General features: G+C 40.2%; 2 protein-coding genes and 1 pseudogene across 5 annotated transcripts; 2 read left to right on the forward strand and 1 right to left on the reverse strand.

The window, feature by feature from the left end:
- The first annotated feature begins 15,088 nt into the window (after positions 1-15,088).
- On the forward strand, positions 15,089-92,730 carry ACSL4 (acyl-CoA synthetase long chain family member 4). Of its 3 annotated transcripts, none has more exons than XM_027535001.1 (16): positions 15,089-15,364; positions 45,423-45,475; positions 58,709-58,948; positions 59,185-59,362; positions 59,732-59,841; positions 59,959-60,097; positions 62,815-62,965; positions 63,106-63,229; positions 63,981-64,052; positions 73,189-73,328; positions 74,321-74,493; positions 76,328-76,402; positions 78,844-79,035; positions 80,627-80,741; positions 83,055-83,212; positions 89,719-92,632. In XM_027535001.1, the coding sequence occupies exons 3-16, from the start codon at positions 58,721-58,723 to the stop codon at positions 89,874-89,876; spliced, it is 2,013 nt and encodes a 670-aa protein (XP_027390802.1). In that variant the 5' UTR covers positions 15,089-15,364; positions 45,423-45,475; positions 58,709-58,720; the 3' UTR covers positions 89,877-92,632. The 3 variants fall into 3 exon arrangements, with proteins under 3 accessions (XP_027390802.1, XP_027390801.1, XP_027390803.1); XM_027535000.1 differs by having other exon boundaries at positions 15,279-15,364; positions 58,419-58,948; positions 89,719-92,730; XM_027535002.1 differs by having other exon boundaries at positions 15,280-15,364; positions 58,712-58,948; positions 89,719-92,411.
- On the reverse strand, positions 22,973-23,694 carry LOC113887786 (annotated as a pseudogene). Its single transcript, XR_003509830.1, has one exon. The product of XR_003509830.1 is annotated as a ferritin heavy chain pseudogene (transcript).
- Positions 92,731-109,547: 16,817 nt separating the features above from the next.
- KCNE5 (potassium voltage-gated channel subfamily E regulatory subunit 5) lies at positions 109,548-110,962 on the forward strand. Its single transcript, XM_027534795.1, has one exon. The coding sequence runs from the start codon at positions 109,667-109,669 to the stop codon at positions 110,102-110,104; it is 438 nt and encodes a 145-aa protein (XP_027390596.1). The 5' UTR covers positions 109,548-109,666; the 3' UTR covers positions 110,105-110,962.
- Positions 110,963-144,179: the final 33,217 nt, after the last annotated feature.

Below are 144,179 nucleotides of genomic sequence, written 5' to 3' on the forward strand. Positions count from 1 at the left end.
GAAATGGTATAGACCTAACAGAAGCAGAAGATATTAAGAAGAGGTGGCAAGAACACACAGAAGAACTATACAAAAAAATCTTCATGATCCAGATAACCACAATGGTGTGATCACTCAGCTAGAGCCAGACATCCTGGAATGTGAAGTCAAGAGGGCCTTAGGGCATCACCAGGAACAAAGCTAGTGGAGGTGATGGAATTCCAGTTGAGCTACTTCAGATCCTAAAAGATGATGCTGTGAAAGTGCTGCATTCAATATACCAGCAAATTTGGAAAACTCAGCAGTGGCCACAGGACTGGAAAAGGTCAGTTTTCATTCCAATCCCAAAGAAAGGCAATGCTAAAGAATGCTCAAACTACCAAACAGTTGCATTCATCTCACATGCTAGTAAAGTAATGTTCAAAATTCTCCAAGCCAGGCTTCAGCAATATGTGAACCATGAACTTCCAGATGTTCAAGCTGGATTTAGAAAAGGCAGAGGAATCAGAGATCAAATTGCCAACATCTGCTGGATCATTGAAAAAGCAAGAGAGTTCCAGAAAAACATTTACTTCTGCTTTATTGACTATGCCAAAGACTTTGACTGTGTGGATCATAACAAACTGTTATGATCTGAAATTCTGAAAGAGATGGGAACACCAGACCACCTGACCTGCTTCCTGAGAAATCTGTATGCAGGTCAAGAAGCAACAGTTAGAAGTGGACATGGAACAACAGACTGGTTCCAAATCGGGAAAGGAGTATGTCAAGGCTGTGTACCATCACCCTGCTTATTTAACTTAAATATGCAGAGTACATCATGAGAAATGCTGGACTGGATGAAGCACAAGCTGAAATCAAGATTGCTTGGAGAAATATCAATGACCTCAGATATGCAGATGACATCACCCTTATGGCAGAAAGTGAAGAAGAACTTATGAGTCTCTTGATGAAAGTGAAAGAGGAGAGTGAAAAAGTTGGCTTAAAACTCAACTTTCAGAAAACTTGGATCATGGCATCTGGTCCCATCACTTCATGCCAAATAGATGGGGAAACAATGGAAACAGTGACAGACTTTATTTTTTTGGGTTCCAAAATCACTGCAGATGGTGACTGCAGCCATGAAATTAAAAGATGCTTGCTCCTTGGAAGAAAAGCTATGACCAACCTAGACACCATTTTAAAAAGCAGAGACATTACTTTGCCAACAAAGGTCTGTCTAGTCAAGGCTATGGTTTTCCCAGTAGTCATGTATGCATGTGAGAGTTGGACTATAAAGCAAGCTGAGCACCAAAGAATTGATGCTTTTGAACTGTGGTGTTGGAGAAGACTCTTGAGAGTCCCTTGGACTACAAGGAGATCCAACCAGTCCATCCTAAAGGAAATCAGTCCTGAATATTCTTTGGCAGGACTGATGCTGGAGCTGAAACTCCAATACTTTGGCCATGTGATATGAAGAACTGACTCATTGCAAAAGACCCTGATGCTGGGAAAGATTGAAGGCGGGAGGAGAAGGGGATGACAGAGGATGAGATGGTTGGATGATATTACTGACTCTATGGACATGAGTTTGAGCAAGCTCTGGGAGTTGGTGATGGACAGGGAGACCTGGTGTGCTGCAGTCCATGGGGTCGCAAAGAGTCAGACATGACTGAGCGACTGAACTGAACTGAACTGATCAACATGACTTATCACTAGCGGTGTTAATCTTGACCACCTGTTCAAGATAATATTTGTGAGGTTTCTCCACTGTAACATTATCCCCCCTCATCCCACCCATCTCATACTCTGTCCTTTGGAAGCAAGTCACTCCCTTTTGTAGCCCTCACTTGCAAGGTGAGTAGTTATGCTGCATTGCATTAAAGGGGGAGTATCTATGTAAATGAGTTAGAATTTTGCACAGGAGATTTGTCTCTTCTCCCATATTGATTTATTCATTGTTCATTTACATTAGTATGGACTCCTGTATATTTATTACAAACATGTAGATTTTTATAATAATCTGGGTAGAGTGCTTATGGCATCTAGTGGGCAGAGACCAAGGATGCTGGTCCTGTATCACACAAGACAGACCTCCACAACAAAGAGTTGTGTGGTTCCAAATATCAATAGCACCATGGTTAAGAAACCCCACTTTCGAGTCCTGGATGTTCTATCCTGCTAGAGATTGCATATGGAAATACAGGTCTAAAATCATAATTGAAGTCAGTGAATAAAAGTTGTATTTTCAGAGAACTTCATTGGAATACATAAAATGAATGATTCTTTTGGTGTTATAAAGACGTAAATAAAAGGCTTAGTCTCTCTAGGCTGTGCTCAAAATGAGCTGGAAAGTTAAGGCAGTTACCCAGACTATTTAAATCCAGAGGTATAGTGACTCAGTAGTCCACATAGGTAGTGTACATTGAATGAATTTACTAAATATTTACTTAGCACCAATGTATGAGTTCTGGGAATCAAGAGATGCTTTGGAATGGGCCTGGAGATGGGAAGGTTAAGCATGGTATAATGCACAGGACAGGCTCTTCTGTCCATGGAATTCTCTAGACCAGAATACTGGAGTGGGTAGCCTTTCCCTTCTCCGGGGATCTTCCCAACCCAGGGATTAAACCCAGGTCTTCCACATTGCAGGTGGATTCTTTACCATCTGAGCCACCAGAGAAGCCCAAATAAAGAATTATCCAGCCTCAAATGCCAATAGTGCCAAGGTTGAGAAACTCTGGACTAGAAGGGAAAACAACAATCTTTCAACTTGATCAAATTGATTTTTCACAGAGAGTGGTGTAATTATCTTGGATATCTCTTTTAAAATTGTGTGTGTGTGTGTTTCACCAGCCTCTTTGTCCAGATGACTGCTGGTGCTGAAAGCCATTTCAGAGCATAGGTGCATCTGAATAAAGTCAAACTTCTTATGCTAGCCTATGAAACTGAAAAAATCAGGCCCTCCCCACCTTTCTGTCTTCTTTCCATACTCTTATGCCCTTGGTTCTCTTGATCCATCCAACTGTAGAAGATGCAAGCCCCATCTGACTTTAAAACCTTTGTACTTCATAATCCTTCTGCCTGGACCACTATTGTCTGAGACTTAAGCATGGCTTGCTTTCTTTCATCACTCCCATCTCAACTCAAACATCACCTTCTCAGTAAAGTTTTCTTTTTCTTTCTTTCTTTTTTTAATATGGACCATTTTTAAAGTTTGTATTGAATTTGTTACAATATTGCTTCTGTGTTATGTTTTGGTATTTTGGCCATGAGGCATGTAGGATCTTAGTTAGCTCCCTGACCATAGATTGAACCCACACCCTCTGCACTGGAAGGCAAAGTCTTAAACCACCAGACAACCAGGGAAGTACTTAGGACTCAACATTTTCACTGCCATGGGCCAGGATTTGATTCCAGTCAGGGAACTAAGATCCCACAACCCAAACCATGTGGCTGAAAAAAAATGGAATTATACATTATGTGACCTTTTGTGTCTGGCCTCTTTCACTTGGCATGCTGTTTTTAAGGTTCATCCATTATGTATCACATATCAGTGTTTCACTCATTTTTATGACCAAATAATATTCCATTGTATGGTTATACCATATTTGTTTATCCATTCATAAGATGATGGATCTCTGGGGTGTTTCCACTTTTTGGACTATAATGAATAGTGTTACTTGAACATAAGTTGTTCCTGTATCGTTTGATTACCTGTTTCCAATTTTTGGGGGTAAATGCCTAGTGGTGGGATTGCTGGATTACATGGTAATTCTATACTTATCTTTTTGAGGAACTGCTGAATTGTTTTCTACAGCTATAGCATTTTGCATTCCCACTAACAGTATGGGAGGGTTTCAATTTCTCCTTTTTTGCTTTCCTTTTTTAAAAATTAGCCTTCCTCGTGAATGTGAAGTGGTACCTCAGTGTAGTTTTAATTTACATTCCCTAATGACTAATGAGGCTGAGTATCTTGTCCTGTGTTTATTGTACATTTTCCATGCAGATTATTTCTGACTGTAGAGCATTTCTGAACTTTTACAGTTTCTTTTATATAGCGTAGAAAATAGAAAGATCAGAAGCAAACAGGAACAAGAGAACTAGTGTTATAAAATTATATTTGGCAAATACCCCAAATGTCTTTCCGGCCTCAACTCCTGAGAATTTCACATTTTCCGTAACACTGGAAAGTTCCCTTCTGATATCAGGTATTATCAGCCTTGAATATTTGCTGATACAGTTAAATGACATTGCAGGAATGTCATAAAAATGACAGGAAATATGGAAGGCATCTACAGATGGGGCAAGCCATCAACTCCATGCCTCCATTGGGTAAGGAAGAGGTTGCAATCTGAAGTGGACCTTTGTAAAGTATATTGACCACATGCAGATAATCAACAAACACATTGGAAGAGTTTGTTTCTTTCCCTTAACAAATTAGATTAGGGAGCAGAAATGATCTTTTCCTTCAAAATTTCCACTTGCTTTCTCAGACACATTCCACGTAAATTGAACAGACCACATTTTCTTGCTATTTTTAAAAATGTATTCCTGATTTAAAAAAGAAAACTGAGCAATCAGGGCACTTTCATAAATGTGGTTATGGAAACATAACCTTTCCAATTTGCTTCAAATATCAAATGACCATAGAATGGTCAAATATACATATATATATATATATATATATATATATATATATACACATACATAGAGAGAGAGAGAGAGAGAGAGAGAGAGAGAGAGAGATGGAGAAGGCAATGGTACCCCACTCCAGTACTCTTGCCTGGAGAATCCCATGGACGAAGGAGCCTGGCGGGCTGCAGTCCATGGGGTCACGAAGAGTTGGAAATGACTGAGTGACTTCACTTTCACTTTTCACTCTCATGCATTGGAGAAGGAAATGACAACCCACTCCAGTGTTCTTGCCTGGAGAATCCCAGGGACAGAGGAAGCTGGTAAGCTGGTAAGCTGCTGTCTCTGGGGTCGCACAGAGTCGGACACGACTGAAGCGACTTAGCAGCAGCAGTAGCAGCAGCAGAGAGAGAGAGAGTGAGAGAGAGAGAGTGAGCTTATTGTTAGACCATCAAACCTCTGGCAAACTGATATGAGGTAGGCAATGTAGCAAAATAGGAAGAGCTTTGAGCCTGGTCAGGAGATCCATGTTCTGGTCTCTAGTTCTGAAACAACTAGTTTTATAACCTTGGATAAATTAAACTCGTGAAGCCCTAGTTTCCTCATTTGTAAATAAATGAGTGATTGTACTCTAGATTAGCCTTCAAGTCCATTACAGCTCTAAAATTCTATTTGAAAAGTTCATATGTTATGCTAAATTTCAGAAGCAACACATACTCTTTTTATGTTTGCATATGTAAAAATTAAAACCGTTGCCTCAGTTCAAACCTGTGTCAACAGAAAAAGTTAAAAAGAAAAATAAATAAGGCCTAGGGACACAGGTTTTCAGGTTCCAGAGCCACACTCTTCTTTGTGTACTGGCTAAATGCCTGGGTGCTTTCTACGTGTGATGATCTGTCCTCTACCCTGAGGTTTCTTAATCTACGTTTTGCAATGTGTGTCATAGATGTTTGTTTATCAAACATAACTGACTCACACAGGACATAGAACTCTTTCCTAATCAGCGGCTCAAATATTTCTTATCTCCTGAACTTTTCCAGTCTTAAATTCTGGTCTGAAATGAGGATACTTTGACTTTCACTTAATCTGATGATGCATTTTATTGTTGCAGGAAGATACTGGCTTTCAAAATGTTTTCCCCCATCCCCTTCATTTGTAAGAAAACATTACATGAAATGGTAAGGTGATTCTGTTCTGTCACCCATAGAGTCTCTTTCCAGGCACAAGACCTAGGGAGCTCTGGGTCATTTCATTGCCATTGCCAGGAGAGTGCAACTAGCAACTTTAGTCCCTGATGAAGAATCCAGAGTTTATGATCTCTCCGGGAAGGGTTGTGTTACATTTAGGTACAGTATAGCATGAGGTTTTTGTAATCGGGATTAACATAAAGCCAGTGGAAGGGAAAGGGTGAAGCTAGTCATCTCAGATGAGAGAAGCTGACGTGATCTTTGTATTAGCATTTATTTCCAATTTGGAAGATGTTCTCACATGAAAAACTGTCCTAGATAAGATAAAGGCTCTATGAAATTTTATGATCAGAGAACTTTATCAGAAAACTGATCTGTTCTGCACTATCTTAAGACTCATTTTTCATGTGTTTATTACCTCTTGACTATTTCTTTTATGTTCATTTCTTTTATGTTCATTTACAGGTGTACATTGCATTAGTGCTTTTCTTGGTTTTCTGTATTTGGTCTTTTAGCCCTAGGTCAGCTTGTGTATTTCCCCAAAAGCAGCAGCTTCTGCAAAATGCTGGCAAACAGGGTGGAGTATGGGGTGTGAAGGAGGGAAATGTGATTGAAGCTGAAAGGAACTTTTATAGTTAGTGTGTTCTGTTCATCTAAGCTATCTCTCCCTCGACTTTTTTCCCCAGTAGAATGTTAAAATATTGTACTCCTGCCAAAAAATTTCCTAAACTCAAATCCTACACAAAAGAAACTACCTCTCTATCCTGAACTAAGCTGTATTTATTTTGTTTGTGTCTTATGTCAAGAATCATTATATTTAATTTAATTTAAAATTACCTTTGTGATTTTACAGCAGAAAAGTACACATATTTTTTTTCCTATTGGGGTCTATTGATAAATGGGACTATCATTACAAATCATTGTTTTCAATTTCTTTTTAAAATCAGAGGAAAATTGTTTTGGTTATGTGAGTCAATTACCTTGAAATGCATCATTTGATTCAATAAGTCTATATCTAGTCTATTTCTAACAAAATAATTAGGAAGACAAATTTATGTCCAAGAATGTTCACAACAACATCATTTATAATACTGGGAAAATTTAAAAACCAACATAAATGTCTGGCAAAGACTAGGCAACTAGTTAAATAAATTATGACTCTCATATGCTAGAACAGTATGCAATCCTAAACATTATTTTTAAATAATTTTAGCAAATGGGGGAGAGCTCGTGTTATATGTCAAGTGAAAAAAGCACACAGTATCCAATTTTGGAAGACATATGCATAAGACAAAACTGATAAAAGTATATCAAAATATTAACAGTGAGTAGAATTGTGGAATTAAACAGCATTCTTCATACATTTTTGGTGTTTCCTATATTTTCTATGATGAATAGTCATTACTTTCATAGAAAAATACAGTTACCAAACATTTTAATGAAAGCCAATTAAACAACAATGAGATGGCGTTACCTATCAGATTGGCAAGATTTTTAAAGATTGATAATATTCAATGTTTTCAAAAATATAAGGAAAACGTTACTCTTATGCACTCTAAGTAGGAGTATTAATTCATCTGGCCCTTTTGAAAGACAACTTGACAGTATCTTTTAAAATTTAGAATGCACATACTCTTTGACCCAGCATCATTTCCACTTATAGGGCTCCACTGTAGAGATGCTTAGACAAATACACAATGCTATATGCATTGGGATATTAGTTGGCATATTGTGAAAATTAGAGAAAACTCCTGACTGTATATCAGTAGGCCTTTGGCTAACACATCATGGTATATCCATACTATGGAATACGGTGTAACAGTGAAAAAAGGATGAGGTATAATTCTTTAGATATCTATCTACACACAAATATAAAGACATGGGATAATGTTTGTGATGTATGATAAAATGCATAAAGGCAATCTGTAGAGCAATATGAATAATCTCATTTTGAAAAAATAAGTATATGAATGTACCTGTGCACAACAAACATTTGGAATGATATATACCAGATTATTCATAGTTATCTCAGAGATTCTGTTACTTCATACACTTGAACCAAAGAAGTGAACATGCACTTCGTTTGTAAAAATAATAATAATAATAAAGAGGCAATCAATGGAAAATGAGGTTTGCTGTGTGAAAATCTGATTTATTAATAGCCTTTCAGGAATGTATTACAGTGGTATACAGCTACGAAGAGTTTGGCCACCTTAACCTAGGGCCTAATCTGTACGATGGCTCAATAAAGAGACAGAATAGTCTCAGGGAAAGAATTGATTCATAAACTGATCTAGACTGCCATGCCTGAATTTTTCCCAGTGGCTACAAAATCAGATTTGTTGAACTCTTTCATAAATACCATTGAAGTGAGCTTACAGAGAGTTGAGGTTAGCCAGTGATATTGAAATCTGCCTGCATAAGTGGATTAGATACATATCATAGCTAAAAATGACTCTTCTAACCTATGAGTTAAATATTTAAAAAAAAATTCTATGTGTTCACCTTCAAGGTATTTGCTTTAAATTTCCTTTCATAGGAGGGATTTTCCCTGGGTCTGATATAGAAGTAGGATGTTCCCAAATGAGACTTTGTTTCTCTTCTAGATAGGTTTATGTGATAATGAGATGGACATTGGACATTTTACTTATTCAATTATATGTATATTTCCTCTGGAATAATAATAGTATCCACCTCATAGGCTCATTGGGAAGGTAAAATGAAATAACACATGCAGTGTTTGTGGCAGCGCCTTGTACATACTAGGTACTCAATAGCTGGTGGCCATCATTATCCAACCACTTACTAAAGCTTTTCCATTTAAATAGTCATAACTTGGCCTGAACCAGGTACTATATATGGTCCGAGTGAAGGAGACAGTTTTCTTATAGTATTTTAGTTTGAAGAAGAATTGCTTTGAATGGAAGTTTGCCAGTTTAAGCAGAGTGAATATCTAGGTATAAAGATGGGGCTTGTCCATTTCATAGAAAGCATTAGCAAAGGCACATTTAGAGGATTAAAAAGAATGGAAGCTGGCTTGTAGGTCAGAGAGTGATTTAGTGAACGAAAGTGAAGGTGGTGGTTGTAGACAAAGGGATTTAGCCCTTGGCTTTAAAGAAAGTCACTCAATAAGTAGGAGAATCTGGAGAAAGACTGGTGGAGTGTAACGGAAGGATATGAGTTTTGGTTCTAGCTTTTTTTTTCAAATCTGTAAAATGAGGTCTAAGTTGGTAATGAATAGCCCCATTTTCTATATGCTTGCCATCAGTTCAGTTCAGTTGCTCAGTCCTGTCCAACTCTGTGACCCCATGGACTGCAGCACACCAGGTCTCCCTGTCCATCACCAACTCCTGGAGTTTACTCAAACTCATCTCCGTTGAGTTGGTGATGCCATCCAACCATCTCATCCTCTGTCATTCCCTTCTCCTCCTGCCTTCAATCTTTCCCAGCATCAGGGTCTTTTACAATGAGTCAGTTCTTCACATCACGTGGCCAAAGTATTGGAGTTTCAGCTCCAGCATCAGTCCTGCCAAAGAATATTCAGGACTGATTTCCTTTAGGATGGACTGGTTGGATCTCCTTGTAGTCCAAGGGACTCTCAATAGTCTTCTCCAACACCACAGTTCAAAAGCATCAATTCTTTGGTGCTCAGCTTTTTTTTATAGTCCAACTCTCACATGCATACATGACTACTGGGAAAACCATAGCCTTGACTAGACAGACCTTTGTTGGCAAAGTAATGTCTCTGCTTTTTAAAATGGTGTCTAGGTTGGTCATAGCTTTTCTTCCAAGGAGCAAGCATCTTTTAATTTCATGGCTGCAGTCACCATCTGCAGTGATTTTGGAACCCAAAAAAATAAAGTCTGTCACTGTTTCCATTGTTTCCCCATCTATTTGACATGAAGTGATGGGACCAGATGCCATGATCCAAGTTTTCTGAAAGTTGAGTTTTAAGCCAACTTTTTCACTCTCCTCTTTCACTTTCATCAAGAGACTCATAAGTTCTTCTTCACTTTCTGCCATAAAGGTGGTGTCATCTGCGTATCTGAAGTTATTGATATTTCTCCTGGTAATCTTGATTTCAGCTTGTGCTTCATCCAGTCCAGCATTTCTCATGATGTACTCTGCATATAAATTAAATAAACAGGGTGACAATGTACAGCCTTGACATACTCCTTTCCCGATGTGGAATCAGTCTGTTGTTCCATGTCCAGTTCTAACTGTTGCTTCTTGACCTGCATACAGATTTCTCAGCAGGCAGGTCAGGTGGTCTGGTATTCCTATCTCCTTCAGAATGTTCCACAGTTTGTTGTGATTCACACTGTCAAAGGCTTTGGCATAGTCAATGAAGCAAAAGTAGATGTTTTTCTGGAACTCTCTTGCTTTTTCAATGATCCAGCAGATATTTGCAATTTGATCTCTGGTTCCTCTGCCTTTTCTAAATCCAGCTTGAAAATCTAGAAGTTCATGGTTCACATACTGTTGAAGCCTGGCTTGGAGAATTTTGAGCACTGCTTTACTAGCGTGTGAGATGAGTACAGTTGTGCAGTAGTTGGAACATTCTTTGGCATTGCCTTTCTTTGGGATTGGAATGAAAACTGACCTTTTCCAGTCCTATGGCCACTGCTGAATTTTCCAAATTTGCTGACATATTGAGTGCAGTACTTTCATAGCATCATCTTTTAGGATCTGAAATAGGTCAACTGGAATTCCATCACCTCCAATAGCTTTGTTCGTAGTGATGCTTCCTAAGGCCCACTTGACTTCGCACTCCAGGATGTCTGGCTCTAGGTGAGTGATCACACCATCATGATTATCTAGATCACGAAGATCTTTTTTGTATAGGTTTGTGTATGCTTGCCACCTCTTCTTAATATCTTCTTCTTCTGTTAGGTCCATACCATTTCTGTCCTTTACTGTGCCCATCTTTGCATGGAATTTTCTCTTGGTATCTCTAATTTTCTTGCTTGCCATGGTTTCTCGCTTCTTGGTTTATGCTTGCCATAAACCAGACATTTGATGATCATGATTTCATTTAGCCCTCCCTCAGAAAAGCCTGTGTTACCATAATGAATGTGGTATCATTATTATCCTTGACTTACAGATGAGCAGGCTGATGCTCAGAAGAGGTTATGTAACTTGTCTAGGGGGGTCCAAGTCCAAGGCCCATAGTTTCTCTCCTGCTCCTCTGACTATGTGACCTCCTGACTCCAGTAGTCAATGATTCCCAGTAAAGAACATTAAAAAAAAAAAAACCAAACATTTGTTTAGTTATTTTTGCCTGTGCTGGTCTTCACTGCTGTGTGGGTTTTTCTCTAGTTGCAGCCAGTTGGGGCGGGGGGTGGCTATTCTTCTCTGTGGTGCACAGGCTTCTCGTTGCAGTGGCTTCTCTTGTTGCAGAGCATGGGCTCTAGGGCACATAGGCTTCAGTAGTTGTGGCTCCTGGGCTCTAGAGCACAGACAATAGTTGTGGTGCATGGGGGTTTAGTCGTTGTGTGGCATGTGAGATCCTGCAGGACCAGAGATCAAAACTGTGCCTCCTGCATTGGCAGGCAGATTATTTACCACAGAGCCACCAGGGAAACCCCGAGTAAAGGAAAACCTGGACTCATCTTTTAAGAATGGGTAAAGAAACCAAATCTTCTTGCATGTGAAAAGGAAAGGAAAATAAAGATTTAAAGCGAGTTAAGATATTGATGACCTTTTGTACACACTGATATATTCAAAATGGATAACCAACAAGGATCTACTGTATAGCACACAGAACTCTACTCAATGTTATGTGGCAGCCTAAATGGGAGGAGGGTTTAGGGGAGAATGGATACATGTATATGTATGGCTGAGTCCCTACACTGTTTACCTGAAATGACCACAATATTACTAATTGGCTATACCCCAATACAAAATGAAAAGTTTAAACTTTGAAGAAGTAAATAAAATAAAAAGGAAAATTCTAAAAGAAGAAAAAGATATTGATGACCTTTCCCTCTAACATTACTAGGCTAGAATCACTACAGAAAATGGGCAAAGTATACAAAAGGTAACTTTTTGCAGATTTGAGGACTACCACTGCACATTCAGTTTGCCTCTGGCCTTATGGATAAACATAAATATTTTGTTCCTTTTTTCTTTCTTTTTGGGAAGGTTGCAAAAGTAATTTGTGAGGATATTGCAGAGGATCTTATCTAGAGGGGATAGAATTCGTTTTTAAGAAGACAGAGTTAATGAGAGACACAGAAGTCAAATTTCATTAAAATCCTGCTGGTATTTGGTTTGGACTGCATGATCTTTACAGATGAATTTGGGAAGAATTGGGTCTTAACTGAGTTTTCCCATCCAGATGAGTTCAATATCTTTCCATTTGTTTTGTCTTTTCGATTAGTTTAAAAGCCAGTGGAATGTACTAAAGTGACAAGAAATTGTGGTCTGAAAAGATAAAAGAGTTGTTTCTCAAAAAATGACATTAAATCTAGCTACAATGGCAATGGTCATTTTTGAAAGGATTAGCTTAGGTTATTATTTATGTTCACAGTTAGATCAGCTTCTGTTTAGGTTTCTGATTTCACCAGTTGTTTCAGACACACCACTGAAGACAATATTTGGCTTGGTTATTGAGTCTAAAAAAAATAAGGTCTCATGAATGACAAAGCATAACATCACTTGGCTATGCAAATATTATTATAAAGTCCTGCTGCTTGTAGTGAGACCAAAAAGGAAATTATTATTTTACAAACATGTGAAGTATGTTTAACATGCAAAGGCTTGTTACACAGTCAATGAAGAACAGTTGTTTTCTGCCCTTCCATAAATAACTAATGCCAAGAGCAGCCTGGCTATCTGTTTCAGCTTCTTGTTACAGAAGAGTAAAATGGGCAAGGTCTAAATATCAGTACCTGCTAACAGAGCTGTCCTGTAAGTTCTGTTTGCCTTCAGTTTAATTTCCATGCTTTCAGTGCTTTTTATGTTGCATGTTGAATCTGTCAATTGCACTGTACATTTTACTAACTTTTCTCCATGTTTATATGTTTCTCTCTTCTGTTTCTAATTGGACTGGTTGTCCTGGGTAAAACTTATTACCTAGGAAGCCTGATGTAGTGCAAGCACCCTGGTCTAGGAATCATAATTGTGATGGGAAATCCAGGCTCTGCTACTGGTTAGTTGTATGTCTAGACAAGTCGTTTAACCTGCATCTGTTTCTCTATCTGTAAAATAGGGATAATAATCCCACGTCTTCCAAACTAGTAAACAATGATGCAAATGTTCTCTCTAAAATGTCAGACAGGTGGCTTGGGGGATGTTTTGCTTCTGGGTAGTACACTTCTAGAGGGTTTCTGATGACAAGAAATTAAGCAGTTTATTTTGACCTTGAAAAAGTGAAAAAAAGCAGCTAGAAACAGCATGGATACACTTGGTTTCCTTTTTGGAGATCCTTCTATCCTCTTCGTCCTGAGTGTGGTTAACTAGAAAGGAAAAGGTGAGAAAAGGCAGATGATAAAGGTAGCCAGAACTGTTAGCATGAATGACTAGCATGTGATAAAGATCTTGAAAAATACAACTAGTTTCTTGGTCTGATAAATATCTCTGTATCTGTATTTACAGACATGCTTATACATAGGTAGGTATATGCACAGATTCATACATACAAACAAAAACTGATAGCTTCAGGTTCTTTCCTTTACACCTTCTAAAGCTGGAGGAACTTTAGCAACCTGCGCTCAGTATTAAGAAAAAATTACCCAACTGAAAAATTCTGGGCTAAATGCCTGCTAGTAAAGGAAACTGACAAAAGTATATACTTTCATTACGAGGTTGTTGTGTTTTTTTTTTTTTTTTCATTTTGGTCTGATTTATGTGGTCTACTGGGTCTGTTCTCTGTGTTTTCATTCCATCACTAGACACTAAGTTTGTTGAAGGCAGGAGTGATCATTTGTTTGATTTCGTTTGTGTTTACTATACTTGACAGTCCTCTGTATGCTGTTGGTGCCCAGTGAATTTTATAGATGACAAATGATTACTTATTTCTGGTATTACAACAAGATCTCATAAATAAACATGACAATTAAACTTGTTGTTTGAAGTCCCGAACTTTCTAGGTCAGTCTTGAAAAAAGAAGTTATATGACTGCCATAGCAATATTCATAGGCATATTATATATAAGTGGGTGGGCCTGTTGAAAATTGGATGAGTAATCCCACTTCAAAGAAGTAACGTATAAAGGCTGCAGCTCTCAGCTCTCCAATTGCGGGCTTCCAACCACCTATAGTGTCACCTGAGATGCTTATTAAAGATTCAAGTTTCTCAGTCCCACTCAGATCCAGGTATCCATATTTTAACAAGCACCCCGGATGATTCAGATGCATACTAAAGTCTAAGAACAACTCTAGCCTGTAATCTGAGTTGCCCCCCCGCCCCCCACCACACACACGCAAACACACATGCGTTGTTACGTCCCATAATTATATGGGAAAGTGAAAAACAGTGAAATGACACGTCCATGCCTAGCAAGAAAAGGAAGCTAGTTCTCCATTAAACATCAGGGAACTGGAAGAATACTGGCATTTTCTTTCTTTTGGTGATATATTCTTGGCAGTTTGTCGTGGCTTATTTACAATTACGGTCTCTTTTGAAGCCCCAAGGCAGTTCGCCAGCATTTTATTTTTAACAGCAGTTTCTTGAATCTCTTGGGAAGATTATTTGTAGGACTGTCTTAGGAGCAACGATTAAGGGCCAGTAAGATGTCACAGTGCTGCGGTGACATTTCCTTATCGGTTGTGAGCTCTTTTTGCCACAACACCATCGTAGAAACACAAGGCATAAAGTGAAAACCCTGCATTCTTGTGATATTTCATAAGTGGGGATGGCTGTATGGGGTCTTAACGCAGTGAGAGGCGCGATAGAGATGCGTTAGGTGGGGCTTGGAGGGGCAGGATGTCTTAGGCAAAGAACGTTAAGATTCCTCTCTAAAGAGTAGTGAAGTCCGAAGATGAGTATCTTGAAAGGGCAGCTGGAATATGACCCGAGGGGAACTTTCATTCTAGGGTGGAGTTCTGGGAAAGCGAGCGCAGGTACGGGCGTGGGCCCATGGGGTAGCTCGCGGAAATCAGATAAGCGCCGGAACCTCCCCAAAACAAGCTCCATCACCAGGCGGCGGGTGCGGGAGCTGGACCCTAAGGCAAGCCCGCGAGGAGCCGTTAACCAACTTGGTTCCCCCGCACTTCCCCCCGCCCCCCGCGTTCTAACGGCCCTGGCCGCCCCTCCTTTTCGGCTGACGTCGGGTGAGCGGAGGCGGGAGCGTGGGTGGGCTGAGCGGGCCGTCGCCCGCGATTCGGCCGGCTGTGCCACACCACCGCGCGCCCCCGCTCCGCCCGCCCCTCCGGGCGCGTCTTTTCCGGGCCCGCGCGGCGCTGCGCCTCGCCCCGCCTCCGTTGGCCCTCCGGGTGCGCGCGCGCTGCTGCGGCTTTTTCTCCGGCGTCCGCGGCGCGCCCCTCCTCATCCCAGCGCTAGCGGGCACGCGGCTCCTTTCCGCCGGCTTCTGGAGTGCCGAGTCCCCGCCGGCTGCGAACACGCCACAGGCAGCGCCTCGGGTAAGTAGCCGTAATCGGAGAGGCTCCGGCCCCGGCACCTCTACCCCGTTGCTATGTCCCAGGCCCCCCGCTCTGGCCGCGCCACCGTCCCACACCTGAGCCCAGAGGACGTGGGGCGGGGTGGGCGGGGGACGTTCCTGTTCCCGAAATCCGTTCGCTTTCTTCTAGAGCCTGGGCGATTTACCCGCCCGCCTCCTCCGGGGCTGGGAAGATTTCCCGAGATGCCGGCATCATCTCCATTGCTGAGGTGTGGGGTCTTCGAGACCCTGGTCTGCCTCTTCATGCCACTCACCGCCTCCTCGAGGGCCAAAAGCTCTTCCTGATCGGGGTGCTAGGCTTTGCCATGACCTTTCCCCAGTGAGCACACCAGGGACTCGCCAGACCTCCAAACGACCTTTAGGACGCCCCCGGACCTCAACTCCATTTTGTCCGTTTCGAGTCGCTCTATATCTGAGAGCTTGGGACTCTTTCTGGCTCTAGAAGCATCCGCCCTTCGAATTTGAAGGATGCCCTTGCTTCCGATATCCTCTTAGCTTCCTATCTTTAGGTAGGTTAGAAAATGACTAGTTTCTAGCAGAAGCATGCTCTTATTTTTTCCTGTCCTACCTATCTACATCCCTGCCCTCCGTGGGTGCTGTATATTTAGCATCAGCTTTATTCACTTCCTCTTCCTCTCATTCAAGTGCCCTACAGAAAGAACTGTGGTCGATGTCTATAGCACAGAGAAAAATCGAGGAGAATATGATTCACTGCCTAACCACCATTAAGGGGTTACATATTTTAAATAAGACGTCATTTCTCCTCTTCACTCCAGCATCTCCTCTTTCAAAGGCATTTTTTTTTCCACCCTCTTGAAATGACTTTGCTCTAATCGCTCTTTTCACGTTAAAAGAATCAATCATCGCTCTAAGAAACAACGGCGAAATGGCATTTAAATAAGTCCCTCTGAAAAAGTAAGCAGTCTGCTCTATTGGTTAATGGTTTAATCAACGCCTCAGTTAGCTCATTTACAAAATTGAGGGTGTTGAACGAAGGTTCCTTCTAGTATTTTGATTTTAAGACCTGTGAATTCATGCTTAGTATTGTAACGTGTTGCAGCGTAAGGGAGATTTAACCTGATGAAATCCACGTTTCCCAGTAGTTGCTTGTCACATTAGGTTTTATATTACTTATAAGTACTTATATTACTTTATATTACTTATATCTTTTATATTATAACAAATCCTTTTAATTGCTCTTGATGCATAAGTTTGTAGGGAGATATCCAATGTCTGTACTGTCAATGAGTGTATCAATTAAGATTTGCATAGTGTGAGGCCTCTTCCTTGAATTATAAAATAGCTCATCTTTTAGATTGAAAAGAAGTGTGAAACACCTAAAACTCCTGGAAGAATTAACACCCTTTCTGCCATTTTGGCAGAGGATGAAACACTGAGCTGTTCTTCTTCTCCCAACATAGAATAAAATACCTTATTGTTCTGATAGAAGTAATTTGACACCTAAAAATCCACAGAAGGTGTAATGCAACAATAAACATCTTGAATAAATTCAATTTTTCCCCCTAAAGCACCGATTTTAAAAATAAGTGATTCAGAAGAACATTTTTGAGTGTTTTGGGTAGGGGCAGGATGGGTGGAGAAAGAAGAGGCTTGCCCAATTCCGTGGGAAGAGAAATGAATTGGGACTCTGGAGAGGCTGACGTGCAGTTCCAGTGGTAGCTAAATGTATAACCTTGAACAAGTCACTTTACCTCACTTCATTTTTGCATCTGTAAAAGGGTCTTGATGTTGTCAGAATAATCTGCATGCTGCTGCTGCTACGTCGCTTCAGTCATGTCCGACTCTGTGAGACCCCATAGATGGCAGCCCACCAGGCTCCACCGTCCCTGGGATTCTCCAGGCAAGAACACTGGAGTGGGTTGCCATTTCCTTCTCCAGTGCATGAAAGTGAAAAGTGAAAGTGAAGATGCTCAGGCGTGTCCGACTCTTAGCGACCCCATGGACTGCAGCCCACCAGGCTCCTCCGTCCATGGGATTCTCCAGGCAAGAGTACTGGAGTGGGTTGCCATTGCCTTCTCCAATAATCTGCATAAGTCCCCTAATTTGACAATACATATCTATCACAGTTTGCATTAAGGCTGTGCCGTAAATCATTAGTTAAGTCCTTAGTTATTTAGAACATTTTTCTCAAAGATCTGCTTATACTAGTTCCAATCTATATATCCATAATTCTTAATTCATCCATATCAAATGAATTACTCTATGTGAAAGTCTATATATTGGGAAGCATTCTACAAAAGTCAGGTATTGTTCACTTCTGCTTGCAAGTGAAGGGTGTGCATACCACACTTTATTTTTCTTTAAAGGTTCAAGGCTTTTAAGAAATGTGTATGGGAATGTATACAGACTGCCTTGTAACTGTAATTGGCTAGGCAACTTGAAAAGAATATGCAAGCATCTCATTCATTCATTCATTTGTTCCTTCTTTCAACTTATCTCATTCCTCCATCTGTCATTTATTTTGTGCCATAGGCCTCTAGGGTATGATGGTCGAGAAGACAATCCTTTGCCTCCAAGGTTTAATTTTATAGTCCAGGATGGAGGCGATGGTGGTGAGGGTTGTGGAGAGATGGTTTTGTGTGCCAGTTTATTTTTATTAACAACAGTCAAATCAGGGACATAAAATCCCGGGGAAGTTAAGGCTCCACAGGGGAGGAGGAGATAATTGTGTTAATTGTAGCCTGTAGACTCTCTTCTTGGTGTTCCTTTTTTTTTTTCTTTCCGTTTGTTGACTTTCAATTACTGAGACTTTAGCAAAAATGAAAGATTTGTTTTTTTCACTCCTGCCGTTGACTGGTTTTATATATTCCTTTCATTTGTTTCTCTTTTAGCTGTTTAAGATAATTATACATTCTCATACAATTGTAAAAAACAATACCCTTTAATTTTCTTAGTGGTAACATCTGGCATAACTGTAGCATAATATCACAAGGAGATCGAAGCAGGTACAATCCATCCACCTGATGCAAAGATCTCCAGTTTTACATGCACTCACTTGCGTGTGTGTACTTAGTTCTGTGGGCTTCTCTATAGGCAATATATAGTGGTAAAGAATCCACCTGCCAATGCAGGAGACATGGGTTTGATCCCCGGGTCAGGAAGATCCTCTAGAGAAGGAGATAGCAACCCCCTCCAGTATTCTTCCCTGGAAAATCCCATGGACAGAGGAGCCTGGCCAGCTACAGTCCATGGGGTTGCAAAAGAGTTGGGTATAACTTAGCGACTAAACAACAACAGTTTGTCTCTGTGCAGTGTTAGCACATGTAACCACCACCACAGTCAAGAAACAGAACAGTTCCATCACCCCAAAGGTCTCTGATGTCCTTTTATAGCCATCTCACTCCCTCCCTGAGCCCCTGGCAACCCCTAATGTGTTTTCTTTGCCTGATTGGTGTTTTTTCACTCAGTGTAATTGTGTGGAGATTCTTGCAGGGAATATATCTTGTATCAATAGTTCTTTTCATTCTAGAGTCGTATTCCACGCTGTGGATGTATTATAGTTTGTTTAATCATTCACCCATTGAAGGATATCTGGTTCTTTCTTGTACTTTGTAACCCGTTATGAATAAAGCTCCTATGAACAGTTATGTACTGGTTTTTGTATGAATGTAAATTTTCATTTCTCTAGGATAATTGCCCAAGAGTGCAATTGATGCTTGTATTGGTGTTTAGTCTCATAAGGAACTGCCGAACTGCTTTCCAGAGTGACTGTGCTATTTTATATTCCCTCAGCAATGCATGAATGGTTCTCATCTTTGCCAGCACTTGGAGTTGTTACTATTTTTTATTTTTAGCCATTCCAATATATATATATATATATACAGTGATATCTTGTCATAGTTTTAATTTGCATTTCCCTAATGGCTATGATGTTGGACATCTTTTCATGTGCTTATCTGCTCTCTCTGTATTTTCATCAGTGAAATGTATGTTCATGTCTTTTCTCCATTCTCTAGTTGGACTTTTTTTTTTTTTTTTTTTTTACTGTTCTGAGAGTTCTTTATATAATTCTCAATACTAGTGCTTTGTTGGCCACGTGGTTTGCAAATATCTTCTCCCAGCCTGCAGCTTGCGTTTTTGTCCTCTTCATAGGCAAGTTTCACAGAATAAAAGTCTTTAATTTTGATGAGGTCCAGTTTGTCAGTTTTCCCTCTTATGGATAGTGTGAAGGAATCTTATGTACCTTTGTTATTTAATTTTATTCCTTGCTGTTCTATATAACATCCAGTATTTCTGTGAGCAGTGTGAACATTTTTTTTTCTTTGAGCATTCCTGGAGCTCAGATGTATTCTTCAAACAAGTGACCTTGATGGCTTAGAGTGTGAATCCATACTTATACATATTCTCACTGGATGAAAATGGCTGCCATCCTTTTGTGCCTTAAAACTATAATTTCTATATTACCAGGCAGTCACCGTAACATTAAAATTAATATTTTAAAATTAAGTATATGCGTCATATGCCAAGGAGATTTTTGGTTTCACTTTCTAATTTTAAAATATTTTGGCAAAACTGTGTAGTTTCTAATCAACATTTCTGGTAAGTAATCCAAAGAAAAAAATTTGAGTTCTCATTTAAATGTACTTTGAAAGTCTGCTTCTGCATTTTGAGTAGTGAAGTTGTGAATATGATGATAGATTTAGTAGGCTTGTTCTGCTCAGAATAATGAATCGAATGTTGAATTTGTCTGTCTAGACTGTATGTTTTTCTTTTATAGTAGCTATTTAATGTTCATTTTAATTATCTTTGAAAATAAGCATTAGTTTTAAGGTAGCTTACAAGTGTTATTTTGAAAAATATATGTGCTCATGTTTGAGAAGAACTTAAGGAAAAGCTTCGTGATTGATTTTTAAGAGTATTCATTTCTGTAAGGGGGCACTTAAATTATTAATTGTCCCTTCAGTGTCACAATATTTGCTCAATAAATTTATAGCCAAGATAGTGGATTCCTAGTTGGAAGAGATCAATCATTGGTGTGAGACAGTGGTGGGTAAAGTACTGCTTGTGACGAAATCCTGCCCACCACCTGTTTTTGTAAATACGTTTCTGTTGGAATACAGGCACATCCATTCATTTATGTGTTGTTTGGCTGCATTCAAAATACAGTGTCAGAGTTGAAACAGAGAACTTAACGGCCCTGAAAGTCAATTTACTCTCTGGTCCTTTACACAAAAAGTTTGCCCAGAGATAAAGCAACCTTATAATAAATTATTGAGTCTCTATGCTTTAAAAGAAATTTAACAAATGTTACCTTGACTTTTAGTACCTTTTAGGTATATTTCCATGTGGAAATTGTGGTTTGGAAGAGTGTATTCATTTTCTTTATTGTGTCCAAAGGCACTGATCCTAGGGGCAGCATTAAGGAATGGATGGAGAGTTGGAAAAATTGATTTTGTTGTTTTTGTCAAGTGTGGGCTCTTTCAGTGTGAATGTCAGTTTGCAAGTTTGGTAACTGGTGAGATTCAGAAGGAGGCCTATCTAGTCGCCATATCCTTTGGAGATTCTGTTGTGTGCCAGAGTGGTAATGACAGCCAGGTATGGCAGTTCTGTTGCTCCTCCTCCCAAAGTTACTGCGATCTTTAAATACATAGTAGTTTGAGCCTGTCAAGCTGAACTTAAGACTGTTGGTTTATTATTTTGTGTGCACAGCTTCCTTTTGTAAGTTAGAAGTTCATACTTTAGTTCTTTTGAATGCCCCACCTACAAGTAAGGTTGAAAATGGAAACTGAGTTTGGACTGTTTCACTGTATATTTGGAAAGAGATGGGTCCCTGCCTCACATCATACTCCAAAATAAGTTAAAGATGTATTTTTTAAAAATATATGTATATATTTTAAAAACTTCTGGAAAGCACAACACACCATAACAAAGTTGAAAAGTCATATGACAGGCTGCAGGAAAATAATTTCTATATATGCCATGGGAGCTTTTACTGACTTCCACTTAACTGACCCACCATATTAAATGCTATTCGTTTGTTTTGTAAAACACACTATGAACTGAACACTTGGTATCTGGTACGCCAGGCTTGTGAACCCACCAATACAACAGATGCTTTTATTACTGAATTATTATGAATTAAAATAATTAAATTAAAAATATGAATTATTTTATTATGAATTACTGTGCTTGTTCTTCTTTTTGTAAATATAAAATTTATTTTCATATAACTTGATACAATCTGAGTAGTGAGGAATTGAAGTTCTTACTGAAAATTTACATATTAAATGATATGATGTCTGGGATTTGCTTCAAATTATATAGGAGTTGAGGTGCAGAGTGCATAGAGATGTGAAAGAAATAAAATTCAGCAAATACAGATGATAGTTGAAGTTGGGGGATAGGTTTATTGTAACAAAACAAATGGTATATTATGAAATGAGTTGATGAAAGCAAGTTGTAAGTGTATAATTAGGTGTGTGTAAGACAATGATAAAAGATTTGTATAATCTGAAGTGTTCTCCACTAATAGTTCTTTACAGGTATCTTTTAAGTTCTTTGAAGTTCTGCATTATCTAAGAATTCAGTTTAAATTTATTTGCAGTCACTGGGCCTGGAGTTAAAGAAAGGTTTTGGCCTTCTGGCCGTTTATCAAAAACTTGATGAATGAGTGTACATTTACCACTGATAAAATGAAGATAAAATGAAATGTTTGTCATGAGCATATTTTTTTTATGATTGTCCACCTTAGTTGACTTTTTAAATTAGCTAATTGTGTTCCAAATAAAATTAGGTTAAAAGGTTTCTACTATATAATATCTATGCTATGTAAAGAGCTCCTCCAGATCAATAAATAAAAGGTACCTGTTAGAAAAAGTGGCAGAGGGTTGTGAATTGGCCTTTACAAAAAAAGAAAAGAAATTGAAATAATGATTCAAAAAGAAAAGATGCTCAAATTCACTCTAGTAATTAGGGAAATGAAAATCATTTTTTTACCAAATACATTGGCAAAAACTGTAATATCCACTTTTAGAAAGGAATGGGCACTGTCATACACTTTAATGAGAGTGTGAATTGTGTAGCTTTTTGATAGAGTGCCAAAATCCTCTCATTTTTAAATGTGCATATATTTTTGACCCAGTAATTCTGTATAAAGCTATTCTTGGTAAATATCTGCACATTTGTATAAAAATAAACACAAGATTTCAAAGCAATGAACCTTGGTAACAGTGAAAACTTGGCAGCAAGCTAAATGTCCATCAGAAGGGGAATGACTTAAATAATAACATGTTGTTCTGTGGAATAATATGAAGCTATTAAAGGAAAGAAATCCCTTAGACCTATATAAATGGACATGGGAGTTCCAAAATATGTTGTTAAAGGATGGAGGGAATTATATAACACTCCATATACCATGAATCCACCTATCTAAAAAAGACAAAACCTTGCCATGCATATGGATAATACAAAGAGGTGTGACTGATAGGCACCATGCATGGTTATCTCTAGGGCAAAAGGGAGTGGTGTTAGAGGAAGGCATTACAGAGATACTTATACTTTTTACCCTATACAATTCTATAATGCATTTTATTTTTATTTATTTTTGGGGGGGTACCAAATTACTTTATTTGAAGGAATGGTACTAAAGAAAGAACTTAAGTAGATGTTTTGTTACAACTTATAGAAAAGATGAAGGTAACCCAAATATGCATGCACTGCCTTGCTGACCAGGGAAGTCACCCCTGTGGCTGTGGGAAACCAGCCTGAGGCTTAGCTCTCACTGTGTCCCAGGGTGTGCTTGTCAAAGAGGTACTCTGCCATGCCAGATCCAGGGCCCCCCATCTTGCGCAGGTTGGTTATGTGGTCACCCAATTCTTTGATGGCTTCCACCTGCTCATTCAGGTAATGAGTCTCAATGAAATCACACAGATGGGGATCATTTTTTTCAGTGGCCAGTTTGTGCAGTTCCAGTAGTGACTGATTCACACTTCTCTCCAAGCACAGCGCACATTCCATTGCAGTCAGCCCATTCTCCCAGTCATCACGGTCTGATTTCTTGATATCCTGAAGGAAGATTCGGCCACCTCGCTGGTTCTGCAGCCTCATCAGTCTCTCAGCGTGTTCCCTCTCCTAATTAGATTGGTGAAGAAAGTATTTGGCAAAGTTCTTCAAAGCCACATCATCACGGTCAAAATAGTACGACATGGACAGGTAGACATAGGAGGCGTAGAGCTCCAGGTTGATCTGGCGGTTGATGGTGGCCTCCGAGTCCTGGTGGTAGTTCTGGCGCATCTGCGAGGGGGATGCAGTCGTCATTGTGGGCGGCTGAAAACGGGCAGTGGTGGTGGTGGTGGCGGCGACGGCCGAGCGGCGCTGGAGCAATTGGCGGGGACCTTGGGCCGGTCGGAGGGCGCTGTCAAGTGGTGACGAGGGCTGGCTCTGAGTGGCCGGCCGGCCGGGGTGCTTGAACGGAACCCCACCGCCGGGTTCCGTTCAAGCACTGTTGAAGCAGGAAACCGCGGCGACTCTCTGCTAAGACTGTCTATAATGCATTTTAATATATGATTACCCTTTTGATAGTAATTTTACAGATTCTTCATATGCAACATTACACATTGAAGGATATTTACAATGCAGTTTCTTCACTGTGCTTTATACAGTAACATTGTGCTAGAAATGGGGTGAATGCCTTGTATTTAGAGAGTACTTAGTACTTTAACAAAGGAAGAACATTATTTTTAAAACTATTTGTATTTTCTGAATGTTCTGCATTGAAAATATAAGTATAAAAAAAGAATAAAAGCGCCATAATGCCATACCCAGGGAGATCTATTGTCAACTTCTGGGCACGTGTTTGTGTACATACATGTATGGACACTTGCATGCACACACACATGCACGTGTGCAAACATATGTATCTTCTTTCTACAAAAGAAGGGTTCTTAGTGTACATGCTGATTTGTAACTTGCTTCCTTTAACTGGACTCTATACAGTGAGCATCTTTCATGATCGATAGCTGTGAATAAGTGAAAAAGACATACTAGTGGGAAAAAGAACGACCACGTGCCAGGTAAACATAGTGTTCCACTTAAAATAACTGATTTCTGGGACAAACTATAATCTTCAAGCAAAGTCATGGCCACCAAAAGTAAATAACCAAGGAATGAAAAAATTCTCAATGTTAAACCAGTTCAGTTCTGTTTTGAATTTATGCATGTTGTTTAAGTTGTAGTTACTAGTAATGATATATAAGTACAGTATATTAAAAGGTCATTAGGGATCTTTTGGGGTGGGGTTTGGTTTTAATGAAGGTTTTAAAACTGAGCTTGAACAGTTATTTTGGTTCAAAGAAAAACCAACCGCTCTGACTAATTTTTGGTGAATGTGTGGGCGTAGTTGTGTTCTTTTGCAGCTTATAAAAGTAAAGAAAATCTGGGTGTCTGTGGCAACATGAATCTTTGTCTATGGTATCTCAGTCTACAGTAAAATTGAACATTACGAGAAATGTGTTGCAGGACCAAGTTTGATTTGTATAGTATGTATTCTGCTCATATGTCATCGAGAAGCATTTATTAAGCACATCTGCCATAGGCTCATTATAACCACTTCTGAGTTTATACTGTGGGATTTAGAGGTGAAAATACTTTATGATGAATTCAATAGAGTATTTAACAAAAGAATATTCTACCTTGTAGACAGTGGTGTTAATGTGATGGCCCAGTGTAGCTGCTCATATTTTTGTTATGGTGATTGAAATAGCATCCCATTCTCCAAGGCCTTTCTAGAATTGATTTTGCAGCAAGAGGATTTTTTTTTTCATAGGCACTGTGAAGTTTGAAGATTTTATAGGGGACTAAAAATCCCATGGACAGAGGAGCCTGGCAGCGACAGTCCATGGGGTCGCAGAGTCAGACACAACTGAGCCACTAAGCATGCACGCAGAATAGAGTTTTCCCACTTCTCACTTGAGTAATGACAGGTGTGTGTGAGATGAGACTTTTAACAGAGGTATTTGAAACATTTATGGGGGCTTCTAGTGATTGTTAGGAAGTTAAGGCAGTGGAAGGCATGGTGAAATACCTGTTTTCTCTTAGGTATTCTGTTTATTACCTTCAACATGTGCCTGAAGCATTCTAATACTGTTAAAAAAAGAAATGACAGAGTTTTGGAGGACCACTCCCCTGGGGGTACCCAGGTGATGTCATAAAAAAAAAAGGTCTGCAAAAATGGGCAGAGCTGCTCCCTATGAAATGGTGATCATTCGTTTTTCTCAGAATATATTAGTCATTTCTGCTTTTCAAATAAACTGAAAGCTGAAAACTTCCCACAGACAGGAAACAGGAACTTGGTTGAATGAGCTTAAAGTTCAGTTATGGCTTTGGAAACAGAAGAGAAGACACAACTAGCACTAGTATCTCATGGGATGCATCCAAGTAAAAGGTGCTCTGTTCTCCATGACTGCTGAAGATGGTAAGTTGAGAAGTAGCTTAAAAGAATAGTTGAAAAACCGTAACTTGACTCAGGGGTGGAACTGAGCAGAACTAGCCATAAATAACTGTCAGATGAATGTGTTTCAGACAAATAGAGTAGAAAAGAGAAAAGCAGGCCGGGATAATGGTATTCTTATACTTGGAACCACAGAAACCTTCGGGATTTGGTCAGTTGCAGGTTAGTCTAGAATGGTTTAAAGCCTTTGGTAAAATATTTGGGATTTCTCTGTGCATTTCCTTACAGAAGTAGGTTAGAATATCTGTGAAGAAAGTGGTTTACATACTCTGGAAACTAGAAAAGGCAGGGTTCAGGCTCACTGTTTGGTGAATTATAGCGACCTGCAGATGGGAAAATGTGTAGTGTTTATTTCCCTCAGTAGAAAGAAATGTCAGTATTAGCATATTCATTCAAATATATTTACATGTTATACATTTTTAAGCAAAATGACTGAACTTGGAAGGATATTATACAACTCAGATTTTCCACCAGAAATTTTGGGATCCCTTTCCTTCGATTTTGTTTTTAGTGTCAAGTGTAAAGGCCAGGATTTTTATGTAGAAGCAAGTTTTTAATTTATGCCCTTATGTACATTAATTTTAATATTCTCTTGATCACCAGGAGATCATTGAGAATTAAACTGTTAATAAGGGAGTAGCTTTCTTTAGGAAGTATCCCCCCCCAAATAATTTACTTCTTTACAAGTAACTTTAGAAAAGACAAGTGCAAAATGGAAACCTCCCTGGTGAATCTCCATTCTCTGTTTTTTATTCTTGTTTTGAAATGGAGTTCCCCAACCTCACTATTCCAGTCTTTCTTTTAGGACTGAGTAGAATTGAATCAGGGATGATGATTCTCAACCCCAGAAGTACAAATTGTTCACTGCAGTTGTAAAGACATGTGCACTAGTCCTGCTGGCTGACTTGAATCCTAGCTCAGTAGGGTCTGTTTGCAGTCACTGTAAGTATAAGGAGTCTGCAAAAGAAGACTGTTCTACCTGGCTCTTGGGAGAAGAATATTCCAGTGCTCAGATAGTTACCTAATCTCTGTCCTATGTCAGCAGTACCCTGCATTTGAGCCATTGTTCTTTGGTTATATGAAATGTTTGTGAGGAGTGATTGGCGTATGATTGCAATGATATACATGTGGTGAAATGGTGGAGTTGTTCTTAACTCAACTTTCAGACCACTGATCTTTTTCTCATAAAGCCCCTAACCCTTAAAGATTGTAGGGTGGTTTTTTTTTTTTTAACTTCTTAGGGAGGAAGCGTGTTTCCCTGGTGGCCCAGTGGTAAAGAATCTGCCTGCCAATGCAAGAGACTCCAGTTCGACTGCTGGGTTGGGAATATCCCCTGGAGGAGGGCATGGCAACTCACTCCAGTATTCTTGCCTGGGAAATCCCATGGATAGAGGAGCCTGGCAGGCTACAGTCCATGGGGTCACAAAAGTCGGACATGACTAAAAAACACAAGGAGGAAGTGCTTCCTATTAATCTTGCTTCTAATTGTCCTCAACTGATGAAGACTGTTGTCCACCGCCCTCTCTGCCTTTGACTGAAGGGTCGTGTTGCTTAGGGCATTGCCCACAGGAAAGAGGAGGTGGATGCTATACTAGGGCATGACCAAAGGAGTGGGAGGTGGCTGTGAGCATACAGTCTCTAGCCAGAACGTACCTTGAGTTTTGAAAACTAGGAATCTCAACTCCAGTTTGTAATTAAAGACATATTTTAGAAACCAGTTGTAGCCTATTGAATCCCTAAACTAAGAAAATATTGAGAAGCCTTGCAGTGTTTAATCTGATGATATCATAGTCCTCAGTGGAAATCTGCAAAATTGAGTCAAAATTCTATTTGTCTTCTTCAAATATGGGATTGTTGTTATGAAACACATATATGTTATTTTAATGACTTTGATGAAATGCACGAAACTCATTTTGATGCAGCTAATTCTGGTTGAAAGAATTACTTTTCACCCTAGACTAGATTTCTTCACTCTTGCATCGTTTCTAGCTATTTTGACACTAAGGTCATTTTATTTGTCTGGTCTCTTCTAGATGTCATAACATTTTGTCATGAGATCATGAGAAATGTTTCTTCTGCTTTGAGAGGAGTGATTAGGAATCTGTTTAGGATGGAAAATCTATTCTTAGATTTGTTGCCTCTACTGCTTACCTCTATCTGCTGCATGAAAGAAAATCAATAATGTCTCAAAGCCTCACAGTTACATATTTGAGTTACATAAAATTGTTCTGTGGAATGATCTAAACTTTTAGAATTTGTTTTGAGTTTGGTACTTGGTTGGGTCTGGGGCCATGTCTTGCTATTGCTTGACCTTAAAAAAATTTTTTTTTCTTTTTTTTTTACCAGCACTGCCCCATTGCTGATGAAAGATCAGGATGTTGTCTAGGTGGGCTTGGCACCAGGTGCCAAACCTCAGTACCTTTCTCTTCTATTTTCAGGCATAGCAGCCCTGGAAACCATCAAATTGAGGTGCTGGAAGCATTTTGATAATATCTTTTCTTATTCTTTAAAAATCTGGCCTGTCGCCGTCATGCAACCATCAGACCTCAACATGTGTGCTTAACGGAGAACGTTTGTTTTCAGAACCGCCTCTGTGTTGACCTTAGTTTTGCTTTTGAAGAAGAGTAAGCAGTGTATTGCCCCATGCAGTACATGAGAAAGCAAACTGCTTTTACTGCTCCTCGTATTGTTTGCAGGTGTTTGTAGGAGGATTGAATTATAACTTAATTAAAGATGATACATTTTTGCTTAACAATTCACAGAAATAACTGCAAAGGGATGTCTTAAAGGCGGATTACATTATAGATACAGCAGAAATTAATTGCTTTAGAGATAAATGGGTGATTTCTACTAGTAGTAAATATCAACACTGTTGAAATTGCAGCAAGTTTCTTGGCTGACCTTTTTATGGGGACACATAATAGCCCTTCCTTAAGTAGTGTTCCATTGAGATGGGAAAGACTTCTCCTCTGCTTGGGAGTTCTTAGTACACTGGTGCTTCTTTTTAAATCTGTTTTTTGAAATTTTTGTTTTGGGTCTCATCTGCAGACATACCTTACTGATGCATTTTCAATACTCAACTAATGAAACTTCCAGGTAACAAAACCTCAGTTGGGTGTGTTTTGCAATGGAACTAACCTATTCCAAATTTTACACTTGCCAGAGTAGTAGTATAACCAGAAAGCTGTAACCTGTTTGTAACAGCTGGGTAGCAGTCTGCAGATGAAATTGATCAAAACCTTTTAGTTTTCTGTTTGTGTACTTCAGCTCTGCATTTTCCTTCCCTTTATTTCTTTTCAGAACCTCACTTTCATCCTTTGTCTTTGCATAATTCTTCTTGCTCCAATATTTAAAGATTAAAAAAAAATACATTTTGAGCAAGCCAGCTGGTCCCTAAGCAGTAACAGGTATAACTGGATAATTCTAGAGGGTAGCTATTATTATTAGCTTTTTATTAATAAAAGGTAAGATGATCATCTGATTGGGCATATAGGGTTGAGGGTTGACTCATGGGTGACCCTCCTTTCCTGTTACAGGTGTATGTCTGCTCTCTGTGTTAGTCTCATGGCCTCTTTTTAAAAAAAGTTTTTAAAGATTTCTCTGATGTGGATCATTTTAAAAGTCTTTATTGGATTTATTACAATATTGCTTCTGTTTTATGTTGTGGTTTTTTGGCCACAAAGCATGCAGCTCTTAGCTCCTGGACCAGAGATTGAACCTGCACCCCCTGCATTGGAAGGCAGATTCTTAACCACTGGACCACCAGGCAAGTGCCTAGTCTTAGGTCCTCTTAAAATGTTATCTATTGAACACTAAGCTCCAGAAGGAGAGGGCATAGTAAATGTTCACTGGATTTTTCATGAACGAATGCATGTTCATGTACCTGTAGCTGCCTGCAATTTGACAACTAGAAGTACTACAACTAAAAATATTACAAAAGAAGAGGGTTGGGACTTCCCTGGTGGTCCAGTGATTGAGAATCTGCCTGCCAATGCAGGAGACATGGGTTCGGTTTCTGGTCTGAGAAGATCCCACATGCCACAGGGTAACTAAGCTGGTGCGCAACAACTACTGAGCCTGCGATCTAGAGCCTTTGAGCCACAACTACAGAAGCCTATGGGCCCAGAGGCTGTAGTCCGTGCTCCGCAACAAGAGAGGCCACAGCAATAAGTGTGCACCGCAACTCGAGAGTAGTCCCCACTCACTGTAACTAGAGAAAGCCCAAGTGCAGCAATGAAGATCCAGTGCAGACAAAAAGTAAATACATTTTTTGAATTAAAGGTTGTTACTGGCTGTACTTACTTTTAATTCCTTCCCTCAAATGTTCTTATGATGGTTGGTCTTCAGCAATGATGATTACAAAATCAAAGAAAATAGAGACTCAGCCATTTATTTCCAGCTTCAGTGAGTCTTTGCCTAATAGGGTAACTTCACTTTCATATTATGAAAGGCAATGCATATGTCGTTAAGTCTTTATAGCTTTTGGTTGTCATGCTAGAAGGCATACCTTCTTCAAAGCTTCTATCTATGAAAGAAGTTTGATTCCACAATATTATTCTTTAAATGTAGGAATCTTTTTAACCAAATGGATTTTTTCTTCTAGGTTTAAAAGGCGTGATCTTAATACATGGCTTATTTTTTAAAATAAGTATTTCATGTTGGAATAATGTTAGATTTACAATGAATTTGTGAAGATAGTTCTGATGTTCTGGATATCTTTCCCCCAACTTCCCCTAAGGTTAACATTTTACATAACAGACAGTGGCACAGTACTCTACAGTATAGAATTTGTTTGGATTTCCCTAGTTTTTCTGCCAAAGTCTTTACTTTTCTTCCTGTTCCAGGATCTAAAATTGTTATACATGTTTGTTTTAGAAACATGTATGGATAAAAAGACAAAACAAAGTAAGGCTAACCCCCTACCCAGAGACATCTATTGAGGCTTTTAGTATATATCCTTCCATATGTCCCCAAACATTTTGAATGCCCCTAAAACACTGGGTCTTAGAAAAGACCCTGATGCTGGAAAAGATTGAGGGCAGGAGGAGAAGGGGATGACAGAGGACAAGATGGCTGGATGGCTTCCCCGACTCCATGGCCATGAGTTTGAGCAAACTCCAGGAGATAGTGAAGAACATGGAAACCTGGCATGCTGCAGTTCATGGGATCGAAAAGTCAGACACGACTGAGTGACTGAACAACAGCAACAAAACACAAAATGTGTTTTATATACTGTTTTGTAATTGCTTTTTACACTTAATATAGCATTTACTTTTTTGGTGAACATGTTCCCATGTTTGCTGTTTTTTAATATAGTTTAATCTATTCCTTATCCTGAGGGTGTTTGTTTGTTTGTTTGTTTGTTTGTTTTGGTCATGCTATGTGGCTTGCAGAATCTTAGTTCCCCAGCCAGGGATTGAACACATCCTCAGCAGTGAAAGCACCGAGTCCTAACCACTGGACAGCCAGCAAATTCCCTATCTTTAGTTATTTTGTTTCCATTTGTTTGTTCAATTAACTCTTCATGATTACAGAGAAACTATGCATGTATTCTCAACCTTTTTTCCCCAACAAACCTGAGAGATAGGACACTCTTATCAGTAACAGTGGCTCACTAAACCACTGATTCTAAATAGGTGTGTATTTGGTTGAACTGTTTGAAATTGCTATTTTGGGGGATATGTAACAGTTTTTTGACTATCAGCAATTTTATTTGGCTCAACTTAATAGTTTTTTTTTTTAGTTTTTAAAAAAATCTGTATTTGTATTTTGAAAAATTTCCAATAAAGATCATGTTTATTTACTAAGACAAAGTATATTCTTTATTTCTACTAAAAGTGGTTTAAGAGGGACTAAAGAAAAACTGCCAAAATCAATTCATGAAAGTTTATTTTAAAATGTGGGATAATACCACCTAATAGTTTTTAAAATAGCTTTCTAAGTCATTCTGATCCCTTTCCTTCCTTATCACTCCACTCAGAATCCCTGGCATCTCACTCTGAGATTCTCTGCATTTAGAATGATAAGCTATGAAAAATTTCACCAGGTAAAAATGTTGACAAACCACCTTCTAGGTGTCTCTGATAAACAAACATCCTTAAAACCTATGCCTGTGTTAATGATACATGCAGAGAACTTGAAATCTGGTGAATTGCATCTGTCCATCAGTATGCTGAAAATAAACTTGTGAGCATTTAACCTAAGCTCTGGGAGATGCAGGCTAATTGATGGCTCTGCCTCCTGGTTCCATACCTGTATTGGAAAGCCAGGGGCACTGGCGCCACCCAGTGGTTCCTTGTAGACTAGCAGCTGATGTTGCTCTTAATACGGCTGCTGCTGCTGCCAAGTTGCTTCAGTCGTGTCCGACTCTGTGCGACCCCATAGACGGCAGCCCATAGACGGCAGCCCACCAGGCTCCCCCCGTCCCTGGGATTCTCCAGGCAAGAGTACTGGAGTGGCTTGCTATTGCCTTCTCCGCTCTTAATACTACTTTCGCTCTTTTTTCTTTCCTGTTTTTCTGTGTTCATGGTCTCACCTTCCTTTGCTTCTCTCCATCTGTGCCAATTGCACTAACGGATTTCATTTAGCCCAGCTGATGAAAATCGGAGTGGTACCCTAACCATATAATTTTGCTGCGATATACTTATAGCAGTAAAGGCTTTGGAATATGAGACATGAAATCATAGATGTAAACATACTGAACAGACTGTTACTTTCTCTGCTTGTGAAATCATTATTCCTACCCAGAATGGCTATAAAATTTGTATTCTACCGGAATGTGGCATGTCTCATGTTTAATTTCAAACTTCTCAATAGATGAGAGGAAGTATTATACATCTCAGATATGAAGAGGCATACATTTCTGCCTAGAGTGAAAGATTTAAGTGGGAATTCGTTCTTTGGTCTCCTTCCTCTTTAGCATGACTTGTTATTTCAGTCCAGAACTGTTTTGTAAGCATCTACTGTGTACCTGTACTGTGCTGGGTTCTCAGAATTATGGCAATGATGGGGACAGACATGACTTCTGTCTTTAAAGAGCTTATAGCCCAGCTGGGGAACAGAAACTTGAACACGTTTAGGTGTTGTGCTATATGAGCACTGGGAGGACAAACAGCAGAGGCACCTGACATAAAGTGGGGAGGTCAAGGAAGGCTTTTTAGAAGTGTCATTTAAACTAAGACCTAAAGGAAGCCAAGAAAAGGGAGAAGAGAATGTTCTTGGCAAAGAGAAAAGCATGTGCTAGATGCAGAGGTGAGAGATTAAGCTTGGTGCTTTTGAGAACCTAAAAGAAGTTCATGATGGCTGGAGCTGTGAGATCAGCTCATTTCAGCTTCACAGCAGTCCCAGAAAGTAGGAGTATTATTCCCTCCATTTCAGGGTTGTGGCAAATGAGGCACAGAGGGTACATAACTTGCCCGAGGTCACTCAACTCTAGTAAGTGGCACCACCAGGAACTGGATCTAGGCCGGCTGGCTCCAGCACGTTGGTTCACAGTTACCCTCATCAGGGTGGTGTGTTGTGTGTGCTGGAGCTTCACTGTCCCCCTCCCTTTAGCCTTTGATGGAGCATAGCACCTTATCCTTTTCATCTGTGGTCTTTTTTTTTTTTTTTCCTGATGGGCCTAATTAAATAAAATCGTTCTTAGTAAGCTGAATATTAGGCTGTACTGGATACAGCCTCTTCCAAGAACTGAAGCTTATAAATAGGTGAAAAATTCCTTAAGCTTACAACATCTGGGTTAGCCTGGAATGTCTCCTGTTTGCTTTAGTCTTTTATCACTGGGAATCAAATACCTCATTCAATATGCAGCTCTATGGTTGCTAACCTGTATTTTCCAGAAAATCTTAGATGGCAAGTTATAATCGGTTGTATTTTTCAGAAATGAGTATCAGATTTGTATTCCCTGCAAAGTTAGAATTTTTGTTTGCTCAGTCCGTGGGGTTGCAAAGAGTTGGACATGACTGCCTAAGCACAAAGTTGGTTTGGCAATAGGTTAATTGCCAAATTAACCTATTTGATTTAGGTTAATTTAGTGAAAGCGTAAACACAACTTCTTAAATAGGATTATAGTCTTTAAAAGTCATAAGTTAAAAACCTATTTGTGGAGGTATTTTCTTAAAATGGATCTAATTTATCCTTTATGTACTTAATATACAAGTGTATGCTTTGTAAGATGAGGAATTGACTTCAGTTAGAAATTACCAATTAAAATCTAAAACAGTAGATTTTAGAAGTGGGATTATAAATATTTGGTTGTAGATAAAATATTTAAAGTTATCATAATTTGATATTGTTGAAACACTTGGAATAAAAAGTCATGTGTGTGTTTACTGGCACAAAGCTGATTATTTCATTTACTTGCCCATTTGTATATGACTGTGGATTCAGTCAGTACTTAGTACTTTCCAGTTGTGGAGGTTGGCTTCTGCTGGTGTAGCCATATATTCTTATCTTGTTCTCTGTGGGACCAGAGTTAGGGTTATTACTGGGTCATCACTAGGGTTGCCTCTCCCAAAAAAGGAAAAAGGTTGGGCGTGGGGGATGACTCTGATAAGAATTCTGGTAAGAATCTGGGACAACACATGACAACCAGGGAATATACATTAGCAAGCTGAGAAATGTGATTGCCTTTTTTTTTCACCAATTCATGTGCATGTGAGCTTGGTCACTCAGTTGTGTCCAACTCTTTGTGATCCCATGGAGCCCACCAGGTTCCAGTGTCCATGGAATTTTCCAGGCTAGAATCCTGGAGTGGGTTGCCATTTCTTTTCTCCAGGGGATCTCCTGACCCAGGGTTCGAACCCTCATCTCTTGCATTGAAGGCAGATTCTTCACCAGTTCACACAGGGCTCAAATTTGTGAGCTTAGCTTCAGAAGCACTGGCTCAACTCAATTGAGTTAACCAGCAGCCACAGACTACTTTCCCTTAACTTTGGAGTAAAAACATTAATTTTCAAGTAAATTAAAAACATTAATTTTCAAGTAAATTGTATATTGCAGTGGGATGTTATGCGTAGCTGCTGTGTGCCTTTTATCATTTTGAGCATTGTGAACTCAGTGCCACTAGGCCCTGTCGAGGTTATTGCAGGACACAGTTGGAGCTGTGTGGGCCTTTACAGGAAATGAGATTACTTAATGATACTTTACTGTTGCCCGAAACATTTTGAAATGAAAACTTTGAGGGAAAGAAATGATTCAACCCTTTCTGCCTCCTACAGCTTTTTGAAGTCAGCTAGTACATATTAATAACCTGATATCACAGTTGATTGGAATGTCTGAAGTAAGACAGTCTTAGGTAAGATGAGATCTTCTAATATTCTGAGCCACTGGTCCCAGAGTTCAGGTTGTAAACAAGTGGGTACTGATGGAGAGTTTAGTTCTGAAATCCCCTGCCTGTATCATCCCTCCCATCACCATGTGGAAAGCAAAGAAAGGATACTCATTTGCTGCCTTTTGCCTGTGATGCTCACCTGGGGGCAGGCAGGCCTCAATTCCCATTAGGGGGCTGATTGATATTAATATTATATTAATATTAATAATATATTAGTATTAATATACTTGGGCTAGCTGAAAAGTATTTTCTTTGTGGGGCAGAAGAATGCCAGTATGACTCTTCTCATACCTCTTAAATCTTTTGGCAGTGTCACCTGGCATTTGAGTTCCTGTTTGTTTTAATAGGATAAGTGGGTGGAACTGGGGGCATTAAGGAAATTATTGATATTTCCATCTGTACAGAACCCCTTGTGATTATCTGGCTTTTTGATATTGTCTATTCACTTGCCAGTGGGCTTCTCTTGTGGCTCAGATGGTAAAGAATCTGTCTGTAGTGGGGGAGACCTGGGTTCAATCCCTGGGTCAGGAAGATCCCCTGGAGAAGGGAATGGCTACTCCAACTCCAGTATTCTTGCCTGGGAAATCCTGTGGACAGAGGAGCCTGGTAGGCTACAGTGTAGTTACAGCAAGAAAAAAACCCACTGATTTTATTTTGCTTTATAGATCATATTACACGAGCAAAAGAAGTTTCTTTTACTTTGAGTCTAGTTTAAAAACTGAAGTATCTAATCTTCTCTCTACAATGCAGTTATGTCAGCAAAATAGCATCACTTTACCATGTCAGTAGGGCCAAATACCTTATGGGCCATGTTCGTTGTCACTTATCAATACCCACATATAAACATAGACACACACTAGGATTAATTGACACTGGTGCTATTTTTTTTACTTATGTATTGAATGAGAAAAGTAATATGTTCACTGCAGCAGTTTTAGAAAATGTAGGAAAAAATAGGACAAAACTAAAAATCACCTGTAATTCTACAATCCAGAGATGAATATTTCAGCTGGTAGCCTGCATATATTTGGTTAAGTTTTGTCTTAAACCAATTTCACTTATTAATATCTTGACTGTTTTTTCATATCCTTAAAAATCTTTGACAATACTGCGTTTGATGACTGTAGTGTTAAATCATGAAGATACATCATTGTTTTACCAGTCTCCTTTTGGATATTTGCTGTTGTTTCTAGTTTTCTGTTATTTATATCACAGCAGTGACTATTGTCTATGTTTTTTTGTGCATGTGCATTTCTCTTTCCTTAGGCTAGTCCTAGAAGTAGAGAGTGAAATTACTCAGTCATGAGATATGTATGACTTAAAGCTTCTGAATGCCTATTGCCAAATTACTTTCTATAAAACTTATACCAATTTATACTTCCGTCAATGGGATATAAAGTGCCTTTCTGTATACATTTGGCAACACTGAACAATTTCTTTATTCTTAATTGGCACTACTTTTGACGGAACTCCAGTGCATTTTTTTTTTCAGCAAATAAAAATTATTCCTGGCAGAAATGAAAGTGGTGCTTGCAATATTATGAACAGTAGTACCGCCAGGAACTGGTGGCCCCAGTCATCAAAACAGGCCATATTTTAGCTCTAAGAGTCTGTATTTCTAAAAATATATTTTCTTTTCTCAGTGGTTTATCAACCTCATCTTTAATGTAGAAGAAAATGCTAATGTTTTTCTCCTAAAATGATTGCTTCATGAGTACTTATTGTTCATTACCTTGGTGCTCTCTGTGTGTTTATTTATTGAGTCATGTCTTTAAAAACAAAATGTAACTTCTGGCAAAAATTACCCAAACTTTTGGAAAGTTTTGATTGTTACACAGCAGTACTTTCTGGTCAAGATCTCTTGAAGTAACAAATACTTCTTTCAGGCATTGTTCAGTTCTTCAGTATTTTAATAAAGGCCTTGTAAATTCAGAATTACCCATGTATCAACACACGGCTTGAGTAAACTTGGAAGGAAGAGATGTGGTAAGTCCAATGTTTGATATTATGCAATCAATTTGTTCAAAACACTCTTTTAAATCACTATTGGGAGATTGTTGCTCCTGAGCCGAGTAGGCAATGGCACCCCACTCCAGTACTCTTGCCTGGAAAAATCCCATGGATGGAGGAGCCTGGTGGGCTGCAGTCCCTGGGGTTGCTGCAAGTCCAACACCACTGAGCAACTTCACTTTCACTTTTCACTTTCATGCATTGGAGAAGGAAATGGCAACCCACTCCAATGTTCTTGCCTGGAGAATCCCAGGGACAGCGAAGCCTGGTGGGCTGCCATCTATGGGGTCGCACAGAGTTGGACACGACTGAAGCGACTTAGCAGCAGCAGCAGCAATTTTCAGCTATTAAAACAGTTCTACCCCAGTGATTGCCTCCTAATAATCAAGCTATATCTTAGGTGGATCTTACAAATAGGATTCTTGATATATGTGACTTTAAAAATTTCTTATTTAAATGCAGTTGTTCTACTGAGAGCATTTAAAGAGAATGTGCCTTTCTGTCTTGATACTGTTAATTTCATCCTAGGTAACCAAAAGGTTAGAAATAGTGTAATTTTTTGCTTTCTAATATTCTCACATTTCATCTTAAGAGTAAAACTAATCAACACTGATTAGAAAGAAATTCTTACATTATCTGTATAGGAAAGCATATAAGAGGCTTTCCTTATGTTCTGGAAAATAGATCCTCTCTTAGCTCCTGTGATCATTTGGAAGGGGAGGGAAGAGAGTTTCTTTTTAGAGACTAATTACTCTCATTTTAGGGAGAAGGAAATGGCAACCCACTCCAGTATTCTTGCCTGGAGAATCCTGTGGACAGAGGAGCCTGGAGGGCTGCTGTCCATAGGGTCACAGAGTCGGACATGACTGAAGTGACTTAGCATGCATGCATGCATTGGAGAAGGAAATGGCAACCCACTCCAGTATTCTTGCCTGGAGAATCCCAGGGAGAGAGGGGCCTGGTGGGCTGCCGGGTATGGGTCACACAGAGTCAGACATGACTGAATCGACTTAGCAACAGCAGCAAACTTTCATTTTAAAGCCTATTTTAGCTCTGGAAGTCTATAACTTTGTAGGTAAGGAATGGTATTTATATGTGTATAGTTTATCTTCCTGTCCCAGGTGAGGTCTGGTACTTACATTGTAGGTAGATACTTGTCATTTTTATACATACACATAATTTACATATGTGTGTGATATGCAGATTGTATGTGTGCATGTATATATATAAAGCCATGCTAATGATGAAACTGTGTGTGTATATAATTCATATAATTTACCATACTAATTATAAGGGCAAAAGTTATGTAAGAAAATGGGTGGTAACAGAATTCTTAACTATAGTTGAAGTATTTCTCTTAATGTTCAAACTGGACTCTGTCTTTGAGCTTGGGTAAAGACAATGGGTAGAGTATAAATAAACATTGCTTCAAAACTGAGAAAATGAAACGAAGAATTTACCGCAGAATACTGCAGATCTAACTACGTAAAGAAATATTCATTGTTGTCATGGATATGCAATTTATATATTGTTCTAGCACTGAAAAGAATAATTTCTAACGAGTAAAACAAAGGATTTTCTCTTTGGTTAAAATTGATTATCATTGTATCATTGTTCTAAAATATAATGGTAGTTTTTTGTTATAAGTACTTTTCCAAAATATCTGCTGAAGTTGATAATGTAAAAAAATACTGTCTTAAAAATAGTTACTAATGAAGTGAAAGCTGATATTAAATGTGAAGAAAAAAAATGACTTAAACCAGCTGTATTCTCTGACAGCTGTTAGTTTCCTTTATCCATTCCAACAGATTTTTAATGCTCTTTCAAGCCAAAATAGATGCAGAGATAATAAGACACAATCCTTGCCCTATATGACCTTCTATTTATGTTTACTAAATATCAATAACCTCAGACATGCAGATGACACCACCTTTATGGCATAAGGTGAAGAGGAACTAAAGAGCCTCTTGCTGAAAGTGAAAGTGGAGAGTGAAAAAGTTGGCTTAAAGCTCAACATTCAGAAAACTAAGATCATGGCATCTGGTCCCATCACGACATGGGAAATAGATGGGCAAACAGTGGAAACAGTGTCAGACTTTATTTTTTGGGGCTCCAAAATCACTGCAGATGGTGACTGCAGCCATGAAATTAAAAGACGCTTACTCCTTGGAAAAAAAGTTATGACCAACCTAGATAGCATATTGAAAAGCAGAGGCATTACTTTGCCAACAGAGGTCCATCTAGTCAAGGCTATGGTTTTTCCAGTGGTCGTGTATGGATGCGAGAGTTGGACTGTGAAGAAAGCTGAGCGCCAAAGAATTGATGCTTTTACACTGTGGTGTTGGAGAAGACTCTTGAGAGTCCCTTGGACTGCAAGGAGATCCAACCAGTCCATTCTAAAGGAGATCAGCCCTGGGTGTTCTTTGGAAGGAATGATGCTAAAGCTGAAACTCCAGTACTTAGGCCACCTCATGTGAAGAGTTGATTCATTGGAAAAGACTCTGATGCTGGGAGGGATTGGGGGCAGGAGGAAAGGGGGACGACAGAGGATGAGATGGCTGGATGGCATCACCGACTCGATGGACATGAGTTTGAGTGAACTCTGGGAGATGGTGATGGACAGGGAGGCCTGGCATGCTGTGATTCATGGGGTCACAAAGAGTTGGACACGGCTGAGCAACTGAACTGAAGTGATTAAGATAAATTCATAAATGGTATAAGGTGCAGTTAACCTAGCAGTTTGACTTAACAATTCTTCTAGAAATGTATCCTATAGAAGGGCTGGCATAAATATATTGTTAAGGGTGTTTATTGCTGTTTCTAATGATGAGAAATTAGAAAATCCCAAATACCTATCAATAGGGAAGATTGGTGAAGAAGGCAATGGTGCCCCACTCCAGTCAGATCTCTTGCCTGGAGAATCCCATGGATGGAGGAGCCTGGTAGGCTACAGTCCATGAGGTCGCTAAGAGTGGGACACGACTGATCGACTTCACTTTCGCTTTTCACTTTCATGCATTGGAGAAGGAAATGGCAACCCACTCCAGTATTCTTGCCTGGAGAATCCCAGGGATGGGAGAGCCTGTTGGGCTGCCATCTATGGGGTCGCACAGAGTCGGACACAACTGACGCGACTTAGCAGCAGCAGCAGCAGCAGGGTAGATTGGTAAGACTTAATTTTGACATGGCCATACAATTGGAATACCATATAACTGTTAAAAATTTAAAAAGCAATAACAAAGTAGTAGTATGTTAGATCTATGTATTCTGACATGGAAAGGCATGTAAGAGCCGTTTTTTAAAAAGAAAGTTGCAAGCTTGTATAGATAGTATAATTCAGTTTTTAAAAATTGTGTGTGTGTATTAGAATATGCTTAGAAAAAAGTCCCCAACGGTATTCACCAAACTGTTAAAGCTCTTATTTCTAGAAGATCGAATGAAAAAGATAGTTTCACTTGTATTTGATAATTTGTAATGTTTGTTTTTCAAGTAGCTTTTTGAGATCATGAGTATTTTATAAACACTTTTTGGTTTTAACTTTTCCATGAAGCAACATTATAGTCTATGACTAGCCTGTGACTAGTCTAGAGTCTGGAATTACATCCGTACTCTTTTCATGATAGATTTTGGGTAGTTTTACTTAGGTTATAACATTTCTTAAATAGTTTTAATGTTTACAAGTCAAGTGACCCACAATCTTAGGAGCATTTAAAGCTCCTGGACCACTCATACTCAAGTATATTTTTAAAGGGAAAAGAAAAGATTCTATTGTAGCTTAGACTCTGAGCAGTACCTCCGGTGATTTGACTACCTTATTACTGTCATGTAGGCATTTTAAATGAGTCATTTTCTTGTTCCATTAGGATTTTGAGAAACTAATTTTTAAGTAAAAGCAACTTTTATTTCTGGAAACTTTGAAAGACACTAAATCAAAGAATACACAACTTAAAATTAGTAAAGCATGTAAAATTCCCCTTTAATTGTACCATGCAATAATAGCAGTAATATTTGGTGCATGTCTTGCTAATTTTTCTATGAATATGTGCCTTCTCAAATATGTATGTATATATATATAATGATAGACTCATACATACTGTTTTGCACCTGTGTTATTTTTTATTTCAACATCTCTGACCTTTAAAATATATGCTAGCATGGCAGTTTTCATCCATTAGTATTTGCCGGTATATAAATTTTGTATACATAGATTTATAAAACACTGTTGCTTAGGGAATTGTTTCATAAGGGACTTTCCAGGATTTACTTTTAGATTTGGACACAATGTGCGTAGGACTTTGTTAATGTTTCCCACTGTTTCCCGAAACATTCTCTTTTAAACTTACTAAGATTGGTCCTTGAGTCATTAAGGAAAGAATGATTGATCATGCCTGAAACATTTCCATCTGATGCTGTCACATTTTTAGTATATGGACTTTACTTTAGAAAAATGTTTCCAAAATATTCATTAGCACACAAACTTATTTACAGAAAGGGCAAAAACTAAACACATTAATGGTTTGTTATGAAGTCTGTCTCAAAACATGAGGTTGAACAACACTGCCTTCTATTTGTATTACTTTTTCCCTTAGTCACTCTCTTGTTAGCTGCAAGGACACTGTTATGCTCCCTGATATTTAGTGGGAAGGCTTTCTCAGAGCTACCTCATTCCCTAATTGAAAGATGATCAACTCTAGATGCTGTATTACTCCTTTTGTTCATGCCACCAAGTGACTATAAAGTGGAAACAAACCATGGTATATGCTTCAGTCTGTTTAAAAATTTGCTATGCTAAGGATTTCCAACTTCCTTATGTTGCAAAAGCTTGCATATCCGTGAAAGTGAAAAGTATGACTCAAATTTACATTGTAATTTTAGCCAGATCATCCATATTTCTGATCATCTGTAAAGAGAACCTGCATGTTGATAATCTGTTTAGTTCTTTTATATCAGATTATTTCTTCAATTTAATAGGATGACTTTAAGAGGAGGATGCTATTTTGTAGGGAGGAGGCTAGAGAGAGAGGCGAGTGCCAGTTTTTCTGTTGTGCAGAGAAACTTAATTAGGCTCAGTTAGGAAATGTGATTCGGAGAAGGCAATCGCACCCCACTCCAGGACTCTTGCCTGGAAAATCCCATGGACGGAGGAGCCTGGTAGGCTGCAGTCCATGGGGTGGCTAAGAGTCGGACACGACTGAGCGACTTCATTTTCACTTTTCACTTTCATGCTTTGGAGAAGGAAATGGCAACCCACTCCAGTGTTCTTGCCTGGAGAATCCCAGGGTCAGGGGAGTCTGGTGGGCTGCCGTCCATGGGGTCACACAGAATCGGACACAACTAAAGCGACTTAGCAGCAGCAGCAGCAGGAAATGTGATTTGATTCCCTTTTATCATCTGTAAAGTAAGTAAGCTGTTGCTTACTTACTTTTAAGCAAGTAAGCAACTTACTTACTTACTTACTTTTAAGTAAGCAACTTACTTACTTTCTTACTTATCATCTGTAAAGTAAGTAAGCTGTTGCTTACTTACTTTTAAGCAAGTAAGCAACTTACTTACTTTTAAGTAAGCAACTTAAGTAAGTAAGCTGAGAAAAATTATGTCTGTCTTTTGTATTAAAGAACATCTGAGAGTTACATTGTCCTGCCCAATTGATTGAGGGCTCTCAGACTGGAAATTAGCCAAAGGTTGGTATGGGCCTCTCATCCAACTGAAAGAGTTCTCTTATACTTTTGAGTATCCTCTCCAGCCTCTCTTTCTGTAGGACCAATGACCAAGTGTCAGGTCTCCTTTGGAAACTTTCTCTATGGAAATTATTTTTCAAATTACACAAACTACTGGATAGTTTTGTATCCCGTCCCGACTCTGCACCACCTATAGATGAGTTCATGTGATTTTATGAAAGGTTGGTTTTTTGTTGTTTGTTAGTTATCTGAATTAAGCTCTGTGTGGAAGAGGAAATACATGCATTTGTATAAGAAATATGAAGTTTTTCTTCCTCAATGTTCTCTTTTTGAGCTCTTGGGACTTTGTTTTAATACGAACATGCAGAGATTTCCCCTCTTGGTGTTAATATCAAGTGTTAGCCCTCAGGGAGTAAAGGAAGAAAATATTAAATAGTGTGTCTTTTGTTTATAAGTAATCTTAACCACTTGTATTTGCACAGGTACTGATACTACTGCCAGAGCCCCCTTTCCTAGAGTAGATTGTGGGTATTAACTTGAAGTTGAAAAGTAGTTCTATTAAGCCAAACGATTGGCATACTTAGTTAGTGATTGATCTGGGTATAAACCTTTGTTTCCTTCACCCTCCTGATAGCAAAAGAGAAAACCAACTGTTTGAGTTAATACCAGCTAGTTAGTATGTTGATTAGTTATATGGATGTTTGATTTGCAACTTCCATTGGGATGTCTAGAGTAAAAATTTTGTTTGAATGTTATTCTTATAATCATATGGAAGTAGTACCGAGTACTACTGGATGGAAAGAAAACTGAAGCATAATATGATGCCCAGTCGTGTTGAAATGTAAGTAAACAGTATCTGTTACTGGAGAGCTTTATTTTACTGTTCTGAGTATTCAGATGGTAAGAAGTTTTCTCCTGCATTTTCCAAAATAGACTAACTCTCAACTATAAATGGATCCTAAACCTTCACAGTGTATATATATTGAAGGATGTCACAAGACTCTTTATTCACTGAAGGAAGATGAAAATTATCTCTCATTTCTACTTAGACCAGTGCTGTATTTGAATTTGGAAAGAGCCATGTATTGTTTAAAGGAAATAGTTCATTTTTAATGAGAAAATAGCTGGGTGCCTGTGGGCATTGAGGTTGGGGTTAACCAGTCAGATTGACCTACTAGTTTCCCATAGTCAGACTTTGTCTCTGAACTTGGCTCCTATCCTGACTCTGGGAGAAGAGGTAGAAATAAAACCATTTACATCATGACTCCTGCTCTCTGTCATTTAAAAACATTTAATTGTGTATATATATATATATATATTATTGAGATATAATTAACATATAACATTGTATAAGTTTAAGATGTACAATGGGTTGATTTGATATATTTATATATTATACTGATTAATACCTTTGTATTGGCTAACAACTATCACATCATGTTAACTATCATTTCTTTTTTGTGACAAGAACATTTGAAATCTAATCTCTTAGAAATTTTTAAGTATGTAATACAGTATTGTTGATCATAATTACTGTGCTGTGCATTATAGATCTCCAGAACTTACTCAGCATTCTAGTTGCAAGTTTGTATCTTTTAACAGCATCTCCCCAATTCCTCCACCACCCCACTCAGCCCCTGATAACCAGCCTTCTAGTCTGTTTCTTTGAGTTTGACCTTTTCAGATTCCATATAAGTGATATAATACAATATTTGTCTTTCTTTGACTTAATCTAACTATAATGTCTCAGGGTCCATCCATGTTGTTGAAAATGGCAGGATTTCCTTCTTTTTCATGACTGAATAATACCTCCATTGTGTGTGTGTGTGTGTGTGTGTGTGCGCACGCATATCACATCTTCTTTATCCATTCATTCCTTAGCAGACACTTAGTTTTTTTCCATATCTTGGCTAGTGTGAATAATGCTTCACTAAACATGGGAAGGCATTGAAGAGATCTTCAGTATCCTGTGTTCATTTCCTTTGCATATATAAGCAGAGGTGGGAATGCTGGATCATGTGATAGTTGTTTAAATTTTTGAGAAACCTCCATACTGTTTTCCATAGTGCCTGCGTCAGTTTGCATTCCCACCAACAGTGCTCAAGAGGTCCCTTTTTGTCCACATCCTCACCAACACTCATTATCTCTTGTCTTTTTAGTGACAGCCATTCTAACATGTGAGGTGAGAACTCAGTGTAGTTTTGATTTCCATTTCCCTGATGATTAGTGATATTGAGTACCTTTTTATGTACCTTATTGACCATTTTCTTTGGGGAAATGTCTGTTCAGTCGTCTGCTTGTTTCTTAATCTGCCCTTTTCCCGTAGGGTTTTGACTACTGTTTCTTAGAGCCAGGCTCAGTTACTTTTGTAAGACCCCAATAGTACTAGTTCTAGTCATTTTTTGTTTTTCCTTTGGTACCTGGCTTATCATGAACTAAGGTGCACAGGTAATGCGAAAAAGCAGATGGGTTTCTTTTTAAAAAGGATCTTTTCTTATGTCACCATACACATAAATATTGTCTCTTATTGCAGATTCAAATCCAGAAAGATATACGGGTTCTTCTTAAGAGAAAAAGAGAAAATCTGTAAGTATTTGTCCTTTAAAAATTCTAAATTTGCAATCTTGTCAGCTTTTGGAGAAAGTTAAGTGACCAAACTAATAGACATTTTTTCTCTCTTTATATTGGAAAAGCCCTGCCAATATTTATATATTAAAAAGGCATTATTTGGAAAAGTAAAATAGGAGAACTTTTTACTCTGGACAGCTTCTAAGATTTAAAACATCTGTCACTCATTTATGAATGGGGAAGTGATAATTAAAATCTAAATATAATCTCTTTTTTTTTTTTTGTTTTTGAGTTTTACCAAAAAGTGGAGTCATAATTGGAGTTCCAGTTCTGACTCCTGAGGCAGTGTGTCTCTGAAAAGTTATTTAGTTTACCTTTGCCTCAATTTCTTCATCTGTAAAATGAGCTTAATAGTAAGTGTCCAGTGAATGGTTCATTAATATTGATGAAGTTGAATCTGTAGTAGTGTATACTTCCTCCAATAAATTGAAGCTTAATTTTAGTTATTATTTCTCAAAATGATTTAAATGTATTTCTAATCTTCAAAAATCTAGGCATCAGTGCTGTCCTTCATGAAACACCTACTCTAGACTATAATATAGAATGAAAGAAATATAACAGAGCACCTATAATTATAATTTAGTGTTTGAGCCTTGGACCTTGAAAATTACCTAGTTCCGGAGTTCCCAAACATTTACTTTTAGACAGTACCCTGACCAGTGAAGACTTTTTACTGGCCCATGGTGAAGTGAGGGAAATAAGCCCCACAGGCCATGAGATTTTTAAAGCTGAACTTTTTCGATTTGAAAAATTGCTGCTTATTATAAGTTATATCCTTCTAATTTTGAGGAGTTAGACCCGTTCTGTATTTTATGAAATGTTGGTGATAGTAAATGATAGGTTTTTGTTTTTTATGTCCATGCTTGGCCAAAAAAAAAAAAAAAAATTGGCAGTTGTGTCATTGCCCTCACCATCATTCTTTGTTTATAAAACTTTTACTTGTCTATGATATCTTAAAATCTGAATCCAACTTTCTCATGTAGATGAGGAAATAGACAAAAGGTCATTTAATTTGTTCCAGGTAGTGCAGCTTGTCAAGCTGCTGAGCCAGGACCAAAGCCCTGTATACAATGCTGTCTCTCTTGTATTTCTGGTCTTCTGAGAATCGCTCTCATTATAATAGATTATGAAACTGAAACAGAAGAAATAGTAGTTTTTATGTGCTCATAACTATTTTTGAATTCCAAGTATAAAGAAATTCAAAAGACTTAATGTGCTTGTATAGCAAAGATTGCTACAGTTGACTGATTAGGCTGCATTAGAAAAATCTTGAACATGAACAAAGATTTTCATCAACAGACCAAAATTAGTTGTCTCCGAATTCAGCTACACAGGCAGCATGCTGTCCCATGATTGACAAAGGAGATAAGGTAACAGGTTTAGTGTTTCTTTTGGGAAATAGACCATAGTGCAATTGTATGGGCTGTAGGATTCAGGCTCCTATAGTTATTTATACACAGAGAATCTATTTCCTGTTTCTTTTTCCCTCTCCACCCCCACCCCACACGTCCCACACACATAAAAATTTATTGTAATTGGCCTGCAGCCCACTTAGATGTGTAAGAGAAAGAACTACCAAGGTGAAGAGCAGGAGTTCCCAGAAGCTTTAGCAAGAGTATCTGGCCAGTTCAGGAGTCAATAAACACTTTGGAGAGAGTTCTTCAATTGGCATAGTGCCTTGCCTCTCCCAAAGTACACTTCAAAATAGAAATACCTAATTCCCTTATCTCACTCACGTTCGTGAAGCTTGCATGGGTCAGGTGAACAAATGAACATGAAGAGAGAACAGAATGGAAAATATTCCTCATCCTTAACATGGAGACATTACCTTTCAGAGTATTTTTCCATGGCTTCTTGTATTTGACTTCGTGTGGCATCCTTCTTTAGTTAAGAATTCTTTAATTTCTCAAATGTCAGGAACACCCATAATTCAGTGTGAATAATTTAACTATGTATTGCATTAATAATAATGTTAATAATAAAAATACATATTGAATTTTTTCATTGTCTTTGGAATATCCATGCCCTTTTCTTTACTAGCGCTAATATTTGAGCGCTATAAGATTTGAATGGCTTTTGATTTGAATGGCTATAAGACTTCAGTCTTCAACAGATTTATCAGTCACTGAACTCTTTTATTAATCTCAGTTATAAGATATATTTGCTACTGAAGAGCAGAGCGAGGTTTTGTTGTTTTATTTTGTTTGTTATTTACCACAGTACAGTTTCACATTATGGTGGCCTGGTAGCTGAATCATAGTGACTTATTTAGCCATTTTGTAAGAAATGGTTTAAGACTACCTTGCTGCATGGCTTTTTAACAGTGTGAGTACTGGGAAACAACATTCATAGCGAACCAATCTATTAAACTGGTCCCTCCTCTAGGAAAGGCCAGAGGATAGGGCATGTAGCCAAGATGTAAGTTGCAAAATTCTCCCTGTAAAACAAAGGCTGTGGGAAATAGCACTGCAGATTAACAGATTTGTTTTTTAAACCTGTGCTCAGGGTTGGCAGCTCACAGCTGTATTGATTTATTATAATTAGTAGATAAGATGATAGGAGACAGATGTGTAACAAATAGCAATGATAATAGTCTATATATTTCTCATTCAGATAACACATTTATAACTGTGAGTTAATTTGTCAGATATGTAATCCAATTGTTTTTATTAACTTATGTTAAGATCATAAAGAAAAAAATACCCAGTACACGGAAGACTTTACAGACAAAAAGTCTACACCATGCATGATGGGCTGTTGAATGTAGCAGCAGGGTTTTGTCTAGAGGGACCTGTAGCAGATCCTCTTTAGCAGGGATTAGGGATTGGGGTTGTCATTGTCGTTGTCTGCTTCCCTTCTACAGCACTGAACCCTTTATATTTCTCTGAACACGTAACTCCTAGAACTTAGTTTCTCTCCCATTTTTCATGATGTCTGAAAAAGTTGGATTATAACATCATGTCTTGTTGGCAGGTGCCACTTCTAGCATGATATATCCTCAAAATTCCTTATATGTAAGCTTTGGATTAAATTATATCCAATCCACTCTCAACTTTGGAAAGCTTTAAAAAATCAAGTGTGTTTTTAAAAATAAAAATCAAGTGTGTTTCAATCACTTAAAATGAGGAAGATAAATGTACTTGTACACAGTGTGTGTGAGGTGTGTAGGCACAACATTGTATGAGGCTCCCACATTTCAACACATGACATCTCCTTATTTCAACATATGTAGATAGGATCCAAATTATACTATCCTATGACCTATAAAAAGCATTATCTGATACGTGCTGGGCATGTTCTTAACGCATTATGGGAGGGAATGCGTGCTCGAGCAAGAAAGGGCATCTTCAACATGGCAGCTGAGGTGCTTTCTTTGCTGGGGAAAGCTGGGAAGAGACTAGCAGGATGGCGACTTCAGGAGTTAATATCCATCCAGGTGATGAAGCAAACAAGTTTGGTTCATCTTGTTTGAGATGTTACCAAAGATCAGTCATAGCTGTGAGACTCTTCTAGTCAAACTAGCTAGGCAGGCGTACAGTGTGTGGTATAGAGCATCTGTCTAGTCATCCTAGGTGTTTGCTTTTCTTTTGCTTTTTTTTCAGCTTTCAAATGTATTTATTATAATTACTGTAAACTTCAAAAGTTTGACTGTATAAGCTATTTCATATTGATTAAATTGACTTACCAACTTTGAGTCACATGAGACTTACATAGAGCAGACAGATATATATTTCACATGATTATTCAGTCCTGCAAACTGTCTGAAAGCAAAAGATCATGCTAGCTACTCTTACTGCCTTTTATTTTCTTAAAATATTAACATTTAAAAAGTTTTAATGTTGAAATATAAGGTTAATTATATTGTAATGTAGTGCCTATGAAGTTTGATTTCATTAACCAAAGCAACTGTTTTCTTTAATGGGTATATAACCTTTCTCCTATATGTTTTAAAATCACTTGAAACTTTTTAATAGTGTGTGAAAGAAAATAGGAATTTTTAAAAAAGCACTCCACCCCTTTACAAAAGTCTTGTTGATGCAATATCTATGTCGAAGTATGATCTTTTAAAGTGCAACAGGTATGCATATCTGTTTTAATCTCTTGGAATTTTTATAATTGTTTTCTGATTTAATGTTTAGTGGATACAGGCTTATCCTTTTCAGAAGGCAAATTATCTCTTTATTTGGTATTTAAATTACTCTTAACTGATGTGTGATTTGAAAATGTGATTTCTTAAAGTACCACTGACAGTTAATCACAGATTATCACGTTGATATCTGTTACATTTTCATAAGGAAATATATCAAGGACAGATGAAGAATATTTGTCTCTACCATGTGTCTCAACTTGGTAGATGCATGGATCCTTGCTTGGTTTAGACCATTTTCTAAAACTTGTTAAAAAAAAATTATCTTGGTATGGACTTTAGTTTATTATTTTTTCTCTTTCCTGAATGGGTGTTGTGTCACATGCTATTGGAAAAGATGATGATTTCTTTTAAATTCAGCCTTTAATCAGTATGTCACGTTTGTTTACTTTGTGTGCTGGAGCTTCATGTATTACTAATGCTTTTTGTGTTTAACCTAACTATCTCAGAGCATTTGAAGTAACTGGAATGAAATACTTAACATTAAACTTGGCCTCAAAACAAGAAGCAAAGTAAAATTACACCTGATTTTCACTTAAACTTCTAGGACTTACTGGGCAGCTAAAGGGCTCCCCGCCCCCTGCACTGCTATAAAAATGCTTTAGACTGTAGGACAGATCAGTGCTCAAAGTTGTCATCAGGATTTTTTCATACACAAAGTTTGTCACTCTCACCTATTTAAATTATACCAGTATGACCCAGGTCACAGACAGTACAGCTAAAAGCATGGACTTTAAAATCCAGTAGACCTGGATCAGAATCCCTACTTAGCTGTGTTATCTTGATCAAATGATATGTCTGAGACTATTATATCATCAGTTATAAGTTACATCCCTAGTTCATTAGTATATTAGTTCAAAGTGTGTTTCTGAAGGATTAAAGGAAATAGTGTATCTAAAGGACTGAGCATAGCCCATAGTACAGGCTCAATAAGTGGTTATTAATCTGATGCTCGGGCTTCCCAGGTGGCTCATTGGTAAAGAATCTCCCTGCCAATGCAGGAGATGCAAGAGACGCAAGTTCGATCCCTGCGTCAGGAAGATCCCCTGGAGGAGGGCGTGGCAACCCACTCCAGTATTCTTGCCTGGAGAATCCCATGGACAGAGAAGCCTAGCAGGCTACAGTCCATGGGGTCACTGAAGAGTTGGACACAACTGAGTGAGCATGCAATCCGATTCCCAAATGGAATGCTGAACATCAACAGGAATGATTCGCTATCCCCTGACTGAAGCTGACGCCCTGCCCTTTCCAGCTGAAATACAAGTGCATTATTTGATTTTAAGGAAGTGCAACTCAGAGTTCATGTCCTCCTGGTGGGACAGCAGTATCCCTCTTCATACATGGCAGGACAGCATTTGTGAAAGGCATCCGTGAAAAGGCACATGATACAAATTCTATAATCCTCTTGCTTTTGTAACAACTTGTCTTTTTCCTCTGTGGAAAAGGCAGTTTGTCCAGTTTCATGTTTTCTATCAAGCAACTAAACACATGTTCAAAGTAATTACCAGGAATTTTAAGAGTGTACCATTTCCTGGAGTGTTGGCATGGACAAGTGATTTTTTAAAAAGATGACTAAGATTGATTGTCTTCTGGCTATTGCCCTTAACATACATTTTTACTTTATAGTTTCAGAGCAATCCCATCTCCATTCTTATTTCAGTCAACAAGTTTATTGAACACTTCATACACAGAGGTACAAGTGTAGGAGGATTCAGCAGCAAACAATAAACTCTGCCTCACGGAACCTTTATGTTCTAATGGAGGCCTTGAAAATAAACATGAAAGATAAAGCATATGATGTAGTAGTGTTAAGTACTAAGGAGAGAAATCAAAACGGGCTGTGATTTTGGAGTGACTGGAGAAGGCCTTGGGCTTCCCAGGTGGCTCTGTGGTAAAGAATCCACCTGCAATGTAGGAGACTCAAGAGACCTGAGTTTGATCCCTGGGTCAGGAAGATCCCCTGGAAGAGGGTATGGCAACCCATTCCAGTATTCTTGCCTGGGAAATCCCATGACTGCAGCCTGGCAGGCTATAGTCCATAGGGTCACAGAGTCGGACACGACTTAGCAACTGAGCACGGGGAAGACCTTACTGAGGGAGTGATATTTGAATAAAGGCAAAAAGGAGATGAGAAAATAAGCTGGGAAGGTATCTTGGAAGAACATTCCAGGTAGAGAGAATAGCGTGTACAAGAGCCCTGAGGCAGGATCATGCTTGTTGTGTCCCAGAAACATCAAGGAACAAGTTGGCATGGTAGCAGAAGGAAGTGGACAGTGTCGCAGATGAAGGCAGAAACTTGAGGTGGGGGACAGGTCCCTTCTTATAGATTGGAGTAAGGACTATGTTTTTTTCTGAATGAGTCACATGGGGATTCTTTGAAAGGTTTTGAGCAGAGGAATGGCATGATCTAGCTTACAATTGAACTGGAGCACTCTGGCTGCTGAGTTTATAATTTGTTATAAAAGTGGAAGCAGGGAGCTCACATTGGGTATTGCAGTTCTCCAGGTGAGAGGAGACAGTGGCTTGAGCCAGGTTGGTATGTGTGGAGGTGGTGAGAAGTAGTTAACTTTGGTATCTGTTTTGTGAGTAGAGCTGGTAGGATTTGCTGATGAATTGGCTGTGGAATTGTGAGAAAGAGAGGGGGATGAAAGTGAACCTGATTGAAGGCCTTTGGTTAAAGCAACTGGAGCTACAGAGACGGGCAAGACTGAGTGGGCTATTTGTGGAAGGATGATCAGCAGCTCAATTTCCTATTAATACATATGTATTAAATGAGTATGTAACTGATATCTAAATGGATCTGTTGAGGAAGCAGTTGGATATACAAACCTAGTGCTTAAGGGAGACCTCCAGGCTTAGCAGAGAAACTTTGGGATCATCACCATATTTATGTTGTTTAAAGCTATGAGCCTAAATGAGATCACCTTGGGAGTGAGCTTAGATAAAGAAGAGGTTCAAGGACTGAACACTATATCATTGAGAGGTATGGGAGATAAGAAGCAGCAATGAAGATGGAGAAAGAATTGTCAGGGAAGTCGGAAGAAAATCTGAAGAATGGGTTCTCCTGGAAGCCAAGTGAAGAAGTTTCCAGCAGGAAAAGAGGGGTCAACTGGGCTAAAGGCTGGTGGTGGGTCAAGGGCAGGGTGAGGCCTGAGCTTTAATTGACCTTGGGATCTGACAACATGGAAGTCATTGGTGACCTTGAGCAAAGCAATTTTGTGGAATGGTAGGAGGAAACCTGCAGAGAAGGCAATGGCACCCCACTCCAGTACTCTTGCCTGGAAAATCCCATGGACGGAGGAGCCTGGTGGGCTGCAGTCCATGGGGTCGTGAAAAGTCGGACACGACTGAGCGACTTCCCTTTGACTTTTCACTTTCATGCATTGGAGAAGGAAATGGCAACCCACTCCAGTGTTCTTGCCTGGAGAGTCCCAGGGACGGCGGAGCCTGGTGGGCTGCTGTCTTTGGGGTCGCACAGAGTCGGACACGACTGAAGCAACTTAGCAGCAGCAGCAGCAGCAGGAGGAAACCTGAGCTTAGTGGGGTCAAAAGAAAATGGGAGATAACTGGGTGACAGGGCATGGGGACAACTCTTTAAAGGAGTCTTACAGAGAAGGAGAGGGTTTCTTAGGTGGCGCTAGTGGTAAAGAACCCACCTGCCAATGCAGGAGACTTAAGAGACATAGGTTTGATCCCTGGGTTGGGAAGATCCCCTGGAAAAGGGCCCAGCAACCCACTCCAGTATTCTTGCCTGGAGAATCCCATGGACAGAGGAGCCTGGTGGACTATAGTCCAAACAGTCAGACATGACTGAAGTGACTTAGCACACACACAGAGAAGGAGAAGAAATGGAGCCACAGGCAGAGAATAAGGTACAAGAGAGGGAATGGTTTTTAAGATGAAAGAAATCATAGCCTGTTAGAATGTGGGTGGGACCAGTTCAGCAGAGCAGGAGAAATTAATGAGGCAGGAGAAGGAAGAGTTAATAGAGCAGCAGAACAGAGGAGTCTGGTGGGCTGCTGTCTATGGAGTCGCACAGATTCGGACATGACTGAAGCGACTTAGCAGCAGCAGCATCAAGGTCTTTCTAGTCTAGACAGGGGCTTCATGCATGAGAGAAGGGGTCGGCCTTGGCTGGGAGCATTACCAGCCCATCTCTAGTCATAGGAGAGAGGAGAGATGTGGCCACAGATGCGAGTAGTTGCAGAGACACTGGTGGGAGTCTGTGGACGTTCTCTTCAGACGGTTTCAGTTTTCTCAGCCAAATGGTAAGCCAGGTCAGCAGCTGAGGTTGAGGACAGTGAAGGAGACTTGGTGGTCTGAAGAGAGAAAACAAAGCATGAACCCCAGGAGAGCAAGCCTGTGGATGGCCTAGGGCAGGGCAGCATGGCTTCTCTGCAGCTTCAAGGGTCCATTTGAGGGAGCAGCCATGGATCTAAAGGGGGATGTTTGGCTCTGTTGGGTGTTTCTCCAGCCAAATTCAGCTGCATGGGGAAGGGTGCAGATAAGGTGGTAAACTGGATTTAACCAGGTCGTGGTTTAGCTGAGTGAGTACACCAAAGTGGGAGAGGGGCAAGAGAGTTGAGAGTGTATTCCAGGGACCAATACCACACACCCATGGAAGTGAAGCTGGATCAGACAGAGGACTTTCCCAACAGTGCCATGAAGTAGATGGCAAGCAAGTAGAACACAAGCAGTATTCCCGATTGCACATGATGCCGCTGGTACAGAGCTTTACATGAGAGGTCGTATATCTTGTCCAGAGTCACATTTAAGAGCAGATACTGAGTTGAGAAGCCAGATCTCCTTTGATTAGGGTGTTTACCACCCAACCTATCATAGGCTTTCTTCTAATATAATAGCAGGGTGTTTAATCTTAAGTTACCAAATCACTATACACATGTGTCTCTTATAGTGACATTCTAGTAGCATTGACTCTGAAATAATATGACTTAGATCACAAAAGGGGACCAGCACTTTAAAAGCAGAAAGCTCGAAAGCATCTGCCATGCTGCTTGCTGTTTTCTGATACATCCTGCAGTTCTGCTGCCAGCCATTCCCCAGAGTCCATGAGGACCATCCTCATTTCCCAGTCTTTGTCCTCTCCTTTTGAAAATGTTCCCATCCTTTACACCAACCCAAAATACTGTGCTTTTTTTGTGAAACCTTCCTAGGTGGTTCTCCTTCGTCCTCCATCTCTCCCCGATCCCCAAACTGGGTGTAATCTCATCCCTTTTTTGAATACCTTTTGTTCTTGCTTCTCTGATGGGATCTATCATAGTCTACTGTATATGTTTGTGAACTCATCTCCCTGCCCCCTACCATACATATGGACATGCAGATGTGCATGCAAAGGATTGAGAGCATGTTTTATTCATCTTTGTATTATGTGCTCAAAACATACATAGTAGGTGTTCAAATTTTTTTTAAAAAATTAATTTATCAGCAGACTGTGTGTAATGCTGGAAAATTTTTGATACAGAAGGATTTTTAAATGATAGGCCAAAGTGAGCGGAAGGTGCCTGGGAGCGGGGGGTGCTTGAAAGAGCACCAAACTTGGGGACAGACCTCGGATGCAATTTGCACTGTCACTCATTCACTTCCCTTGGAGATGAAAGATCAGACAGCATCAGTGGCTCAAATACTCAGCTGAAATGGAGGTTCCATAGAGTCCCTTCAGGTGCTCACACAGCTTCCCCAACTGAAGCAACTCTGCTTTTTTCTTTTATCTATACTTGTGTTTCCATGTGCATATAAGATTTTATTCAAATGAGTGACCCATACCCACCCCATGCCCCCAGCCTCAGCACCACCAGAAAAAATAGAAAACTTCTAAACTAAATGATCTCTCTTTACCTCAGTGTTCTTTGAGCCTTGTGGGGTGTGTGTGTGTGTGTGTGTGTGTGTGTGTGTGTGTGTACTATGAGGATTAAGTAGATGTTTCCCTACCTCTAAGACTTAAGGGAAGTCTGTGTAAAAAATTAAGTGTATATAACAAAACAGTTGACTGAAAAGCATGCAGCACAGTTTAAATCCAGCTAGTTTGTAATATTGTCAAAAGCTGTCTTCTGCTTCTTCAGCCCCATTTTTCAAATGAGACTGAGGTGATACTCCCCACTTAGGGGGATTCTATCAGTCTAAAGACTTTTGTTTGTCTTCTGGTATTGTCCCTGAGAATTTATGTATTGAAATAAGTATTTATTTTGAATTAATTTCCTTTCAGTACTTCTTTATATTATCAGTAAGGAATTATTTTTAAAACTGTGTGTAAGTAGACTATCATCTCTGAGTACCCTTTAGGGTTTATAAAGGAGTATTATAAAATATTTGTTATAATAAAGAGGTGCTGGATTTGATAGGGTTGCGAACTACTGGTCTGTGCTGCATACTTAGATGCTTAGATGTTTAAAAATGATGACATAATCAAGGATCAGAATGAGTGGTAGACATTTCTAGTGATGTGGGAAATTAGGAAAAGGAGAGACTATCATGGATTTGGGTAGTCATGGAATGTTTGATGGAGGAGAGGATTATTAGAGGGGATCTTGCATACTGAGGATCAGGCACTATGATAGACCCTTGGTGTATTCTATCTTGAAAAAAAAAAAAAAAAGGGTGACGAGACTTGTCAGAGAGATGGAGAAAGCAATTTCTAGGTATATTGTTTAGTAACTCAGTTGTGTCTGGCTCTTTGTGGCCCCCTGGACTGTAGCCCTCTAGGCTCCTCTGGCCATGGGGTTTCCCAGGCAAGAAGACTGGAGCGGGTAGTTGTTCCCTTCTCCAGGGGATCTTCCCAACCCAGGGATCAAACCCACATCTGCTGCATTGGCAGGCAGATTCTTTCCACTGAGCCACCAGGGAAGCCCTTTTCTAGGTATAGTAAAGCATAAAGTTAAAGTTGCAAGGGCCCCAGGAAATTGTAAGGGTGGTGTCAACCTTTGGTGTTCATGGATGGATTCCAGGGAACTCAGGAATTCCCTGAATTTGAGTATACCATTTTGCATATCTTTCTGAGGAGAACTGGGTCTATAGTACTCATTGAATTCTGAAAGTGGTCCATCACCCCTAGGAAGTTAAGGCCTACTGATCTAGCCAGATCTTATGCTCAGAGGCTTTGCCCAAGGTTACACAGCTAGTCAGTGACAGAGATGGGGCCTGAATCACAGGTCGTTTCATCTGTAATTTCTTGCTCATTTCACCACGCTCAGTTGAACATGAATAACAGCAGAGCAGGCTTAAGGATTATGTTACCATTTTATAGTAATTGGTGTAAAAAGGCACAACTGTCTTGGGGTCAGTAGTTGATTTTCACAGGAGTTGCAGAAGGATGCACTTTGCTTTGGCCCCTCAAAGTGAGCTAATACTGTACTTTTTTCTAGTTGAAATATACTGCCACTCACCAAAATAGCTTTCTCAACTGAAGGCAAGCTCCTGGAGAAAGATTATTCTCCATGAGGCTGTTTCTGCAGTTCCTTTCCAGTTGGCACTGTTTTTCTGACCTGCAGTGGCCTCCAGTTTCCTGCCAAATCAAATGAAAACTACTTCGCCTGATTTGTCAGATCATGTACTACTGTGGCCTGTACTGCTGTGGCGAGTACTTTGTGCCCCAGTCAGGCGAGTGTCCTTATTATTTGCACTCATTCCTCTCCTAGAGTCTTTTCATTCCTCTCTTCATGTGGTTCCCCAGCCCAGAATGACCTCTATCCTTTTCCTTTGTTTCCAGATCCCCAACATAAGGTCCAGCTTAAGTCTAATCTCCACAAAGCTTCCCTTTGTAACTGTGGACCATTTTGCACTTGCTCTGAACTGCTATCACATTAATTGCTTGCACTGTGCACCACAGGACTTAGGTATTTCTACAGACTCTTCATTGGAAAGAAGGTCGAGTGGTCACTTTGAGAATGGGGTTCCAGGAAGTCCAGGGTGGGACTCAGGGCACCCCCAATCCCTGCTTCCGCCAGAGCAATTCTACTTTAGTGTTTACAGATGGGAAATCTTCACTAGTGTTTATTTGATGAAATGGGTTAGCTGCCCCTTTCTCCTGCAAACAAAGTTTGAAAAACATTGGATCTATCTTGTGTGCTGATGACTTCATAACTGTTAACTCATAATGAGCAGGGGCCAGGAGACTTACACTGCCTTGGACTTAATACTGCCACTCCCAGGCAACTGGTGCAATTTGAGCACAAAACAGACATGTAGGAAATTATTTTATGATTATATTAGTCCAATTTGGGGGATAGGCGATAATGAATAGCATTACTAAAAAATTATCATAATGAAGAACTCAGAATATTTCTGGGTTGATCATTGAGAAATAAGCCAAAACTGGTGGATTTATTTCCCCTCTTTTGAAAAAGTCAAATACTATTTAAAGCTGTTCAGTTTACATGTGCATATTGAAGAGAAACCTCAGTATTGGCATTCTCTACTCTCCTAAAATTTAGCCAAACTTAAATATCACAGGCATGTGCTCATATAGTTGCTATAGTGTTATACAACTGACTTGTAGAGTCACGTGCAGTATGCCAGATAACCTACAAAAATTGCATCTAAAATTTATGGCCATAATGATTAAAACTGGAAAATACCAGTCTTTCAGACCAGTTATTTCTGCTTTCTCGTATCAAATCAATGCTAGAAACTAATAAAAACCTGAGTATTTAAATCAATGGTGCTATCAACTTGTTAATACTCTTTTGTTTTTGTTTTGTTTTCCCTGCTCTCTGCCTGGTTCATTGTCTTCACCTGCAGGTGTACTTTATTGTCGGCTTCCAAAGATTACTAACTCTTTCTGTATCATTAAAATTGAACTGCCTTGACTATTCTGCTACTCTTACTGCTGCTCCCATTATTGCCTTCTTCAGCAAAATCAGGCTTTCCGAAGCCAAAGAATAACAAGAAATAAACATCATTTTAGAAGCCTTGCCACCATGAAACTTAAGCAAAGTGTGCTCACCATTATTTTGCTGCCTATCCACCTGTTAATAACAATATACAGTGCCCTTATATTTATTCCATGGTATTTTCTTACCAATGCTAAGAAGAAAAACGCTATGGCAAAGAGAATAAAAGCTAAGCCCACCTCAGACAAACCTGGAAGTCCATATCGTTCTGTTACGCACTTCGACTCGCTAGCTGTCATAGACATCCCTGGAGCAGACACCCTGGATAAATTATTCGATCATGCTGTCTCCAAGTTTGGGAAGAAGGAGAGCCTGGGAACCAGGGAAGTCCTAAGTGAAGAAAATGAAATGCAGCCAAATGGAAAGGTTTTTAAGAAGGTAAAGCATTTTGGGGCTTTCTATTTTTTTTTAAGGGGAAGGTACACTTGACTATAAATCAAGTGCATTTAAAACATGCCAACATTTCATTATAGTGCCTGTAACTAATTCTCCAAAGCTGTTCCTAGCGTCTGTATATTCACTTAAGGGCAATTTTGAGTTCTCCCCATTGAATAGTATTTTAATTGCTTGTTTGAGCACATATGCTAATATTACAGCATCTCTCACTCTAACAGTTAATTCTCGGGAATTATAAATGGTTGAACTATCTCGAAGTGAACCGCCGAGTGAATAACTTCGGTAGTGGACTCACTGCACTGGGACTGAAGCCAAAGAGCACCATTGCCATTTTCTGTGAGACCAGGGCTGAATGGATGATTGCGGCACAGACCTGCTTTAAGTACAATTTTCCTCGTAAGTGCCTGGTGGTTTTGGAGGGAGAGAGTGGGCTGTTCTTATACATGAAACTGTCCTGAGCAAGTGTTAAGCCAGAACCTGTTGACCTTGAGAATCCTAACTGATGAATTTGTGCCCAGTTTGTGGCACTTTTAGTATTTTCTGGTTTCTTTAGGTTTAGAGAGTTAGAATCCTGAGAATTTGTAAGACACATTTGCGACTGCCAGGAAGTTTGAGGCAAAGTGGAAGGGTAAGAGCAGAGACTATGAAAGCAAAGTAGATTATAAAATATATTCATGTCTGTGAGTCTACCATTAAAAGTTGGCTGAAATAATATATCTAAGAAATGTTTATCATTTAATGTTTTGTTTATTTTTTATTATGTAGTTGTGACTTTATATGCCACCCTTGGCAGAGAAGCTGTAGTTCATGGGTTAAATGAATCTGAGGCTACATATCTGATTACTAGTGTTGAACTTCTGGAGAGTAAACTTAAGGTAAATATGACATTTTCTTTTAATTTATGGTAGCATTTGACAGCATAGGAAAATATTCAGTAATGAAGTTGATTGCAAGCCCATATTTAATAGCTGGATTTTCCTTCTGTTCAACAGACTGCATTGATAGATATCAACTGTGTTAAACATATCATTTATGTGGACAATAAGACTATCAATAAAGCAGAATACCCTGAAGGATTTGAGATTCACAGCATGCAATCAGTAGAAGAGTTGGGATCCAAGCCAGAAAACTGTAAGTAAAGCAAACAAATTTATTAATTGATTCAAGGCTTATTATTCCAGTAAATTAAAGAAATAATACAAGTGAAAACTGTTAAGTTCTCTGATTTAAAAAAAGGTTTGTATAACTCAATAAAAAATAACATGAAAAATGTTTAAAAACTATCAAGACCATATAATATTAAGATTTTCTCTCCCTCCTCAAAAAGGTAACCACTGTTTGAAAATTTACTAAATTGCTGAGAAGTATTCAATGGTTCAGGGCTTCCCTGGTGGCTCAGATAGTAAAGAATCCGTCTGCAATGCAGGAGACCGGGGTTCGATCCTTGGGTTCGGAAGGTCCCTGGAGAAGGGAGTGGCTACCCATTCTAGTATTCTTGCCTGGAGAATTCCATGGACAGAGGAGCCTGGCAAACTACAGTCCATGGGGTTGAAGAGAGTTGGACACAACTTAGCAACTAAGCATGCATGCATTCGATGATTCAGATTTATGGCAGCTGCTGCCAAACTTTCTTCCCTTTTTTTTTTTTTTTTTGTTAAAAACCTACTATAACCTTCCAGTCTGAACCTCATGTAAGGGACAGATCTCAGGCCTTCCATTCAGTAAAATTTTCCTTTATTTTTTTTAGTGCTAATGCTACTGATTTTAATCATATCTCTGAGGATACAAACCATAAATAAAACCATACTTGGATTTATTCTACTACTGGTATGGTAGTTGGTATTCCATTTGAAATAAGTTAAGTGTGTCATATCAAAATGTCAGTTGGTCATCAGGTCAGAGAGGGTTGAACAGTTGAAATATTCCATTTAAATTATTTTCTTTCACATGTTTAATGAGAAGATCACAATACTCTGCTAGATGAGGAAGCCAAGTCTTTTATAACAGGCAGTCAGCATGCCTGCCCTTTGCTCTGAGGAAAAGTATTATCTTTATTGCACTGGACAGTGAGCATGCCTGTTCTTTGCTCCAGAGGGAGACACTTTTTCTGTCTTCCAAGGCTGTTCACTGTGGAATCATCCTTGAAAAGATAGTCCAGAATAAAGTCAGTGCCTCTGCTCACAAGATGTGCAGAAACTCAACAGACCCATGGAGAGTTGTGTCTCAACACCAGGTTGACACTGCAAGATTGGGATAAAGTTGACTGACAAGTCCTGATTGGTTGGGATTTGTTGGCATAAAACTATGGGAGGTAGGGGTCCTCATAATTTTGTGTGAGCCGTAACATGATAGACCCACATATCCTACCTAGTCCACTCATCTCTACCTTCTTTTATTGTATTTTACAAATGCATCCATCCATAAATTATTAGGGGGAAAAAAGGTCCTCATAGTTTGAGAAGCACAACTCTAGCAGACAGGTTAGCAAGCTTCAACCTGCATCTGTTTCTCTAAATGAAGTTGGATTGGAACACAGTCACATCCATTTGTTTAACAATTGCCTATGGTTTCCTTCACTCTCCAGTAACAAACCTGGGTAGCTTTGGCAGAGAGACCATACGACCCTCCAAGTTTAAAATATTTACTCTATGGTCCTTTGCAATAAAAGTTGGCTGATCCCTGCTCAAGACAGCTAACTGTAATCTGTTGGGAAGACCTCTCTATTTCTTTCCCCTAATCATTCAACAAGCAGAGGCGGCACTGGAGCTCAGGACACAAGATGATTAAACGTTCCTACCTGAAGGCAGACGGCAAGAAGAAACAAAGTTTAGAAACTGTTTAGATATTACCTTTGGTGGGAACTGAAGGCCATCTAAGCCCCTCTACATTGTCTCTTTTTCTTGGTTTCCTAAAATTCCTGTTTGATTTTGATTAAAAAGAATCGAAGTATGGTCTGACCCTGATAGGGAAAGAAGCATTAATTCTGAAAGACCCAAAAGAATCCCCAATCCAGACACATACCAAATATTCTAACTACAGGCATGAGTGAGTGTATGTGTGTGTGTAGCAGAGAGAGAAACAACTTCCTGTTACAGTTTTTATGTCACTGCACTTTCAGCAGTTTCAAGAAATGATTTCCTTTATAGATTTCAAGAAGCAACCGTCAAAACACAGACATCATTTTGGTTTGATTTCCTTTGGATTTTACTTGCTACTTGGAATCTAATTTAAAAAATATGTTAAATGTATAATGGTTATCTTATTGTTATCTTACTCAACATCCATGGTTCAATTATTTTTTAAAATAAAATTATTTTTCTAAAAACTTGAAGAGAGTCAGGTCCAGTTGGTTTTCAATCAGGAGTGTGTATGAGTGTCACCTGTGGAGCCTGTGATCCATTCCAGACATACAAAACCAGAATTTTCAGAGCTAGGGTCCAGAGATAGTATTTAATTTAAGTTGCACAGGCGATTCTTATGCCCACCAGTGGTTAAGAACCAAAATCTAGTCCAACCATTTCATTTTAGACATGAGAAAACTGAGGCTTGAGGAGCTCACACACAGTACTCTATCGTCCTAATTCTCCAGATCTTAGATATCTTTCCACAACAAAACCCTGTAAACAGCACTGTGGAGAGGGATTAGGCTAAACATTCAGAAAATGGGCCAAATTAAGTTTGAAGTTCTCATTGCAGGTAACCAGAATTGGATAACCATTTTCTTGTTGATGATCAATAGAGAGTATTTGTTTTAAATAGTTTATCATTACACCAGAATCTAAAAATCTTATCTCTGTTTAACAATTTAACTTTTAAACTAAAGGAAATGTGCTTTTTCATTCATTTAGTGAGCGTTTCTCCAAATAGACCAACTCCTTCAGACTTGGCTATTGTCATGTATACCAGTGGATCTACTGGCCGACCTAAGGGAGTGATGATGCATCATAGCAATTTGATAGCTGGAATGACTGGCCAGTGTGAGAGAATTCCTGGGCTGGGGTAAGAGAAAATTATTGAGTGTTCTTAGAACTAATGTTTGACATTCTCTAAACTCAGACTATAGTAAAACAATAATTGATGTTTCTAATTTACAATGTCTTTTTAAGAATGGCTAGAATCTTTCTCTTACTTTGTTTTAGACCAAAGGATACGTATATTGGCTACCTGCCTTTGGCTCATGTGCTTGAGTTGACAGCAGAGATCTCTTGCTTTACCTATGGCTGTAGGATTGGATATTCTTCTCCACTTACACTCTCTGACCAGGTGACAAGCTTTTCAGTCTATTGACATGATCATATTAAGTTACAGTGTTCGGCTGAAAACAGTTTACTAAAACATGAAATATTTTAATTCAGCTAAAACTTTCTCCTTGGCTTCAAAAATAGCTCCCACGAGCAGTATGTTGCTATAGAAAATAACCTTGAGGATTTGTTAGCATTGCTTTATCTATATATTTTAAAATTATTTTGAGACTGATAATTACTTTCATTGTCTTCAGTATTCTATCAACCAAAATGTTACCAAAATAGTATTTCTATATGATGCTAGTTGATGTTCATAGAGATGACTTTGAGATGTGGCTTTGCCTTCTGGCTGATCAAAGAAAATTAAAATTTTTTTCAGTTTTGTTTTAGTGTTTGATCTACCTTAGTTTAGGTTTTTTCACCTTTTTTTTGTTTTTATTTGAAAATGGATAGTCTGTGCTATGTGTGATATGTTATTAGTAAAAACGCTCAGTTTACCAAAATACCCCATTTTCTTTTATCCTGGATCAGAGTTTCTCCTATAAGAAAGACTGAAATGTGCTAGAAGAAATCATCTACAGGACAAAAACACTAATATCCTCATACCTCAGACTTGTAGGTTATGATAGTTGGAACAGATAACTCACAGAGCAGTACAGAGCAAATTCCATGTGTAAATGTCTGTCTTTGCTCCTGCTAATACTTAAATTATAACCTTTTTCCTGCTAAGGTTTCTTTCCTTGATCCTATTTACTTTTTGTTTACTCTAGTCCAGCAAAATTAAAAAGGGAAGCAAAGGAGACTGTACTGTACTGAAGCCTACACTCATGGCTGCTGTCCCGGTGAGTATAGCATGTCAGTGTCGTCCATGGCCTGCACTTGGACTTTAAAAAAAGTAACCCTCTTAAATATTTGTCAACGTTTTTAAACAATTGTACTTTGTGGAAATTACAGTAAAATGTGTCCCTTAAAATCTTAGATAAGTATCTGGAAAAGATGAAATGGCAAACTTCTAAAGTGGATGCCTGTAAGGGTTTGCTGATTCTTGAAAATTAAGTGATGAAACTGACCTAGCTCAAATTACCTAGTCTGAGAATTGGTCATAATACTATAAAGATAGATGACACTCCAAAGATCATTTAGTTTAGTCACTTCATTTAAAAATGAGGCAACTGAGGCCATCCTAGAAAACTGGGGCAGTGTATCCAAGGTTACAGAGCTGGTTCATGGCAGAGCTGAATCTAGAATCCAAGCTGCTGACCCTTATGGTGGCTAAGAAAGATTAAGGAAACTGTCATATGAGAGAACTCCCAGAGAAAAAAAGTTGAATTCTCAGTTCAGTTCAGTTACTCAGTCGTGTCTGAGACTTTGCGACCGCATGGACTGCAGCACGCCAGGCTTCCCTGTCCCATCACCAACTCCCAGAGCTTGCTCAAACTCATGTCCATAGAGTAGGTGATGCCATCCAATCATCTTGTCCTCTGTCGTCCCCTTCTCTTCCTGCCTTCAGTCTTTCCCAGCATCAGGGTCTTTTCCAATGAGTGAGCTCGTCACATCAGATTGAATTCTAGATATTAAAAATCTTTATGTGAAATATTGCCTTTCATAAAAATAAGATGTTACATTTTATAGCCTTGTAATGATAAATTATTAAATATTTAACAATGTTTCTAACTTGTATAGTCAAATATATTCTAGCACTTTAGGCTTTAGAAACTCCAGTGGGAGTATCACTACTGCTTGTATTATGATCAGACTTTACATCTTATCCGATTATCTTTCTAAGAATTATTTTTGCATATGGAAAGCCTGTGATTAGATAATGAAGTGTTCAGTCCAAGTTTTTCTAAGAATTACAGATGGAAGATAATTTTTTTTTACCTTCAAATTACCAAAATAACCAAAGTATTCGATCAGAGTAGCATTTGCATTTTTATTTAGAAAGTGAAGTGAAGTCGCTCAGTCGTGTCCAACTCTTTGCGACCCGTGGAGCCCACCAAGCTCCTCCGTCCATGGGATTCTCCAGGCAAGAATACTGGAGTCGGTTGCCATTTCCTTCTCCAGGGGATCTTCCCGACCCAGGGACGGAACCCAGGTCTCCCACATTGCAGGCAGATGCTTTAATCTCTGCACCACCAGGGAAGCCCTTAAATGCAAGCAAAGATTTCAAGGGAGGAAAGGAAGCCAGGTTGAAAGATGGGGGAGGAGGCGGTGCTGTAGAATTCAGCAAGTTTACAAACTGAAAAGAGAGTCTTCTGATTAAAAGCATCATAAAATGCTGATAATAGGTTTCACAGTACTTAACTATGTTCCAGACACTGTGCTAAGTGCTTTAGATGGATCATCTTGCTTAATCCTCTCTAAGACTCTGCTGCTGTTGCTGCTGCTAAGTCACTTCAGTCATGTCCGACTCTGCTAGGTGGGTCCTTGTATAAAGAAAAAAAAAATACTTGCCAAAGGTCACAGAGCCCATAGATGGTAATTAAAACTTGAACTGTGATGGCAGAGACTTCTTAACCACTGTGGCTGTCTATTTACGATTGTCTTTGGGAAACAGTATGTTGGGTTTATTACCCAGAAGTTCTTAGGAAACCGTATCAGAGGACATAATTAGGGAGGGGGAAGGACCGAGGAGTCTAGGAAATAATGTTTGAATTTAGGCCTGAAAGATAAACAACAGTTAGCTGATATGCTGTGTATCTTTTAATTACCTGTTTTTCATTCTTTACTTTGTGTCTTGGGAGGATAACTCCAGGAGGATTTGCACGTGTTTTGATTTCTGGTGGGGCTTAGCCACTTGTTGGTGCTCATGAGAGATCAGAGGACGGAGAGAGAGGTCTACCTATTTACTGACTTTGCCTCTTCCCTGCTAAGCTGCCATTTTTGGTAGTTGTTGCCAGTGCTCATTGGATAGTCTCTTTCCTATTGGCTCTAACCAGGTCTTTCCCATGGCAATGGTCCTCCATCAGATTCTAGTAATACTTCTCTCCTCTCACTTCTTCAGACCTAGAGATAGTAAACCATCTCCTATGTTGCTAGTTCACTGATGCTTCACCATACCTTATTGGTTCCCTTAGCTCTTTCCACTCCTCTTTAAATAAGCCTTAAAAAATCTTTTTATTGAGAATTGTTTCTGGTAGACTATTTTCTCAGTTTCTTTCCTGAGTCAGAATAAAAGATACATTTAGTATTGTAATATTCACGTACATGATGAGAATTCACAGTAAATCACTACTTATAAGTAATGACTGTTGAATGTCATGTAATATTATTAGGTCGATTTAAAGGGTGACTGAATGTGCTAACAATAAACCCTGCCAGTGTGTTGCAACTGTGTTGAGTTCTTTATTCATTAAGGCCTTTCTGTATCTGTGACTGGTATCTAGTGTTGGAAGGAGTGGTGAAAGTAGTTCTCACACATCTGCCTCACTCCCATGTGCTCTTTTCCACCCAACCTTTTTTTTTTTTAAATGACTTATACATGATTTCGGTGTTGACCATCTGGTCATGTCCATGTGTAGAGTCTTCTCTTGTGTTGTTGGAAGAGGGTGTTTGCTATGACCAGTGCATTCTCTTGGCAAAACTCGGTTAGCCTTTGCCCTGCTACATTCCGTATTCCAAGGCCAAATTTGCCTCTTACCCCAGGTGTTTCTTGACTTCTACTTTTGCATTCCAGTCCCCTATAATGAAAAGGACCTCTTTTTTGGGTGTTAGTTCTAAAGGTCTTGTAGGTCTTCATAGAACCATTCAACTTCAGCTTCTTCAGCATTACTGGTTGGGGCATAGGCTTTGATTACTGTGATATTGAATGGTTTGACTTGGAAACGAACAGAGATCATTCTGTCATTTTTGAGATTGCATCCAAGTACTGCATTTGAGACTCTTCTGTTGACCATGTTGGCTACTCCATTTCTTCTAAGGGATTCCTGCCCACAGTAGTAGATATAATGGTCATCTGAGTTAAATTCACCCATTCCAGTCCATTTTAGTTCTCTGATTCCTAGAATGTCGATGTTCACTCCTGCCATCTCCTGTTTGACCACTTCCAATTTGCCTTGATTCATGGACCTGACATTCCAGGTTCCTATGCACTATTGCTCTTTACAGCATCGGACCTTGTTTCTATCACCAGTCACATCCACAACTGGGTATGGTTTTTGCTTTGGCTCCATCCCTTCATTCTTTCTGGAGTTATTTCTCCACTGATCTCCAGTAGCATATTGAGCACCTACCAACCTGGGGAGTTCCTCTTCCAGTATCCTATCATTTTGCCTTTTCATACTGTTCATGGGGTTCTCAAGGCAAGAATACTGAAGTGGTTTGCCATTGGCTTCTCCAGTGGACCACATTCTGTCAGACCTCTCCACCATCACCCATCTGTCTTAGGTGGCCCCACACAGCATGGCTTAGTTTCATTAAGTTAGACAAAGCTGTGGTCCCTGTTGGAGAAGGCAATGGCACCCCACTCCAGTACTCTTGCCTGGAAAATCCCATGGATGGAGAGGCCTGGTGGGCTGCAGTCCATGGGGTTGCTAGGAGTCGGACATGACTGAGTGACTTCACTTTATTTTTTCACTTTCATGCACTGGAGAAGGAAATGGAAACCCACTCCAGTGTTCTTGCCTGGAGAATCCCAGGGACGGGGGAGCCTGGTGTGCTCCCGTCTATGGGGCTGCACAGAGTCGGACACGACTGAAGCGACTTAGCAGCAGCAGCAGTCCCTGTGATCAGATTGACTAGTTTTCTGTGATTATGGTTTCAGTGTGTCTGCCCTCTGATGCCTTCTCGCAGCACCTACCATCTTACTTGGGTTTCTCTTACCTTGGACGTGGGATATCTCTTCACGGCTGCTCCAACAAAGTGCAGCCACTGCTCCTTACCTTGGACGAGGGGTGTCTCCTCACGGCTGACCCTCCTGACCTTGAACGTGGAGTAGCTCCTCTCGGCCCTCCTGCGCCTGCTCAGTCGCCGCTCCTTGGACGTGGGGTAGCTCCTCTTGGCCGCTGCCCTTGACCATGGGCGTGGGGTTGCTCCTCTCAGCCCTGCCCCTGACCTCAGGCGTGGGGTAGTTCCTCCCTGCTGCCACAGCACCTGACCTCAGGTGTGGGATAGCTCCTCCCAGCCACCGCCCCTGACCTCAGGCGTGGGGTAGCTCCTCTTGGCCGATGCCCAGATTATGACTCCTTATTGGCAAATTCAGACTTAAATTGAAGAAAGTAGGGAAAACCATCTCGACCATTCAGGTATGACCCAAATCAAATCCCTTATGATTATACAGTGGAAGTGAGAAATATATTTAAGGGCCTAGATCTGATAGATAGCGTGCCTGATGAACTATGGACGGAGGTTCGTGACATTGTACAGGAGACAGGGATCAAGACCATCCCCATGGAAAAGAAATGCAAAAAAGCAAAATGGCTATCTGAGGAAGCCATACAAATAGCTGTGAAAAGAATAGAAGTGAAAAGCAAAGGAGAAAAGGAAAGATATAAGCATCTGAATGCAGAGTTCCAAAGAATAGCAAGGAGAGATAAGAAAGCCTTCCTCAGCGATCAATCCAAAGAAATAGAGGAAAACAAGAGAATGGGAAAGACTAGAGATCTCTTCAAGAAAATTAGAGATGCCAAGGGAACATTTCATGCAAAGATGGGCTCAATAAAGGACAGAAATGGTATGGACATAACAGAAGCAGAAGATATTAAGAGGTGGCAAGGATACACAGAACTGTACAGAAAAGATCTTCATGACCAAGATAATCACGATAGTGTGATCACTCACCTAGAGCCAGACATCCTGGAATGTGAAGTCAAGTGGGCCTTAGAAAGCATCACTACGAACAAAGCTAGTGGAGGTGATGGAATTCCAGTTGAGCTAGTTCAAATCCTAAAAGATGATGCTGTGAAAGTGCTACACTCAATATGCCAGCAAATTTGGAAAACTCAGCAGTGGCCACAGGACTGGAAGTGGTCAGTTTTCATTCCAATCCCAAAAAAAGGCAATGCCAAAGAATGCTCAAACTACCGCACAATTGCACTAATCTCACATGCTAGTAAAGTAATGCTCAAAATTCTCCAAGCCAGGCTTCAGCAATACGTGACCCGTGAACTTCCAGATGTTCAAGCTGGTTTTAGAAAAGGCTGAGGAACCAGAGATCAAATTGCCAACATTCACTGGATCGTCGAAAAAGCAAGAGAGTTCCAGAAAAACATCTATTTCTGCTTTATTGACTATGCCAAAGCCTTTGACTGTGTGGATCACAATAAACTTTGGAAAGTTCTGAAAGAGATGGGAATACCAGACCACCTGACCTGCCTCTTGAGAAACCTATATGTAGGTCAGGAAGCAACAGTTAGAACTGGACATGGAACAACAGACTGGTTCCAAATAGGAAAAGGAGTTCGTCAAGGCTGTATATTGTCACCCTGCTTATTTAACTTCTATGCAGAGTACATCATGAGAAATGCTGGACTGGAAGAAGCACAAGCTGGAATCAAGATTGCCAGGAGAAATATCAATAACCTCAGATATGCAGATGACACCACCCTTATGGCAGAAAGTGAAAAGGAACTAAAAAGCCTCTTGATTAAAGTCAAAGAGGAGAGTGAAAATGTTGGCTTAACTCTCAACGTTCAGAAAACGAAGATCATGGCATCTGGTCCCATCACTTCATGGGAAATAGATGGGGAAACAGTGGAAACAGTGTCAGACTTTGTTTTTGGGGGCTCCAAAATCACTGCAAATGGTGCTTGCAGCCATGAAATTAGAAGATGCTTACTCCTTGGAAGGAGAGTTGTGACCAACCTAGATAGCATATTAAAAAGCAGAGGCATTACTTTGCCAACAAAGGTCCGTCTAGTCAAGACTATGGTTTTTCCAGTGGTCACGTATGGATGTGAGAGTTGGACTGTGAAGAAAGCTGAGTGCCGAAGAATTGATGCTTTTGAACTGTGGTGTTGGAGAAGACTCTTGAGAGTCCCTTAGACTGTGTGGAGATCCAACAAGTCCATTCTAAGTGAAATCAGTCCTGGGTGTTCACTGGAAGGACTGATGTTGAAGCTGAGATTCCAATACTTTGGCCTTCTCATGTGAAGAGTTGGCTCATTGGAAAAGACCGTAATGCTGGGAGGGATTGGGGGCAGGAGGAGAAGGGGATGACAGAGGATCAGACGGCTGGATGGCATCACTGACTGGATGGACATGAGTTTGAGTAAACTCCAGGAGTTGGTGATGGACAGGGAGGCCTGGCGTACTGCAATTCATGGGGTCACAAAGAGTCAGACATGACTGAGTGACTGAACTGAACTGAACTGATACATGATTTATTGGTAGGATACACATGGTACAATTTATTTACCTTGGTGGGGGCTTAGATTGAAATATAGTTAAGGTATGCTGCTGCTGCTGCTGCTAAGTCGCTTCAGTCATGTCCGACTCTGTGCGACCCCATAGACAGCAGCCCACCAGGCTCCCCCGTCCCTGGGATTCTCCAGGCAAGAACACTGGGGTGGGTTGCCATTTCCTTCTCCAATGGATGAAAGTGAAAAGTGAAAGTGAAGTCACTCAGTCGTGCCCGACTCTTAGCGACCCCATGGACTGAAGCCTACCAGGCTCCTCCGTCCATGGGATTTTCCAGGCAAGAGTACTGGAGTGGGGTGCCATCGCCTTCTCCGAGTTAAGGTATAGTATTATATTAGTTTTAGGTGTACTTGTACTACATGGTTTGTCATTTGCATACCATACACTTTCTTAAGAGGAATAGTTATAGGATGTTAAAATCCTTTTAGAGAGTCTTTGGGATTTCTCAATCACAGATATAAAGAAGGATTTCAGTGTATCCAATAGTGATTCTTTTTGAGGAAATGGAGAGAAACAACATTGTACCATACTTGAGTTGCCATGCAACCGTCCCTCCCCAGCTTTATTGAGATATAATTGACATATAGCATTATGTCAATTTTGGAGAAGGCAATGACACCCCACTCCAATACCCTTGCCTGGAAAATCCCATGGATGGAGGAGTCTGGTGGGCTGCAGTCCATGGGGTCGCTAAGAGTCAGGCACAACTGAGCGACTTCACTTTCACTTTTCACTTTCATGCATTGGAGAAGGAAATGGCAACCCACTCCAGTATTCTTGCCTGGAGAATCCCAGGGACAGGGGAGCCTGTTGGGCTGCCATCTATGGGGTTGCACAGAGTTGGACACGACTGAAGCGACTTAGCAGCATTGTGTCAGTTTAAGGTCTACAATGTGATGATTGGATATACGTATGTATTGCAAAATGATTACCACAATGTTAATTAAAACATTTATCACCTCACATAGTTACTATTTGTGTGTTTATGAAAAGAACATTTAAGATTTTATTTTACCAACTTTCAAGTATACAATACAATCTTATTGATCATAGTCACCATGGTGTACGTTAGATCTCTAGACTTATTCAACTGGAAGTTTATACCCTTTGACCAACATTTTCCCATTTCCCTCACCCCCTAGACACAGGCAACCACCAATTTATTCTCTGTTGCTATGAGTTCAGCTTTCTTATGTTTCACATATAAACGAGATCACGCAGTAGTTGGCTTTTTCTGTCTGACTCCTTTCTCTGAGTATAGTGTAAGGGCTGATTCTGCTGTCTTCATTTGAGAATGACTCTGTTCTAGCATTAAAAGAGCCATCCATAGAGTTATTCATTGTAGCACAACTGAATTTACATTACTTGCTATTTTAAATATTTAAATTAGGTATACATGTGTATGCTTTATGTAATAATTCTTATTGATTTGTGCTAAGTAATGCCAAAAAAACATCATCTAGTGATATAGTGATAGTTGGGGCTTTTACTGCTTGGTTGGTTTGTTTTGTTTGTTTTCTGTTTTCTACGTATTAGCTTGGGAGTTAGTATATCCCAAACCTTGAACTACTTCTAATTTTCCAAAGAGCTGTGAGGAAGAATCCTTTTGTTGTTGTTGTTGTTAACTTAGCTTCTATTAAGATGGAATAGGAATGCCTCATGTATAAGGAAATAATTTTAAGAAACTGTAAAACTCTCTGCCAGGCTGTGAGAGTTATAAGGTAGCAGTAAGAACAACATTATGATTATATTCAACATTGTTGGATGTTTTAGTGCTGTTTGAGAACAAGTCAATATATTTAAAAGAAAAGAAATATTTTAAAGTTATTTTTATGTTACATGTGGACGAATTATTTATACTTTCAGTTCAAGTCAGTTCAGTCACTCAGTCATGTCTGACTGCGACTCCAGACTGCAGCACGCCAGGCCTCCCTGTCCATCACCAACTCCTGGAGTTTGCTCAAATTCATGTCCATTGAGTTGGTGATGCCGTCCAACCATCTCATCCTCTGTTGTCCCCATCTCCTCCTGCTTTCAGTCTTTCCCAGCATCAGGGTTTTTTTTTCCAGTGAGTCAAATCTTTTCATCAGGTGACCAAAGTATTGGAGCTTCAGCTTCAGCATCAGTCCCTCCAATGAATATTCAGGACTGATTTCCTTTAGGATGGACTGGTTTGATCTCCTTGCAGTCCAGGGGACTCTCAAGAGTCTTTTCCAACACCACAGTTCAAAAACATCAATTTAGTCAATGTTTAAAACACTTCCATTCAATAGATTTATTAATTAGCCACACCACGTGGCTTCCAGGATCTTAGTTCCCCGACCAGGATTGAACTCACGGCCATGGCAGTGAAAGCATTGAGTCCTAACCCCTGGACCTCCAGGGAATTCTTGTAAGAAATTTTAGATAAAGTTAGTGTAAAGAAGTGAAGAAACCCCTCTACTTGCTCTTAGTGTTTTTGAAATAGTAAACAAGTTAGTGAAATTAATTCTTTAATAAAGTAAATATTTCCATTATGTTAAAGACTATTAAGATTTTGTAAATAGAGTATTTTCGACTAAAGGCTATCTCAGTGTTCATGTAGTTCTTTTCATATTATTTAATATATTGCTTACCTTTCAGGAAATCATGGATAGAATTTATAAGAATGTTATGAGCAAAGTCCAAGAGATGAATTATATTCAGAAAACTCTGTTCAAGATAGGGTATGATTACAAATTGGAACAGATTAAAAAGGGATATGATGCACCACTTTGCAATCTGTAAGTATATTTCACAGACTCTGTAGTTTGAGCTTTTAAATATTTTTGTGTTTTAATATCTGGAAGATGAATAAGTAAATGACAAGTTAATTTAGTTTGAGCATCACCACCATGATCATAACATTGAATTTCTCTCTTACTCACTTCTAAGCTTTGTTGCTTATATAGCAAGCAGAGGACCTTGAACTCTAATCTTGGCAGTTTAACAAATTTTAATAATTGGTGTACATATTTAAGATTTAATTATAAAATTTGGTCTCATGAAGAAAAACTAGAGTAGACTTTTTCTCAAGATAGTTGAGAAAAAAGTCATCTAACTAAAAAAGTGATTTTCAATATTTATTTTGTGTGAAGGTTTCTGATTTATTGTATTCATAAAATATTAAGCATATGAATATAATGGTTACTTTAAATGTAGTGCTGGGGAGTCAAGATGAGGAAGCATTTTTCATTGGAAGGGAAATAAGATAGATGACAAAATGTTCCAAAGATTACGTTTTTTCCATTGACGTCATCCTTTTCTTTCATTTACTATGTGTCAAAGCAGTTTCCCAACACTGTACAGTTTTCTTCTTGCATTTTTCAGAGTTTTTCTAGCATTTTTTAAGGTGTTACTAGTTGTTGCTTTGATCGCCTCTCATTATCACAATGGTCCCAAAATTTAGATGTTCAACCAAAGTTGAGACATCTTTTCCAGAGGCTATGAATTATGACGCTTGGTGAGTCACCAAGAATAATCTATTCATACATTAAAATACAGATAGCCAGTGGGAATTTGCTGTGTGACATGGAGAGCTCAACCCAGTGCTCTGTGACAACCTAGAGGGGTGGGATGGGATGGGAGATGGGAGTGAGGCTTAAAAGGGGAGGGGACATATGTATACCTGTGGCTGATTCATGTTGATGTATGGCAGAAACCAGCACAATATTGTAAAGCAATTATCTTCCAATAAAAGATTTTTAAAAATCATTTATTGCCCCTTTTTATCAAGGATACTGTTTAAAAAAGTGAAGGCTCTGCTGGGAGGGAATGTCCGTATGATGCTGTCTGGTGGAGCACCCCTGTCTCCGCAGACACAGCGATTCATGAATGTCTGCTTCTGCTGCCCAGTTGGTCAGGGTTATGGATTAACAGAAACGTGTGGTGCTGGGACAGTTACTGAAGGTAAGTTTGTTTTTTTTTTAATTAAAATTTATTGAAGTATAGTTGCTTTACAGTGTTTTGTTTGAACGTAAGCATTTTTAACATGGCAAATAATTATATAATTATAATTGCTATTGGGAACCGTGGTGACTTTATGCCTCTTAAGTAATATTGGATTCAGTGCAAATCTACATATTTTAGTTTTAGAAACTTTTAGTTGAGTCATGTGTACCCTTTATTTGTCAGCCTCATAAATATTTATGACACATTGTCAGTCCTCAAAGTTCTTTTACCCTGGTCTCATAATCTCTCTCTAAAATGATCACTTCCTCAGAGCACTGCACTCTTGGATTAGGTATCACTTTTTTTTTCTCCTAGCTTTCTTTTTTTATTATCATTGGAGTAGAGCTGCATTGGAGAAGGAAATGGCAACCCACTCCAGTGTTCTTGCCTGGAGAATCCCAGGGACAGAGGAGCCTGGTGGGCTGCCGTCTATGGGGTCACACAGAGTCGGACACGACTGAAGTGACTTAGCAGCAGCAGCAGCAGAGTTGCTTTATGATGTTGTATTAGTTTCTGCTTTTACACTTTTGTGCTCCCTCTTGAACCTGTGTTCCTATCCTGACTTCTTGTTTGCTTTCTTTTCTGTTATTTTCAACAGCCTACAGCAGGGTTTCTCAACTTCAGCACTGTTGAGATTTTGAACCAGATAATTCTTTATTGTTGGGACTGCTCCTGCATATTGTAGGATGTTTAGCTGCTACATAGCTGCCAGATGATGTGACAATGAATTATATCTTTAGTTGTTGCCAAGTATCCCTGGGTTGTGAAACAATGGAGTAGAGCAATCTTTTTTGTTATCTCACTTTCACTTTAAACTCCTGTCCAAAGTCAGTGCCATTGTCCAAAACCATCTGTCCATTGCAAGATTGTGTATGACAGTGTTATTCAGTTCAGTTCAGTTGCTCAGTCGTGTCCGATTCTTTGCGACCCCATGGACTGCAGCACACCAGGCTTCCCTGTCCATCACCAACTCCTGGAGCTTGCCCAAACTCATGTCCATCGAGTCAGTGATAAAACCATTCAGGGCATTAGCTTTGAAGTCATTGGATTGTTTATTTTTAATATCTTTAAATTTCACTCGATCTCCCCATGTTTTTCATTGGATTGCTCCCTCCCCTGGCTGCCACCTTTGGCATCTCACCTTTTATTACTTCACCATGTCCTAAAGTAACAGTCTTTCAACTGCTGTGTCTGCCTCTATTATATCACTTCTGTTTCATCCTGTATTCTTCTGTTAGACATGTCCACATCAAACACTGCTTCATACCTGGTGAACCTAGATTTCAAGCATCTCTAACCTGGCACCATTGTACCTATTCATCATTATTTCCCACCTGTGTATACACCTGGGTTCTTTTCTCCAGACAAGCCAATCTTCTCTGTCTTGTATTTTCTGTTCCCTTCTCTTGGAATGCCCCTTTTGCTGTCTGGTCCCAGCCATCTTCTCACGTGCAACTCTTCTTTCCCAGCCATTTCATTTTATGTTGATCTTTCTAGCCTCCAAGGTGCTAGTGTGCTCACCTTCAGAACCATGCAGTTTACTATTTAAATATGCTCCAAATTATTTAATGTGCTTTTCTCTCCAGGTAGTTTGTTTGTAAGCTTGGTGAGGGCAGGGTCTCCTTACCTTTAATGTGTTTTTCTCACAATGTTTAATGTAAAGCTAAGGTACATAATAAGTTGTCCATAAATACTTGATTAATGCACACAATAATCACATACTACAAAAGGACAATATCATCAGGGAAATGTCATGCACTAATTAATATCCTTGTTACTCTTTCCCTTATAGTTACTGACTATACCACTGGCAGAGTTGGGGCCCCTCTTATTTGCTGTGAAATTAAGCTAAAAGACTGGCAGGAAGGTAAGCATTTTATGACAAACTCTAGTGTTTCTAGATATGCTGAAAATCACCACGAGCCTCTAGACTTCCATTTTTTTAAAAGTGTTAGGTTGTCAATGGTAGCAAGTGAGCCTTTGCTGTTGCTTGTTTTTTGTGCTTTCTTTTTCTTCAGTAACATCATTAGGTTCCCAATAGAAAAAGAAAATCTCTAGAATCTAGGCATGAAGATTCTGAACTTGGGAGTACTTGATGGATGGTAAAAAGGAAAACGTTCTTAATGGGGCATTCCCTGGGTTCAGAGAAGGATATATTATCCTATCCTTTGAATCTCGAGATTGCTAGTGAGTAGATTTGGGCTGAGAAATGAAACCCCAGGTTTTCAGGGGATACAGTGACTAATCACACACACACTCCCCCAACTTCTTAGCTCTTGACCCCAGCAAACATTTTTATAGTTGAGAATCCACTATCTTTGTATAGTTTAATTTTTATAAGTAACTGTAGAAGGTGAAACACTTAGAGACCTGTGCTTTACAGACATTAGTGATAATCCTTTTCTATAAATCAGCTGAAGGCAAAAGTAAGGCAATCTTCCTGTGATGAAATTGTGAAAAAACATTAAGCATATTCATTAACTGCAAAATAATTAACAACCTAGCCATGCTAAATGAAGAGTAATTAAAAAGTTTAAGATTTCCTTCTATTTTTAATTTACTGTATTTGGTATATAATATGTAAATTGAAGACATACAACATGTTATTTTGGTACCTTTATATATTGTAATATGATTGTTGCTGTAGCAACATTCAGCATCTCTATTACATTACATAATTGCCTTTTCTTTATAGTGGATGGGATAGTTAAGTTTTAGTCTCTAAGCAAGTTTGATGGATATAGTACAATATTATTGTCTGTTAAGAAAAAATCAAAGCTTAACATTTAAAAAGGGAGTATTCACCTTAGGATGGAGTCATAGACTGAAATTTTAAAGGACCAGTTATCTTGTTGTACATATCCCTTAGGTTGTTCAAACCCAAGAAAATGAATGTGCTTTGTCTGACATAAATTTGAAGTTTCTAAAAGTGTTCTTCCTATGTGACTTTTTAATTATGTGCATTATTTTTGGTGCTCTATGAGCAAACAACCATTTCTTTTTAAATACCATGTTGAAAAGCCAGTTTCATCCCCAGGTGTTTTACATCTTGGAAATAAGACTTCATTCTCCCATGGTAGTGCCTTTGCAGCTTTAGAATGAAAATTTGAAAAAATATAGGGGCTGTGTGTCTATGTATATTGGGCATCAGCATCAAAATTGCTGTAGTCAGTGGGTTATTTATTAAGCAGTGGAATCAGAGAAACAAGGTATATTATAAAACTTGGTAAGAATAATTTTGCCTTTAATTTTTATTTTCTGATTTTTCTGGTACTGGGCTTTAATGTCAGTTTTGTGGGGAGTGGGTCCATGTTTGGAGTTTTCCTTGCTATGAAAGAATCTTTGCTTTATATAATACAAATGATGTTCATGCTTTACATACAGTGAGTTTTGTCATATTAAAATATTGAATTGTTTTAAATTTATAAGAGTAGCTAACAGCTGGAAAGAACTCTGCTTTTAATTCTTTTATGACTTAAAATCTAACCAGCATCTCAGTTTATCAATTTGAATTTTTGTGTATTTTCCTTAGAGTAAGCTTTGTTCAGTAATAAACAAGTAATGAGTGTAATAAAATGTTTCATTACTCATTGTCAATGATTTCAGTGTTTTCACTTTTAAAGCCATGACTGACCAGAGGCAAAGTGAAGAAAATAATGTTTCCCTCTCACTTCATAGCTTCTCTGGTGGCTCAGGTGATAAAGAGGCTGCCTGCACTGCAGGAGACCCAGGTTCGATCCCTGGGTCAGGAAGATCCCCTGGAGAAGGGAATGGCTACCCACTCTAGTATTCTTGCCTGGAGAACTCCATGGACAGAGGAGTCTGGCAGGCTACAGTCCCTGGGGTTGCAAAGAGTTGGGCATGACTGAGCGACTAACACTTTCTTACTTCATGGTGTTGCCTTTGAGAGCACTTACTCTCAAACTGCTCTCTTTGATTAAAACAATATATTTGAAACACATTTGATATCAAAATATTAATAATTTATTTATAACAGCCTCAAATATTATCCTACTTGGGGTGATTTTATTTTAGTAGATGTCTGTGAACCCTAATGATGTCTGTGAAGCTTTAATGATGTTCTGAGTGTGAAATTTTATGGTCCTTGAAAGGTTTCAGATGGGTTGGTACTTCTGCAGTCACAGTCACCCTCTGTCCTTACACAAATCTCAGTAAATATTAACTAGTATGCTCCTGTAGAGTGAAGTAAAATTTGACCAGCAAGAAATATTAGCAAAGGATCTTTAAGAATTAATGCAAGTAAATTTTGCTTTGGAACAGTAACTAAATAGTTTTTATGACCTCCAGGCGGCTATACAATTCATGACAAGCCAAACCCCAGAGGTGAAATCGTAATTGGTGGAAAGAATATCTCCATGGGATATTTTAAAAATGAGGAGAAAACGGCTGAGGATTATTCTGTGGATGAAAATGGCCAAAGGTGGTTTTGCACTGGTGATATTGGAGAATTCCATCCCGATGGGTGTTTACAGATTATCGGTCAGTGTGTTCTCTTTTTGTGCTTTTCTGTAGTTTTTGCAGCTTCAACAACTATGAAAGGTAATATTGATCAAGTCATTAATAACTTTGATGATGGTTCCATTGGTTTAAACTTCAGACACGTTATTTAATTAATGTCTGTGCTTCCCCATCTGTGAAATAGGGACAGCAACACTGACCTGGCAGGGGTTTTGTTAGGATGAAATGAGTTTGTATAAAATGCTTAGAGCAGGGCAGTGCTTTCACCTTAGTAAGTGGTAGTAGAAGCAACATTAGAGTGAGCAGACATAAATTTGAAGTTTCTAAAAGTGTGCCTTCTTTGTGACTTTTTAATTATGTGCATTATTGTTGGTGCTCTATGAGCAAACAACCATTTCTTTTTAAATACCATGTTGAAAAGCAGGAAAATAGCAGTTGGTGATGAGAAAACAAAAATTGCTCAGAAGAGGGATTTTTGGTTGGTTGGTTGTGGGTTTTTTTCCTTTTTTCATCAACTACATTTGGTTACATATAACCATGTACTGCAACATACCCTATTCTAGGGCTTCCTCACCATTTACCTCCCCACCCAAGAGGCATTGTGGACACATTATTTTCCCTGCTGCTGCTGCTGCTGCTGCTGCTAAGTCGCTTCAGTCGTGTCCGACTCTGTGCGACCCCATAGACGGCAGCCCACCAGGCTACCCTGTCCCTGGGACTCTCCAGGCAAGAACACTGGAGTGGGTTGCCATTTCCTTCTCCAATGCATGAAAGTGAAAAGTGAAAGTCGCTCAGTACTATTATGACTCTAACTAGCCTAGACTCTTAGAACGAACTTTTTGGCCAACACATCTCAGTTCTTAACGTTAATCTATTCTGAGAATGTCAGTTGGCTTGGCACTGCCTTTATTGAGCCTACTAGAATAGACTTTGAAGTTCAAAACTACTCCAAAATAGCCCTTACACTACTCACTTTAATCAGGCAAAAGTGAAAAATTTGACTAGCTAATACCGATCACAGCGTTGGGTCTCATTCAGGCCCTTTTAAAGCCATAAAATTTCCTCAGTCGTATCTCCAGTGGTCCATTTAAATCTGTCTCTGGACCCGTATGTGACCTGAATAGAATTAGAGATTTCCTGAGAAAAGCTGGTTCTTCGCCTAGAAGTTTGATCTGCCAGGGAAATTTCCTGGAAGCATGGCTTGATTTAGAACCAGTAACAACCTCATTGCCTTTTTCCCCTTGATCCTTAATTGTGCTAGAATCAAAGGTTGTCTCTGTTGGCATGTAGAGTGGGTTCCCAGCCCATGGGTAGGGATATAAGACAACCTGATGATTAGCCACGCTGTGCCATCCTGTGCCAGCATGTTATTAGAGCACAGTCATTTTAACAATAAAAAATTGAAAAACTTTTGGTGTGGGATATAACATTTTAGCCAGTACTTCTTTAAGTAGGCATTTTCTTTTTAACTGATGTGTGTGAGCAGGCATTCTATATAACAAGCTTTTTAGAAGTATCTTTATAACTAAAGGTTAAGGCAGTGGGATGGAAAGGAAATCAAAATTGTACATACCTGTACTGTGGGTAAGCTAACATGCTTCATGACTTACAGACCGTAAGAAAGATCTGGTGAAGTTACAAGCAGGAGAATATGTGTCTCTCGGGAAAGTAGAAGCTGCACTGAAGAACTGTCCACTTATTGATAACATCTGTGCTTTTGCCAAAAGGTAATTTTAAAGTCGCATTTGTTTCATATACTTACAGTAACAGGATAATTGGGGAAATATTGATACAATCATAAGGGAAACATTAAACTTTCAGAGTTGGGGAATGTTATACATTTTATGAAAGTTCTTGAATTCAACAGCTTAAAGGTCATTTGAGATAACCCAGACATTTTAACCATTTATGGACCACCTACAACGTCTTGCTATGCCACAACAGTTACTTGGTTTAACATCCATAACAACTGAAACTTAGCATAAGTAATTTTCCTAGGAAGGTAACACAACTAGTGTAAGTTTTCTAAATAAAAAGCCTGAGAGACTGAACCATTTTCTTTCTTTGTATGTTAATATGATTTATTTTTCTGGACTTTATTACCCCCTTTAAAAAATTTAATTGTAAAAATCACAAAACCTAAATTTACCATCTTAACCATTCTTAAGACAGTTCACTAGGGTTAAGTATACTTACATTGTTGTACAACCAATCTCCAGAACTTCTCATCGTGCAAAAATGAAACTCAATATCCATTAAACAACTCCACATTTCCTCCTTCCCACCATCCTCCCCACCCCCTGTCCACCAACATTCTCCTTTCTGTTTCTGTGAATTTGACTACTCTAGATACCTTAAATAAATAGAATCATACAATGCTTGTCTTTTTGTGACTGGCTAGAATATTATTCAGCCTTAATAAGGAAGGAAATTCTGATACATACTACCGTATAGATGAACCCTGAGGGAAATTCTAAGTGAAATAATCCAGTTACAAAAAGATAAGCACCATATGATTCTGTTTATTCAAGGTATCTAGAGCAGTCAAATGGCAGAATCTCTTTCTTTCTCATGGCTCAGTAATATTCCATTGTACATATAGACCACATCTTTATCCGTTCATCCACTGATAGACACTTGTTTCTGTATCTTGACTATTATAGACTAATGCACGCAGTCCATTACATGGACTATGCAGCTGTGAACATGGACCAGCTGTCTCTTTGATATCCTGTTTTCATTTCCTTTGGATTTATACCAAGAAGTTAGATTACTGGATCATATGACAGTTCCATTTTTAATTTTTTGAGGAGCCTCCATACTGTTTTCTATAGTGCCTGCACCAATTTGCATTCCCATCAACAGTGCACAAGTGTTCCTTTTTCTTCACATCCTCCCCCAAACTTGTTATTTCTTGACTTTTTGATAATAGCCATTTTAACAGGTATGAAGTGATATCTTATTATGGTTTTGATTTGCATTTCCCTGGTATTGAGCACCTTTTCATGTACCTGTTGGCCATCTGTATGTCTTCTTTGGAGAAATGTCTATTCAGATCCCCATACCTATTTTAACTGAATATTTTTTGCTGTTGAGTTATATGAGTTCTTTATATATTTTGGATATTAGCCCTGTATCAGATATGATTTTCAGATACTTTTCTCCCATTTTGTCGGTGGCCTTTTCATCTCGTTGATGGCTTCCTTTGCTGTGCAGAAGCTTTTTAATTTTATATGCTCCTACCTGTTTGTTTTTATTTTGTTGCCTTTGCTTTTGGTGTCTAATTTAAAAAGTCATTACCACACCTATGTCAGAGAGCTTCCACCTTTGTTTTCCTCTAGGAGTTTTATGGTTTCAGGTCTTTGCCCGTTTTTTAATAGAATTATTTTTTTTTATTATTGAGCTGTATGAATTCTTTATACATGCTAGATATTAACCCCTTATCAGACATATCATTTGCAAATAGTTTGTCCAGTTCCATAGATTGCCTTTTTATACTCTGTTGTAACCTTTGATACACAAAAAATTTTTTCTTTTTCTTGTACTCTTCATCTATTTTTTCTTTTGTTGCCTGTGCTTTTGGTATCATATCTAAGAAAGCATTGCCAAATCCAATGTCATAAATCCTTCCCCTTGTTTTCTTCTAGGTGTTTTATTATTTTAGATCCTACATGTTTGGGTCTTTGATCTATTTTGAGTTTAATTGTCCTATGTGCTATAAGATACAGATCCAGCTTCGTTCCTTTATATGTGACTATCCAATTCTTTCAACACCATTTGTTTTAGAGACTGTCCTTTCCCCATTGAGTGGTCATGGTGCTCTTGTTGAAGATCATTTAACCATATATGCAAGGATTTATTCTGGACTGTATTCTATTCCATTGGTCTATCTATATGTCTGTGTTTATGGCAATACTATGGGCTTTATTACTTCTTAATGAACTTGTAAAAAGAGAAATATATACTTGGACTTATATGTACTATTTTCGTTGAATTTATGTTTTAAAATTTCTGTTCTGCTTTATTATCTAAATTTTTAGTGACCAGTCCTATGTGATAAGTTTTGTGGTTCCTAATCAGCAAAAGTTGACACTTTTGGCACAACAGAAAGGGGTAGAAGGAACTTGGGTTGATATCTGCAATAACCCTGCCATGGAAGCTGAAATACTGAAAGAGATTAGAGAAGCTGCAAATACCAGTAAGTAAGAAATTGTTTGTCTGCTGAAGTCCTCAAAAGTTATTTAATGAGGTCCTATGCATTAGGCTTTTCAAGATGTTTATTTGTTTTGATAATAAAATACAAGTTTTTTTTTTTTTTAAACTCTTAAATTATATATATAATGAATTTTCTTGTTGAAAGGATCTTTAAATGTTATATGGTGAAGTAACCCATCTAGTTCTTTATTGCATGTCACAGCATCCCTGCTAAGTGGTCATCTGGCCTGTGTTTGGAATGGTCTGTCTTTGTTTTCATTGGGCTTCCCTGATAGCTTGGTTGGTAAAGAATCTGCCTGCAATGCAGGAGACCCCAGTTCAATTCCTGGGTCAGGAAGATCCCTTGAAGAAGAGAAAGGCTACCCACTCCAGTATTCTGGCCTGGAGAATTCCATGGACTATATAGTCCGTGGGGTCGCAAAGAGTCAGACACGACTGAGCGACTTTCACATGTGCCCTGGTGTGAATCTTTTATCATTTACTATTATGTGTACTTACTTGGTGTGGGCCCTTTTAATCTAGAGATCTCTGCTCTTTGTTTCTGGGAAATATCCATTGACCTTTTGTTGTGTGTTTGCTTTTCTTTCATAGTCTTTCCCCCCTTTAAGTTTCGGGTTCATGTTTTTATCTGGGACTACTTTTATATGACTGTTGACCTTCTACATTCATCCTCTTATTTTCTTATCTATTTTTTCTTTCGTATTGTGTCTTGTCCATTTTGTTTTATATGCTGGCAGATCCCTCAACCTTATCATTGCTTCAGTCTATTGAATTTCCAGCTTCTAATATCAGAATTTAGATTTTCAAGAGCTCTTTCCTGCTTTCTCAGTGTCCTTTTAGTAGCATCCAGTTGCTCTTTCAGGGATGCAGTCATCCTCTGAGGATAACTTCTATGAAGTTTTCTTCTTCTGTTAGTGTTTCTATTTCCTCCAAGTTCCACTTTCTGCTTGCTTTGGTTAGCCTCACATACATCTGCTGACCTTTGTCCATTCATATTTGAGAACAAGGTACTAAAAAGCTATTTGGAAAACTTACTGGGCTTCACTGAAAAGTTACTCAAATGTTAATATCTTGGGTAATACTGTTGCTGCAAAGAAGACTTCTCCACTCTCTTCCCTGGAGTGATATTAACCTGAGTGTCAGTATTCTGGCAGCCACAAAAGGGACTCGGGGCTGGGGTTGGGGTATGTAGATCTTCTCCTCACTGAATTCTTAGGTTTTCAGCTTTATTCCCTCACTCTCTTGTACCTGGTGTCCTTGAGTCCAGAGTCTCTAGTTCAGTTGGGGCTTCCCAGGTGGCATTAGTGATAAATAACCCATTTGCCAATGCAGGAGACTTAAGAAATGCAGGTTTGATCCATGGGTTGGGAAGATCCCATGGAGGAAGGCATGGCAACCCCCTCCTATATTCTTGCCTGGAGAATCCCATGGACAGAGGAGCCTGGCGGGCTACAATCCATAGGGTCACAAAGAATTGGACATGACTGAAGCAACTTAGCACACATGCACACCTATCTCCAGCCTGGTTGGGGACGAGCAGAGTAAGAGAGAACTGTCCTCTGAAGAGGCGGGGGTCAGCCCTCCTGTTTGCAGTGTGCCTCTCATCCCTTTCTTTGGCCCCTGTAGCTTCTGTCTATGGGCTCGGGAAGTTGGTTTGCCTCTGTCAGTGTCCTTCAGTGTCAGCAGTTAGCTTTTTAGCCAGAGAAGGCAATGGCACCCCACTCCAGTACTCTTGCCTGGAAAATCCCATGGACGGAGGAGCCTGGTAGGCTGCAGACTATGGGGTCGCTAAGAGTCAGACACGACGGAATGACTTCACTTTCACTTTTCACTTTCATGCATTGGAGAAGGAAATGGCAACCCACTCCAGTGTTCTTGCCTGGAGAATCCCAGGGACGGGGAAGCCTGGTGGGCCACCGTCTCTGGGGTCGCACAGAGTTGGACACGACTGAAGCGACGCAGCAACAGCAGCAGCAGCAGCTTTTTAGCCCGTTTGCTTTTGGTCTTCTAAGATTTTATTGAGTCCTCTCACCCACTGTTCTCTTTCTCATGTTCCTGTTTTTTTGTCTGTGAGGTTAATACCTTTTTAATATAAAAAATTATTTTCAAACTGCTTATTTTCCAGGGGGACCTGTATAAACTGTGTACTCTGTATGCTTAATTGGAAGCTGTTAACCTAGTTTAACCTGTTGGCTTCCCTCCAAAAAATGAAAATATCATTTTTCTGAGGATAGGTTACCTATATTCATTCTAAACTACTGGACAATACAGAAAATTTAAAGGAGGAAGCAAAAATCACTTGATATTAGTTACCTTTGGGTGGTGACATTACTTTCTGGTATATATACTCAACGTATCAATGTCATCTACTTTCTTCTAAGTCAGTAGATATAGAATTGCACTACCTTTTTTTTTAGCTAAATAGTATTCCAGTACAGGGAGGCCTGGCGTGCTGCGATTCATGGGGTCACAAAGAGTCGGACACGACTGAGCGACTGAACTGAACTGATAGGAGTGTCTACTTGTTAGACTTTTTCCCTCTACTGTTAAACAAATAGACCCCCACCTGTTGTTGCCTCCAGTCAATTTTCCTTATGTAATTATTTTATTAGTGTGAATCCTTAGCCATTGAATTTCTTTTTTAAAAATAATTTTATTTATTTAGTTTTGGCTGTGCTGGGTCTTTATTTCTGTGTGTGGGCTTTTTCTGGTTACAGCGAGTGGGGTCTTCTCATTGCAGTGGCTTCTCTTGTTGCAGTGCACAGGCTCTCGGCACATGGGCTTCAGTAGTTGCAGTCCCTGGTCTCTAGAGCACAGGCTCAATAGTTGTGACACACTGCTTAGTTGCTCTGAGGCATGTGGGATCTTCCCAGACCAGGGAGTGAGCTTGTGTCTCCTGCATTGCCAGGTGGATTCTTTACCACTGAGCTACCAGGGAAGCCCCAGAAATGAAATTTCTGAGTTAGGGAAAATGTATATTTTAAAGGCTTATGGTTTACCTTAGACTTCCCAGGTGGCGCTAGTGGTAAAGAGTCTGCCTGTCAGTGCAGGAGACATGAGACGAAGGTTCTGTCCCTTGGTCGGGAAGATTCCCTGGAGCAGGGCATGACAATCCACTCCAGTATTCTTGCCTGGAGAACCCCATGGACAGAGGAGCCTGGCAGGCTGTACTCCATAGGATCGCACAGAGTCAGAAGCAACTTAGCACGCATGCCTTATATTGCCAAATAATTCCCTCTTCCCCTAGAAAAATTGGACTAGTTTATACTCCTGTTAGAGATACATGAGCACACCTATTTCCCTAACTAGGGTACTATTATTTTTATAGATTACCTACTTGAGTTCCACTTTGGTTTAAATAGTTTGCAACATTTGTTAGCAAGTTGAAGTTAAAAAACTATTTCCCCCAAGAAGAACATTCTTCTAGTTAACCCTGGTCACTGTAAGTTTTGGATAACAGTTATTAACATAATCTAAAAAGTATGTTACTTTATAATCATAAAGACAGTGGCTTAATTTTTTCTTAAAGTTGGTTTTGTTATAGTATTATTGACATATCACACTTTTTATGTTAATATCACCAGGCTTCCAGAATTTTCTTTGACACAAATCCTCATTTTTTTCTTTAAATATAGTATTTTAAAAACAATTTCAGTCAATAGGCTGTTAGTCACTCTCAAAGTACTAATGGACTGGAATGTGATTTGAATAATTCATCATTGAATATTTAACTGTGTGAAAGCAATAATGGCGGAAGTTTTTCAGGCTGGAAAATGGAATAAAATTCTAGGACTTAATACATCTACATAACTTTCCTGTGTTTGGAATGGGCATGAAACTGAACAGTTCATGATTTGGTTAATGAACAGTAATCATGAGTTAAGTCTGTATAATTCATGAGCTTGTCTGTGCTGCAAAAGATTTATTTTACTAATCTTTTGCTTCAGATTATAATTTCAGAAAGTGAAAGTGTTAGTCACTCAGTTGTGTCTGATTCTTTGTGGCCCCATGGACTGTAGCCCACCAGGCTCCTCTGTCCATGGGATTCTCCAGGCAAGAATACTGGAGTGGGTAACCGTTCCCTTCTCCAGGGGATCTTCCCAACCCAGGGATAGAACCTGGGTCTCCCATTCTTTAACTTTTGAGCCACCAAAGAAGCCCTAATTTCAGAGACTAAGGCAAAAAAGTATAAAATAGTTATGACTGATCTCAGCTAAATCTGCCTGAAATCATGCATTGTTCACAGCAGGCCTTTTCATGTTTTAAATAAAAGTGCAAGGTATTGATAAGAATACAAAATAATTGTTTTGGGGTGATTTGACAATTATCACTGGCTAAAAACCCTGACATTTGCTGCCACCTGCAGGTCACATTTCATAATGTCCGAGGTGATTCTGATAAAATGCCATGATTACAATTGTCTTTTTTTCTTCCCCCTAATCTTTTTCACTTGTTGGCAATTTTTCCTTTTTATAGGAAACTGTGTGATTGCCTATTGTTCTCTATAACTTGTGGTACTAGATAATGTTTAGGCATTTCCAAAACTGGGAAACCTCTGATGCAGCATTTTAAAAATATATATGCTTTATTTGCTTGTGTGCAATTGAAATAATATGCCTGTTTTGTCTCATTGTTGTCAGTGTTTCTGGAATAGGACCTAGGTAAGTAGGGAAAGTAATACAAAATAAAAGGTTTTGGAGCCTGATCAATACTTGAGTTATTCCCTTCAACTTTGGCTTTATTTCAGGGACCTCTGTGTAACTGAGCTGTAATGTATCATCGGAGTAAATACGGTTAATTTGAACAAGTTTTGACAGTGTTAGTCGCTCAGCCATGTCCTACTCTTTGCAACCCCATAGACTGTAGCCTGCCAGGCTCCTCTGTCCATGGAATTCTCAAGGCAAGAATACTGGAGAGTGTTGCCATGCCCTCCTCCAGGGGATCTTCCTGACCCAGGGATCAAACCTGGATCTCCTGCATTGCAGGTGGATTCTTTACCATCTTAGCAACCAGGGAAACAAGTTTCATATCCTTTTATTTACCTTTTTAGGCATCACTTTTAGGAAGTTGGTTTTAAGTAGGTCAAAAGATTACTTTTCATACTCAGCTTTATATTTTTCTCTTATTTTAACGAGAAACTCACTAATTCAACCAAGTTTTCATAAAACTTAGACTAGCCTTAGAACAAAAGCTTCATTGAATTTGAGTTCTTTGTGCCTATCACTAAAACCAAGTTATCCCTAAAGTTACCTAAGGCTGTTTAGTAGTAGTTTTAAAGCATGCGGATGTTTGTGTCTTCAAAACTGCTGTTTTAAATAATAGTGTATAAAATAAAGCTCATCTGTACATTAACATTATTGTTAGTAGTGGGCCTTCAGAATCTTAAAGAAGATGTTGTATTAATAATAAGTAACTTCACTGACTATAACTTATTGAGATTTAAAATCACTGAGTACTATATTGATCGCTTCTCTTTATTTTCACCGTTTTCTTATATTTCTTTCAATAAGTGTTGTCTAACTCAAACCCATTATGTGCTACATCAGTTCTTGTATCATTTAAAAGTATGAAATTCACAACCCCCTTTTGATTATTTGAATTATAATAAAGTTTCTGAAAAACAGTTATCTAGAGGCTAATTTTCTGTGGAATGAGTGAATAAATATGTATGTGCTTCTTGAGGGCTCAATGTAGCCTGTGAATGGCAGCGAATAGAACAAAGCCCCTGCTTTCATGAAGCTTACATTTTAATAAGTGAGACACATATACAATGTATGGGGTGGTGATAAGTATTTTGAAGAAAAGATAGCATAAGGGGATACAGAGAGACAAAGGGACTTCTGTTTTGTTAGGAGTGGTCAGGGAAGTCCTCTCTGAGGAGGTGGCATTTGAACAGACACTTGGATAAAGTAAGGAAGTGAGCTGTGCAGCTACAATAGGGAATGCCATTCCAGGCAGAGGGGGCAGCAGATAGACTCTATATAGGAGGGTGTCTACACATATATATATGTGTGTGTGTGTGTGTGTGTGTACTCAGTCATGTCCGACTCTGCAACCCCGTCGACTATAGCCGCCAGGCTCCTCTGTCCATGGGATTCTCCAAGAAAGAATACTGGAATGGGTCGCCATGCCCTTCTCTGGGGAATCTTCCTGAGCCAGGGATAGAACCTGCATCTCCTGCATTGGCAGACAGATTCTTTACCACTGCACCACCTGGGGACATATATATTAGGGAAAAAAAACTGCATAGACCAAAACCATCCAACTGAAACAATTGATGTGTACTTTGAGAAGTATAAAATGAAATTATAAGGTGGTGGTATTATTAATTAACTATAACATACCACTAAGTAAGTTTATCTCATCACCTGCATCATCTAAATCCTGCAAAATTCATGTTTTATTAATTGTTTCTCTCTCTTGCTCTTCCCCCTCCTTTCTTCCCTCTCTCCCCTGTTCCTCTCCCTGCCCCCACACTTCTCATTTCAGTGAAACTGGAGCGATTTGAAATCCCAATCAAGGTTCGATTAAGCCCAGAGCCCTGGACCCCTGAAACTGGTTTGGTCACTGATGCTTTCAAGCTGAAAAGGAAGGAACTGAAGAACCATTACCTCAAAGACATTGAGCGAATGTATGGGGGCAAATAAAATGCTGATCTTGTATTTACAGTTGTGCAGAAGGTGGCTTGGTGTTTTTTTTGGTTCTAGAGTTTTAAGCCTCGCATTGTTGAACTGTCTGTTAGAATGTAAAGTGTATCGTTTTAAAGACATAGTAACAAAAAATCAAAACCAAAAGTGATTAAGTCCACTTTAACTAGTTTCCATGTTCTAGTGAAGCTGAAATTGAAAAGTTATTTCCCTGTAATTGTGTTATTAATTTTAGAACAAAACTTCTGTTTTTAAAAATTAGCCTAAGATTATACTTCATGGGGTCGCAAAGAGTCGGACACGACTGAGCGACTGAACTGAACTGATACATGTTTCATTAAAGAAAAAAAATTAATGTTGAACAAAATAAATTAGAGCTGGAGTAGAATGTAGTTTGAGGAAATTTGCAACTTCCAACATCTACTGTCTTCCTAGTTCAAAAGATGCTTAAATATTAAGCATGACCAAAAAAATGTATTAACACTACTCAAAGCAGAAGTGCTCCAGGGCTTTAAAATTCTCTTCCAACCATTTGTCTTGATTTGTAATGTAATATACAGAATCAAATAAAAACATCGGAAACCATTTTAGGATTCACAATTGTTGTGTAGGTTAGATGTAGAATCATTATAATATTGTGAATAATTACAGTGCCTGAAGTTAGAATAAAAAACATATAAATGCACCAAAAATATCTAGTAATACATTTAAAGGGAAATTGAACTGTTATTTGAAACTTGGAGATGGAAAATCAGTAGCTGTAATTATTTGAATGGCTTAAGTATAAAAGTACATCTTCAAAATGCTGAAAATTTCCTTTCTCTGTTTGTTCAAAATAAGACTGAAACCAAGAGTTAAAATGATAGAAATTTAATCAAATTTTAGTGGGAGCATTTTCTCTGTTAGAAAAGATGATGAAATCCTGAGTATTTCGAATCCTGACCCTTGCATAGCTTTGAACCTGGGGAAGGATTTAGACTCTGAATTTATCTTTAATAACAGGGATTGATTTTAAAGTGTATTAAATCACACTCATAATTTAAGGTCTGTTTGCTGTTGCTGATTTGATTCTTGATCAATTGGTATTTCTAAAAGTATTTCATTTTGCTTTAATTTTAGCAAAGCGAATTATGATAAATGAATTCCCTGCTATCTTGTTTGAATCTATGAATGATTAATTAACTTGGATGAATTTGGGGAAGTTAAAGGGAAGAACACACTGTTACCACTTTTTTTCCTGTTTGTAAGAAGAGTTTAGAAACTGGAAATGCTGGATTTGGGAGAAGGGAAGTTACTCAATAAGGGACTGATATTTGTGCAGTGACTTTGTGTGTGGGCTTCTTTTTGAATCTTTAATTGAAATCTGGGATTATATATCCCTGAAATATAGTCACACTTGAACATAGTTATTGTTAAAAAAAACAAAACCACAAAACTTCTTAATACTGTTATTCTTTGCACTTTTTTCTTAATCATTTTATATATATACATATATATATATACCTATATATATATATATGTTGCTTATATTGCTTTGTACAGTTGTGGGCCACCACTGCAACAAAACACATTCTTTTTGCTCTAGAATATTTATAAAGAAAATATTTAAATGTTATGTATATGGTGGTAAAAAGGAAAAATCATCTGGTGTTATTATAAGCAAGAATGAAGGTTTTTGTAAAGAATGTTCAGTGTCTGCAATGTAAAATTTGAAGCAAGGCCCCCTGAAGTTACGTGTATGTGAGTATTCTCATTCTTCCCAAATTGCCTTTGAAGTGTGAAAAACCATTCTTACCAAGTAGACTACTATTCAGCTTCTGCTGTTCCTGGCCCACTGTTGACCCTCTAAGGATGATGTACTTAGACTTTTTCAGTTATGTGACCCCCCCTTTTGGAATGGTGATTTTAAATGTGTGAGTGCATGCATACATACTCAGATATTTGCACCCCCACCCACTCCCATCTCCCAAAAGCTAGAACACTGCCAACTAATCTGTTGTATGGGTCCTTTAGAAACACGTAATTAACACTTAAGGATGGGTGCTGCTAATTCTTTGTGAAAATCCAAATATTGTTAAGGGACCAGGGAGATGCCACTACCCCCCGATTTTTCATCAAAAAATACACTTGTTTATGTAAACAGATCTTTCCATATTCATAGTGACTTTTCAAGTATTTGAGCCTAAAGATTTTGATCCTACATTTTTATACCGGTTTAAATCGTTCACTGTTATTATTACATGTCAGCCATCAAATAAAATTGTACTTAAAAAATTTCCTACAAGTATGTACATTTCTAAGACGAACACCTGTGACTTTTGCTTTAATTACATGAAAGTATCTTGCTTCCAAAATTTCTTACAAGTATGTACATTTCTAAGTCAAACACCTGTGACTTTTGCTTTAATTATGTGAAAGTATCTTGCCTCCTTGATATTTGTATTGATTCTTTTTTTTTTTTCTGGAGTGGAGGTATAATTGTATCACTTTTTGGAACTGAGATACAGATGGATGATTAAAAAAGTCAGAAGTTAAGAATGATGTTTCTGTGGTCATAAAGATTGATTAATAATCTTTGCCTATATTTTCCTGATGGCACGTTACAGATGTTTCTGGAATAGCAAGTTGAAAACAGATTAAAGATTGTGGGGTATTTGGGATTTGGAGAGAAATATTTTAATTTTCAAATGTAGTTACAAATTAGAATGTATTCATATTTGTATTTTCTGTTAAATTGCACGATTGCAGGATTGTTACTTAGATTTTTGTGTTTTCCTTGATGAAAAGCTTTGTTCTGGTTTTTAAGTTTGCACTCGAATCTTAAGAAATAAATCCACCCATGTTATCAAGCCAATTCGTGCTTAATTATGTGCCAGGATAAAATCTACAAATTTGAGGAATATTAACCAAACCTTTAAATACATATTTCAAAAGTACTCATCTCTAGGTTTATAGAATTGCATTAGCAGATAACCTGGTTTGTAGAAATCACATCCATTAGTTTGGAGGATTGAACCCAAAGCTGTTACTTTCGTACGGTTAATAGAGTAAAATTCCTTTGTAGCACTGGATACTGTGGGACAAAACATATTCATGTTGTGTGGATTGTTAGCATGTGCTAATAAATAATTGTTACCTTCAGGCTAATTAAAATTTAGGGAGAAATTAATTTACCTGAGTTATACAAGGGTGTATATAAAATGGTATTAGAGACTGGGAACCATTGCCTGAGTCTGTTTCCTGGCTTTGCCACTCACTAGGTGTGTGACTGGGCAAGTTCGTTAACATCTCTCCACTGCATTTCTCCTTCCTGAGAAATGAGGTTGTTTGATAATAGGATGGTTGTGAGGGTAAAATGAGTTAAACTGTTTAAAACATAGTAAGCATATGTTACCAGCACCAACAAAAACATATGTTAGCTGTTATCATCATCATTGTTGTATCCAGGCAACATTCATCAGTCAAGTTATTTAACATATTGGCTGGCACACTCAGGGACTCAAAGGACTGCTAGTCCTTGAAGGCTTGGTAGAAAGAGTTCTGGATTTAGAGGTGAGGAGACCTGGGCTCACTCTGTCGCTAGTTTTGTAGCCATGGACAAATCTCATAACACTCCCCTTAGCTTTAGTTTCTTTTTCCTATATCAAAGAAAGAAAGGGGGAAGACTGGACTTAAAAAAAAAAAAGCCCTTTGTAAATAGAGAAAGATGAATGACAGAAGAAATAAGGAGTGTAATTGACCCTAAGTCCCATCACATCTAGCTTTCTTATTGTGATTTTGCTATCCCAAGGTGATTTTTTATTTTTTTTTTTAAGATGCCCTCGGTCCCAAGTTTCCTATAGGGATATGAGGCTGTAGATGATGCCATGCTACTAGGTACCAAGAGTTTCTGTCACTCCCATGTTCTCTCTTTAAAAAGCAGGGCTGTGCACACACAATTCAACAGTGCTTTCAATTTTTTTTAAACATGATCCACGATGCTGTGACCATACACTTCTGTGTATCCTGCTCATGCTCAGTCCCTCGGTTGTGTCTGGCTCTGTGATCCCACGGACTGTAGCCCACCAGGCTTCTCTATCCATAGGACTTTTCAGGCAAGAATACTGGAGTGGGTCACCATTTCCTTCTCCAGGGGATCTTCCCGACCCAGCGATCAAACTTGCATCTCCTGCCTTGGCAGACCGTTTCTTTATACTGAGCCACCTGGGAAGCCCCTGCTTCTGTGTATATGAAACAATATTTTATGACAATGTTTATGTGGAAAAAACAATAATAATGAGATGACCAGTGACTCTATTTCGTTTATTTAAATGCTGGTTGTCACCCTCTATACTGATTTCATGACCCCACAAGATAGTGCTGTCCGATGGGACTCTGTGAGTTTGGAAATGTTTTGTATCTGTCCTATCCATTATAGTACCACTAGTCACGTGTGGCCATCAAGCATTGGAGATGTGGTTAGTGTGACTGAGGAACTGAGTTTTTCATTTCCATGTTGGATAGCACAGCTCTAGAGAGTCTGCAAGCCACTCTTTGGAAAGCACAGGTTGAAAGTCAGCTATCATATGAAGTCCATGAAAGAAAGCTATCCCTTGCCCTCATCCTCCCACCTCCTCTACCTCAGAGACAACCACACTGTTAGACCTCCCAGTCAGTGCTAGTATCTTCTTCTTAGATGAGAAAGCAAGGATTACCTTTGAAGACTAGAGAAAAGAGCAAATTGGAGTAAATTGGTTCTGTAAGATAAAAAAATGTTCACAAAACACTTGAAAACTCCCTTTAAATAAGAGCAGAGAGCTGCAGCAAAACTAATGTATAGAAAACAAAGCCCAGCTCTTATTATAAATATGATGGCTAAAATGAAAAATTGAAAGAACTGGTAGAGGCAATTTCTCAGAAAGTAGAATTTTTGGAGGGGCCAAAATATTGTGGTAAAATATATATAACGAAATGTTGCTTTCAGCATTTTTGAGCGTGCAATTAGGTGGTGGTACATTCCCAACAGTGTTGTGCCGCTATCACTACTACCTAATTCCAAACAAAGTATTTTTTAAAGGTGAAAAATGGGGACAAAAAGGTAAGGGTGTTAAAGAGTCAGTCCAGGTGATTCATCATTTGAACAACAGAACTTCGCGCGAGAGAGAACCAAAAAAAGTGGGGGGGATTTCAAGTATTCAAGAAAATTACCCAGAACAACGGGGGTGGAGGTTGTTAAAAAAGCTTTGCTGTAAGGTGGTTTGGCTGGACCATTTGGGAAACCCCATGTCAGCACTATTCATAATGACCCACAAATCGGAAACAACTATAATGGCCATCAACAGGAGAATAGACAAATTGTGGTATGTTCATACAAGGAAATGCTACATAGCAAGTAAAAAGAATAAACTGCTACATGCAAAGATATGGATAAATTATATTCACAGATAGTTATGCTGTACGAAAGAAGCTATTCACAGTACATTATGATTCTATTTATATGAAGTTTATATGAAGAATGGCCACAACAGTGATAGAACCCAGAATAATGGTTTTCCCTGAAGAAAGTGGTGGTGTTGCCTAGAAAGGGGCATGAGGGAATCTTCTGGCATCTTGAAAATGCCCTATATCTTGTTTACACAAGCATCCTAAGTAGGATCAGACATGTCTGGCCTGAGGAGGCAAGATTGATAGGAGAAGTTGAAGGTTGGGTGTATTTGGGTGTGTTGAAGAAGAGGATGAACCAATTAGGCTCATATTCTGTCCAGCATATATTGGACAGAATATCAGATTGATCTCAAACTGATCAATTTTGGGAACAAATGTGTTTAATTAAGGGTGTGGGAGAACCTGAAAGGCTCATCTGATGAGTAACATCTTTGTGAGCTTGAATAGGAGGAAGCAGACCTAGGCAGCTGTGAAATAAGGGGCACAGACAACTTGGGTGAACTTAAAATACCTGGAGTATGTCAGTATATTTCACTGTTTGCATCTGCTTTCGGTCTCAGTTGGGCTTAGTTTGGGGAGACTTGACCTCATGTACCTGAAGTTCATTTCCTACTCTCTTCCCGCAATTACTACCGTAGATCAGACCTTCACTACTTTTCACCTAAATCAGCTATGCATGCCTGAGTGCTTAGTCACTCAGTCTTCTCTGACTGTTTGCTACCCTATGGACTGTAGCCTGCCAGGCTCCTCTGTCCATGGGATTCTCCAAGCAAGAATACCAGAGTGGGTAGCCATTCCCTTCTCTAGGGGATCTTCCCAACCCAGGGATTGAGCCTGAGTATCCTACATTGCAGGCAGATTCTATACCGTCTGAGTCACCAAAACAGCTATACTAACCTCCCAACTAGTTTCTTGGCAAGTCTTTTCTTTCCATCACAGCCAGTATACTCAATATACTCCATCTTGTACAGATCTCTGCCAGACTAACCTTCTTAAAATACCACCTTGTTGATGCTGTTTTTATTCAAATCACAATGTCTTGGTATTCAAGTCCCTGAATCAGAAGCTCTCTCTTTACTTGTCTTACCATATCTCCACAACAGAAACCTTCCATTCTCTTTCATGTCTGTGTTTTCCAATCTGCCAAGCTCATCCCTCCAAGTTGTTCTTCATCCTGCCTTCACTTAGGAATCACATGGGAAGTTTAACAGCAATAACAACAACCAAAACCCAAACAAACAAAAAACAGTATCCATGCCTCATCCTTTCTCATTGGTCAACAGTGACCTTTTCCCTAGATCTGTAAGTTCCTTTAACACCTGTCCTTAGATTAAACTATTATACAAAATAATTCACAGAAGAGAGGGCAGTCTTCACAGCTTACCAAGATAGGAGGCTCCCAGTTAACTGTTGGCTCCCCTAACCCTCTACTGTTGATATGGGATTGATTTTTCTTTTGTAGGACAGATTATCTATTTCCTTTGACACCTGAAAACGTGAGAGATTCTGAGAGAATGAAATCTTGAATCAGTTTATTGGAAGACACTCTAAGGGTAACAAGAATCAGAAAAGGGCTTTAGTGGTGGGACCACTTGGAAGTGCTAACCATCAACTTTATCTAATTCATATTTTTGCCTTGGGGCTGTGAGAAATCAACAACAACAACAACAATAATAAGAGCCAAGAGACTCCTAGGGACAGGGAAAAAGAGAAAAGAAGAGAGAATATGTTGACCTATCCATGTGTCTCTCCAGAGAGACTTTTTGAAGCAGAATTATGAAAATGATTCTTTTGAAGTCAGGTATTTCTTCTTGTGGCCAGCTTTTTGCTAGCTCATGGAATTATAAGAAGCTTAGAGTCAGATATATGTATATGTATACATACATATGTATTACAGACATGTCCGCACATATTTTCTTTATGGCCAGCAGCTCTACCTTAGCTGTATCTTTGACATTCCTTAGGATGGGGCACTCCAATGCCCAATTTCAATTTGGGATGGTGAATTGTACTCATCAACATAGGAAAGTAGCAATGTAGCTCCCCAAGAATGGGGGGAGGAACTTCCCTAGTGCTCTAGTGGCTAAGTCTCTGTGCTCCCAGTGTAGGGGGCCCAGGTTTGATCCCTGGTCAGAGAACTAGATCCCACATACCACAACTAACAGTTCCTGTGCTGCAACTAAAGATCCCGTGTGTGGCAACTAAGACCTGGCACAGTCAAATAAATAAAATAAATATTCTAAAAAATTTGTTTAAAAGAATGGGGGAGAGACGGGGCCAGAAAGGGAAATCAGGAAGCCTCCTTGTCTAGTGACTGAATCATGAACTATTTGAGCAGGCAATGCAAAGAGAGGAGTTAAAATTTGTCACATTTGAACCCCAGCCTTCCTCAAGATCACATCATTTCTCACCCAAATCTTCATTTCATTGGCCATTAGGATTCATGATGGTGAGAGAATTAACTTTTCTCAGGGAGTCCAAGGGAAGGAAAGGATGTGGACTCTTCTGTTTCATTTCAGCAGGAGTCTTTGTTTTCTCTGCAAGACACCCCTTGGGCTCTCTTTGCTTGTGAATTCTTCCCTTTTGCTTATGTTATAAACAATAGCTCCCTCGACCCTATCTCCTGGGGTTGTGGGATATCTTGGTTGACCTTTGGTTGTGTTCTGAGAAGAAAAACTCCAAACTGGCCTGGAGCTGTGGGGCTTCAGCATCCTGTTTCCAGGAAGAAGGCCAATTACTTCATTCTCTTACAGCTTTGGGACTTTCTCTCTGAAGTGTTAAAAGATGGCTTCAGCACTGAATGTTTCTTAGATAACAAAGCTATTTCTATTTTAAGACCCTCTTAAGTTCCAATAAGATTTCTTTGGTCTTGAAACATGACACTGAAGAAGTACTTCGGAGCCCTCTCTTGTATAGTACTGCTTGATGCTATAGGGGAGACGATGTTCTTGTGCTGTCAGCATGCAATATCAGACTATGGGGGTGAATTAGAAGTTGAACTGTGAACTGAAGACTGTATGTAGGAATTTGGAAGAGACAAGAGATCCTTTTAGGCTTCAGTTGTCCAGGAAGCCTTCCTTGGAGCCTCCAGTCTAAGCCTAATGCTGAAGAGGCAAAAGTGACTCTTACCAACTTCTAGTTAATAACAAAGACTGCTTATTCATCTGCAGCAGCATCCCTTCTGTGCCCATCAGCCTACAAGGACGAAGTGAGATGAGAGCAACAACAGTGCCATGGGTTATAACTTGAGATTCTCAACCAGAGGTGCTAGGTATGCCCGAGATATTGGTGCCCTCTGCCCTTGGAGTGGCCAGAGCTCCCTGGCAGGCTACTTTCTTACCCGTTTATCCTAGGGGTCATATATGTTATCTATGTGTGCTATGTGAAGAAAACAATTGGAAAGCACTATTTTAGATAGATCCCTCCTCTGAGAAAACTCTGGTGACTCACGGTCACAACGCTTTGTTTTCATGTCATAGTTCCAGGCAGACTGTCGGCTCTGGGAAGGTAGACAGACTGTGTCTGTCTTGTTCACTGCTATATCTCTAGTGTCTGCCACTGTGCCTGGCACATAGTACATTCTCAGAAAATATTCCAGGCAAGTCAAAATCGCAGTGAGCTACAACCTCACACCTGTTAGGATGGCTATTACCAGGAAGACAAGAAATAACAAGTGTTGGTGAGGATGTGGAGAAAAGGGAACCCTCGTGCCCTGTTGGTAGGAATGTAAATTGGTGCAGCCTCTATGGAAAATAGTATGGAGGTTCCTCAAACAATTAAAAGTGGTATCGAGGTTCCTATCATATGATTGAGCAATTCCACTCCTGGGTGTTTATCTGGAGAAAATGAAAATACTAACTTGAAAAGATATATGCATCCCCATGTTCAATGTAATATTTATTATTTATAACCAAGATATGGAAACAACCTAAGTGTCCATTGATGGATGAATGAAAAAAGAAAATGTGGTGTATATGTACAATGGAATAAATGAAATAAGTCAGAGAAAAAAAATACTGCATGATCTCCTTTATGTGTGGAATCTAAAAAAAAGAAAAACAAGCTCATAGATACAAAAACCATTGGTGGTTGTTGGGAGGTATGTGGGAGAAAGGGGTGAAGAGGGTCAAAGTTACAAATTTCCAGGTATAAAATAAATATGTCCTGGGGATGTAATGTACAGCCTGGTGACTATAGTTAATAATACTGTACTGCATATTCATAAGTTGCTAAGGAAGTAGATATTAAAAGTTCTCATCACAAGAAAAAATTTTGTAACTGTGTGTGGTGACGGATGGTCACTCACCTTATTGTGGTGATCATGTCACAGTATATTCAAATACCAAAACATTATGTTGTACACTTATAACTAATTAATGTTATATGTCAATTATACCTCAATATAAAAAAGAAAATATTTCATGAACAAATGAGAAAGTCTAGACCATGAAGGATGAGTAAAATTGGGACAACATAGAAGGCTTAAGAGTTTGCAGGGAAAAACAATATGAATAGAATCAGATGTGGTCATGATGTGGGCCAGGCACAATTTGGAGAGCAACAGAGGGACCCAGAAATGTTCATGTTTTGAGGCAGTGGGAAATTACCAGGCTCCAGCATGCCTATGTTGGGTGAATAAAGAACCAATGAAGCACTATTTCCCCCAAAGTCAGAATTAAAACAAACACGTGGTAGTTGACACAACTGGTCTTGATTTTTCTTTTAGCATCTAATTTCAAGTCAAGCTTTGCTTATCCATTGTGGGAACTGATTTCTTACTTGGTCTGGGTCCCAAACCCAATAATTCTTAAATGTTCTCACACCATCTTCCAGCTCAGAGGCCCTCACCGAAGCCCCTGGCACTCCTGAAGCAAGAATGCTGTGCCAGTGTGCCAGCCCTTCATGATGCAGGGGTAAGGGGAGGTGAACACTGTTGTTTTCCTTACCCACATGTTGCGGACATTGCTTTCTACGTGGAGGAAGGGTCCGACTGACTACTTCCTATTCAAGACATCCCAAATGTCACATCCTCAGGGATGGCTGCTATGAGCTCTCTGAGGATGAGCTAAATGCCCCTCTTCTGGGCCCCACAGCACCATATGCTTATCATTAATGATGAAGTAACCATGTCTGAGGGCTTCCCAGGTGGATCAGTGGTAAAGAATCTGACTGCCAGTGCAGGAGACATGGGTTTGATCCCTGATCCTGGAAGATCCCCCCTGGAGGACATGGCAACCCACTCCAGTATTCTTGCTGGAGAATCCCATGGACAAAGGAGCCTGGCGGTCTACAGTCCATGGGGTTGCAAAGAGTCAGACACAACTGAGCACACCTCTAAACACGGCTGACATTTTTAAACATTTAATATGCTCAAAGCACTATTCTCAGTGCTTTCTCAGCATTATCTTATTCAATCCTGCCACAAAACCCTACAGTGAGCACTTTTATTATTATCTCCATTTTACAAAAGACGAAACTGGGACACAGAGAAGTTAAGTGACTTTGCTCAAGGTAACAGAGCTGGTAAGTTGCCAACCCAGAACGAAAATGCAAGTTTGCCTTATTTGTCTCTAATAGGACTTTTACCACACAGTGTTGTAAGGATTTGGGTAACCCCACACCCTAGAATGTTAGCTTCATTACGGGAGGCAGCGAGTCTCATCTGAATTCTCCTGTCCTAACCCAGGGCCTGACACAGAAACCGGCAATAAACCTGTGAACAGAAAAACGAAGAAAAACAAAAACGCAAGCCTTCCACCAGATGGCGCTGTGGCAGTCCAAGAGAAAAGTGCCCCCGGCTTCTTCCTTTCCAACTCCTTTCCCACAGAATACCTCAAGTCTTCACATTTGTTTTCTTTCCTTTTCCAGAGAAGACTGAGTGGGTGGGAGAAACATTTTTCAAGATAATATTTAGGCATGAATTGACACAAATTTGACAATTTAATTTGTGACCTTATGTTTTGGCCTTAAAGGGAAGGTTGACCCTACTCCATTCTCTTAGATTCACACACTTCTTTCAGAGATCTCAAAATGGTTTTCAGACTCTTGTCATCATTAAAAAGGCAGAAATAAAATCCAAATTACCCAAAACATTGAAGGAGACTGTGTACTGGAGTGGAAAGGTTTCCTGACTAGAAGGTAGGATTCTGATGGCTGTGTGTGTGTGTGTGTGTGTGTGCTCCATCATGTCTGATTCTTTGTGACCCCACAGACTGTAGCCCACTAGGCTCCTCTGTCCATGGAATTCTCCAGGCAAGAATACTGGAGCAGGTTGCCATTTCCTTCTCCAGAGGATCTTCCCAACCCAGGGATCCAACCCTGGTCTCTTGTGTCTCCTGCACTAGCAGGTGGATTCTTAACCACTGAGGCACCTGGGGACTTCAGTCAAGTCTTTCTCCTCTCTGGACTTCCATATGCTCAGCTGAAAAATAAAGGGGTTAGGAGTGAACAGTGAAGTTCTTTTTTTTTTCTTTTAGCCTCTGGACAAAGGACATCAGACAGCAGCATTGTAGCACAGTGGTAGTACATTAACGGGTGCCTTCCCCTGTGGCTCAGTGGTAAAGAGTTCGCCTGCAATACAGGAGCCTCCGGAGATGTAGTTTCAATCCCTGGGTTGGGAAGATCCCCTGGAGGAGGAAATTGCAACCCACTCCAGTATTCTTGCCTGGAGAATCCTATGGGCAGAGGAGTCTGACGGGCTATAGTCCATGATGTGGAAAAGAGTTGGACACAACTGAAGTGACATGGCATGCATGCAGTGCGTTACAGACTCGGGTTCAAGTCGTGGCCACCTACAAGCTTGTGACTTTGAGCAAGTTAACCTCTCTGGGCCTCAGTTTCCTCAACTGTATAATGGGAATGATATTGTACCTACCTCACAGGGTTCCTGTAAGAATTAAGTCAGATAATGCATATAAAGTGTTTAACACAGTGCTGGGCACATGTAAACTTTCAGTAAAAGCTATTATTGCACAGAGTTGACCCATATTTTAGCAACTCCATCTAGAGATTGGATATACATTTAGTAGTCAGCAAAATGGGTGATGGGGGAGACTTTAAGCAATAAACCACAAACAGGCCTGGCCCTATTCTAAGAGTAAATGCGTGTCATGGGTACAAGACAAAGCTAAGTATGGGGCTGAAGCAAAGAGATGGAAAAGTAACCACAAACAGTTGGAATCCTCATACATTATCGGTGGGAGTGTAAAAAAATACAACCACCTTGGGAAAAGGTCTGGCTGTTTCTTATAAAACTAAATCACATCTTCCCTGTGACCCAGAATTTTTCTCCCTTTGTACTTACCCAAGAAAAAGGAAAATATATGTTTACAAAAAGACTTGCATGAGAATATTCATAGCCACCTTACTCTTAATAGACAGAAACTGAAAACAATACAAGTGTCCATCAGTAGGAGAAAGGATAAATGATACACAAACTGTGGTATTGTCAACCATGGAGTGCTATTCAGCAATAAAAAGGAACAAATGACAGGTACATGACTGGATGATTCTCAGAAACCTCAAGCTGAGTCAAAGAAGTCTTTTCTTAGCATGCATCTTTTCAAAAAAGTCTTATACAAAAGAGTTCATGCTATATGATTCCATTCATATAAAGTTCTGTAATAGGTAAAACTAATCAATGATGGAAAAAAATCAAAGCAGTGATTACCTCTAAGAGTGAAAGGAGAGGACTGCCAGGGAAGGGGCAAGAGGAAGCTTAATCTTGAATGGAAATAATCTTCTACATCTTAGTAGGGAGCTAAGTTACTCAGTTACATTTGTCAAAACTCAGCAAATGTACAGTTAATGTTTGCGTATTTCATCATAGATATATTTTACCTCAAAAGTAAAACAAAAGAATAACAAGCAAATATTGAACCCTACCCCCTGGAGTAGGAAATGGCTACCCACTCCATTGCATGGGAAATCTGATGGACAAAGGAGCCTGGCAGGCTACAGTCCAGGGTGTCTTGAAGAGTCAGACATGACTGAGCACATGCACACATACATATACACACACATGGGGAAAGTGTTTAGGAGTAAAATGTACTGATACCTGCAACTTAAGAAAGAAAGGACACTAGATAGACAGACAGATGGATAGGTGAAGGATGGATAAAGCCAGTATCAGAAAACTTTATGCTAGGATCTGGCTAATAAGTTATAAGGTGCTGCTGGCAAATTCTTTCAACTTTGCTGTATGTTTGAAATTGCATAATATTCTCTTTTTTTTGGAAAAAAAAATGTATCCACAAAGTTCCATATCCTGAATGGAGCCAATTTCTTTCAAACTTATAAGGCTTCATTGGAAGAAGGCAGACCTCAGACCCAGGTAAATATTTCCTGATCACCTACTGTATGCCAGGCACTGTTCCAGGCTAGACAAGGAATATGAAGAGAAAGAACACAGCCCTTGCCCTCAGAAGGATTGTTGGGACCATCTGACAAGCACACATATTACTGGTATCCTATGCTTTGGAGTTGCTAAGGACGGAGAGATGTTATCTAGTTGAAAACGTGTCTTAAAAGCTCTCCACACCAAAAAGAAATGATCATTATATCAGGTGATAAAAGAAGATTTAGCTCATGTTACAGCAGTAATCATTTTGCAATACAAATGTACCAGATAAACATATTTAACACCTCAGACTTACACAGTGTTATGTACTAATTACATCTCAATAAAAATAAGTTATAAAAAAAGAGAAAAGATTTCTGGTATTGGAGACATGTTGGGTAGTTATTGCTACAAATATGACTGGAAGGCATCTTCAAGCCAGAGCACAGAGAGTTTTGATGGCCACACTAAGGTGATAATTTGTCAAGCCAATGAGGCCCATTCAAGAATTTTGAGCCAACAAGTGGTATCCTTAGAAAACTGCTGGGAGAGAGGGGCAGCTGCAGTAGATATCATTGCTTTAGAGGAGTCAGTAGGCAAGGGATATTTCATGTACTTGCTGTGAACACAGGGAGCAGTGGAGGCACTGGCAGGGAGGAAAAGAGATTCAAAAATGACTCAGGACAGCTTTGAACCCCAAGGAGATGAGATCTTGGTTTCGTCTTCTGGGAACTAGGAAGCTCTTTAGTCTGTGCCTTTCTTCTACTTCTTTGCCCCATGTTGTGGCTCTGTGAGGCTATATTGGTTGTTTATAGTCAGCATCTAAAACCTACTCCAGTATTCTTGCCTGGAGAATCCCAAGGACAGAGGAGCCTGGCAGGCTATAGTCCATGGGGGTCACAAGAGTCAGACACGACTTAGCGACGAAACCATTCTGATTATTTGCTTATCCATCAGTGCCCAAGACATAGTGCTGTTAAATATTTTTAATAACAACCCTACCCTCCTCAAAGGGTTGTTGTGAGGTTAATTAATAGCACATGCTAGGCATTTGAGACTTGAGAGTCCCTTGGACTGCAAGGAGAGTCAATCCTAAAATAAGTCAACCCTGAATATTCATTGGCAGGATTGACGCTGAAGTTGAAGCTCCAATACTTTGGCCTCCTGATGCAAAGAGCCGACTCATTGGAAAAGACCCTGATGCTGGGAAAGATTGAGGGCAGGAGAAGGGGGCGACAGAGGATGAGATGGTTGGATGGCATCACTGACTCAATGGACATGAATTTGAGCAAACTCTGGGAGATGGTGAAGGACAGGGAAGCATGGCGTGCTGTAGTCCATGGGGTCGCAAACAGTCAAACACAACTGAGTGACTGAACAACATCAACAGGCATTTGATAAATGAGATCAGGGGCCATATTTCATGCTCCCGTATGTGGCCTGGATATAGGGTGACCTCAGCACAAACCCATCTCCAAGAAATCTCCAAAGTAGGCACATGAAGCCCCTGGGGTTCATTTGAACCCATAAATATTGATTTTATCAAACCACAGTCCCTCTACCCCCAATACTGCACACAATCCCATGAAGCAACTGAGAAGTCCCAGTGGGATCCAGGAACTGTCCCATTTATTCTCCTCCCTCTTTTGAATTAAGGGGAATCTTCCTTTTTTAAACAAGTCTTTGGACTCTGATGCTTAGGTCCAGACTCAAAATTCTCTCCCAATCAGAATTTTGGCTATCCTTCATGACCACTGGCCCAGTTCACAAAGAAGTGTCTGTGAACCATCAAAGCCACAGCCAGCTCACGGGTGTGACTTGTTTGCTGAGGTGTCTCTAGGATCCAGCACAGTGTAACATGCAACAAGTACTCATTGAAGAAATGAATGAATGAATGATTCTTTCTCGGTCTGTAGTTGGTGCTCATGAAGCCTTCTTTCCTCCCCTCCCTTGGAGCCCATTGTAGCTTTGCCAGCCTCCTGGACTCCAAGAGTGCTTACCATCTGTGCCCGTCCTTTGGCAACTAGCCAAACTCAACTCAGTTCAATTCAACCAACTTCCATGGAGCTGCGCTATTGGCAGGAAACATTCACAGTTTCAAGAAATGGTGAAAGCATTTCCTAGCCCATGGCGCCTCAATTGTATTTTTAAAACAACCCTGGCATGGAACAGAACCTTTTCCAAGACTTTTTTGAAAGTCTAAACACATGATTATAAATTCCTTCCCTTTGTCAACACACTTGATTACCAGTCAGGAAATAAGTGAGTTCTGGACAATGGATAAACAGATGATTATGTGACAGGTATGGGACAGGTGTAGAGGGGATGGAAAGCTGGGGAGGAATGAGATTCAATCCTTGTCTGATGGATTCACAATTTCATTAAATGTAGGGGGTTGGAGGGGGTTGGCATCTCAGCCATTCAGGGCTGGGGTTGTAGGGTTGTCCAGCAGCCAGCCCCTTGAGTGAAAAGAAAGCCAGAGTCTCCCCCACACACACCTGTTGTTTTTTTCAGAGGGTTGGGCCTTTTTAAATTTTATGACTAGTCTCCATTCCTGTTTCCACCCCCTTCTATACATCTCTCTCTCCCTATGCCAGTCTTCTGTAAATGTGTAACTTGCTTTCTCTCTGGTAATTATTTCCTTTAAAGGAATTAGAATTAGCCTTGTATGTGTTCATGAAAACATTATCTTTAATAACAAGAACCTGGAAATTAACCAGAAATCTTACAATAAGAGCTCATTTAAATACATCATAGAAGGTCCATAGTCCAGAATACTGTGTAGCTAATAAAATGATGCTATAAAAAATAGTTACTGACATGAGGAAAAATTCCCAGTATCTTGTTAAGTGAAAGAGGCTACATAATAATGATGTATGTACGGTGTGTGCCTGTATGTGTGTATGTTCACGTGCAACATTTGTGCGCTCTTGGGGATTCTTTTTCTTGGTGTTTTTCTGTGTTTTCCAAATTTTATGCATTGAATACTGCAGTCTGAGTTGGGGCACTTTCAGGCGGGGTGTGTTATAAGGACTCTGAGAGCACAAATAAGGGTATCAAGCAAGACTTCCTTTTGTCAATGTATTTTGAGGAAGATGAAAGACCCAGAGTATTGGAGAGGAACTCCAGGAATATGCTCTTTTGCAAGTGCAAAGGAAGAAGGTGGTGTCTACTGGTGATGAGGACTTCAGACCCATCAAAGAAGATTGGACTCCATTAAAGAAGCAGTGGGGAACAATTTTGGGTTTCTGAACACAGGGGTGAATGGATGGAAGTGGTGTTGGCGGAGAATTATTTCAGTCATAGCAAGGTGAACTGGGTTGTAGGCAGGGCGATCTGACATGAGACTCTCAGTTTGCATATTTGACCTGAGGTAATAAGAGCTTGGATTAAGCTTGTGGCGATTAAACCCGAAAGGAAGGAGCAGATGGATCTAAAAAATGTTACCAAGAAAGAATCAGAGCTAGAGATTCAGATTTGGCTAAATAAATACCATGTGGTTGGTGAGACCATGTAAGGAGACACTTTCCAAGGAAATGGATGTTAAGAGAATAGCTGAGGACTGAGTCTTTGGGAATTCCAACAGCTAATGGGAGGAGGAAAGAACAGGAGCCAGCAAAGGAGACAGAGAATGATGCATCAGAGAGATAAGAAGAGAAACTTGAGAAAGCAATACCACCAGAGCCAAGGGTAGGACAGGAAGAAGTGGGCGGTTGATGGTATCAAATTCACCCTTGAGGTCAAAGATGCAAACTGAGCAGAGACCCTTAAATTTGGCCCTGAGGGTGTTGGTGAACTTACTTACAGAGAGTAGTTTTGGCCAAAAGTGCTGGACTCTAGAAGTTTCCAGGAATGGAAGGGAAAGAGAGGGGTGAGAAAATGGAGACAGCTCATGGATACCGCCCATGTGACAAGAGTCATGTGTTATGACATAGAACAAGGTCAGACTTTATTATTCTAGTCCTGCTGCTTAACCATTTGAATCTACTGGCTTATAAGGCTGTTGAAAGTAAAAGTTTCAATGATTGTATTTGTGCTACAGTGAAGAGGCTTCTTCCTCCCACTCCCCCGAACAAAAAACCCTAGATATTATGGTCATGTTTTAACAGATCAGAGAGGTTTTTTAGCTTAACAGTTCTGTCGTTAGGTTGGCAGTGCTTGAGAATTTCCTAGCTGTGTCCTCTAGCATTAGTCATACCAATTCACTTGAACAGTTCTTCCCTGAGTCCCTCTGAAGTGAGGACATTGAGGCAAGGTGATTAGGAGGGAAGCAGTGGTCAGGGTCATGTGGAATGTCTCTAAGAGGTATGTAGAGGCTGCCAAGCAAGGTTCTGTTTGAGACCCTGGATATGGTACCTGGGTTTGGTACCACCTTGACTCCAACATACAGAAGGCTAGTGGCTGGCCCGCTAGTTGAAGGGTGGCTGAAGCAGAGACATCAGAAAAACATCTCTTTTTAAACCCATGGTCCTTGAAGATCAAATGGCCCCTGGACTGAATGGTCTTAAACAGGCAGCTTGATTTGCATGGGGTACATACAGGCATATAGCTTTTTTTAAAAATTCCTTTTATTCTTACTTGGCAATCATATACAAGAAGACCTGACCAACGATACTTCATTTTTTTTCCTACTCGCTGTTTAGAAATCAATCCTTTGAGCAGTTCTCTTTGTGAATCCCAGTCTGTTTCCAGTTGGACATACTAAGAACTTATCTCTGTCTTAGAACCTTGATTCCCCCTAAAAGAAGACTGTTGTTGTTGTTTAGTTGCTAAGTCACGTCCAACTCTTTGTGACCCCATAGACTGTAGCCTGCCAGGCTCCTCTGTCCATGGGATTTTCCAGGCAAGAATACTGGAGTGAGTTGCCATTTCCTTCTCTAGGGAAACTTCCAGACTCAGGGATTGAACCCACATCAGCGGGCAGATTCTTTACCACTGAGCCACCAGGGAATACCCTATGAGGGGAAAAAAAAATGACTGCTGCATGACCCAGCAGGGCCAAGACCTGTTACCAAGCCCCACAGAGGCACAGAGTTGGATATCAGGCTAATTGGGTGTGGAGTTAAGCATATTCTCTAGAATTGGCACTTTTCAGATCCTGAGATGTCTAGAGTGTAGCCAAATGGCCTTTTAAATGTCCCTGCTACTTTTAATGGAAGAACTTGGTTGCATTTCTGGGAGGATGACTTGCCACCCAAGGGAAAACAGGGTCACATAATAGATGTTACACTCACATGCTAAGATGTGGAGGCCCCTCTAAAAATGTGATAGGAGATCAGAGCAGGGGTACTTCCCAGGAGGCTAGTATATTATCAGAAGCCTTTTTGGAAGCCTGGGGCATCCTACTCCACTTCAGTCGCCAAATTTGTCCTGAGCATCTTCTGAATAAGATGCTCACCTCTCCCGTCCAGGGGAAGCAATGATGGCTGGGAAGCTAGGTGAGGGTCCTTGTCTACATCAGTAATCACCAGCTCTGAGAGGCGGACCAGCGGTGTCTGCTGCCACTTTCTGTGAGAGCTGATGGAACCCTCGCACAGGGTCATCCTTGCGGGAGGTGGGCAGATGCTGTAACTGGGCCAAAACTGGGCCTTCAGGGCAGGTGGCCAGAACTTGGAAGGAATTCTCTTCCGCCGCAGCCTGGGGTCCAGGCTTGGCCCCAGTGAGCCGCCGGGCCAGGCTTGGCCACCCGGGGGCCCCGCGCATTCCGCGCCCCCGCCCCCTCCGCCCCGCTCTTGGCCTCGCCCCCTCCCTCGTCCCCTTCTCCTCCCCCCACCAGCTGTCCCCTGTCCCCCGGGCGGCGAGACAGCCTGGGAAGAGGCGGCCTCGGGCCGAGGGGGCGTGGTGGGGAAGGGGAGGAGGTGCGGGGGTGAGGGAATAAGGAGGCCCGGGCGGCAGGGCCCCCCAGCCACTCCGCCGCCAGCCCGGAGGAGCCGGGTACCGCCGCCGCTCGCCCGCCCGCATCCCCTCGGCCTGGCCCGGGGGCAAGGTCAGCAGCGATCTGGAGCCGCCGTGTCACTCCCCGACAGCCATGAACTGCAGCGAGAGTCAGCGGCTGCGGACCCTGCTGAGCCGCCTGCTGCTGGAGCTGCATCACCGGGGCAACGCCAGTGGCTTGGGCGCCGGCCCCGGCCCGAGCATGGGCATGGGGGTCGTGCCCGACCCCTTCGTGGGCCGCGAGGTGACCAGCGCCAAGGGCGACGACGCCTATCTCTACATCCTGCTCATCATGGTCTTCTACGCCTGCCTGGCCGGCGGCCTCATCTTGGCCTACACCCGCTCCCGCAAGCTCGTCGAGGCCAAGGACGAGCCGTCCCAGGCCTGCGCTCAGCACGAGTGGCTCCCGGGAGGGGTCCCGGCCACCGCCGACGCCGCGACGGTGGCCGGCTCGCCCGCCGAGGGCCGCCGCCAGCTCGCCCCCTGCGGGCTGCCCGCTCCGGCCCTGGCCCGGGGCACTGAGGGGGTCTAGAACCGCCATCCAGCTCGCTGGCTCACCCGCTCCCTCCTCAGCTCGCCGTGTCCTCTCCTCCCCTTCCAGGGCTTGCCCACCTGAGGCTCAGAAGACGTTGAGAGGCCAGGAGACCTCGCCTGGAAGGCCGTGAAAGAAGCATTACCCTCCGGGCCGGCCTCTCACTCCTCTCCAACCACCTCAGACCCCCACCCCCACCCCGCACATCCCACCACCCTAAACTGCCTCTGTGCGCCCTGTCTTCAGACAGCCCCGACACCAAGCTCCAGCCCCCTGGGAACTGAATCCAACACGTCCAACACTTGGCATTGAACTGAAGCAATGAAGTCTACCTGAACTCTGGGCCATCTAACTGGCAGCTGCTCCAGGGGCTCAGACTCTGCAGAGCCAACGCGCTTGCCACCACTGCCAGGCCGGCTGCGGCTCCAGCTTCCTGTTGCCTTAGGGACAGAGACAAAGAAAATGAAGAGACCTCAGACGTCTTTTCCCTCCCTCCTCCTTCAGCAGGGAGCTAAGCAAGACACTAGGACCAGTCTGTGGTGTAGAACGGACTTGATGGGGACTGGTTGGGGAGGGGGCTTAGGGGTGGGGAAGACGTGTGAGTCCCAACTGTATGGTTTTCTTGCTTCCAGTTGTCATCCCAAAGGTAACTTGCCTACTTTTGAGCAGCTTTGCCATCTTCTCCCGTGGATAAACATTGCTGGGTGTATTACCCCAGTACTTTCCCGTGCCTTTCTTATCTTGATTCAGTTATTAGGGGAGCTATCTGCTTCCTCCATGGAATATGAGGTTCAGTTGTCTCCTGCTCTGTAACCTGGGGACTGTCAGAGGCAAGTAATAAAGGTCGTTTAAAAATGGCTTAAGATTCTTTTCTCAAAGATCCCAGCACTGAGACCCAGCACTATATACAGAATGAATTCGTTTTGCTTTTTGGAAATAATGTTTAGATTTGGGTGTTGGGTTGTTGTGATATCCAGTTCCAATGCCATAGATGTCACTGTGAGTGAAGAAAAGGCTTATATATGGCTAAATGGGTTTTTTTTTTTCAAATGTTTCCAAGTTATAATGGCTTTATTCTCCTTTTCCCTTAATTCTGAAACACTTTCAAATATCACAGTGCTGAATAAGGATTTTCACTTGCCTTTTGCAGTTTTTTGGCATAGACTTTAAATGAAAGCAACATCTCATACCCATCTCTATTAGCTATTATCAAAGTTAATTTTTAGAAGCCACATTTGTAACTCTCTCAAAGAAGTGACTTATTTAAAAGAGAAAAAGCCACCAAAGAGTGTAAATCTTAAGTCAGAGAGGACATGCTTACACTGTCTTAACCAATGATGGGTAAAGTTAGAGGTGTATGTTTATTGATTTATTCTCCTCTGAAGGTCATCAGAAACTTGCTTGCTTAGGGCTTAAATGCTTATACCTGATGATGACTGTTTGAGCCTCATCAAACACACATGAAGTCACCTGAGCAGTAAGTCAACTTGCTTCAAGACAGCTGGTTTCTCAGTAGTAGCAGGACAACGATATTATGGGTTACTTAAATGCACTGAAAATACATAAGCCTCATTCAAGGCATTGGTTTTGACCTTGTAGCCCATATGGTATTTTACTGGAGCTATTAATAAGTTAGATGAACTTACTTTCATTCCCAGGATACACTCCTTGAAGATATACTGGCCTTGCCCCACTGGCTCCTCTCCAGTCCTAGTTCCAGCCGTAGGAACTTGCAGGTGGGGGGGCCAGGGATTGGGCAGTGGTCCAAGACAATGAGAAGAGAAGAGATGATGCTGTGAGAATCATCTCAGGGCCAGGCAAGGGGGCCTGAATGGGATATGGAAGGAGGGCACAGATATCCATCCATGCCACGGGCATGGCAGGGGACGGGGAGCAGTGGCAGCCCTTAGCCTTGTATTAGTTGGCCAGAAAATTCCTTCAGAGTTTTCTGTAACATCTTATGGAAAAATCAGAACGAACTTTTTGGCCAACCCAGTATTTTGGGTACAAAAATGTCCCTCACTGATCTGACATAACTGGGGACACGAGGTTGTTTGATAATGAAGCATCATCACTGCTCTAAGTGTTGAAATCTTGTAAACATCTGTACTATTTTTTCAAAGACATTAAAAATATATATTGCCCCCAAAAGGGCAGCTGGGAGCAGTTGGGATAATGTCCATAAAAAGCATGAATGTGCCAGCTGTGGGAAACAAATCCCGTTGCCAAACTATTCCTGCTTTTAAGCACACTTTAACCTTTTGTTTTTCAATTTCATTTTCTTTTAAATTTTTTAAAATTAATTTATTTATTTTTAATTGAAGGATAATTGCTTTACAGTATTGTGTTGGTTTCTGCCAAATAGCAACATGAATCAGCCTTAGGTATACCTATGTTCCCTCCCTCTTGAACCTCCCTCCCATCTCCCTCCCCATCCCACCCTCCTAGATTGTTACAGAGCCCCTGTTTGAGCTCCCTGAGTCATTCAGCAAATTCCCATTAGCTATCTGTTTTACATATGGTAATATATGTTTCCATGTTACTCTCTCCATACCTTCCACCCTCTCCTCACCACCCCCACCGTGTCCATAAGTCTTCTGTTCTCTATATCTGTGTCTCCATTGCTGCCCTGCAATTAACATTTTAACCTTTTTAGGATGATGAGGGTCCTCATTAAGTTCATGTGAGATTAGCCAAAGAGCTTTCCCAGTGAGAAAAATGAGCTGGATAGGGGAGAGTGATTTGCTTGACTGGGCAGCCACTTTTCCCAAGCACTTTCAGGAGTGTAACTGTGTCCCAGATAATGAAGTTTCCCACATGTCTGGACACTCGACTCTCTACCACTTGTGGGGGTGTCAACAGCATAGAAGTGCTCACACTGTGGTCAACAAGAGCTAGAAGAAAGAAGACCTTAAGGGACCTGGCCAGCCTGTGGTTTTAATAATGTATTCCTGAATAGCACTAGCTGACTGTACAAACTGGGAAATTTTTTCACCTTCTCCTTAATGTGATTCTAATCAATTAGAGTGATTTTTTTTTTCAATCTACCCCCCAACAGCAGGCTAATTCTTCTGTGTGAGTAGGTCCTATTTCAGTTCAGGTTCAGATCTTTGCTCTATAATAATAACGAAGAATGCTTACTTACTTGTAACTTGAGGCTTTCAACCAAGTGGGGCTAGGAGATGTTTTGAGTTCCAGTGTCTGGAAGTGCTCATTGACAGTGCAAAAATAAACAGAAGCTTTCCTCCCGTTACAGACATAATTCTGTGTTGTCAGTTCACTTTTCTAGAGGTATATAAACGGGGTCTTTCATTTGTCTGTAGTCACCATCTTCTTTACAATTTGCCATCTCCTTTAGAAACCAAAGATCTGCACACAACTTGTATCAATAAGAGGAAGGGGACTGGGCTGCTTTCCAAACAATCTTGCCTGACAGCTAAAGCAAGGACAAGAATCTGGGAGAACTGGGGTCCAGCCCCAGATTTGCCACTTAACAGGCTTTGTTTCTCAGGGTGAGCTACTTAACCTCTCTGGGCCCATCTCCGCAGCTGTGGGGAACTGAGGATCGAGTGAAATACCATACGGGAAAGAAGTACAGCAACTAGAGAATAAGGTGTTACATTTATATTTTCCTTTGTAAATATAATATGCCTAGCCGCTGTTAATGGAGAAGGCAATGGCACCCCACTCCAGTACTCTTGCCTGGAAAATCCCATGGACGGAGGGCCTGGTGGGCTGTAGTCCATGGGGTCGCTAAGAGTGGGAGACGACTGAGCGACTTCACTTCCACTTTCACTTTCTTTTCCTTCTTGAGGGGAGTGCTCTCGGGAGGGTGTGTGGGAAAAGTGAGGAAGAGAAAGTTCTCTGCTGCGTTGTTGCTGTTTAGTCACTCAGTCGTGTCCGACTCTTTGTGACCCCATGGACTGTTGCCTGCCAAGCTCCTCTGTCCATGGGATTTCCCAGGAAAGAACACTGGAGTGGATTGCCATTTCCTTCTCCAGGGATCTTCCTGACCCAGAGATTGAACCTGTGTCTCCTGATTTAGCAGGTGGATTCTTTACCAGGGAAGCGCTCTCTACTGTGTGGTTCACTTTTATTGTTCAAAGAAGAGAATTGCAGTTACTTGGCCACTAGCTCCCAGATTTGTCAGCCTTTTCCCCCCATCTTGAAATCCTGGATAACTAGGAATCTGTGCAAAATGGTCTCACATTCCTATTCTACTCCCATTTATCAGTAGGCCTACAAGTGCCCTTAAAAAAATAATAAATACTGTATTTTCAGGAATTCACCAGGACTGATGTCTAGACTTTGAAGACACAGGTCAGGGATTAAGAAAGGACATAAGAGAAGAGAATGAAGGGCCATAATCACAGGCTGTGGGCTTCATGAGGGACTTAGGAGGAAGAGCAATATAGAATGTTCTGTGAAGGCAAGGGAGCATGAACGAAGACCACCAAGGGTGCATAGATTAGACTGGTTAATAGCCAAGCCTTGTTGAAGAACCATCAGAATGGCTTTGGGAGAAGAAGTTGGATGGAAAGTCACTTTTTAGCCCTTTTTGTCACTTCACCTACCCTGCAGCCTATCTAGGAAGTCTTCTTTGCTAGATCTCAGCATGGGACCAGGTGACCAGTCCCTTATCAGCTGATTTTTTTGATTAAAGATTCTTTATATTCTATAGTGCTTCACAGTTTTCAAAAGTTGCAAACGTAATTTCATATAATCCCACAAATACCCTCATTTCCCCCTATCTTGCCCCCTCCCCCTTCCTTCTCCCCACTGATAACCACTAGTTTTTTCTCTATATCTGTGAGTCTCATCAGCTGTGTTTTGAGGCAGGCAGGGTCTTGGTACAGCTGTGGCCTGGGCCTCTTCCTCTGAAGAGAGTGTAGTCAGAGCAACGGGGGAATAGTTCAGATACATTTTTTTTTTTAATTGTGATAAGTTACCTATAGCATAAAATTCAACATCTTAGCCACTTTCAAAAGTATATAGTTCTGTAGTGTTAAGTACATTCATACTGTTTCCATCACAGTGCCCTTGAAGTCAGAGAAAAAGGCAAGCAGCTAAATTATATAGAAGAAGCAGGGCTTAGTTATTGCTTCATATGACTCACCCTTTTGGGTATTCACACTTTATAATAGACTGTTTAGGGCGATGTACAAGTGAAACCTGAGGAAAGAATCTTGAGTTGTGAATTTCAGTGGACTCTGAAAGGAGAGCTATCCAGAAATGTCTACGCAGGATGGGGAAGGTGTTTGGGGGAGAGGTGAACAAAGGAGAAGCCCCAGTAAGACGGTAGGAGGGGCGAAATCACATTTAGAATCAAACCCCATATCTGCCAGAAATGCTCAGAGGGCTCAAACAAACTTTGTGTGCACCAGGACCCAGAGACCCCACACAGACTGAGACAGAACTCTGTTTGAGTGTCTGCTGTGGAGGTACAGGTCAGCAGTGGACTGCCACAGGGGCAGGGGACCTGGGTGCAGCAGACCTGGGTATGGCATAAGGCCTCTTGGAGGAGGTCACCCAGACTTGCCCATAAGTGTCCAGGAGTCTCTGGCAGAGGCACGGGTCGGTGGTGGCCTGCTGCAGGGCTGGGGACACCGAGTGTAGCAGTGCATGCATGGGACCTTTTGAAGGAGGTCACCATTATCTTCATAACCTCCATCACAGTTTGGCCCCAGGCAAATAAGAGGGAGGGAACACAGCCCCACCCATCAACAGAAAATTGGATTAAAGATTTACTGAACATGGCCCCGCCCATCCGAATAAGACCCAGTTTCCCCCTCAGTCAGTCTCTCCCATCAGGAAGCTTCCATAAGTCTCCTATCCTTTTCCATCAGAGGTCAGACAGACTGAAAACCACAATCACAGAAAACTAACCAATCTGATCACATGGACCTTGTCTAACTCAATAAAACTATGAACCATGCCATGTATGGCCACCCAAGACAGATGGGTCATGGTGGAGAGTTCTGACAAAATGTGGTCCACTGGAGAAGGGAATGGCGGACCACTTCAGTATTTTTGCCTTGAGAACCCCGTGAACAGCATGAAAAGGCAAAAAGATAGGAAACTGAAAGATGAACTCCCCAGGTCAGTAGGTGCCCAATATGCTACTGGAGATCAGTGGAGAAATAACTCCAGAAAGAATGAAGAGACGGAGCCAAAGCAAAAGCAACACCCAGTTATGGATGAGACTGGTGATGGAAGTCAAGTCTGAAGTAAAGTAAAGTAAAGAGCAATATTGCATAGGAAGCTGGAATGTTAGGTCCATGAATCAAGGCAAATTGGAAGTGGTCAAACAAGAGATGGCAAGAGTGAACATAGACATTTTAGGAATCAGTGAACTAAAATAGACTGGAATGGGTGGATTTAACTCAGATGACCACTATATCTACTACTGTGGGCAAGAATCCCTTAGAAGAAATGGAGTAGCCATCATAGTCAACAAAAAAGTCCAATATGCAGTACTTGGATGCAATTGCAAAAATGACAGAATGATCTCTGTTCGTTTCCAAGGCAAATCATTCAATATCAGAGTAATCCAAGTCTATGCCTTGACCAGTAATGCCAAAGAAACTGAAGTTGAATGGTTCCATGAAGACCTACGAGACCTTCTAGCACTAACACCTCAAAAAGATGTCCTTTTCATTATAGGGGACTGGAATGCAAAAGTAGGGGGTCAAGAAATATCTGCAGTAACAGGCAAATTTGGACTTGGAGTACAGAATGAAGCAGGGCAAAGGTTAATAGAGTTTTGCCAAGAGAACGCACTGGTCATAGCAAACAACCTCTTCCAACAACACAAGAGAAGACTCTACACGTGGACATCACCAGATGGTCAACACCGAAATCAGATTGATTATATTTGCAGCCGAAGATGGAGAAGCTCTATACAGTCAGCAAAAACAAGACTGGGAGCTGACTGTGGCTCAGATCATGAACTCCTTATTGCCAAATTCAGACTTAAATGGAAGAAAGTAGGGAAAACCACTGCCTCTTGAGAAATTTGTATGCAGGTCAGGAAGCAACAGTTAGAACTGGACATGGAACAACAGACTGATTCCAAATAGGAAAAGGAGTTCGTCAAGGCTGTATATTGTCACCCTGTTTATTTAACTTCTATGCAGAGTACATCATGAGAAATGCTGGACTGGAAGAAACACAAACTGGAATCAAGATTGCCGGGAAAAATATCAATAACCTCAGATATGCAGAGGACACCACCCTTATGGCAGAAAGTGAAGAGGAACTCAAAAGCCTCTTAATGAAAGTGAAAGTGGAGAGTGAGAAAGTTGGCTTAAAGCTCAACATTCAGAAAACGAAGATCATGGCATCTGGTCCCACCACTTCATGGGAAATAGATGGGGAAACAGTGGAAACAGTGTCAGACTTTATTTTTCTGGGCTCCAAAATCACTACAGATGGTGACTGCAGCCATGAAATTAAAAGACGCTTACTCCTTGGAAGGAAAGTTATGACCAACCTAGATAACATATTCAAAAACAGAGACATTACTTTGCCAACAAAGGTCCACCTAGTCAAGGCTATGGTTTTTCCTGTGGTCATGTATGGATGTGAGAGTTGGACTGTGAAGAAGGCTGAGTGCTGAAGAATTGATGCCTTTGAACTGTGGTGTTGGAGAAGACTCTTGAGAGTCCCTTGGACTGCAAGGAGATCCAACCAGTCCATTCTGAAGGAGATCAGCCCTGGGATTTCTTTGGAAGGAATGATGCTAAAGCTGAAACTCCAGTACGTTGGCCACCTCATGCGAAGAGTTGACTCATTGGGAAAGACTCTGATGCTGGGAGGGATTGGGGGCAGGAGGAGAAGGGGACGACAGAGGATGAGATGGCTGGATGGCATCACTGACTTGATGGACGTGAGTCTGAGTGAACTCCGGGAGCTGGTGATGGACGGGGAGGCCTGGCGTGCTGCAATTCATGAGGTCGCAAAGAGTCGGACACGACTGAGCGACTGATCTGATCTGATCTGATTCAGGTATGACCTAAATTAAATCCCTTATGATTATAAACTGGAAATGACAAATAGATTCAAGGGATTATATCTGACAGACAGAGTGCCTGAAGAAGTATGGATGGAGGTTCAGGACATTATACAGAGGCAGGGATCAAGACCATCCCAAGAAAAAGAAATGCAAAAAGGCAAAATGGTTGTCTGAGGAGGCCTTACAAATAGCTGTGAATAGAAGGGAAGTGAAAGGCAAAGGAGAAAAGGAAAGATATACCCATTTGAATGCAGAGTTCCAAAGAATAGCAAGGAAAGATAAGAAAGCCTTCCTCAGTGATCAATGCAAAGAAATAGAGGAAAACAATAGAATGGGAAAGACTAGAGACCTCTTCAAGAAAATTAGAGATACCAAGGGAATATTTCATGCAAAGATTGGCACAATAAAGAACAGAAATGGTATGGACCTAACAGAAGCAGAAGATATTAAGAAGAGGTGGCAAGAATACACAGAAGAACTATGCAAAAAAGATCTTCACAACCCAGATAATCACGATGGTGTGATCACCAACCTAGAGCCAGACATCCTAGAATGTGAAGTCAAGAGGGCCTTAGGAAGCATGGCTACGAACAAAGCTAGTGGAGGTGATGGAATTCCAGTTGAGCTGTTTCAAATCCTGAAAGATGATGCTGTGAAAGTGCTGCACTCAATATGCCAGCAAATTTGGAAAACTCAGCAGTGGCCACAGGATTGGAAAAGGTCAGTTTTCATTCCAATCCCAAAGAAAGGCAATGCCAAAGAATGCTCAAACTACCGCACAATTGCACTAATCTCACATGCTAGTAAAGTAATGCTCAAAATTCTCCAAGCCAGGCTTCAGCAATATGTAAACTGTGAACTTCCAGATGTTCGAGCTGGATTCAGAAAAGGTAGAGAGGAATGGGAGATCAAATTGCCAACATCCATTGGATCATCAAAAAAGCAAGAGAGTTCCAGAAAAATATCTACTTCTGCTTTATTGATTATGCCAAAGCCTTTGACTGTGTGGATCACAACAAACTCTGGAAAATTCTTCAAGGCATGGGAATACCAAACCACCTGACCTGCCTCTTAAGAAATCTGTATGCAGGTCAGGAAACTACAGTTAGAACTGGACATGGAACAACAGACTGGTTCCAAATAGGGAAAGGAGTACATCAAGGCTGTATATACTGTCACCCTGCTTATTTAACTTCTATGCAGAGTACAACATGAGAAACGCTGGGCTGGAAGAAGCACAAGCTGGAATCAAGATTGCTGGGGGAAATAATTAGTAACCTCACATATGCAGATGACACCACCCTTATGGCAGAAAGTGAGGAAGAATGAAAGAGCCTCTTGATGAAAGTGAAAGAGGAGAGTGAAAAAGTTGGCTTAAAACTCAACATTCAGAAAGCTAAGATCATGACATCTGGTCCCATCACTTCATGGGAAATAGATGGGGAAACAGCTTGAGTGGGCCTGAGAGGGCACATTAATTTTGCTCCTCTTCTTGTGGGGCCACTCCTCTGGGGATACTTGTGGTCAGGACCAGTTCTTAGTAAAACTATGGGATTGATACTTATCTCATTTCCCCTTGTCCTACTCCAACCTTCCCTTAGCCATTCCCAGTCCTCCAAAACTGTTTCTTCCCTATTGCCAGGGTCTGCTAAAGCTGAAACTCCAGTACTTTGGCCACCTCATGTGAAGAGTTGACTCATTGGAAAAGACTCTGATGCTGGGAGGGATTGGGGGCAGGAGGAAAAGGGGACTACAGAGGACAAGATGGCTGGATGGCATCACTGACTCGATGGACGTGAGTTTGAGTGAACTCTGGGAGATGGTGATGGACAGGGAGGCCTGGCGTGCTGCCATTCATGGGGTCGCAAAGAGTCGGACATGACTGAGCGGCTGAACTGAACTGAACTGAATGATCTTATTCATATACATCTAATCTGCTGCTCATCCCAGTGATGATCCAAGGAGTGTACCTTTTTTCAAAAAAAATTATTTTTAATTGGAGGATAATTGCTTTACAATATTGTGTTGATTTCAGCCATACATCAACATGAATCACTCATAGGTCAAGGAGTGTATCTTTAATGGTGGCTTTTAGACACTGGATCAAGGAGAAAGGTGTCAAGAGGGATGTGTCCTAGGACACCCAAATCTGATTTGAGTAAGACGTCTCCGACAGTCACATCGTTTTGGTAAACTTGAGAACAGAAGTTTGGCTCTTTCTTTATCCTCATTCCTTCTAGCGGGTGTTCAGAAGACTTAACTTTAGCCATGTAGGAGGGCACCTGCATTTCCAGGTGAGCCTCTTGGGGTTGGGGGGAAGGGTGGGATGGGTGTGGAGATAGGAGTAACTGGAACAAGCAGAAAGATGAGAAACCCTTTGCCTACTCTTCAGTTAGGTCTCTGTATATTGGGAGGCTAATTTAGCAAACAGGACACCAGAGAGGGATGGCTAAGTTGAGTGAGAAAAGAAATATTAGGGTAGATACCTTCAGAACTGTCAGGATGGAATTCCTATTGTTTTTCTGCCACTGCCCTATACATCTGTGCCAAACCAAGGCCGTGACTAACTAACAAGCCCTGCTAAGAGGAGGCTGCTCTGCAATCAGCTGGGTTAGTCTCCATCCCAGCTCGAAGTAACTGGTACCATCTCTCAGAAACTAGGATTTCCCTCCAGCAAGTCCAGGGTGCTGGTCAGTTCAAAAGCCCCCACCTTTTGACTTTCTCTGTCATCCAGGAAAGTAGGATGGTGTAGTGCCTAGGGCATGGGCTCTAGAGCCAGGCTGCCTAGGGCCACATCGATGGTCTGCCTTTCATCAGCTAGGTAATGTCAGAAACAGGACTTCACTCTCTCTAAGCTTTGTTTCTCCATCTGTAAAATGGATGGAAGAATAATGCCCACCTCTCTGAGCTGCTGTGAAGATTGAATGCTTAACATAGTACCTGGTTCTGGGTAAAGGTTCAGTAATCGTAGCTTCCAATCTTGCCTGGATTACATGCAGGGTTGTCACCTACACCACACCAACGAAACGACTTTGTCATTGGTCACTGATGACCTGCATGTTGCTGAATCAAGTACTCAATACTCAGTCCTCATTTTCTATGATACTAGGCAGCATTTAATCCAATCGATCACTCCTTCCTTGAAACTTTTTTCCTTGACTTCCAAAACACCTTAGTCTCCTGCTTTGCCTCCTTCTTCACCAGCTCCTTTCCTTCTTAGTCTTTCTTTTCTTGGTTTCTCATCCTCTCCTCAACCTCTCAACATTGAGTTGCCCAGGGCTCCATTCTGGGACTTCTTTTCTTTTTCATCTATTCTGTCTCCCTTGGTGATGTCTACTAGTCCCAACATTCAAAATACCATCTTCATATATGAATACCACCTTTATAATGATGATTCCAATATATATACATATTTATCCCTGAAATCCCCTACTTTGAACTCCAGGGTTTAATATCTGACTGCCTACTTAACATCTCTATCTGGGTATCTATACCTGTCTCAAAGTTTACATGCCAAAATCAGAGGTTTTGAATCCCTTGCCCTAAAATTTACTCCTCCACTTGAGAATGAAAGTTTCTTGCCATTTGGGAATGGGTCTGACATTTCCGTCTAGGTGTCACTGTTGGTTAGAAGCTGTTCACCGATAGGCCATGTTATTCTCCTGTCAGATAGATATAATCTCACAGAACACCACATTAGATAGGACATGTTTCTGTGACCATGATTGAATGAGACAAAATAAGAATGTTTAATAATGTTATTTAAGTACTGACAAAAATAAGGTTACTGGGAAACTCACAAAGCACCAAACAGCATCCTTTCCCAGCCAATCTGAGTGACTGCTACTTCTCTATCCATCACTTCTTTAGTCTTGCTCTAGCTTTCATTATTTTTGGATAAGATTTACTCAATTATAGACTTACCCTCACTGCCTAACAGCATCCAACTCAGAGTGAACACTTGCTTCCTTGGACCTTCCCTAAAAAAACCTAACATAAGCTCCAGCCCAATAATAAGTCCTTTCTAACACTTCTTACTTAGATACTCATGGTTTGCCATGCTATGAATTCTTCATTTCTGCCATGAGCAATACAGTCAGCCTGTTCAAATGAAGGTTTGTTCCTGGTGATTGTCAGTTGGAGGGCATTACCACATTAATCTCTGCCCCTATTTTTTGTAAATGGTTAAGCAAAAACAAGAGTCATATTGATTCTACTCTTTCCCTCACCCTTCCACAGTCAATTTAGAAGCCAAGTCTTTTGAACTCTACTTCCAAAAGGGATTGTACATAGGACCTCTTCTCAAGATCTGTTCTTCTACTACCCTAGTCTACACCCCCATCATTTCTTCCCTGAACTAATATTACATTTTCTAACTGGTCCTCTTGTTTTTACCCTTAGTTCTCTACACAACAGCCAGAACAATATTAAAGCATAGAGAAGAGTATGTTCTGTCTCTACTTAAGGCCCTCCATTGGTTGACCCATCCAATTAGAATATAATGTTAATGCCTTACCATGGTCTATAAGACCGCATGCAAACCAACCCTTGCCAACCTCATCTTCTGATACTCTTTTGACTTCCTCATTAAACTCAGGTTATACTAGTCTTCTTCTTGTTTTTTAAATACCTCAAGCTCATTCCTGCTTCAGAGCATGCTGTTTCCTCTGCCTGGAATATTGTTCCTCCACGTCTTCTCAAAAAATCAAGAGAGTTCCAGAAAAACATCTACTTTTGCTTTATTGACTATGCCAAAGCCTTTGACTGTGTGGATCACAACAAACTCTGGAAAATTCTTCAAGACATGGGAATACCAGACCATCTGACTTGACTCCTAAGAAATCTGTATACAAGTCAGGAAGTAACAGTTAGAACCAGACATGGAACAACAGACTGGTTTCAAATCGGGAAAGGAGTACGTCAAGGCTGTATATTGTCACCCTGCTTATTTAGCTTATATGCAGAGTACATCATGAGAAACGCTGGGCTGGAAGAAGCACAAGCTGGAATCAAGGTTGCTGGGGGAAATAATCAGTAACCTTATATATGCAGATGACACCACCCTTATGGCAGAAAGAGAAGAAGAATGAAAGAGCCTCTTGATGAAAGTGAAAGAGGAGAGTGAAAAAGTTGGCTTAAAACTCAACATTCAGAAAACGAAGATCATGGCATCTGGTCCCATCACTTCATGTTAAATAGATGGGGAAACAATGGAAACAGTGAGAGACTTTATTTTTTGGGTCTCCAAAATCACAGCAGATGGTGACTGCAGCCATGAAATTAAAAGATGCTTGCTCCTGGGAAGAAAAGTTAGGACCAACCTAGTCAGCATATTAAAAAGCAGAGACATTATTTTGCCAACAAAGGTCCACATAGTCAAAGCTATGGTTTTTCCAGCAATCATGTATGGATTGAGAGGTGGACTATAAGGAAAGCTGAGTGCCAAAGAATTGATGCTTTTGAACTGTGGTGTTGGAGAAGACTCTTGAGAGTCCCTTGGACTGCGAGGAGATCAAACCAGTCCATCCTAAAGGAAATCAGTCCTGAATATTCATTGGAAAGACTGATGCTGAAGCTGAAATTCATAATACTTTGGCCACCTGCTGTGAAGAACTGACTCATTTGAAAAGATCTTGATGCTGGAAAAGACTGAGGCAGGAGAAGAAGGGGACGACAGAGGGTGAGATGGTTGGATGGCATCACAGACTCAATGACCATGAGTTTGAGTAAACTCTGGGAGTTGGTGATGGACAGGGAAGCCTGGTGTGCTACGGTCCATGGGGTCACAAAGAGTTGGACACGACTGAGCGACTGAACTGACTGACTGACTGACATCTTCTCAAGGCTGTTTCCTTCTTATCATTCAGTCTCAGCTCAAACCTCACTTCCCCAGAGGCCTTGATCATCCTGTCTGTAGTTGCTTGTTTTTATCTGCTCCACTCTATTCTCTATTCCATTACCCTATTTATTTTAAATTCACACCACAAAGCACTGTCTAAAAATACTATAGTTTACTGTCAATCTCTCCCATGTAGACTGCAAGTCCCATGAAAGCAGGGATATTTTAGGTCAATTAAAATTCCTTAAATTTATTTTTGTTATGTCATTGAGGGATAATTAACATGAAAAAGTGCACAAATCTAAAATACATAACATGGTTGATTTTGACATATGTATACATGTATGAAATCATCATCAGAGTCACATTAATGAACATACCCTTCACCACCAAAAGTTTCCTTGTGATCCTTTGTGTCCTCTTCCTTCTGGCCCAGATAATCAGTCGACAATCTGCTTTTTGTTGCTATTGATCAATTTGCATTTTCTAGAATTCTATATACATGCAGTCCTACAGGATGCACTTTTTTTCCTCAGCAAACTGATTTTGAGATTCACCCATGTTGTTGCATATTTCAAGAGTTTGTTTCTCCTTATTACTGAGTAATTATAGAAATGTACCGCAGTTTGCTTATCCATTCACCTGTTGAAGGACATCTGGGTTGTTTCCAGTTTTTCACAATGATGAACAAAAACTTCCATTAACATGGGTGTGCAAGTCTTTATGTGGATCTATGTTGAAGGCAGGGATTTTGTGCATCTGGTTATTTGCAAATCTCCCATGCCCAGGCACCTGTATATTATTTATATAGCATGTGTTGGTTAAATGCCTGTTCAATGAATAAGTGAACCCTCCTTTTTAGCCCAGGTTTGCCGATGTTTCCACTGTTTCTGTGCCTACCCTAGAGTCCTTTACCACCATAACTTTTGTTCTCCTCTTGCTTTTCCAATCTGCAGCCCTGGGTGACCCCTTGAGTGGAAGGTGAGTGTTTCCACTCTTGGCCTGTGGGAGAAACCCTGCTCATCGTGTTTGCTGCCAATGCATGCTCTCTACCCTAAGCTGGCCCCTCTGGCTGTTCAACAATCCATTCATTCCTCGCTTGCTGACTCCCTATCACATTCCCTACAGCAGCTGCTCCAAACTTCCTGTGCTTTCCTCAAGCCCCCAGCCCCAGCCCTCCCCCTCATTCTCAGGAGATGACTTCACCTCCTTCATTAGTGAGAAGATTGAGGCCAACTGACAGGAGCTTCTTCGGCTTCCATCAGAGCCATCTCTACATCGCCATCTCAAACGCTTCCGGCTCTCAGGAAGATGTGTCCCTTCACCTTGCCAAGGTTAAGCTCTCTGCCAGTGTGCTTGATCTGAGTTCCAGCTTTAATGATATTAATAATAACAGCAGCAAAACAAAAGTATTTAGCTCTGGATATGGACCATGCACTTGGATACGTACTGATAAAACGACTGATGTTCACTGAAAAACTGTGCTTTTAACATGTATCCTTTCCTTTTCCTCTCTAAGCTTAAAAGAGCATTTTTGAAAACAAAAGCATTGTACTTGGTGTGTTATCTAACTTAATCTTCATAGACAGCTTGTAGCATAGTACCATTTTTTAAAAATTAATAAGACTGGGGATCAGAAAGGTTATGTGACTTACTTTGGCTCTTAGAGCTAGTAAGTGGTGAAGCTAAGATTTAAGCTAAGATCTAAATCCTGTTCTTTTTTCCTCTCCCTGTCACTTTCCCTCTTGCTTTCCCTCTCTTTCCTTCAAGTTCAGAGAGTTCTCATCCTACTCCTCAGTTCATGGCCAATTATCAACCTTGGTCAAAATATAAAGTAACTATAGGAAAAGTAAAATATAGGGGAAAAGAGAAACACTAAAGGAAGACATGAAGGATCTTGCCAGACTAAGGAGTTTGAACTTCTTCCCGTAGGCAGTGATTCCCCAACTTCAGGCAGCCCTCTGTGAGGTGCTTGTTAATAGCACAGATTTCCAGGCTCTACCCTCAGACCTACTAGATCAGTACCTCTGAAGGTAGGCTAAAGTGAGAGCATAAAAGACCAGTGAGGAGGCTATGAGAGTATTCCAGAGGAAATGACAGTGGCCTGGACTATGGTGGTGGCTATGGAGGTGGAGAGATGTAAACAGATTTTTGTGTGTGTGGTAAAATACACTCAACATAAATTCACCCTTTGAATCATTTTAAAATGTACAATTCAGTGATATTCAGTATATTCACATGGTGTGCAATGACCAGCACTATCACTTTCAAAACATTTTCATCACCCAGATTGGAGAATTTGAAAAGGTCCAAGTGGCAGGGCTGTGTAATGGATGGAATATAGATGGTGAGTGAGATGGATGGGTCAAGTTCGTTAGGCTTGATTGGCATGCTGATCAGCATAATGGTGATCTGTAACAGAGGTGAGTGAATAGAAAGTGAGACTTTGCACAAGTAGAAATGAAGAAAATATGAAGGCAATTATGGACATGTTGAATTTCTTAGAGACCTTTGGGGCAGATATGAAGCAACTAGTTGGAATGGATCTGGAGTACACAGTGAAAGTTCAGGCCTGGGGGTTAAGACTATACAACAGCAAACACATGAGGCTCACTACTGGTTAGAGACTGGTCCAAATCCTCTTATATACATGATCTCAATAGATCCTCATGTTACAGATGTGCAAACAAAGGTACAGAGTAACTTGCCAAAGTTACTAGCATGTGATGGGGTCTGAGGGGATCGGAACTCAAGCAGACTGATTTTAGGGTCACTGCTCCCAGCCCTATACTGTGCTGCCTCTCTCAGGGACCATTTCATCTGCAAAGAGAGAACACTTGAATCTAGGACAATAGAGGCAAGGCTGAAGGCAGAGCCTTTAAGGAAAAATCTACATCTATAAGGAGAGTAATATAAGAGGAATCTACTGAAGAAAACAGAGAAGAAGAGATAGGAAGGTAACAGGGAAATGGAGAAATCATACAGGCCAAGGAGACAGAGTTTGAGGAAGGAGGGCATGTCTGATTCTGCTTGTGATTGTCACTAGTAACCTTCCAGATGACTATTTAGTAGGGGACAGGGAAAGCCTGAGGGAAAGAGGTAAGGAGTGAGATGGTGGTAGGAACAGAAAACAGTTGTATGGACTATTCTTTGGGGAATGTTGGAAATGAAGTGAAGGGAATGATAATTGATTAAGTTTTGGAAGGAGTCAGCATAGCCTCTTGGATGATGCAGACAGATCAGACTTCCTGTTCTGCCACTTACTTGCTGGGTGGCCTTGGGTAAGTGAGTTAACTTCTTGGAGCCTCAGTCTCTTCATAATAATAACAGCAATAATAATTATATATGTGTACATGCATGCTAAGTCACTTCAGTCATGTCCAACTTTGTGCGACCCTATAGAATGTAGCCCGGCAGTCTCGTCTGTCCATGGGATTCTCCAGGCAGGATTACTGCAATGGGCTGCCATGCCCTCCTCCAGGGGATCTTCCTGACCCAGGGATCAAATATGCTTTCCCTAGGGGAAAAATCTGCCAGTGCTCAAGGCATACAGTGGCACTTGTGACTGGCAACTCTTGGGACTGGCAACTAACTAGCATCAGGGCCCACCTCACAGTGATACAGAGAGCAAATGCTGACCCAATGCTCTCTGAGCAATATGTCGACTCTGGCTTCTAGAAGCTTCCATCTGAAAGCAACTAACATGGGAAGGGATGTTAGGCTTCTTCTCTGCATTTTCCCTCTATCCCACCCATTTCTTTAGCTCCCTTTGCCACTGGTCTTCTGCTCCTTTCCATTGAGTCTTTGGAGGGACCACCCACAATTACAACCCTTCTTGCCCTCTCATCTAGGTCAGTCTCAGAGATGTTTCTAGTTGGAAGGATCTCTTTCTCAAGGCTGATGTTGCTACCTATGCATATCTGGTGACACTGACTTGAGCTTTCCTAAAAGTGGGAGAACAGAGAACTGGAATTCAAGCAACATGCCTGGAAGGGGAGATGTAGGGGCAAGGGTTTCCTATAACAGATTCAGGGACATGTGCCACTGAGCACTGTCAGCTGATCTGAAGGGGGTCCCCGGCTTTGGTGAAACAAACCTGATCTCATTTAGCTAGAGAAAAGTGGCATTTCTCCTTTAAGACCAGGCCCAGTGCAAATACAATATGCAGAGTCTGTCCGTTGGGCCTTCTCCTCAGTGTGTGCTGGTCAACTTTTGAAAAAGAAGAAAGGATGTCTTCACAAAAATAGAAACATAGACCAATGGAACAGGATAGAAAGCGCAGAAATAAACCCATGCTCCTATGGTCAGTTAATCTACGACAAAGGGATCAAGACTATACAATGGTGGAAAGACAGTCTCTTCAATAGATGGTGCTGGGAACACTGGACAGCTACATATAAAAATTAAACTAAAATATTCTTTAATACCATACACAAAATAAGCTCAAAATGGATTAAAGACCTCAAAGTGAGAATCTCTTAAAGGAAAACGTAGGCCACACACTCTTTTTCTTTTTTCTAAATTGCAGCAATATCTTTTTCAATCTGTCATTGAGTCTAACAGAAAGAAAAACAAAATAAACAAATGGGACCTAATTATACTCAAAAGTTTTTGCATAGCAAAGGAAATCATAAACAAAACGAAAAGACAACCCACAGATGTATAGTGATGTATAATGTTAAATGGACTTCATTCAAGTATAGGCTCAGGCAAATGTGGAAGTCTCAGGTATACACGATGGCATAATTATGTAGAAGAATAAAGCCTTTTGTTCTTGTTCTTATTCAATTGGTAAGTCATGTCTGACTCTTTGCTTTCCCCATGCACTGCAGCATGCCAGGCTTCCCTGTCCTCCACTATCTCCCAGAGTTTGCTCAAATTTATATCTACTGAGTCAGTGATGCCATCTAACCATCTCATCCTCTGCTGCCCCCTCTCCTTTTTCAGTCTTTTCCCCTCTTCAGTCTTTCCCAGCATCAGGGTCTTTCCCCAGTGAGTTGGCTCTTTGCACCAGGTGGCCAAAGTACTAGAACTTCAGCTTCAGCATCACTCCTTCTAATGAATATTCAGGGTTGATTTCCTTTAGGATGGACTAGTTTGATCTTACAGTTCAAGGGACTCTCAAGAGTCTTCTCCAGCACCACAATTTGAAAACATCAATTCTTTGGCATTCAGCCTTCTTTATGGTCCAACTCTCACATCCATACATGACTACTAGAAAAACCATACCTTTGACCATATGGATATTTGTTAGCAAAATGATGTCTCTGCTTTTTAATACTTCGTCTAGGTTTGTCATAGCTTTTCTTCCAAGGGACAAGTGTCTTTTAATTTTCTGGTGGTAGTCACCATCTGCAGTGATTTTGAAGCCCAAGAAAATAAAATCTGTCTCTGCTTCCACATCTTCCCCTTCTATTTGCCATGAAGTGATGGGACCAGATGACATGATTTTAATTTTTTTAATGTTGAGTTTTAAGCGAGCTTTTTCACTCTCCTCTTTCACTTTCATCAAGAGGCTCTTTAGCTACTCTTCAGTTTCAGCCCTTAGAGTAGTATCATCTACATATCTGAGGTTATTGATATTTCTCCCAGCAATCTTGATTCCTGCTTGTGCTTCATCCAGCCTGGCATTTTGCATGATGTACTCTGCATATGTTAAATAAGCAGGGTGACAATATACAGCCTTGTTGTACTCCTTCCCCAATTTTGAGCTGGTCAGTGGTTCCATGTCCGGTTTTAACTGTTGCTTCTTGGCATGCATACAGTTTTCTCAGGAGACGGGTAAAACGGTCTGGTACTCCCATCTCTTTAAGAATTTTCCAGCTTGTTGTGATTCAAGCAAAGGCTTTAGTGTAGTCAATGAAGCAGAAGTAGATGTTTTTCTGGAATTTTCTTGCTTTCTCCGTGATCAAATGAATGCTGGCAATTTGATCTCTGATTCCTCTGCCTTTCCTAAACCCAGCTTGTATATCTGAAAGTTCTCAGTTCATGTACTGCTGAAGCCTAGCTTAAAAGGTTTTGAGTGTAACCTTGCTAGCATGTGAAATGAGTACAGTTAGTTTGACCATTCTTTGGCATTGCCCTTCTTTGGGATTGGAATGAAATGTGACATTCTCCAGTCCTGTGGCCACTGCTGAGTTTTCCAAATTTGCTGACATTTTGAGTGCAGCACTTAAACAATATCATCTTTTAGGATTTTAATAGCTCACTTGGAATTCTGTCACTTCCACTAGCTTTGTTTGTAGTGATGTTTCCTGAGGCCCACTTGACTTCACACTCCAGGATGTCTGGCTCCAGGATGAGTGACCACACCATCATGGTTATTGAGGTCATTAAGACCTTTTTTGTATAGTTTTTTCTGTGTATTCTTGCCAACTCTTCTTAATCTCTTCTAATTATTAGACAAATGCAAATCAAAACTACAATTAAATATCACTTCACACTGGTCAGAATGTCCATCATCAAGAAGTCTACAAAAAAATAAATACTGGAGAGGGTGTGGAGAACCCTTTTACACTCTTGGTGGGAATGAATATTGGTGCAGCCACTATGGAGAACAGCGTGGCGGTTCCTTAAAAAGCTAAAAATAAAGCTACCATATGATCCTGCACTTCCAGGCCTGGGGATACATCTGGAGAAAAACATGATCCAAAAGGATATATGTAGCCAAGTGTCCACTGCAGCACTGTTTACAACAACTAAGACATATCATCAACAGAAGAATGGATAAAGAAGATGTGGTGTGTGTGTGTATATATATATACATATATATATACAATTAATATTTTGTTGTTGCTTAGTTGTTAGGTCATGTCTGACTCTTTTTGTGATCCCATGGACTGTAGCCCTCCAGGTTCCTCTGTCCATGGGATTTCTCAGGCAAGAATACTGCAGTGGGTTGCCATTTCCTTCTCCAGGGAATCTTTCCTACCCAGGGATTGAACCCACATCTCCTGCATTGCCAGGTGGTTTCTTTATCACTGAGACCCCAGGGAAGCCCACAATGGAATATCACTCAGTCATTAAAAAGAATGAAATAATGCTAATTGCAACAACATGGATGGACCTAGAGATTGTCATATTGACTGAAGTAAGTCAGACAGAGAAAGAGAAATGTGGTCAGTTATACAGGAAATCTACAAAGAAGTGATACAAAAGAACTTATTTACTAACAAAAACAGACTCACAGACTTAGAGAATGAATTTACACTTCCCAGAGGGGAAGGGGAAGGGAAAGGGATAGTCAGGGAGTTTGGGATGTACATGTACACACTGCTGTATTTAAAATGGATAACCAGCAAGGTTCTACTGTATAGTACAGGGAACTCTGCTTAATGTTATGTAACAACCTAAATGGGGAAAAGAATTTGAAAAAGAGTAAATACATGTATATGTATAATTGAATCACTTTGCTGTACACCTGAAACTATCAAAACATTGTTAATCAACTGTGTTCCAATATAAAATAAAAAGTTAAAAAAAGAAAAAAATATTAGCTGTGAAAAAAAAGACAGGGTGTGTTGGAGAGGTGGAATTCTAGACTTGGACTGTAACGTCAATTCTGTATTTGGAGATTCTCTGAGTGATTGAGCATGGTCCTGTTACTCAAAGGCCTCTTAGGTCCTCCAGCCTGTGAATCTGGGTCACCTCTAGAGTTATGATCAAGGTTCTGTATTTTCCCATCCCTCAGCTGTTCCAGGTAGTAGGCTGGCCCACTCAGAAACTCCCCCACTTCTTTCTGAGTATCCCCTGGAGTGATGCCTGCCGTGTGCCTATACTCAGCTCTGTCAGCTGTACTCATTACCCTGATCGTCTTGTTCTACTCCAGAACCCATTGTCCATATCAGTTATTGTTGCTGAGGGTGGCCATAAGGGCCTATGGGTGTCCATGCCTAGGGACCTGCCTGGCACCAGACACTTCTGTGTGAGCCAGGAGAAATGGGCTTGACAAACCATCCTTCTCTAATTCTCTTCCCCACTAGGTTAGGCGTGCCCAAAGTTAGGCCTGCTTCTGCCTAGAGTCTTATGAAGTCCCTAGTGAATTGTTTTCCCTGCCTCTGAGCCTCAGGGCTCACATACTTACAAAGTCCCCACTGGTTTTTGGCCACTCTTTTTACGAAATGGGCTTTAACTCAGCTCAGTGGACAAGGAGGGGAGTAGGAGTCTGACCAGTCTCCCAAGTCAGTTTCCCAGGGAAAAATTCTGCCAGTGCCCAAGGCATACAGTGGCACTTGTGAAGTTCGTCTCCTGGGACTGGCAAATAACATCATTGCTCATCTCATAAAGATACTGAGAGCAAGTGCTCTCTTGCAGTGAGCAACCTTGTGGAGGAGATTTGAACAAGCTAATTAGGTACTATGGCAGCAAGAAGGGCCCAGTTGAGATTGGTAGTCATGACTGGAGGGTATGTAAAAGGCTGCCCAGTTATGTGTTAATATTTCTCCAGCAGCACTTTGCAACAGGCATGGAGAAAGAAGTTTTCCCTTCTTTCAAGTGGAAATATTTCTGCCCTTTCTTGGTCATGGAAAAGGTCCTGGGTCCAAAGGCAGTGGTTTTATCATCATCTGTGTGACCATGGGACAGCTAATGTGACTTTGCAATATCTTTTATCTTATCTACCTCAAAGGGTTTTTATGTGAAAGAAAGGTGACGGGTAAAACCAAAGAGAATGAAAAACGGCTCCATGATAAACACTGAAAGCTAAGCTATGGCAAAATTAAAAGAAAAAAAGAAACATTTGCAACACATACTACAAAGTGTTTACTACACAAAGGGCTCTTGCAAATCAAAAAGAAAGTAGGAAAATGGGCAGAAAGAATAAATAGGCAATTAATAGAATACAGTCATAAACAGAGAATTGATGTTTAATCTCACTAATAAAAAATTAAAATTAAACAACAGGGAATTCCTTGGCTGGCCAGTGGTTAAGACCTTGCCTTCTAATGTAGGGGATGTGAGATTCAATCCCTGGTCAGGGAGCTAAGATCCCACATGCCTCACAGTCAAAAACCAAAGCATAAAAAAGCAGAAGCAATATTATAATGAGTTCAATAGTGGTGGTGGTTCAGTCGCTAAGTCATGTCCAACTCTTGGAACCCCATGGACTGTAGCCCACCAGGCTACTCTGTCCATAGGATTTTCCAGGCAAGAATACTGGAGTGGGTTGCCATTTCCTTCTCCAGGGGATCTTCCAGACTCAGGGACTGAACCTGGGTCTTCTGCACTGCAGGCAGATTCTTTACCAACTGAGCTACCATGGAGTTGGATAACAAATTCAAAAAAGGTTTTATAAATAGTCCACATCAAAAAAATGTTTTTAAAAAAAACATTGTCTTATATTTTTTACCTATCAGATTTACAAAAATTAAATCTTTAATAACTAGTGTTGATAGAGGTGCGAGGACCCAAACATTCTTGTACACTGTTGGTGGGAAAGCAGGCTGGCACAATATTTCTAAGCCAAGAATTCCATTTCTAGAAATTTATTCTACAGATATACTCACACAAAGATATATGTGTAATAAAATCCACTACTTCAAAGTTTGTAACAGTAAAAAGCAAGCCAACAGACAAAAACCCTTGTACAGAACTAAAATTCCCTTCAAAAGAAAATGAATTATGTAACATATGATGGAGTACCATGCAGCCACATTAAAAAGAATGCCACAGAAATAATCCAAGATAAATGATTAAAGGAACACAGTGAGTGTAGACCAGTATATGTATAATTGTATCCCCTTTAAAAATATCTGTATATAGTAGGAAAACGTATAGAGGAATACACAACAAACTTAACAGTGGTTACTCCTAGGAGGGTGATTATAAAGACTTTCTACTTAACGTCTCTCAGGAATTTTTCTGATCATTGCGCCACAAAAAAAAGTTTAAACCTACAGAATTAGAAAGACTTGTGCAGTGAACACTTGTTTTCTCACACTTAGGTTCTGCCATTAACATTTTTCTTTATGTGCTTTATCACATGTATCTCTTGAACTACCTTTTCCTCTAGCCATCCCTTCATATATTTTACATTCACTTTAAGTTTAGAGGAGGGGGCTTCCCAGATGTCTCAGTGGTAAAGAATCCACCTACCAATGCAGGAGACTCAGGTTCAATCCCTGGTTCAGGAAGATTCCCTGGAGGAGGGCATGGCAACCCACTCCAGCATTCTTGCTTGGAGAATCCCATTGACAGAAGAGCCTGGTGGGCTATAGTCCATGGGGTCACACAGGGTCGGACATGACTGAAGCAACTTAGCACACACACACACAGTATATTTGTCATAACTAATTAACCAATCAGATCAGATCAGATCAGTCTCTCAGTCAAGTCTGACTCTTTGCGACCCCATGAATTGCAGCACGCCAGGCCTCCCTGTCCATCACCAACTCTCAGAGTTCACTCAGACTCACGTCCATCGAGTCAGTGATGCCATCCAGCTATCTCATCCTCTGTCGTCCCCTTCTCCTCTTGCCCCCAATCCCTCCCAGCATCAGAGTCTTTTCCAATGAGTCAACTCTTCGCATGAGGTGGCCAAAGTACTGGAGCTTCAGCTTTAGCATCATTCCTTCCAAAGGAATTCCAGGGCTGATCTCCTTCAGAATGGACTGGTTGGATCTCCTTGCAATCCAAGGGACTCTCAAGAGTCTTCTCCAACACCACAGTTCAAAGGCAGCAATTCTTCAGCACTCAGCCTTCTTCACAGTCCAACTCTCACATCCATACATGATCACAGGAAAAACCATAGCCTTGACTAGACGGACCTTTATTGGCAAAGTAATGTCTCTGCTTTTGAATATGCTATCTAGGTTGGTCATAACTTTCCTTCCAAGGAGTAAGCGTCTTTTAATTTCATGGCTGCAGTCACCATCTGCAGTGATTTTGGAGCCCAGAAAAATAAAGTCTGACACTGTTTCCACTGTTTCCCCATCTACTTCCCATGAAGTGGTGGGACCGGATGCCATGATCTTCGTTTTCTGAATGTTGAGCTTTAAGCCAACTTTTTCACTCTCCTCTTTCACTTTCATCAAGAGGCTTTTGAGTTCCTCTTCACTTTCTGCCATAAGGGTGGTGTCATCTGCATATCTGAAGTTATTGATATTTCTCCCGGCAATCTTGATTCCAGCTTGTTTCTTCCAGTCCAGCGTTTCTCATGATGTACTCTACATATAAGTTAAATAAGCAGGGTGACAATATACAGCCTTGACGTACTCCTTTTCCTATTTGGAACCAGTCTGTTGTTCCATGTCCAGTTCTAACTGTTGCTTCCTGACCTGCATACAAATTTCTCAAGAGGCAGATCAGGTGGTCTGGTATTCCCATCTCTTTCAGAATTTTCCACAGTTTATTGTGATCCACACAGTCAAAGGCTTTGGCATAGTCAATAAAGCAGAAATAGATGCTTTTCTGGAACTCTCTTGCTTTTTCCATGATCCAGCGGATGTTGGCAATTTGATCTCTGGTTCCTCTGCCTTTTCTAAAACCAGCTTGAACATCAGGAAGTTCACGGTTCACATATTGCTGAAGCCTGGCTTGGAGAATTTTGAGCATTACTTTACTAGCGTGTGAGATGAGTGCAATTGTGCAGTAGTTTGAGCATTCTTTGGCATTGCCTTTCTTTGGGATTGGAATGAAAACTGACCTTTTCCAGTCCTGTGGCCACTGCTGAGTTTTCCAAATTTGCTGGCATATTGAGTGCAGCACTTTCACAGCATCATCTTTCAGGATTTGGAATAGCTCAACTGGAATTTCATCACCTCCACTAGCTTTGTTCGTAGTGATGCTTTCTAAGGCCCACTTGACTTCACATTCCAGGATGTCTGGCTCTAGGTCAGTGATCACACAATCGTCTGATACATAATTATTAACTGAAGCCCACAATTTAATCATATTTTACTAGTTTTCCCCTAGTTCCCTTTTTTTTGTTCCACTATGCCATCCAGGATACCACATTATATTAAGCTATCCTAGCTCTTTTGGATTCTCTGGGCTGTGATAATTTCACAGGGTTTCCTGGTTTTTGATGACCTGGATAGTTTTGAGGAGCACAGGTCAACTCTTTTTATAGAATGTCCCTCAATTTAGGCTTGTCTGATGTATGGATGTGAGAGTCGGACTGTGAAGAAGGCTGAGCACTGAAGAATTGATGCCTTTGAACTGTGGTGTTGGAGAAGACTCTTGAGAGTCCCTTGGACTGCAAGGAGATCCAACTGGTCCATTCTGGAGATCAGCCCTGGGATTTCTTTGGAAGGAATGATGCTAAAGCTGAAACTCCAGTACTTTGGCCACCTCATGCGAAGAGTTGACTCATTGGAAAAGACTCTGATGCTGGGAGGGATTGGGGGCAGGAGGAGAAGGGGACGACAGAGGATGAGATGGCTGGATGGCATCACTGACTCGATGGACGTGAGTCTGAGTGAACTCCGGGAGTTGGTGATGGACAGGGAGGCCTGGCGTGCTGCAATTCATGGGGTCGCAAAGAGTCAGACACGACTGAGCGACTGAACTGAACTGATGTGTTTCTCGTGGGTAGATTGTGGTTCTACAATGTTTCCATATTTATAATTATCATTTTAATTTTTGTAATGAGACAATAAAGATATAGATTCTAAAGGCACCATGGTAGGTGGTGATGATGAGCAGTGAGGTGGCTGACAATAAGGAACTAAAAGAAGCAGGTCTATTTGGAGCAACTAGGTAGTTAAGACATGAGAATGTGGAAAGTTCCGATTGCCCAGAGTGGTCCAGGCTGACCAAATGTGGGCATATCCTTGCAGCAGCTATAACCTGTTTTAGAAGAAACTGGTGGTGGCGGCTGGAGGGAAGAGGTTCCCCAAAGGGGACTGAGATCTTTCCATAACAAATGTCTCTGAAATCAAGAAGCTTTTCTAATCTTGAAGGATTGACTATTCAGCACCACATCAAGTGAGAATTCCTCACAACCTTCTGCGCAGATAGCGACTTGAATCTGGATAGTGAAACCATTTCTGGGAATGTCCAAGCTTGAACACAGCCTCAGCACTGGGTCTATTTTGGGAACATTTGGACATATTCTACAGCATCATATTTATACTCTGGCAAAACAAGCGAAGGTTCAAAGAAATAATCCTGGGCCGCCTTCGTACACCCCACGTTTTCCTCTACAGAGTGGCGTCTAAGCAGAGACGGGGAGCGCGGGGTGGCTGGTTAATTAGACCACTTGGCCATCTGTTGGGGTCGAGCGGGATTGGAAAGAGCAAGTGCCCAGGACGCGGGGTTAATGGGGGCAAGAGGGATGAGTCAATGAAATGTGAGAGAATCAGTACGCGGGATGCTTGAGGAGAGCACATACACTTATTTCACAGGGGAGGGGGACTAGGGTTACACCCAGCAACTGCTGATGCTTGATGAAAAAAATACCTGTGGCGGATTCATTTCGATATTTGGCAAAATTAATACAATATTGTAAAGTTTAAAAATAAAATAAAATTTAAAAAAAAGAAAAGAAAAAAACCTGACGCGTTTGCTCTTTGCGGGCTGCCTCCAGCACCCCAAAAGGCCTCTCAAGCGGGGCTCGGTATCCTTTCTCGATTTTCTCTGGGTATTTTTTGGCAGCTTAAGGTAGTTCCTCTCCCTCGCCATCCGTCCAGCTCCACCCTGCCCCCACCCTGGGGTGGGGGATTCCACGGGGATTTGGAAAGAAGGAGGCATGAGGGTGTGTGTGTTTCACTCTGGAAGTGAAGGTGTGCTCAAAGGAACTGTGTGTGTGTGTGTTGGGGGTTGGGGGTGGTCGGCACAGCAAACTGGTGGAAAATGAGCAGTTGGAGACGCTCCCAGGCGAGAGAGGATTTTAGATCCGGCACTGGTGGGGGCAGGAAAAAGAGATGGGGTGGGGTTGGAGATAGTGGAAAGCAATGGAATCTAGGAGCCTCCACTGGCTATTAAAACTCAGCACCTGGTCTAGGACTCTGCCCACAAATGACACATTAATTAACGTTCTAATAATACCAAAGATTTATTGAGCACTCAAATCTTCCTAGGAGCTAGACTTCATAAGCGTTATCATCTTTAATCTTTCTCTCCTTCCTCAATACCCTGGCAGAAAGAAGGGTAACGATATTATTGCCTCTATTTCACAAAGGAGATACTGAATCCCAGAGGGGTTACCTAACTTGCCCAAGGTCACAATGAGCAAGTTGCCGAGTTGCAATTTGAATTCAGGGCCTGTGCTCTCAAATTTCTGTCTTGTGTGAGAGGCCTCAGCGTGAATGGTCGGGGTTGGCAGGATGAGGGTCTCAGTTCCCAAGGGATGTCTTCAGTTCCAAGCCCTTCCTTGTCAGAGTCAGGCCTCTCTGTCGTCATCTCTTCATCTCCGGCAGTAATCCTCCCATCCCTAGCCCCCAGGGCTTGTCCACGGCCGGGGCACAGAGATAGGAGCCTTCCATGATTCCAGTCAAAGGGATGGGTGCAGTGGAAGGCGGAGTAGGAATAGCTGGCCTGCCTCTGTCCCATTCCCTTCCTCTGTGATCCTCTGGGCTTCCTCACCTCCTCCCCCAGATTCTCACCCTCTTGTGACAAGAGGTGCTTGCCGCCTCCTTGCTTAATGGCTCAAGGGGTGGGTGGCAGGATGTGATGCAGCCCGGGCTTCCAGGCGGGCTTCTCCGGTGGCCCGGTTTCTGCGCGCTGGCGGCCGGGCTACACCCGCCTATGTATGTATGTATGTGTATATATATATATATATATATATATATATATATATATATATATATTTGCTCTGCTTTTGCCGCAGCCGCTCCCATCTGCCTGCAGTCAGAGGCTTGCTCTTCTTACCTTCAGAAAATGACTGTGAAGCGCCCGCCAGTCCAGGCCGCTGTAGGCAGCTGGCCGCAGACGCGCGGGGATTAGCAGCTCTCAGGCTGCGGCTGACCTCCAGCACCGTTGTGCTCCGCGCTTGGGTCCTCCTGCACGCCTGCCTCTGCGTGCCTTGCCGGTTTCTCTTTTTCTTTCTTTCTTTCCTTTCCGTTCCTTTCTCTCTCTCTTTCTCTTTCTTTCGTTCCTTCCTTCCTCGTCTTTTTCTTTCCTTCCTGCCTTCTTTCTTTCCTCCCTTTCTTCTTTCTTTCCTTTTATTCCCCCCCCCCCCCCACATTATGCTGGCTTCTGTCTTATTCTTTTTCTCATCTTCTTTAATTTCTTTTTACTAAGGGTTTTTAAGATGACGTGCTTGGTCTTCAGCAATACAAAGATATATTGGGGGAATATATCAGTGTTCAATTTCAGTGTTCAGTTTGCTGTGTACCCTTTCACACTTTTCTCCCCCACCCCACACACCTTAGTTTAAGTTTTGACACAGGCTTTCTTTAGATTGAAGACTTTACCAAAATTGCAGATGTTCTTCGTTATTTGAAAACTTTTGGCCTGTTACATAGTCCTTTAATAAATATAGCCAGATAGCCACAGTACCAGAATCTTGTGACAGAAGTGAAGCATTTTGGTTTGATACACAAGGGCATGTTTCCCATACACATGTTCAATTGTAAGCTTGAACTGCTTTGAGCCGAATTCAGACAGATCCTCCTCTGAGCTCAGCTCAATGCCCACGGATACATGGTCCCTTCTCCCACCTACTGTAAAATAAAATTGCATCTTACTATGCTTCATACTCTGCCTCTTTAAAAAAAATAATAATATATCATGGAGAGCTTGGCAGACAGAGCTAGCACTCATGCTTGATTTCAGCTTTTCAGTATTCCTATAACTTACTTAACTTTTGATGAGCCTTCAGATTGTTGTCCTTTATTTTGCCATTGCCAACTGTAGTGAACATCCTTGGACATAGGTCTCTGCTCACTTAAAAAAATAACATATTAGGTTACAGACCTGTAAGAGGTATCACCAGATCGAAGGTCTGTACATTTAAGATTTGTGGTAGTTGCTACCTGATTACCTTCGAAAATGATTGTAGCAACTCCCTTGTCTACTAAAGATAGAGTAAGAGAGTTGCTATTGCCTGTGCTGAATATTATCAATATTTTAAAATGGTGCCAGTCAGAAGGGTAAAAAGTACTGTCCCATCATTTATAATATTTTTATCCTTGACAACCTATGAGGCTGGAAACTTTTGTTTGATATCTGTATTTCCACTTCTGATTTGTTTCTTCACTACCTTTGCCATAAATTTCAGGTTGTTGGCTTTTTCATAAAAAATTTTAGGGTTATATTATAGGCTTTATATTTTTATTATAGGGTTATAAATCTGTTTCTTTTATATTTTAGGATTATGAGTCTGTTTTAATTGCAGATATTTCATCTCAGTGAAATTTTTACTTTTTCTTTTGCCCCACAGTAAATTTTAAATTATGTTGTCAAAATTGCCAATTTTTACGGCTTCTCAGATTCCTATCTTACATAAGAAGGCCTCTCCCACTCTGTGGTTCTAAAAATATTCTTTTTAATTTCCTTCTAAAGTTTTCATACGAAGATTTAAATATTTAATCCATCTGGAATTTATTTTGTGAGTAACACAAGGTAACAGTCTAACAATTTAATCCCAGTTATCTAGCCAAAGGGCATTCTTTCTCAGTGAAAAACAGCTTCTGCTAATCTTATATTTAGCTTTTGCCATGTAGGCCTGAGGCAACTCACAAAAGGCCAAAGCTGGGGGCAGTTCCATAAGGCTACCACCACAGACATAACACTTGGCATTAATCTTAACTCTTCTGTTTCAACACTGGTAGATCAAGGTCATTCTCACAGAGGCCAGGAACAGCCTAGGCTTGATGTTACCTTTTCTCTTCGAAGTATTTCTTATAGTATTCATTGGATTTTGCTAAACAGTCTATTAGATTGAAGTGGTTTCTAAGTGTTTTTTAAAAGGTTTTATTATTATCCATGACTGCTGAATCATATCAAATACTTTTCCATTACTTTTTAATACAATTATAACATTCCTCTCCTTTAACTTGTGGATGTAATGAATTATATTGATAGATTGCTTAATTTAACCATATTTGCATTCTTCAAATAAACCTTGTTTCATCAGAGTGAATTAGGTTTTTGCTGCTACTCTGGAATGTGTTTGCTAATATTTTATTAAAACATTTTGCATCTATATTCATAAGTAAAAGTGGTCTTTAGTTTTATCTTTGTTGTATTCTTTAGTCACATTTTTAAAAGGTTATGTGTAGAATACATTGGGGTGCTCTATATAAGCCCAGATCAGTTTGAATAACAGAAAGTTTTTTTGAAGGTTAGATAGAACTCAGAAATGTCCTATTTTTTTCCCTGTGATTACTGGTCTGTTCAGATCTCCTATGATTTCTTGAGTGTATTATATTCTTTGTCTTGCTAAAAATTTGTTCATTTGCTTTAGATTTTCATTATTGACAAAATTGCTTATAATTTTGTCTTATAATTGTGTCAATGTTTTATCTAAGTGGTTATATTTCATTTTTCATTTCTAATGATACATTTTAACCTTTGCTCTTAAAAAAAAAAAAAACCCTAGGCTGCCAGAGGAAGTAGTTTTCTTTTATAGGTCTGTTGATTTGTTGAATCATTTGTTGAATGATTTTTATTCATTCTCCTTTGTGTCTGTGGGAGATGAGTAGAATTGTGTGGTGGTAGTAGCTTTTACTTCTTTAATTTTAGCTTCTGCTTTTATTAATTCTCTCTTTCCACTTTCTTTAAGTTAATGTTGTTTTTTTAAAATTTGTAAGTTAAATTTTTAGTTCATTTATTTTCATGCTTATTTTTTAGTAACAAATATATCTGAGGCTATAAATTTCCCTCAGAGTTTAACTCTAGCCACATCTTACAGATTTTCTTTTATGGAATGTTCTTTAAATTATTTCTAGATAATTTGTAACTTCAATTTTGATTTCCAGTTTGACCCAGTGACTGTTCAGAAGAGTATTTCTTCATTTTCAAATGTTAAATTTTGGAGAGTTACGGTTTTTGTGAATTTCTTGTTTTATTTTATTTTAGTCAGAGAATACAGTATATACATTTCTTCCTTTTGGAGTTCATTAGACTTTCTTTGTTGCCAAGTACCTGACTGATTTTTAGAAATGTTCTATAGATATATGTTCAGAATGTGTCTTCTTTGTAAGGTTCAACTTTATAATAAATTCATCTGTTCATTGTATTACTTGGATTCTTTATATCCTTGCTTATTTCTTGTCTCCTTTATCTGCTAAATATTTAAAGAGGTATATAAGTTTTCTCACTATAACTATGGCTTTCTGTTGTCTTATTTCTAGTTTTTTTCCTTATGTATGTATTCGCTGCTACATTGTTTAGTGCATAAGGTTTATGACATATAAATTTTGCGTGTCTTTTTATCATTAGATGAATATATCCTTGTTCTGTTTAATTCTTCTGGCTTTGAATTTCACGTTATCTGACTTTAATACTGCTTTATTTTTACTTGCACTCATTTCATATGTTTTTCTGTTGCTTTATATTTAGTATTTCTTTGTTCTTTTTTTCCAGGAGTATTTGTTATATGTACCATATCATTATTTTTTTAAAACAAAAACTGAAAATCCATTTTATTTTTTTGAGGAAAGAATAATTTAAGCCTGGGCTTTCCAGGTGGTGCTACTGGTAAAGAACATGCCTTCCAGTGCAGGAGATTTTCCCTGGGTTGGGAAGATCCCCTGGAGGAGGGCATGGCAACCCACTCCACCCTGGAGAATCCCATGGACAGAGGAGCCTGCTGGGCTACAGTCCATAGGGTTGCAAAGAATCAGACAAGACTGAAGCAACTTAACATGCATGCATGCATACTTATTGCAAAAACAAATATATTTGATCTTATTTCTTCTCTCATGGTTTGTTCATTACACTTTTGGTTTCCAATTTTCTCTTTCCTTACTTTTCTAGGTTTATCAAATTTTTTTTAGTCAAAAATTTTAAAATCCTTTATTTGCCCTTTTTCTTTCCCCAAGGAATTTAGACGTTCTTTAAATATAGCTCTATTGTGCTAGTGGGTGCACTCCTATTTTTAACAATCATATTTAAGCTACTTTTCCTCTTAGATATATCAAAATTTAATAATAAATATATTCTTCTCACTCAACCACACATTTTACAAAGATCAATGGCTGCCTCAAGGTGAGTTCATTAGAGAGGATTCAACAGGAAGTGGGGAGACCAACTAGGCAGTAATTGCTATGACTAAGATAAGAAGTTTTCCCATGGAGTGTATGTGTTTTTTGATTTTTCATTTCAAGTATTCTTACGTAATACATACTATGCTGTCATATTATCATCATCCTTTTATATTTATCAGTAAATATTATAACCACTGCTTATTGAAACTTAAATCCCTAAATCTTTACTAATCTTGAAATCTTTGTTTTGATTTCATTTTAATTTGTTTAGTCATTTCTTCAGTAATTTTTTTGTCTTTGAGTGTCTGAGAATGTCTTTTGCCCACATAGATGAATAATATCTTGAATGAGTACAAAATTACTAAATGATAATCCTTTCACTTGTTTATAGATATTATTTCATCATTTTTTGCTTTCACTGAGGAAAGTGAGACCTCTGATTCTAGTGTGATTCTTTCCTTGGTAAATATAAAATCAAATGAAAAGAAGCTTCTTTGTCTGAAAGCTTGTAAGATTTTTCTCTTTATCTGTGAAATTTGTAAGTATAGAGACATTTTCTTCTATCATTTTCTTGATTATCATATTTGTACCTATTCATTTTTTTCTTGGGCTTCCCTGGTGGATCAGTGGTAAAGAATCCTCCTGCTAATGCAGGAAATGTGGGTTTGATCCCTGGGTTGGGAAGATCCCCTGAAGAAGGATATGGCAGCCCACTCCAGTATTATTGCCTGGGAAATTCCATGGATAGAGGAGCTTGCCAGGCTATAAGTCCATGGGGTCACAAAAGAGTTGGACATGACTTAGTGACTAAACAACAATAACTTGTTCACTTTTATTATTCCTGATATTTTATGTTTTATACATCGAGTTTTCTGGATATGTCTCTGTCTCTTATAATTTCAGTCATAATTTCAGTTTTTCTGTGCTTTTGCTCTTGTATTGTGGGTTATTTCTCCAGTTTATCCTCTGGAAAGTTATCTCATGTCTCTACTGAAATTTTGATATTGGCATCACTTAATTTCAGTCTTTAGTCACTTTTTAAAATGTCCTCTAAACCTAGTACATATAAATTGTATTAATCATTCAATTTATAGTAAAATCTAATAAAGTTATTAAGACTATCAAAAAATG

Source organism: Bos indicus x Bos taurus, chromosome X (genome assembly GCF_003369695.1).
Source record: "Bos indicus x Bos taurus breed Angus x Brahman F1 hybrid chromosome X, Bos_hybrid_MaternalHap_v2.0, whole genome shotgun sequence".
NCBI classification, from domain to species: Eukaryota; Metazoa; Chordata; class Mammalia; order Artiodactyla; family Bovidae; genus Bos; species Bos indicus x Bos taurus.

Bases quoted from the DNA above. Each gene is read 5' to 3' on its own strand.
- KCNE5 (XM_027534795.1), top strand. From the start codon at position 109,667: ATGAACTGCAGCGAGAGTCAGCGGCTGCGGACCCTGCTGAGCCGCCTG.
- ACSL4 (XM_027535000.1), top strand. From the start codon at position 58,598: ATGAAACTTAAGCAAAGTGTGCTCACCATTATTTTGCTGCCTATCCAC. The intron at 58,949-59,184 runs GTAAAGCATTTT...TCACTCTAACAG, and splicing joins ATGGAAAGGTTTTTAAGAAG to TTAATTCTCGGGAATTATAA. The intron at 62,966-63,105 runs GTAAGAGAAAAT...ACTTTGTTTTAG, and splicing joins GAGAGAATTCCTGGGCTGGG to ACCAAAGGATACGTATATTG.